This window comes from Chiloscyllium punctatum, chromosome 6 (assembly GCF_047496795.1).
Source record: "Chiloscyllium punctatum isolate Juve2018m chromosome 6, sChiPun1.3, whole genome shotgun sequence".
Taxonomy (NCBI): domain Eukaryota; kingdom Metazoa; phylum Chordata; class Chondrichthyes; order Orectolobiformes; family Hemiscylliidae; genus Chiloscyllium; species Chiloscyllium punctatum.
The window spans coordinates 61,887,718-62,031,896 of NC_092744.1; the positions used below are offsets into that span (position 1 = coordinate 61,887,718).

At 40.6% G+C, this 144,179-nt stretch overlaps 2 protein-coding genes across 3 annotated transcripts; one reads left to right on the forward strand and one right to left on the reverse strand.

The window, feature by feature from the left end:
- Positions 1-779: 779 nt before the first annotated feature.
- Positions 780-61,681, reverse strand: sgpp2 (sphingosine-1-phosphate phosphatase 2). 2 transcript variants are annotated; one of them, XM_072572782.1, is made up of 10 exons: positions 61,587-61,681; positions 59,104-59,212; positions 57,966-58,011; positions 56,171-56,408; positions 53,662-54,048; positions 49,500-49,911; positions 36,964-37,119; positions 19,613-19,792; positions 12,430-12,519; positions 780-10,019 (listed from the first exon to the last, which is right to left on the reverse strand). In XM_072572782.1, the coding sequence occupies exons 6-10, from the start codon at positions 49,779-49,781 to the stop codon at positions 9,474-9,476; spliced, it is 1,254 nt and encodes a 417-aa protein (XP_072428883.1). In that variant the 5' UTR covers positions 49,782-49,911; positions 53,662-54,048; positions 56,171-56,408; positions 57,966-58,011; positions 59,104-59,212; positions 61,587-61,681; the 3' UTR covers positions 780-9,473. The 2 variants fall into 2 exon arrangements, with proteins under 2 accessions (XP_072428883.1, XP_072428884.1); XM_072572783.1 differs by lacking the exons at positions 36,964-37,119; positions 61,587-61,681 and having other exon boundaries at positions 59,104-60,714.
- LOC140479018 (RING finger protein 228) lies at positions 61,524-63,002 on the forward strand. Its single transcript, XM_072572785.1, has one exon. The coding sequence runs from the start codon at positions 61,524-61,526 to the stop codon at positions 62,286-62,288; it is 765 nt and encodes a 254-aa protein (XP_072428886.1). The 3' UTR covers positions 62,289-63,002.
- Positions 63,003-144,179: the final 81,177 nt, after the last annotated feature.

Here is a 144,179-nt window from a genome sequence, read left to right on the forward strand (position 1 = left end):
GATGTTGCTAAGCAATCTAACTGTTCCAAACCCAACGTCGGTGGACTTTCCAGGGTGTGCACTCTCCTGGATACCAGCCTATGAGTTCTCATAGTCAGTTTAAGTCTAGTAGTCAGTATAAGTCTTTTGCTGTCATGAGTCTGGGTACCAACAGCAACTTCAATGGTCTGTCAGTCCACATCCTGAAGAGGTTATCCCAGGAAAAATTGTGATTCCCATATATTTAGGCACTCCCACATGCCAGTTATGAGCCACCATAACCTTTGAATGACCGGCATTTACATGACAAGAAATGACTTATGATCCCAGTCAGATCTTGACATACAGAGGCTGAGCAGCAGTACAAAGAGAGCTATGTTTGCCCAACGGCTGTCATTAAGCTGACCACTAGTCTGCTCAAAATGAGATTTACATGTGTGGATCTTTCAGCTGGCACACTTCAATCTTCTCCTCTGAAATTATTCATAGTTGTTGTCTGATGCACGTTACACAATTTGTATTGTGGCTAAATTCATGGTTGGCACCAATATAGGTAGGTAAGTATGTGGTAAAAAAGATATAAGGAGGTTGCAGTCTGATATGGATAGGTTGAACAAGAAGGCAGATGGAGTATAATGTGGAAAATGTTCACTTTGGCAGGAGAAAGCAAAGTCTCACAAATGGAAAATGACTGTGGATTCTCAAAGTGCAGAGCAAATGTTCTGAAGTGGAAGTGCGCATGAGTCACTATGAGCTGGTATACAAGATCAGCATGTAATAAAGAAGGTTAATGGGTTGCAAATTTATTATCGGTAATTGAACATAAAAGGATGTTATGCTTCACAGCTTCAGATGTTATGAAACTCAAGATGCTTGACACCATCCAGGGTAATACAACCACTAGATTGGCCCCAAATCCACAAACATCCATTCCCTCCACCACCGAAGCTCAGCGACAAGCAGTGTGTACATTCTGCGCTGTTAGATGCACTGCAGAAATTCATCAAGGCCTCTTAGTTAACACTTACAAACTCACAACCAATATAATCTGAAAAGACAAAGACAGCAGATACATGGGAACACTGCCACCTTTAAGTTCCTGTCCAAGCCATTCACCATCCAGACTTGGAAACATATCACCATTCCTTCAGTGTCATTGGGTCAAATTCCTGGAACTCCTTCCCTAATGGCACTGTAGGTCAACTTACACAGAATGGACTGCAGCATTTCAAGAGGCAGTTCATCATCATCTTCTCAAGGGCAGTTAAAGATGGGCACTAAATGCAAGCCCAGCCAGTAATGACCACATCCCATGAATGAATAAAAACAAATGTTATACAGGGCTTAGTGAGACAACATCTTGAATACTGTATGCCATTTTGGTTCCAATGAGTGTAATGCATTGAAAACAGTTCAGAGGAGGTTTTCTAGATTGCTACCCGAAATGAGTGGGTTACCTTAAGAGGGTAGGTTGGATAGATTGGTTTTGTGCAATTGTTAACGTTGTTTCCACTGTATTTTCAAAGAATGAGGGGTGACTTGATTGAAGTTTATAAGGTCCTGAATGGTCTAGACAAGGTAGATGTGGAAAGGATGTTGTCTTTACGGGTGTGTGCAGAACTAGAATGACAAGTGCAGAAGTTGATGCACATAAGGTTTTATAAGTGAGAGGCGGGAATCACAAACAATGTAAAGATTAACCTATTAGTGTGTAATTCACTCAATGAGACCACCTTTACTATAATTGTCTCTCCTTCGTCTCTTCCAAGGTGTGCATAGTTCAATGGTGAGGATTCAATAAATGAAGCTGTCCAGAGGGGTGCACGTGGGTACAAATTTCCTGGGAGCATTTAATCAATCCGAAGCCAAACGAGAACATCATATGCACAACACACTGATAAAGCAAACACAAACAGCAATAAGAAAAACAAAACAGTAACTCAACACAAAATTGAAACCAACAATTTTCAGAACTAACCAAATGGCATCATCACCTTTGAAGAATTGTGTGCGATTAATGCAGTGCTATGTTACAGCTCCCCTCTTACCATCAGCTGTCCTGCTGACACATGCACCCCACAAATTTTGATGGCTTACCGGGACTGTGAGAGACCCAGACTAATGGGGGTGTCCTGTAGATTGGCAGGAGTCTGATCTGTCACTGCAGGACTCAATAGCAAAGCTGCAGAGGTAAGACAGTGTCTATCAGGAGCAGCTAAAGAAGCACATCCTGACAGCAACAGTTGCTGGCTGTCCGCCCAGTTGAGTTTCACTTGGTCCTACTTGTTTCCTGTTTGGGAACTAGCACCTAGCTTCCAATCCAGGCTCCTTATCTGCCCCCTGCCTCTGGCACCGGTGCTCAGAGCTCAGACAATGGTATACAGGTCGGCCTGAAAACCATGTACTCCAACAGTGAGCTTGGGGTTTGCTCTTCTATAGCAGTTGTCAGTCTGTCAATGGAGGGAGGCATGCTTTCTGATGAGCATTTCATCACAACATTTGTGGCATTAATAACTCCACTATCTGTGACAATAAGTGCAATCCTTCTGGAATCACTGTCATATCTCTGTGTGCCTCACATAGCTTGCATCATACATCCAGCATCTGTTGTCAGGTGGAAGATTCCAGAGGCTTGTCATCAGCCTGAGGCTGTGAATCCAGATCACCTCCTGCAATCCTCTAAGTGCACTAACAGTCTCTGGCAACTAGTTTTGTGACTGTGATGTGCTTGCATCAGTGTCTAGGTCCCGTTCAGCTGAACTACAAGCATCCATCAAGAGATGTATATTCTTTCAGGAACTGATACTGTTCACGGTTGTGACAGTGGCCCTCTGAGGCTGACTCAACCTCAGAAGTTAACTGTGGACCTCAGAACTGGTGGAAGAAACTTCAGCGATTTTACCTGTGGGGAAAGCAAGCAAGGGTTATGAAGGTCACCATTTTAATTTGAGCTGATTAAAGTTACACATTTCCCAGATAAGAACCAGAAGCAGGAATAGGTCACTCAGGCCCTCAAGCCTTCTCCTCCATTCTGTATGATCCTGGCTGATCTGCCCCAGGCCTCAACATTTCTTTCATGCCCACCCCCTCATCGCCCGCAACTCCTCAGGATTTCAAAAATCGATCTGCCACCTCTTCAAAATGCTTTCAGTAATCTAGTCTGCACAATTCTCAGGGATAGAGAATCCGACATACCCATTTGGAATAAAATATTCCCTCACATCTCAGTTAGAAATAAGTGTCCCCTATTCGGCAACTATGTGCCCTAGTTTGAGATTCAATCCCAGTGGACATATTTTCTCAACATCCAATCGCAAGACCCCCCACCCCCCATAATTTGTATGTTTCAATAAGATCAACCTCTCTTTCTCTAAACTTGTAATGCAAAAAGGCTTGTTTAGCAATTTTTGATAAATTAATCTCTTCTTCAGGAGTTAGCCTAGTTAATACCAATGACACATACACACATACTTTCTTCATTTCGTTATGACAGGTTTATAATAAATTTTTAAGGACTTGAATTTGAAGGGTTGTGGGAAAATGTATTGATTCCAAGTTCTGTGTTTGGCTGGATTTTTTTTTACACGTCATTTTGGCCCTTGGAACTTTTCTTTTAACAAGGCCTCCCTTGGAAAATAAATGATTTCTGCTAATTGCTAGCCTTGAGGATCATCTCCCTCAGTTTTCATGAGTGTCAAAGAGCTAGTTTCTGTTTGAACACTGTTTTGATGTGTGGAGGTTGGTGTCCTGCCTGCTGAAGGAAAGAGGTTTCCCAGCACAGTTCTCCTTTTTCTGAAAAATTCATTGAACTGCATTGAGAGTGGTACCTGGAACGGTGATTGAACTATTCTCATGAGAAGCCTTTGTTGGAGTTTGCCTCAATATTTCCTGAACAACTGCATCTGAAAAGATTCGAGGGACAACAATACATGTCTAGTTACCTGTCCACATATACCAGATCACCAAATTAAACCAAATCAAAAACTAACAATTATTGGCAGAGTGTGGTATTTTTGCCATAGTGATTCTCAGCAGAGAAGTCCACTTTCTTGCTTTCTTTTGCTTGGTATGTATGTGTCTGTGGTTAGTTAGGGAGGTAAATATACTTTCATATTTGGAGTATGTATCTTAATCGGTTGGTATCTACACTGAATAAGTTTTATTTTCTGAAAACTCAACAATTCTGTTTATTAAAGAAACCTGGTGGATGTTACTGTTTATTATAAATCAATATGGCAAAGTATATAATTGGCCATATCAGTAACTAGGTAAAACATTCAAATTTATGTTGTGACCAGTGAAGCAGTGGACCTAGAGAGGTGGAGGCAGTGCATTCCTCTGATCTTGGTCTGAACAACTGGGAAATGGTAGCCAGGGTTGAAACTTTAATACCTTCAAAATTGAGATATACAAATGCTCTGCAAATGCTGCAAGCCTCCAAAGTCATCCCACCAATGCTTTATCCCTGTCATCTGCCTCAAATTCTTCTGATCCCTTGCCCCACCCCCTGTCAGTACTCTCTGTGAAGGCTCGGCAGGATAGAGCTGTGGGCAATTGGAATCTGATGCCCCATCACTGGCCTCCTCAGACACCCTCTACAATATATAGGACAACTTCCTTGGTTTGGTGCCAGCTCCAGCAACTCCTCTGGTACAAGGTTAGGCACTCCCATTACATCCTGGATCTTTTATTGGCATTATGTGCCCACTTCTGCAAAGAAAAACAAACATTGTAGTGAAACTTCTATGACAACATCGTGCTTTCATTTGTATGCTCAACATACAAGAAGGGCTTATGCCTGAAACGTCGATTCTCCTGCTCCTTGGATGCTGCCTGACCTGCTGCGCTTTTCCAGCAACACATTTTCAGCTCTGACCTCCAGCATCTGCAGTCCTCACTTTCTCCTCTATGCTCAACATGCCCACTGTCAGCAATTAACACTCTTTAAAGACCCTTGTCAACTAACAAGAATGCACCCCCAATCAGACTTCTCCAGTCCCCATGCAGAGTGCCATGTATGCTTTATGTACATGGCCAAGACACTAGGCAATCCCACAACTAACATACATCTCACTCTTCCATGTAGATGCATCTGCATAATGGTTCGCCATTTACCCCGGCAGAACATCAGGAGTCATACAATTTCTTATAGCACTGTAACCATGTCTGACAGATGACCTTATTGCTGCTGACTTCCCATGTGACTTGAATCGAGGCTTATTTGGTCTGGCTGGTGGGGGTCTCCTCTTTCCAATAGCTGGCATGAGGAAACCCCACCCCAATCACTGAAGGAGGACTGACAAGAAGTTGTGGTCAACCTATAGATCTGCACTTGATCTGGGACCATCTACCTGCTCTTCCTTCACTCTTCATTGCAAATTAAATGTGAAGAAAATGGAGATTCCTCTTTAGCAGAGAGACAAAGCTTAAGGATAAAAAAAATTCTTTGAACACTTCTTATTCAGAAGCAAACAAGACATTATTGATACACCGTCACCAAAATCTTGCTTCTCCAATACTTCAATGGTTTCTGAACAGTTCTTTGCTATGCACTTATTCCTGCATGTGCAGATTACTCCTATAGCTGCCACTAACTTGTTCCAAGATGCCTTGAAATAGGTAGCCATGACTGATTTCCAGTTCACAACTGGAACCCTATCCCACTAGATATCTCTACCCAGAGACCGAATGGGCATCCTTCTCTCACTTCGTTTGCCAGCTGGGTAACCAAAGATTGGCCGCAAAATTCTTCATTCTGTCCATATAAAAGATTGGGGAGGTGGGGAAATGACAGACTATTCACTTCTTGGTTGGCCTCCTGTAACCCACCACAAAATGTCACATACAGCCCCATGAGGTCAGCACTCCAACTAATCAAATAGCAATGCAGTCTTATTTTTAATAAAGATCCCATTACTTACAGGCAGTTATGTAAACGACTACAGGTATTCTAATCAGAATGATAACCAAGAGAGTTTGGGGGTAGACAACTGCCATTTGACCCATGTAATGATAAATTTTAGACTGACAAACAAGCAGCACGATGGTAAATTACTCCTTTGTAGTTTCTCCCCAATTTTGATTCTGTCTCAAGTTCTGAGAAGTTGAAGTTATCCAGCAGACCCACTTCAAATTGTTAAAATTAATATCAATGAACACCATTAAAATGGTTTAATTGGTTCAATGTGGTTTCTACAATACAAACCTAATTTATGAAAAGATATGATCAAGTTTTAACATGCAGAAGCCAACATGGATATTCGCTATATAGCATTATAAATACACTTCAATTTAAATACATCTAATTTTCACATTACCTGTATATTCAGATTAATTGCCTAAGAAAATCACAAGCATTTCACTGATCTGTTGCGCATAAAGATACACACGTCAGCACTTTTCTAATATAGAATTCATAAGGTAATTCTAAATAGATTGAGAAACATTCACTATAAAATTGTTGTGGATTTATTTCATATGTTCAGTATCCACCATTTTAAGATTTTTGTGTCATGCATTTCAGCAACATGTGCAGCAAAAGTCTTTGCTGATAATTTTACACAGCAATACTTGCCATTTAAATAGGGTCTGCAATAACAACAATAATTATATGTATTATGTAGCAATTTTAATGACTAGATGCTTCACAGAGACAGTATAAACCAAAATACAACTGTAAGTCACATCATTTTTTTTAGAGCAGATATTCAAAAGCTTAGTGAAAGAGGTAGCTTTTAAGGATTATCTTAAAAGAGGAAAGTGAGGTGGAGAGGCAGAGAGATGAAGCAAGGAAACCCAGACAGTAGGGCTAAGGTGGCTGAAGGTAAGGCCCCAACCCAGACAGTAGGGCTAAGGTGGCTGAAGGTAAGGCCCCAACCCAGACAGTAGGGCTAAGGTGGCTGAAGGTAAGGCCCCAACCCAGACAGTAGGGCTAAGGTGGCTGAAGGTAAGGCCCTAACAGTGGAGCTATTAAAATTAGGGATGCTCAAGAGCCAAAATTCGAGGGGTTCAGAGACCTTAAAAGCTGTGGGCTGGAAGGGTCAGGTCAAGCAGGGATTGGAAAACAGGGATGAGAATTTTAATATTGCGACGTTGCTTAACCAGGAACCATTGCAGGCAATGAGCACTGGGGCAATGGGTGAACAGGATTTATTTTACTCGTTAGCACAGAGGCAGCAATTTTGCATTAAATCATGCTTCTGGAAGATGGAAGATCAGCCAAGATGTATTCCAATAGTCAAATTTAGAGGTAACAAATGCATGGAGCCATCTGCAACAGAAGAGATGAAGAGGGGACAGGGCCTGGCACTGTTGCAGTGGTGGAAATATGCAAGCTTAGTGAAAGTACAGATATTTGGTTGAATGCTCTTCTTGACATTAAATATGATGCTGAGGTTCTGAGCGGTCTGGTTTTGCTTCAGGTTGAACCAAACAAAAGAGATGGAATCATTGGCTAGGGGAGAAAAGTCTGTGACAGGAATCAAAGATAACGGCCTCTCATTTCCCAATAATTAATTGGAGGAAACCTCTGCTTGTCCAGTACTAGAGACAGTGCAGGTATAGAGAGGTAGCGGAGAGGTAGCACTGAGTGGCATTAATGTACCATGTTTTCTGATAAAGTGGCTGAGAATCAGCATATAAATAAGAGAAGGGACCAAAGATACATGTGGTGTCTTGGTCAATGGAGGAATGAAGAAGAGAAGTCATTGCATGTGATTTTCTGGTTTATGATCAGATAGATAAGAATAGAGCCAGTTGAATGCAGTCCAACCCAATTGGATGGACATGGAAAGGATGATGTGGCTAAGCATGTTAAAAAGTTTAAGACGGACTGATACAAATGATTTGTGGTAATAGTCTTGGTTACTGTTAAGTGTGATGTAATTTGTGATCTGACCTGATCTGACCGGACTCAACAAAGTAAACGTAAGTTCTGGGAAAAATGGGCATAAATATTTGAGAAGTGACATCACAGTCAATGACTTTAAAGAGGAAAGGGAGCATGGAAACAATTTTACAGATTTGTTTAAATGGGTTTTTCCAGACCAAAATGTATTCATTATTGCTTCACCTTTGTTTAGATAAGACTGACTAAAGGGATCATAAAGGGATGATTATTTCACTGACCAAAAATATTCATTTTTTCCTTATGACTAAAACACTATGGGACATTGTTTTTAATATTGAAGGTGCTACTTTGCTGTTATAGCTAAATTATTAGTACAATGCACATCCAGAACATATTAAAAACTCAAAATAAATTATTTGTGTAAGGAAAGACCTTATTTTTATTTGTCCCATGGAATATCGATATAACTGGGATGACCAACATTTACTGCCTACTCCAAATGTGTCTGAGAAGGTAAATCCATTTCTGGAATTTCTGGACTCTGAATAAGTTTACTCAAAGGGCTGCAGGGTAAGGAGTTCTTTGATCGTAATCCGCAACAATGAAGAAACCACAGTATATTTCCAAGGCAGGATGTACAACTTTAATGGGAATGTACTTTTTTTTTCTTCTAGGTTCTGGAGGTTGTGGATTTGGAAGGTTGGTACTTGCTAAAGAAACATTAATGAGTAACAACAGTGCATCTTGTAGGTGGTGCCCACTGCAGCCACTATATGTCATTGGTGGATACTGTAAACATTTAATGTTACTGATAATTTATCAATATTTCACATTTGGGAACAATTACCATAATCTATCTGTAGCTACTGGTATGTTAAAGAACTGCAATAAAGGTGCCAATGGTACAATATCATGTGTGCATGAGTTAATCATATTGAACTTTATGTTCCAGAGGAAAGATTAACTTATTCAAATTTGAATCCAACAACTGAATAAAGCTCTATTTAAAAAGATCAAATGCTTTTCAATATAGTTAATTACTTAGCAAAAATAAATGCCATTGGTTTTTACTTTGAAATTGAAGTAAAAAGTTTAAAAGTTGGTTTAAAAGTGTTTTTTCCTAATGCAAAGACATCGTTGACCCAATGACCTCCAAAAAATGGCTCATAGTCATTAACATTCTTGACTGCAGTATATTTAAAGAGGAAAATCTGTCATAGGGTTTTCCTCACTGTCCTGAAGTGCATTGGAGCAGCAGTATGTAGCACTGAATAGTGATGGAGTGTGGGCTCATTCTTGTGGTCTTTCAACTCAAACATACAACAGTTGGGAAACTAAAAGGCCAGAGAAAGGAATGCTAGAGCAATGATTTCTGGCCTCCTTTGCACATTTAAATAATTGTTTCATCACACTGTTGCTTTGAGGATAGATCACCCACACATACTCTTGGCTACCATTGGGGGAATTACCAGGAGACTAGAAAAGCAACTAAACTATGAAATAATTTAACATACACACAAATATTTAAATGAGAACTTGTGTCATTACTGTTCAAGAAATTTCTTTCAAGTAGGTCTTCATCAATGCATAAATGCATCTCAGACTACACAAGAAATTACACTAAAAGTCCATTCATTAGCTGTTCTCAGAGGAGTTCAAGGAATTGATGCAGCAAAGGCACTACAGCTGTTGCATTGAAGCCAATAGATGAATACGTTACAAATTTATATGGTACTTCAATTTCCAGTCTTTTCCTAGCTTCCACATCATGTTTTCCAACATTAAACCATGCATACAATGCTTTGAGGGTGAGTGTTTTGACAACTTGGCGAGTAGCAACAAGAACAATAATTCCGACAAGAAAGCGTGCAATGGCTAGTGACACAATTTCCAGTGTTACAGAGGGTAGTTCAAATGGGAGAGATCCTGTAGGCTCATATGTCCGACCGTACTGGTAGTTCATCCAAAAGCCAATTGTACATCCCGATGCAACACCCAGGATAATCGTGGTGTCCCCTCTAGTTGGGCTGTAATGATCTAGTGCTGGATAGGTATAACTCATGAAAAAGGGTATAACTATTGCAATGACGGGCGTTAAAGGACTGGTTAACTGGAAATTGTCTATAATGTTCCAGAAAGGATATGTAAGAACCATAAACACTGCAGTAACAAGGATTCCGCAGATCACATCCTGAAAATTGATATGAACAGAATTAGAATATACTGATATGTTGACAGTACATTTTTATTAAAGTTACTTCAGTGGTATATTCTTGAAAAACCCAATAATAAAGTTCACAATCTTTCTTCCGAGTTGTTTGATACAGACTGCAATTAAATCTTGGCACTGAGGATTACAAACATATACTTTTCCTGAATTTTAGTCCTCCTTGACTGTTAAAGATGCTAACATTTTTTGGGTCACAACTTCATGATTGCAAACCTGCTAAACTTCCCAATCTTCATGTATGATCGCGGATGTCACATGTATTGTGCACTATTTGATAAGAGATGGTGTCACAAAGTCCTGATAATGTATGGAATTTAATACCTTCCTTGAGGTAAGTTTGGAAATGGGAGTATTTATTTAGTTGGGGGATATTGGGTGGGGACAGAGCCAGCTTCCTGCCTTGATTTAGTCAGCAGCAGGAAACCTTGGACATTGTCTTCCTGCACTGATGCTAACTGAATATTTAAATAGGCAATTAATGCCCATTTAAGAGTCTCGTGTTGTTGCTGATAATATTCAACTAGTGGCAGACAAAGCAGTCACCATGTGGAAAGCCAGAAAAGCAAATCCTGCTGAATTTGCTTTCAGAATTCCATGGTGTTCCCCAGTCAAACACACACTGCCTGATCAAGCGATTCAGCATAAGGAAGTGGGTGTGGGATAGTGGGACCCACCTCTTCCCCTTTTGTCCCATTGCACTTGCCTAGCCCGTAATCTCCAACTGTGATCCCTGTCCTGTCCTCATTCATCCACGGCATGGGTCCCTCATTGATACTAGACCTCTGGTGAGTGCATTTCTAGTAGCTGCCACTATTCCACTGATGGCGCTGATGCCAATGCATTGCATTTGACCTTCGACTGGTCAGCAACCCTCAGTTATCAAATTTCCACCCTAGAACATTTGATCCCAGGGAAGCCCTGAACGTCATTTAATATGACAGGTCCTGCCCAAAAGAAGTGACATAGGGTTCTGCAACTGGCAGTCAGGCACGTGTCACCTGGATTAAATTCTACCCAATTGTGCATTTTCCAGTAACGTTAATGGGTAAGTAATCGGGAGTGATAACTCAAGAAACTTTTTCCCTACCTAGACTAGGGACATAGAGGTCAATTGTTATCCCATCTGAAATCAGCTAACTGAATACAGACTGGGATCCAAATTCCTTTGATTTAGTCTCTATGACTTAGTGCTATGCCAACCACTAATTTTAGCCCAATAGGTTGCTGCATAGTTAAATACATCTATTTCAGACAGTGCAATGAGATAGCTGACTCAGAATGTCTTTTAGTAGGGAATAGGATAAAAGCACATTAAAGTTACTCATGTTACACAGGATATTGAGCACAGAAACAGACTACTCGGCCCAACTAATCCATACCAGTGTCAAGGTGATCAATTTCTGCACTTTAAGGGTTTACCCCTCATTTTAACTGTGTTCCTCAGGTTTAACATGGGTTACCTTTTGTCCTGTATTTCTAGGATAATCTGTGAGAGACTGAGCCTAGGAATTTCAGTTTAATGATTTGAGTGGGACTGCAAGTCTGACTTTTGTCAGCATAGGGATGATAATGTCAGGAGTCCGCAACTTTGGTTGCATTAATCCAACAACCTAATCCAGCTTTTATAGTCACAGCAACACCCCACAATCTAACTTAAACCCACCAGTTGCCCTCTCATTGTCAGATTAACCAGAAATACCCTTCGCTCTTATGGTCAACAGCATCCATCCCTCACATGCCACCACATGCCTCCCACTGTTGAATTGTGCCTTATTTTATTTCATCAGCATTGGCCATGCTGCCTAGTGTTTATGCTTCACTTGAACTTACTCCCACTTTTCCTCATTTAAGTCTGTCATAATAAACCTCCACTTTCTTCTCCTTCACAAATGTCTAGTTTCCCTTAACTTCATCAATTCAAGTTGCTTCAACCACTTCTTGTGCTAGGCTGTTCTACATTCTTTCCAATTCAATTTACCACTTGGTAATTTCTTCTGGATTGGTATTGAATTTCTTGGTGACTATCTTACATTTATGATCACTTGTTGTTCCTTCTTCCACAAGAGGAAATATTCTCTCTGTTCCCACTCTATCAAAACCTTCCATAATTTAAAGGCCTCAGCTTTCTTTCTTCAAGAGGAAAGAGACCCTGTCTGCCAATCCTTTCACGATATTGATAAAAGAGTGTGCCCAGACTTGAAAAGGTTCTGTTTCAAGTTTAATTACTGCATCAGTTGAGAAAAGAATTAAGTTATTTTCAATTTTTTTAGTCCTTTGACATATAATATCATCTTTTCGTCCTCTGTGATTTAGTTAGTTATTTTTCATAATACAAGAGCTACCATGGTAATAAAGAGAATTTATGTCTTACCAGCACGGTGTGCATTCCTGTGTAGAGCCTGCTGAGTGAGACGAGCGCAGATAGCACCGTAGATGCCATTAGTCCTAATGCAACTGAATACTGTAAATCAGGCAAATCAAATCTCTGTTAATGGATAGATTAATTATTCAGAACAGCATATTTCACAGAGAGGAATAATTAAAATGTAGGTGCGTTCTTCCAGTTTTCCAGAAGTATTGTATTGTTAATAACTGTACGCCAGGATCAATGTATTAATAAGAAAGTCTCCAATGTTATTAAATTGCTGCAAAATAAAAATTTAAGAGTAAAAACAAATTAATAGAGATCTTGACAATGTCTGATGAGTAAATTATATGATTTCTGCTTTTAACTGTCTGTAAAAGAAATAAGAACATGGTTGTTGCAATTACATTGGGCAGACAATTGTTGATTTAAAATAAACTAAAATGTCATTTAGATAAATTGAAGTTTTTGAATACCGTCACTAGGATAAGGGTCATCAGATGGAAGAAAGCGCTGTGAAATAGGTTAATAAGAATCAGGCATACAACTGAATGGACGACACTCTGCAAAAATATTGCTCAATAAGTGAGTTAAGCTGTATGAGTGACCCTTGCAGATTTCCTGGTAGCCAGTTCAAGAACCTCCAAGGGAACAGCTTGGGAACTTCATCTGAGGAGAATGTACATGGAATAAAAATATTCATACAATTCATGTGGTCTCTGGAGTGGCTCACAGATACTATTTTTGTGCTGAGTCCCAGTATGAGGTAACCAAATCAATTCCCCCCATGACACTGCTTCTTCTGAGAAACTGTTGTCTCTTTTAATTATTTCCATGGACAGAGAGATCTTAAATTTTGCACAAGTATACCCAGCACAGACAATAAATAACTTATGGTGAGCATTTAATACAGATTAACCTATAACTGTGCAAACTTGGCACTTAGCTGCCATCAGGTACTGTGTAAGAAAGCAACCATTTGCAGCATTCATGTGAGTAAACAAAATAAGTTGATTAAATTAACTGCTTATCTGTTTCTTAACTACTGATAGATATTAGATACAGATTTATTGGGCCAGGCTAAAGAAGGTTGACTTGAGTTTTAAAGTGAACAACAACAATATTACAGTACATGGTTCCTTCATAAATTTTCAGTATTATTTCATGTGACTGGGGAGGGGGGGGAAACATTATGATTGCTATATTTTGCTGCACGCTTTATTCAGTAGGTACCATTAATAAGAATAATCAAGAGGGCTTTGACATCCATTTTAGCTCTTTATAAATTCATTAAATTAGTGCAATAAAATTAAAAAGTAACACAACTAAAGTGGCATTTTTGTTGTTAAATGCATATACTTTCTGCCTGCAAGTTGCAGTAATACAATATTTTAAATTCTAATGTACACACAGTGAATCGTCATTCTTTAATAAGAGCTGTTTTCAAGTTATCTTTCCAAATAGAGTCATAGAGTCTCACAGCACTGAAACAGACCTTTGGTCCAACTCATCCACGCCAACCAGATATCCTAATCTGAACTAGTTCAATTTGCCAGCATTTGGCCTAGATTCCTGTAAACCCTTGCTATTCATATATGCATCAGAAGCCTTTTAAATGTTGTAATTGTACTCACCTCTACCACTTCCTCTCGCAGCTCCATACATGCACCACCCTCTATGTGAAAAAGTTAACTCTCAGGTCCTTTTTGAGTTTTTCCCCTCTCATCATAAACGTATGACTTCTAACTTTGAACTCCCCCACCATAGGAGAAAAAACCTTGGCTATTCACCCTATACACGCCCCTGATGACTTTATAAATCTCTATTAGGTCAAACCTCAGTCTTTGATGCTCCAGAAAAAAAGACCCGGTCTGTTCAGCCTCCCTATAGTTCAAACTATCCAATCCCGGCAACATCCTTGTAAATCTTTTCTAAATTCTTTCAAGTTTAACAATATTTTTACAATAGAAGGATGACCAGAATTGTATGCAGTATTCCAATAGTGGCCTTTCCAATGTCCTGTATAATCATAATATGACATCCCATCTCTTATACTCAATTTTCTGACCAATGAAGGCAAGCGTGCTAAACAATTTCTTCACTATCCTGTCTCCCTGCGACTCCACTTTCAAGGAAATATGCACTTGCAACCCTAGGTCTCTTTGTTCGGCAACGTTCCCCGAACCTTACCATTAACTGTGTAAATCCTACCCAGGCTTGCCTTACCAAATTGCAACACATCACATTTATTGAAATTAAACTTCATCTGCCACTCCTCAGCCCAGGTGACCAAGGCCGCATTGTAATCTGAAATAATAATCTTCACTGTCCACTACACCTCCAATGCTGGTGTCATCTGAAAAGTTATTAACCATAACTCTTTTACTCACATCCAAATTGTTTACATAAATGATGAAAAGCAGTGGACCCAGCACTGATCCTTCATGTTCATTACATTTTACGACCATAGAGTAAACATTGCTACAAAGCATCTTATTGCAGATACGGATGTAAATAAATTAATGAATGACCTTAGAATGTGCATGTCATTGTTTGAGCCCTGTGCCAATTTTTACTAATTTCTATTTGTTGCAACTATGACTCAAAAGACAAATGCAATCAATTCTATTTTACTTAGAAAATCTATTCACAGTTGCTGCTTTTCATTTAAACACAATTTGATAATTACGTTTGGGATATGTGTTATATATAATACAACTCAGAAATATTGTAGTTTTGAAACAATCTGGGCAACATTGATGAATTCAGCTTACAATGACTACGCTGGCTTTTCATTAAATATAAAAGATTCGCATTTGTATATTGCTATTCATGACCAGCAGACATCTCATTTTTACCACCAAAAAAGTACTTCCAAAATGTAATCGCTATTTGTTGGAAACATTGCAGCCAACTTGCACAAAGCAAAATCCCACAAAAAAGCAATGCAAAGATGGTTTGTTTTTTTCTCAGTTAATGACGAATTTTAAAACAATGGGGAGAATTCCCCTGATCTTCTTTGAATTAGTGTTATGAGATTGGATAGTCCAGCTTAGAAAAGGGATGAGGCCTTAGTTTAATATCTTGTCTCAAGACAGTACCTCTGACAATGCAGAATACTATCAGCACTGCACTAGACTGAAGGTAAATTTTGATTCAATGCTCAAATCAGAAGTGAGACTTGAACCTGGAAGCCTGTGACTCAGAGGAAACAGAGCTACCCGACTAAGCAAAAGCTGACAATGTTACATGATATACAAAGAATCTAATCTAAGATTCATATTTTGCCCAAAATCTAATTAGATTTAGCCTAATAGGTAATAGTCTATGGGCTGAATCCTATTTCAGTTTGGCTAAATTCAAGCAGTGTTGAAGACTTTGTTGTCACGCTGCCTGTAACAAGCTTTCTCGCCCCATCTTACAAAACTTGTATCATTCATGCCCCTATGGTGCCTGCCACATCCAATTTCTGTCCTATCTTACAAAATGACCTTCTCACAAGAGCTCCCCACTCAACGGATACCTGCGAAAAGGAAGTCATCACCCGCATCAGTATCAAAACTCGGTATTGCTTCTGGATATGCATTGGCATTCTGAAGCTGCCCTGCCCCGTGACAGGTGTGGCCAGGAGATGTTAGACAGGGGAAGATGGCACCATAAATCTCCAGAAGCATCTGGAGGTCCTGGTGGTGCAGAAGAGGTGGTCGCACCACCAGACTCTGCCAGCAGGTTACAAAGTCACTGCCTGGGACAGTGCTGTCTCCAGATAGTAGTCTGCAAAAATGTTTCTGCTCTTCCAAGAAAAGTGCCACAATCTTTCTCTGCTACTTCACATTCACTCTACCAATGCGTCTGCACATAGCTCCCAGCAAGGCTCATGTTCTAGCACTCTCATTATAGCCTGTAACAACTTCTCTCACATGGTCTCCCCTCTCAGTTTCCCACACTATAATCCTGTATGCCCTCGGCCATGTCTCTTCAATACTTCAGGACATCTCGTCACCTTTCCTCTACGTGCGCCAGCACTGATAGCCTTGTGACCCACTGTCATCTCAGTCACCCCGGCCTTTTCTCATTGAAAAAGAAGACAGCCCATAACAGGGCAGACAGACTCAGGGTGGGTAGGGGTATGCTGGACATCAGGCTCCTCACCTACTTCAAGGAGATAATTTTGGTCCTCACAGGAGAAGATTAAGATTGCTTCAGCACAGGTAATGAAACATATATGCCCTGCCAAATGTGCAAATGCTGTTTTGAATGTCATTGTCACTCTCCCTGTCACAGTCAATCTCTGGGAGCTCTTTTAACCACTGGCTATAACACTTTCTTTTAATTTTGTAGGTTCTGAAAGCCTGACCTCAACCTCAGCATCAAATTCTCCAGCTCTGTCAGAAGCTCCTTCCTCAATCTCTGAAGACAAGATTACAAAGGCTGCAAAGCAAGTGTCGGCAAGGTTGCTCCCTGCTAAGATATTGAAACTGTGGTGAGCTGGCATGACAGAGCGTGAGGGGCACAATCTGGTGATGACCCCACTGTGACAGCTCCGCAGTTTCCTGAGGCATAAACACCCCAGGCCACTGGCAGAGGCAGGACTTATACACTTAATAGTAAACTCCAGGTGTGTTGCCAAACAAAGAGATCTTGGAGTGCAGGTTCATAGTTCCTTGAGAGTAGAGTCACAAGTCGACAGGGTGGTGTAGAAGGCATTTGGTACACTTGCCTTTGTTGGTCAGTGCATTGATTATAGGAGTTGGGGGATCATGTTGCAGATGTACAGGACATTGATTAGGCCACTGTTGGAATACTGCATTCAATTCTGGTCTCACTGCTAGGTTGTTAAATTTGAAAGAGCTCAGAAAAGATTTACAACGACGTTGCCATGGTTGTAGGGTTTGAGCTATAGCGAGAGACTGAAGAGGCTGGGGCTGTTTCCTCTGGACCGCTGGAGGCTGAGGGGGACCTAATAGAGGTTTATAAAATCATGATGGCTATGCATAAGGTGAATAGTCAAGGTCTTTTCTCTAGGGTAGCAGAGTCCAAAACTATAGGGTAGAGGTTTAGGGTGAGAGGAGAAAGATTTAAAAGGGACCTAAGGGGAAATTTTTTTCACGCAGAGTGTGGTAGGTGTGTGGAATGAGCAGCCAGGGGAAGTGGTGGAGGTTGGTACAATTATAGCATTTAAAAGGCATCTGGATGGGTATATGAATAGGAAGGGTTTAGAGGGATATGGGCCAAGTGCTGGAAAATGACTAGATTAATTTAGGATATCTGGTCACCATGGACAAGTTGGACGGAAGAGACTGTTTCTGTGCTATACATCTCTATGACTCTGTAATTGATTGGATTAAACACATTTAGTTTTAAAACCATACTGTCACAAACAATGTCCAAATAACATTGACTAAAACTATTTTTGTTGCCAACATAACCACTAGACTGCAGAAATATATCCCCAATTTAACTTTTAAAATGAGTGACGATCCCTAGTTAAGCTTATGCTATACTTTGTCCCTTAGTGAACACTTGTTCTCCTCAAAATGTCCAAAGCAGTTTTTGCTCCTGATGACTTGATTTATTTTTCTTTTCTAGCTGGATAGCTTCTAAAGCCCAAAGTGATTTTCATGGTAAGGGTTATCGCGGTGATTCCTCTCTCTAGCAAAAGCTAACTTAATTCTTCTAGTTTTCATTACATTCTCACAAACTTAATATTTTCAAATTCAGATGCTCTCCCATTAGCATTTTACGTGGTGGATAATAGACTGCCCATCTTTATCTCTATGTTGTCTCTCAGAACTTTGCAGGCTGGCCTGTCTGTGAAGTGCAGGGATGTCGAAAGATGAAACTCTGTAAGTTGATACTACAATGACTTTCCATTGTATACTCTCCCTTCAAAGGTCACCCCCACGACAACGTGAATCCAAAGGGCATTCTATCCAGGTAGAAATACTAATTAACTATCTTCTGGACTTGTAAATTTAACTCTATCTTGAAATTAAACAGTTTAAAATATAACAGTTTGCAAAACCTGACACTCCTAACATCTTCCTGTGAAACTTGGGAGTCTAATGGTTTATCGACCAGTTTATCAGCTCATGTGGTTTGGTCATTGTATCCCTCTTCTAACTTCTTCCCAGTAAGGCAACCTGCCCACCATCCCCCTGTACTCCCCCCATCCACACCCACCCTCTTGACACTTCCACAGCCAAGCTCCCCAAATTTATTCTTGGGCAGAATTCAGAACAGGTCATATGACCCTGAGATGAAAGCAAAGTACTATGGATACTGGACATCTGAAATAAAAACAGAAAGTGCTGCAGAAACTAAATATAAGCGGCAGCATTTGTGGAGAAAGAATGAGAGGTCATGGTGTGAGTCCAGTATGATTCCTCTGCTGAACTGCTGTTGTGTTTGTAACAAAAGGGTGAAAAATTGTGTGGTGTTATGGAATATGAATGCAATCCCATAAGGAGGTTAAAAGAAGAATCTGTTGCAATATTAATAAGGGAAGAAAGACAACATGGTAAAAGGAAGTGGATACCAGAAATACATACTTAAGTGGTTGAGTCCAAGGAAAAGGATATTGTAGGAACAGAAACAGAGGACATGAGCATACACTTAACTTTTTACTTTCAGTTCCTCAGTGAAACTTTCCTCCCACAGGGTATCAGAGGGAGATGAGAAGAGAAAATCAGGAAGATTATGTTAGTGTGACATCATCTAACACTTTTTGAAATAATGTTCTGTCAAGAAAGTTTAGTTGGAAGTGGGATTACTACACTTCGATAGAAATGATTAATAAAAAACTGTGTGCAGCAGAACAATTTCTGAGCTGATCCAGATTATTTTGTCACTTATTAAGAATTCTTGAGTGCCATTTTAACTGCTCTGGAAGCTGCTATTCCTGTTTTGAAACCACCTCAAACACTGTGACGTGACTTCTTTTGAGGGATCTCACCATGTCTACTCAATAATAAATCACTTGCTGTGAATTGAATGCTGCTAACTTTTGTGAAATTCAGAATATATTTCTGCAGTCTGTCCGTATTTCATGAGTAAATTATTAAAATAGATAGGTATTAACAGCACGAGCAGGAATCCTTTTTAATGATGAATGAAACCTGTATGAAATCTGCACATTGTGGTTTTACATTTGCGAGCTCCTGTCAAGAATACAATGTAAAATTCCTACCTTGTATCTGTACATTGTAGCAATTAGGAATGTAAAGGAGATAGCCGTTGCTGCCATGGCATGCGTTGAGGGCATACCATACTCTGCATCAACTCTTGTTTCCAACTTTACAACTGGTGGGGATAATGGACGGGGCCACTTAATGATGTCTTTGGAGGCTTGCCCCAAGTACATAACGATCTGTCAAAACAGTTACAAAATGGTTGGAGACAGTTATTCACATAGATACAGTGCACAATTCCATTATTTTCTGCATGTTTCTTCCTGCCTTATTTCATTTTAGAACTCATTAATTTTTTAAGTTTGCAAAATTATTTATTAAAAGACATCTGACAGGAAGAATCTGAATTTATGTAATGCCTTTCCCAATCTTAGGACATAAGAAAATAGGAAGTGGTGTAAGACATAGAGCTCCTTGAGTTTACTCTGCCATTTAATAAGATCATGGCTAATATCTGGCCTCAAGTCTAATTTCCTAATTCCCAAATCCCTTAAATCCTTTGGTGTTCAATGCCTGTCACCCTCAGATATGAATGCACTCAATGATTAAGTATCCACAGTATTCTGGGCTGTAGAATTCAAAAGATTCACAACTATCTGAGTGAGGAAATTCCTTTTCAGCTCCTTCTTAAATGACCAACCTTTTATCCTAAAACTATACTTCTTAGTTCCAAACTCACCAGCCAAAGGAAATATCCTCACAACATCTACTCTGTCAAACTTTCTCAGAGTCATGTCGAATCATAGGTGACTATAGCACTAGAAGCTATTGGGCCCACAGTGATGGTGCTAGTCCTCTAAAGAAGCAATTCATCAAAGCTCACTGTTTTGCCTTTGCCGTGTAGCCCCCTTTTCAGATAATGGCCCAATTTTCTTTGACAAGCCTCAATAAAACCTACCTCTACCACACTTTTAGGCAGTACACTCCAGTTCTTAACAACTCATTACATGAAATATCTTTTCTTCTTATCATCATTGTTCCTTCTACTGATTACTTTATGCTTGTGCCCTCAGATTTTTGATCCTTTCACCAATGGGAACAGTTTCTCCTTGTCTATTCTATCAAGACTCGTCATGATCTTGAACACCTCTATTAAATTTCTCTCAACTTTCTCTCCTACAAGTAGAATAGTCCCAACTTCTCCAGACTATCTATATTACTGAAGTTCCTTGTTGCTGGAAACAGTTTTGTGAATTTTGTCTTCATTCTCTCTCTAATGCCTTAACATTCATCCTAAACTGTAATGTCCAGAACTGTACACAATACTCCCATTAAGGCTGGACCAGTGTTCTATGCAATCATTGTTGTCTATGTCCTTAATCTTCTATTGATAAATCTCAGTATGCCATTTATTAATTGCCCTCTCAACCTCTACTAGCATCTTCAATGAAGTATGCATATGTACATTCAATCATAGTCATAGAGTCACGATCCTTCTGCTTCTGCACGCTTTTCAAATTATAACCCTTATTTTGTGATATGACCAAAATGAACAACGTCACAGTTTTCTTCATTTAATTTATCCTGGCACTGGTTTGCTCATTCCACCAATCTGTCTATGCCCTTGTAAAATTCAACACTGTTGTCCCCATGCTTCACAATACTTCCAAGCTTTGTATGATCCATAAGTTTTGAAATTGTGCTTTGCCTAGCAAATTCTAGATGATTGATATGTATCAGGAAGTTCAGGAGTCCTAACACTGATTGCTGTGAAGAATACTGCTATAAAACATCCTCTCCTCTGAAAAACAACTGTTAACAATTATTGTTTGTTTTCTGTGACCCAACCAGCTTCGTACCTGTTACAACTTGACTTTCATTCCACTAACTTTGCTGTGTGGCATTTTGTAAAATTTGTTTTGAAAGTTCACGTACTCCACATCAACTGGCATATTTCAATGAGACCATTGCAGGAAGGTTTGGCTTATTCAACTCTATCTCTCCTCATATGCAAGCCTCTACTCCTCAGGCATCCCAAAGCTCTTGGCATTCAGTAAAGTACTTTGAAAGTGTTGATACAATTGTAACGTAGAAAATGTAACAGGCAGTTTGAAGAGAACATTACTCCACAGGCATCAAAGTGATATTATAAATGTAAATGTTTTAGTTATGTTGATTGAGAGATAAATATTGGTCAGGAAACTTTATTATTTGAGTTATCTTGGTGACTCACTGGTAGAATAAGGTCCAATATAGTACTGAGGTTTAAAGACTAGAAAGATTTCATATTTAATCATGTACTTAAGTTGAAATGGGTGAGGGATACTAGAATTATCCTCACTGGCTCAGGCGAGAAAGCGAAATAAAATACCATCATTGAGAAATTAAGGAACTGAAGTCTAACAGTCCCCACGGCTTAAAATTTACATCCTGGGGTTCTAAAAGAGAAAGCTGCAGAGATAGTGAATGTACTGGTTCCAATTTTCCAAAATTCCCTAGTTTCTGGCCTGATCCCAGCAGATTGGTAGTTAGCAAATGAACCACTGGTACTCAAGATAAAAAGGAGTGAGTAAACAGGGAACTAAAGGAGTTAGTGGAATATCAGTCATTAGGAAAATGTTGAAATCTATTATTAAGAAATGTTAATAAGTAACATTTTCCCATATTATACTCCATCTGTCAGATTTTTGCCCATTCACTCGATCTATTTATGTCAGTCTACAACTTCCTTATGTCTTCTTCACCAAATACCTTTCCCATCTACCTTGATGTCATCAGCAAATTTAGCCACCTTGCCTTTGCTGCCCTAAGTCATTGATCTAAACTGCATATGTTAAGACCCAGCAGATCCCTATGGGACTCTACTTATGACATCCTGCCAATCAAAGGCCCATTTATGAATGTTGTGTTTTCTGCCAGCCAGTCAGCCATCTAATCTTATATCCATGCTTATATGTTATTCCCTACACCATGAACTTTACTTTTCTTCAATAGCGTTTGATGTGGCTTCTTATCAAATGTATCCCAGAATCAAAGTGCAGTACATCTATAGGCTCCTGTTAGCACAGCACATATTAATCTTTCAAATAACTTGAATAATATGGTTCAACCTGTGGCAGACGAAGTTAATGTGGATAATTGTGAAATTATCCAATTTGGTAGCAAAACAGGAAGGCAGATTATTATCGGAATGGTGATAGATTGGGAAAGAGGGATTTGCAATGAGACCTGGGTATTTTTGTACACCATCATTCATTGTAAGCATGTATGAACAGCAGATGGTGAAGAAGGCAGATGGTATGTTCACCATCATAACAGAAGATTGGAGTACAGGCACAGGACCATCCTGCTGCAATTGTACAGGGCCTTGGTGAAACCACACCAAGAGTATCGTGTACAATTTTGGACTCCTTACCTAAGGAAGGATGTTCTGACTGTGCTTGGAATGCAATGAATGTTTACTGGGCTGATGCTTGGCATCGTGGTACTGATATTTGAAGACAAACTGGATCAGTTAGAACCATACTCACTGGAATTCAGAAGAACAAGGGGGGATCTGATAGAAATCTATTAAATGCCAGTAGGACGAGACAGGGTGAATGCAGGAAGGATATTCCCGATGACTGCAGAGTCCAGAGTCCGGGGATCGCAGTCTAAGGATTTGGAGTAGGCCATTTAAGACTGAGATGAGGAGAAATTTCTTCATCCCCCAAAGAGTGGTAAGCTTGTAGAATTCTCTGCCATAGAAAGCAGTTGAGGCCAAAACAGTGAATGTTTTTGAGTTAAATAAAGTTCTTGGGACTAAAAGTTTCAAAGAATATGGGGAGGAAGTTGGAATAGGGTACTGAGTTGGATGATCAGCAAAGATCATAATGGTGGAACAATCTTGAAGGGCATGATTTTGTTGCCATTTTCTAAGTTTCTACGAGTAAGCTTTTCCTTAATCATGGTGCAGAAAATATAGTAATTGTATTGATAATGGACATGTACATGAGAAAACAAATTACTTGACTCCCCAAAGACTATCCACTATATACAAGTTACAAGTCAGGAGTGTGAAGGAATACTCCCCACTTTTCTGGATGGATGCAGCTCCATCAATACTCAAGCAGCTTGACATCATCTAGGACAAAATAGCCCACAGGCATCCAATCCCTCCACCATTGACACACAATAGCAGTAGTGTGTACTGTCTACAAGATGCATTGCAGAAATTCACCAAAGGTCCTGAGACATGACCAGGAGACAAATCCATGACCACTTCCATCTAAAGGACATGGGTAGCAGATACATGGGAGAACCACAACCTGCAAGTTCCCGTCCAAATCACTCACCATTTTGACTTGGAAATATATTGTTATTCCTTCCATGTTGCTGGGTGAAACTCTTGGAATTCCCTCACTAAGGGCATTGCGGATCTACCTATAGCACAGGGACTACAATGGTTCAAGGCGGAAGCTCACCACCACCTTCTCAAGGGCAACTAGGGATGGGCAATGTATGCTGGCCCAGCCAGCAATGCCCAAGTCTCACAAGTGAATACATTTTTAAAAAATTTGTATTTAGAAAAAGTTCAAATTCAACATAAAATGTATTAAATAATTTTGCATGATCTATAATGTTCAACATGCAAAGGCAATTCTGCAAAAATCATTGTAACAGATTATCAACACAAATGCATTTCTCCCTTACTTCATATGTTGGATAAAGAGAAATCTAATCACAGTGATAACTACTTTTCAAATCAACACTGTAGTGTCTCTCTTTCCCACTTATCGATACATTTAGTTTCACCCAAAGGGACATGCATTGGATGGGTTCTCTCTGCCCATTATTCCACAGGTTTTGACCTCCCCATTTGCACCTTCAGCTCTTAATTATTTGTGCAACATTTATTTGCAGGTATTGAAGTTTGCAATGCTAAATAATTGACACAATAATGGTTCTCCTAATGTACAAGCAGAAGCTCAAATGACAATCTAGTTTACAGGAAATAATCTTAGGAAAGTGCAGTTTGTAAACTCAGGTCATTGATCTCTGTCTTCCACACCTGAGCTCCCATTACTCAGAATGTCACTTAAAAAAACTGAACTGGGAGATGAACTCAGGTCAACAGCACATTGACCTTCTCCATGAATATTATTACAAAAGACAATAACATACTGAAAATATTTTTTTCTGGTGGACCTCCAAATCAGTTATATTTCATGTGCAAAGGTTATTAAATCAGCATCAAGTGAATTCTTATGCACGCGAAAATGAAAAAAGTCACAGACATGATGTTTCCTTGTTCAACTCCTCTAAAAGTTTTTTTTCAAGATTTCCAATCTTTGGATTGTAGGATGAATTAAAGCACTCACAAATCAGTAATAATGTACATTTTTAAAGCACCTTAATGCAGCAAATCATCCTAAGGTGCTTCATGTTTTAAAAAGGTCAGTCTGAAAGTGTTAAAATTGAGGACTGTCCTAAACTCCTGTCACTAAGATGATGTGATTTGGACCTGATGGGAAACAGCTTAGGATCGCAAAGGGGTTAGTCTATCTACCAGACCCTCCCCAGTCTCTGAACAAAAATGTCTATCACATTAGCCGAACTTGTACTAAATTGCTCATGTTCAATAAACTATATCTTGTTTAAGACAAGAGCTGGTTCTCATCTGAGTAGCATGTGGTTTTCCTCTACCACACCAGACCAAGCAGACCCTTTGGAATCATGCCTGAAAAAAAGAGGGTGTTGGCAGCAAAGGGACCCTATGTTGAACAATTGTGTGCATTGGCTGGTGTCTACAGCAGACAAACAAAGTATCACTCTGAGACACATAAGGAATATATTAAGTCCTTGACCAAAACCTTCATCAAAGAAGCAGGTTTTAAGCAGTGTCTTAACAGAGGCAAGCAAGGAAAATAAACCAAAAAGTGCAGAATGTGAATTCTAGAACATGGGGGATCGAAGCAACTGAAGGCATGACTGCCAAAGTCGGAGCAACTATAATTGGAAATATGCAAGAGATCAGAATTAGAGGTGCACAGAAACCACAGAGGGTTTATGATTTAAAGCAGATTACAGCAACATGGAAAAGCACAGCCACAGTGGGAATGAAAAACAAGGAGGAGTTTTAAAGTCAAGTTATTAGTTGACTGGGAGCCAAGTTAGTCAGTAAGGACAAGGTAGATCAGGGATCAGGTCACGTTGTGAGCTAAGATGCAGGCAACTTAGAATTTAAATGGTCTCAAATTTACGGGTCTAGAGTGAGAGAAATGAGGCAATGAGTAGCGTGGTCAAGTGCAGAAGTAACAGAGTTGTGAACAGAACACAGTGAGAAAAAGATAGGTCAGCAAATGACAAGAAAGATTCATGGAAGAAGGAAAATAATAATATCAAATTGCTTCCAGTTATGTAATACAAGCTTTTTGTGGCCTAGACTCTTGGTGTAAAGTGTTAGATACTACTTTAGTAAGTAAAGGCTATTAAAATTATGCAGAAAACATTCAGGGATAACATTTAATTATTGTGAATGAAAACCCAAAGTTTCTCCATTTTGCTGATTTAATATTAACTTTTTGAGAGATGTTAATCTACCACAATAAAAGTCAAAGCAAAAGATTTGTGGTTATTCTGAGCAAAATTATTGAAAGCAAATTGTCTGTCTAGTTGTAATGCTTGAATTGAAAGATAAGAAACAGTATTGTGCTTGAAATAGTTGAGGAGCAAAAATGATGTTATTCAAAGGGTTAAGTCCTTGATGCCTGTGTGACTTTGAGCGAATAGTGTCTAGAGCTTAGGACTTGGCTAGAAAAACCAGATGGAACCAGCAAATATGCAGCTAAGGGAGTATTGACTTTTGCCTTCTAAGTAAATATCATGTGACTGGCCATGGCAACAACACTGCTAATTCCAGAAGAAATATCGAGTAAATAGTACCCAGCCTTCTGTACATTGGCAGGCTGCAGTTTGTGACTTTCTTCACTGCTCCTATTGAAAAATATACGTCTACTTAAATAGATTTTGTGCTGCCATTTAAAAAATTTTCCACAACAGAAAATCGGCTGCATCATCAAATTTAATAGCCCACTGGTTTTAAACAAAATGTTTCATTTTAGTCATTAAATTTCATCTATAATTTATGTTGCTGCTTTAAAATATTTTTATTAAATGTTTATTAAATTGCATCCACAATATTAGTGATTGTACTAAAAGAAATGGGAGTGTAGACTTTGACATAAGATCTTGTTTTTTTGATTATCTTTTATTTATTGCTTTGGGTGAATAAAAGTGTTCAGCTGCCCTTGGGGGCTGTAATGGTTCCTGTTATGTACTTAGATCATTATAGTACCTTTTTTAGGGGACAGTGACCTGTGTAAGACTTCTGTATGGTTTTATGTATTGTTGTTGCTTTCAAGAGATTTGGGGCACCTTGTGCTTGCATCCCTACTTCTCTGGTGTAATTGTTGATGTGTATTGAATTTTGTGTAACCTTGAATAAAAGGAATAAAAGTGTTTAGCTTTGAATGGAAGTGGAACCCCAGTGGCGACAAAAACAAATTACATCATAACTAGGACATGCATTTGCAACTTATTAAAAAAACTCCTTGGAAAATCAACTTCATTCTCAATTGATGATACATTGCCAGAGAGTCTCTCCTAGTAAACTGACAACCAACACAGACACACTACCGCAAGAATAAATGCCTAAAACAAAATAATGATGGAATGTACAAATACAAAATTATTATAGCATTTACAGTATGAAATGAGCATTGAGCCCGTGCTGGTGCTGGTTAAATGGAGCTTTCTTAATCTAATTTAGTTGCATAATATTTTATATATCGTCCCTTTCAAATATATATCACATGTTCTCTTCAAAATAACTTTGCATCTCTATATAGGTTAAACAGTTGACTTGCAATCAAAAGAACACATTCTAATTTATCCCACAGTATTCCTCATGATCAAACATATGAGTAACCAACACTAGCATGATCCCAGCCTATCTACTTCTGACAATCAACTGGTTTCAAAATGGATGCACATTCTCTGGATATATTACAAGAAAAGATGCCAACGTACCGACTTCAGGCATCTGTAAGTACTACTCTATTGCCAGTCACCAGAAGTTGGATTGGATGAGTCAGTCTCAAAAGTCATCCCTACTTTCAGTGAAGTAGATTAGTTTAGAGATCTTAATTCCATAGAAATACTGGGCTAACATCATGCATCCATATGTGCATTATCTTTTTCTCTAACTCCATCAAGTGACGTGGAATCAAAGGAGTTATGAGCTGGAAGCAATGTTCACATTTGCACCTGAGATCACTGTTGTTTGTGTAAAATGCATAGCTAATTCATGTAAACTCAAATTCTCACTAGCCTCTGCTACTGGAATATCTACTGATTAAACATGGTTCATTTAACCTTTGAAGTTTAGGTTTAACTTGCAACAAGGCATCTAACAAGCAAAGTTTCCAGATGTTAAATAGTACTCACTGTCACAAAGTTTGCAATATAACTGAGTATAAATGCCAATGCAGTTTTGTATTTTTGACTAGATATTTTCTCATGTTCAGATGCACCAACTCTGTCACGAATGGCCCTCATTCTCTTCAATCTACAGTGCACCTGAACCTGTCCAATATCTAGCCAAATGCTAGTCAGAGCCAGTGTCGTATATCTCTGAGTATCAGCAACAGAAATGTTTTGTTCCCTCTAGAAAGCAGACTGAACATTCACTTCTAATAGGCCCTCGGGCTTTGAAATAACAAATGGTTTTCTTTACTGAAAACTGGTGAATGAACAGTAAATTCTCTTTAAAAATACACCATATACTTCACTACCTTCCTCAATATGTAAAATAACAAATAGCAAATAACACTTTTGACTGAGATTTTCCATGTCTTTGACTCAGTGTCAATGTTTGGGGAGTTTCATGGGACTTCCTTTTGCAAACCCTGGTCACCTTTCTCACACAATTCTCTGCTGGTCACCTCAATGATTGTGCACTCTGCCTTTATTCCATTATATTGTGCTCATGTAGCCTTGTGGTCAGCAGTGACAGAAGTGTTTACTAATACTTGGATCTTTCAGTGTTCATGCCACAGGAGCCTTATTTAAACCCCAGCTGTGCATCATTTACAACACACACAGCTTGTTACGAAATAGTTATGTATGTCAGGGCTGTGCCCAGGGTCCACAGCAATGCATAACAATGCCACAAGAATGCTAATGACCTTCTGTCTTTCACAAGTGTGAGTCCTTCCATCTTCTCTCTTGTATTTCATACTTTGACTCTGCTGCTGCACCCACATCTCACCAAGCTCCATAGTCTCGCTATTGCGTGCAGAATTTTTCTCAACGCTATCACTATACTATCCCCCAAACAACTAACCATTCCTGCTCTGTGTGCTTCCTATTTATTCTGTTGGGTGTCCTCACCATGGATCCTGACAGGATGGACCAGTCTTCCAGCTACCAATGTCCTTCTTGACTAGACTAAAGTTTAGATTTTTAGAAACGGCTGGAAAAACTCAGCAGGTCTGGCAGCATCTGTGGGGAGAAATCGGAGTTAATCTTTGCAGTGATCCTTGTTCAGAGTTGATGATAGCTTGGAAAAGGTGGGCATTTATGCAAAAGATGATTAAGGGGGAGAGGAGAGAGACGAATAAATGATAGGTGGTGATAGAGCCCAAAGAGAGATAAAAACAGTTGGTCAGAAAATTGAGTGGGTAAAGGTCAACTGTGGAGAATCAAAAGCTGCTAATGGGACTATTAGTAGCTGACAAAGGATTGTGTGTGGTCGCAGTCCATTTATAGCAAGGCCTGATATGTGGGTATTGAGTAATGGCATGGAGAGGGTTCTCAGGCCCCTAAAATTGTTGAGCTCAAAATTGATAACAGAAGGTTGTAGGGTTACCAAGCATAAAATGAACTGCTGTTCTTCCAATTGGTGTTGAGCTTCACTGGAGTACTCTAGCAAGCTTGAGACAAAGATGTTGGTCAGGGAACAGGGTGGGGTGTTAAAGTGGCAGGCAGCTGGAAGCTCAGGGTCATTTTGGGTGGAACTTAGGCGTTCCTGTATATGCTTCATTTCCCCAGTGTAGAGGAGACCACATTATGAGAGCAAATACAGTGAACTAAATTGAGTGAAGTGTAGGGGGAAGTTGTGTTCGGGCTCTTGAATACTGAGGGGGGAGGAAGTAAACAGGCAGATTTCATCCCTTCTGTGATTGCGAAGGATGAGTCTATGGGGTGAAAGAGTAGTGGACCAGGAAGTCTGACAAGGGAGGAGAGAGGAGTATATGTCTGGTGGTGGTGCCACACTGGAGATGGTGGAAATGGCAGCTAATGATCCTATGGATATTGATGCTGGCAGGATGGTAAGTGAGGACAAGGGAGACCCTATCACTGTTGTGGGAGAGAAGAGAGGGGTGAGGTGTGGGAGATACATCAGAACTGGCTGGGGGCCCTGTCAACCATGATACTGGGGAATCTTATTGAGAAAGAAGGTGGACATTTCGGAGGCCCCCTTGTCAAAGACATCATCAAAACAGATATAATGGAGATGGAAGAACTACCAGTCATGTCTCTCTAATGAGTAGGCAGCCTATATTCATTAGAACAATGGACAACTTTTCTTGGACAATGACAAGGCAATCTGTAATTGACTGTGTTATCTCCAACTAAATAATTCATACCTGAGATATCCCATTGAGATTCCCTGAGCAACTTGCTTTATCAATACACTGCTGTCAATGTTTTTGGTCTCTGAGTTAAAGTTTCTGTGAAATATCCTCTGTCACCCTAAGCTTTAATTCCCTACAGGTTATTTCTTGTAACACAACACAAGGCTTAAAATTCAACACAGACATAATCAAATTTTCATCATAGCTGTTTTATTCTAACTAATTTACTTGAGTATTTTCAGTAATTGCCTTTTAATTTAATTTAAATAACATTCTAATCGAAGGTAGCTTTAGCTTCGGTATAGCATTTACAATGATATGTAGCTTTTTTATTGTCAGGTTTTTTTCATTTTTTTGTCTCTTCAACAGTTAATGCATAATCTGAAACAAAAAAATGCATATCTTGGCAGTTTCATGATTCTTTTTACAAAGTGTTAACAATGTTGTTACAAGGAACTTCGCAGTGTGTGTGAAAAAAAAATGACTCTAAGCCCTAAAACATGATGATCTAGCCAGCTCAGCAGCTTCTCACAGCCAAGGGAATCAGCCAGATACGGTAGGTTGTACAAGAAATTCTAGGATGTTCATGTTCTGTGTCTAAATGACCTTATTAATTGTCCAGTCATTGGCCCAAGTTGTATGAGTTCACTTCTGATAATAATCGACTTTGTCGCACCTTGTACAGATTATAAGTGTTAAGATGTAACAAACCATTAGTAAAAGCCACAAGTATTGTACTCGGGCATAGTTTTGCGCTTGGTATTACATGAAAGATATTGAGGGAAAACTGAAAGTAAAGTGCAAATTCATGAGGAATAGGTCTGGTAAGAGGAACTACAAGAAAACAATTGAAAACTTGGTGCAGTAGTGCATTGGAGCTTTTTAGATCTTTTGTTCACCGGGAGGATGCCCTCATCTCCTAGAATTTTGCACAAGGTGAAACAACTTTTCACATTTACCCTGTCAAGTCCCCTAAGATTCTTACGTATTCCAATAAGGTTGCTTCTTATTCTTCTATATTCCAATGAGTACAAGACTCAATCTACTCAAACTTTCCTTATTAAACCTGGTATCAACCTCATCTGGACAGCCTCCAATGCCAATATATCTTGCTTTAGATAAGAACCCAATACTATTGACAGTATGTGAGCTGTGGTCCGATTAGTGCTTTGTATAGTTTTACCAAAACCTCCCTAATTTTATACTCCACTGCCTTTGAAATAAAGGCCAACATTCCATTTGTCTTTACTCTTATCGCTGAACTCGAATGCTAGCTTTTGTGATTCCTTGGCAAGAATGCTAAAATCTCTCTGTTCCATAGCTTTCTGCAGTTTAAATAAGATTGAACTCCTCTAATCTTCCTTCCAAATGCAGATAGAAACACCTTGTAAAAATTAGATTGCATCATTTTCAGATGTTTTGTGAAAACCAAGATATTTTTATGCAGCACTAAGTTACTTCGCAAATGTCATTTAAATGATGACATTATGGTCATCGTAAGGCTGACTCACTAGTTTTTAGGATGTGTGTCCAGAATTGAGTGTTCTGAAAAAATGTGAAGCCAGAGTGAAGCATTCCTGTGGTGACTTTTACTGTAAGACATAAAGAACCACATTTATTATAGGTGATTCTAATTGCTAGGAAATTTTATGCAAGCATTTCTGTGCAATGGGAGTAACACAATGGATTTCTGTGATTGGTTTGGAATTACACTGATATCCAGTATTAGTTTACAGAAGCTCCGAACTTACATTTAATTGAATCCAACCCCATAACATTTGAAAAATATTAAACAAAGATAGTAACATAAAAGATCTAAAGAGTAAACCATCCTCAGTACTAGAGTACATATCCTATATCTTTCTTACACCATTTCATCTGGTTCTGAGAACAGAGGGAAAAGTAAACACTGTAAATGTTCACAGGTGAGGTCTTGCATTTGACTTGAAACTGTGGCAAGTTCAAGGGCTCAGCACAGTTAAAATGCCAAAGGAGAGTGCATACTCTGATTTGACAGACACTAAAAATCAGAAAATGTGAAAAAAGTGTCTTTTTCCATTTTTGTTTATTCCCTACAGTATGGGAATGGTTAAGAAATCATTAGTGTGCTTCCACTGTGGAATCAAAGGTAAACAAATGGGTCAAATAGCAAGTTCCTTTGGCTAACAGCCTGCAGCTCCATGGTAAAGAAGCTAATTAATAATACTTTATGACAATTTGAGGGAAGAATAGTGATCTTTCTATTCTCGAAGCACTAAGGCAGGTTTCAGTAAAACTACTTGAGTAGGCATTTTTTTGAATTCAGCTGAGTACTTCCCTGCTGCAGCTATTGTTTTACTTGTGGAGATCAAAGGCTGGTGTCAGCACATCTGTCCAATTTTTTTTCACAATGGAAGGTAAAAGATTTTATTAACCTCAAGGCAGTCTCCTAATACACTACAGAGCGCTGTAAGGTAATTTGGGCAGGTTCCTCCAGTCACATTCATTTAGAGTCAAGATGCACTCCATTTGGTTTGGAAGCACTACTTCTTTTGATAAATTTTACATTTAAACATAAACTCAGTTCCAGATGTTTAAATGGGGTTAAGCCTTACCTTGCTCATATTTTATCTTTTATATTCCATTTTCCACATATTGACAGCTGTATACTTGGATCTGTGATTTCTAAACATTGAATACCTGGTAGGGACAATGTTATCATTAGTCCATCAATAGCAGGTGCCAAGTGAAGGAGATAATGTGTTTCCCCATTTAAAAATGAATTTTAAAAATAGCAGGAGAATTGCACTGAGCTGATCATGCAAACCAGTGGCCCAATTGCTACAGCTTTGAGATCTTTTGCAAAACGGCCTTACGTCTGGAGAAGATTTTCAACTGACAGAGTTCGAATTGAGTATTACATGGTGGGCCTGGGAAAGGAGCAGGGGCTGCTGAGGGAGGGGCGAAGGAAGGGGGGAGGCAGAAGAGTGAGAGAGACATAGAAGTATTAAAAATAATTTAACCTGTTCATCGTGTACTCAAAGTGAATAGCCTTCTATTCAAAATGACTAAAGCATCTGCCTAGTCATTTCAGACAGCATGATTTGTTCGAAGTTTTGATCTTTTTTCGAGTAGTCAACACTGGAAAACCAAAACTATTTGATGAAAGTATATTTTAAGAACTGATCCCCTTGATGTAAGTAGTAATGTAGAGGTATCGTGAGCTCATTACATGAGTCATCCATGTCGTGACTTTATCTCCAAACTGCACCAATAATTTCATTCACTGCTAAATTCATTAAAACTCATCACTCGCCTACCAACATCTTTATCAATTGGCACTGTTACAAGCATCATGCCCACAACTCACAACTCTCTCTTTCTCTCTCTACACACACACATTTTTTTAACAATTCATTCATGGGCATTGTTAGCTCTGCCAGTATATATCACCCATCCCTAATTGTTATGGAGAAGGGGATGGCAAGAGGCCATCTTAAACTGCTGCAGTACTTGGGATGTAAATCCCCCAACAGTACTGTTAGGAAGGGAGTTCCACAGTTTTGACTCCTTGACAATGAGTGATAGTAGTTCCAAGTCAGGATTTTCATATGGCTTAGAGGGAACTCAGAGAGGGGGTGCTGTGTCATGCTTGTCCTTCTAGATCGTAGATGGTAGAGGTTGTGGGCCTGAGAGGCGCTGTTGAAGAAGACTTGGTGAGTTACTGCAGTGCATTATGTAACTGATACACACTGTTGCCACGATGTGTTGTGGTGATGACATTGAATGTTTAAAGGTGGTGGATGGGATGCCAATCAATGGATTGCTTTATCCTGGGTAGTGTTGAGCTTCTTGAATATTGTTGAAGCTGGAATCATTTTGGCGAATGGAGTTTAGTCCGATGCAGTCCTCACTTGTTTGATGAAGAGTAATTGGTTTCAAAACATTAACTCTGCTTTCTGTTTTAGTTGCACTCCTTACTTAGATTAGATTAGATTAGATTAGATTATTTACAGTGTGGAAACAGGCCCTTCGGCCCAAGAAGTCCACACCGCCCCGCCGAAGCGCAATCCACCCAAATCCCTACATCTACCCCTTACCTAACACTACGGGCAATTTAGCATGGCCAATTCACCTAACCTGCACACCTTTGAACTGTGGGAGGAAACCGGAGCACCCGGAGGAAACCCACGCAGACACGGGGAGAACGTGCAAACTCCACACAGTCAGTCGCCTGAGGCGGGAATTGAACCCGGGTCTCTGGCGCTGTGAGGCAACAGTGCTAACCACTGTGCCACTGTGCCGCCCACTGTGCCACCGTGCCACCCACTGTGCCACTGTGCCACCGTACTTATGCTGGACAGGATCTGGAAAGACAGTAGGTGAGTTACTTACCTTAAATTCCCTCGGCTCTGACTTTCTCTTGTCACCACATTATTTATGATAATTGGTCCAATTCAGTTTTAGTCAACTGTAATTCCTAAGGTGTGGATAGTGAATGTTTCAGTGATGGTAATGAGATTGAATGTCATGGTACAATGGCTGGATTCTCTCTTGTGGACATTGGTCATTACCTGGCACTTGTATGTCATGAATGTTACTTGCCACTTATCAGCTCACGCCTACATATTGTCCAGGTGTTGATGCATTTGGATATGGACTGCCTCACTATCTGAAGAGAGGCACATGACGCTGAACATTGTGCAACCATCAGCGGAAATCTCCATTTCTAATGTTATGATGGAGGGAATGTTATTGATGAAGCAGATCAAGATAGTTGAGTCCACGACATTTCCTGAAGTACTCCGGGACTGAAATCATTGACCTCTAACAACCACAGCCATATTCCTTTGTGCTTGGTATGACTCCAATCAGCAGAGAGCTTTTTGTTTCCTCCTGACTCCAGCCTTGCTAGGGCCCCTTGATTCACAGTTAGTCAAATGATGCCTTGGTATCAAGGGCAGTCACTCTCATGTTACTTCTGGAGTTCAGCTCTTTTGTACAAGTTTAGATCAAAGCTGTAATGAGGTCAAAATTTCAGTGGCCCTGCTGGGAACCAAACAAAGCATCAGAGAACAAGTCATCTTTTGCAGCTGTCACTAGATAGCACTATCAATGGCCCCTTCCAGCCCTTTACTGATGACTAAGAGTATTGTAGATTGGGAGGGTGTTAATTGACTGAGTTGGATTTGTTTTTTAGTTTTTTTACCAGAAGCTATTCAACAGGACAGCCAATTCATGCAGGTAAAAACAATGACTGCAGGTGCTGGAAACCAGATTCTGGATTAGTGGTGTTGGAAGAGCACAGCAGTTCAGGCAGCATCCAAGTAGCTTCGAAATCGACGTTTCGGGCAAAAGCCCTTCATCAGGAATAAAGGAGACAGTGCTGGACATCATAGAAAGGGACATCGGTGATGTCATAACCACCAGTGGGTCTGATCAATTGATGACCAGCACATCCACACACCTAATATCTGTGGGCACCATAATTTTTCTTTCCTCCCCGATAAAAAAAACAGCACCTGTCCTTTTCTCTTATCAAAGATCCAGGGCAAGAGCTGGAACCTGCTCAGTCAGAAGCAGAAAGAAGACAATGAACTTGAAGAGGCATCATCAGTCAGTCTTACACTTGTGCACGGATACATATTTAGGAGATAAGAGAGATCAGAGTCTTCATGTGACAAAGTATTGAGCACAAGTCAACAATAGCCACGGTGATGGGGAAAGGAAAGACCTTAAGATATCGGAGTGCAAGTAAACGATTTTGCCCATTGAGTCTGCTCCATCTTTCAAAGAGATTATCGCTGATCTGATAATGCTTAATCCCTTTCTGCTTCCTTTCCCCTATAACTGTTGATTCCCTCCTTCCCAATTCAGCCTTGAGTGTACTAAATGATCCACTCTCAACATCCCTCTGGGGTAGACTTAGGAAAATGCAATCAAACACCTCTCTCATTCTTCTACTGAATTCTTTGAAACCCTGAACTCTATTGTAAGTCACACTTTAATGCAGAAGCCTGCTTCCTGGAAGACCTTCTACCCTGACAACCAAATTGACATCTAATTTGTCTTCTCTTTACCTGCAGGCATTAGGTGTGTGCAAGCCAATTTCTTCATCAAAATGATGCAGTAAACACTTCCCATCAGAAGTATGTGCTTCTTTTCAGATACCATTTCCTGGCATTCGTAGATGAATTAACTTCGAAAAAGCAGTTTCTACAGTGCCCATCCCTCCCATGAAATTTTGTGTTAATTCCCCATATGTAATGCCACATGAGACTGACTAATAACAGAAAATTAAGTTGTTAGATAAGCAGGATGGAATCTATCATTTTAAAATTGGAGGTGAATTACCAAGCATGTCTGGATATAATTTGCACTAATTGTGTTAACTATGCTTCATTTGAAGACTACCTTTAGTCTTAACTCCCCTTGAAAAGTCAAATTTAGATGAAAATTAAGTGACCTACCTGGAAATCATGCACAAGAGAAAATGTACAGGTTTCAGAGGTAGGCCTCTCTGTAAGTTAGTGCTAATTAGATCACTCTTTTCTGACCAGACATGTACAATGCACTCTGTGTGAAACAGAAATAGTTTCATATACACTATAGCAACATCATTTCTAAAAAATCAGCAAAGTTATAATGTAAAACCAACAATTCAATACCAACTGTTGTGCTAAGAGTTATTGAATTGCAATGTTTTGTCTCTGATGGTTAAATTAAAATAAATTTATAAAGGATGCACTTACAGCCCACACACCGACCAGCCTCCTTGAAACAAACGGATCAAAATTCCAGTAGGTAAATGGAAGGAATGTGATGTAAAAAATTTCCTGACCGAGTGCAGCAGCAAATCGGAACAAGTAGTAGAGAAAGAAATTCTTCACCACATATCCTGGCTTTTCCTGCAGAAATATACAACTAGATGAATTATTGATCTTCACTTCTTTTTAGAGCTGGTTGAATTTTTCCAATTTGACATTCAATGTATGCCCCTTATCCCTACGTTTATGCAAACAAGTAACATTATTTTGATCCCGGAGCAGAGGGCAAAAGCTCAGAATAAGGGATCACATGTTTAAGACAGAGAAAAGGAGGAATTTCTTCTCCCAATGGGCAGTGAATCTGTGGAGTTCTTTTCCTCAGAGTGCAAGGTCTTTAAGTATAGTCAGGGGTGAGATAGACAGATTTTTAATCAGTAAGGGAATCAGAGGGGTGGCACAATGGCTCAGTGGTTAGCACTGCTACCTCACAGTGCTAGGGACCTGGGTTTGATTCGAGCTTCGGACGATTGTCTGTGTGGAGTTTGCATATTCTCCCCATGTCGACATGGGATTCATCTGGGTGCTTCAGTTTTCTCCCATAACCCAAAGATGTACAGATTAGGTGAATTGGCCATGCTAAATTGTCCATAGAGTTCAGGGATGTGTAGGTTCGGTGCATTAGTCAGAGGTAAATGTAGGGGAATGAGCTTGGGCGGGACGTCCTTTGGAGGATCAGTATAGACTTGTTAGGCCAAAGGGCCTGTTTCCACACTGTAGGGATTCTATAATAATAATTCAAAGGTTAGGGGGAACAGACAGTAAAATGGAGATGAGGATTATCAAGTGAGCGATGATCCCATTGAATGGCAGAGCATACTCAACGGGCTGAATGACTTCTGCTTCTACATCTTATGGGCATATTACATGGTATTGCAAGCATTAAAACAGATATTTTGACCCTCCAGGCTTGTGCCACTGGTTATGCCTCACTCCAGCCTCACCCCATACTTTATCATCTTATATTGCTGTGCTCTTGTGCTCCCTTCTCACATTTATATTTATCTAGCTTCTCCTTAAATATATCCATGGACCTTTTTGTCAGGCATGAGTTCCATATTTTAACTAATCTTTGGGCAAAGACATTGCCTTGAATTTTCTAGGTATAGAATACATTAGTGACTGTCTTACATTTCTAGCCCCAAGTCAGGTCTCCCCTGCAAGTAAAACTCCATCTCTACACCCATCCTATCAAAACATGCATAATCTTAAAATTTGAAGTTATCTATTAGGCCATCTCTCAGTTTTCTCTTTCCTAAAGAATACAACCCAGTCTGTTCAATCCTTACTGAGAGGTACAACCTCACAGTCCTGGTAACATCTCATAATTTTTGTTGTGTGATTTCTCCAGTGCCCTAAGTCCTTTATATAACTATAACAAGTCCTACAACTTGTAGGTAGGGACAACCAAAGTTCTGTACACATTTCACCTAAATTCTATTTTTCAATTCTAGGCAACTAATAATTAAAAACATGATTTTGCATTTATTAATGACCTTATTACTGATGCCATGTATCAGTATTCCCATATCTTTCTGTTCCTTTAGTTCTTTCCGACAGCTATTCCCACAACCTTTTGTGGCCTAATCATACTTCCTACTACTGTGCATCTCGTTAGCCATATTGATGTTAATTTGTCAATTCTGTAAGCTTGTTAATGATTGGTAACTCTGACACAGTCTTCTTCTGCATTAACCATACTTCTCGAATTGCATAATTTGCAAATTTTACTATTTGATCATAACATGGTTCCAGCACAGAAGGAGGTTTGCAAGAGCAATCACCTAATGTCATTTTCTACCTATTCTCCTTAGTCCTACAAATTTCAAAATTGTACTTCCAATTTTGGAGTCCAAAACGTTTATTTAATTTGTGAACAGTCGTTGTCCCAGCACAAACCCTTAATAAAAAAAACTGTGCCTTATCCATTGCTCTAATCTACTTTGCATATACAGTTTAATTTTAGCATATAAAATACCCTAATCTCTCTGATTTCATCAAAGCTCTACATACCCATGCACAAATGCAAAGAATGATACCGTCTTGATTAATATCGATAAAGATGCTTAGGTACAGGAGCATGATTTACTTAAATATTAAGCAAACCGATTAATGTGCATTACCCCTCACATATATTGAATGTTTCTAGCAAGTTATGCCTGCTTTATTTTGCAAAGTTTAGGTTGTGCAGAGGAGGCAAGACTTGCGTCTATTTACATATTTTGCACTTGCTTTATTAAGAGTCTTGGTCATTATCTCCTTAAACATATATAATTTTGGATGTCTCTAAAAAGGAAAAGAACTTCTTCCAACATCTGAAGTAAATCACTTGTGAAGTCAAAGCACAAGTTACTATTGTGACACAATAGGTGAGGTCTGGCAGCTAAAAGCAGCATATTTATATAACCTATAGACATGCCTCATTTTAACATGCATTAGTTTAATACAAGTATTTGAACCCTGAACATGTACAGGTGCACAATAGGCTTGCAAGTCAAATGGTCAATGATGAGGTAATAATTAAAAGTTTGGGAGAAGATTTGTAGCTCGCGTGCTCGTTGTTGTGGTTCTGTTCGCCGAGCTGGGAATTTGTCTTGCAAACGTTTTGTCCCCTGTCTAGGTGACATCCTCAGTGCTTGGGAGCCTCCTGTGAAGCGCTTCTGTGCTGTTTCCTCTGGCATTTATAGTGGCCTGTCTCTGCTGCTTCCGGTTGTCAGTTCCAGCTGTCCGTTGTAGTGGCCGGTATATTGGATCCAGGTCGATGTGTTTGTTGATAGAGTCTGTGGATAGAGTAATGGCACTTATCCACAGACTCTATCAACAAACACATCGACCTGGACCCAATATACCGGCCACTACAGCGGACAGCTGGAACTGACAACTGGAAGCGGCAGAGACAGGCCACTATAAATGCCAGAGGAAACAGCACAGAAGCGCTTCACAGGAGGCTCCCAAGCACTGAGGATGTCACCTAGACAGGGGACGAAACGTTTGCAAGACAAATTCCCAGCTCGGCGAACAGAACCACAACAACGAGGTAATAATTCTAATGTGTTTCTTACCAGATGATCTTTCTATGCCTAGGAAATGTGATTTCCCAACCTTAAACTATTTGTATTCCTTTATTTAAAAAGTGTCCTCTTATCATGATCTTATTCTAGAATGTCAGCTTCTGTTCAGTTGAAATACTCTTCCTTCTCAGTCAGAAGATCAGAGTTTTAAACTCTCCTCCAGCATGTCAAAGAAGGGATGGCTGCACTGTTGGAAGTGTCAACTTTTGAATGAGATGGTAAATGGAGGGGCCTATTTGTCCACTGAGGCAAGAGTAAAAGATCTTAACGCACAAGTTCTCGTGACACTCCTCTGTCAGGCAACACTATTTAAACAGGTATTCTGGTCATTTACCTCATTCGTATTTTGGAACCTTGCTGTACCAGATTCGTTGCTGGATTTGCTTAAGTGTTAGTACTTTAAAAGTAATTAACAAAAACAGAAATCACTGGAGAAACTCAGCAGGTCTGGCATCATCTGTGGAGAGAAAACAGATTTAATGTTTTGGGTCCAGTGACCTTCATTACTTTAAAAGAAACTTATTAGCTGTGTAGCTTTGCGACATGAAAAATGTTATGTAGACCGTAGCTCTTTCTTTGTTTGTACAGTTGCAGGTGGTGGGTGAGATGGGGTGGGTGGATACGGTGTATATATTTACCAAAAATATTCTCACATCTTTTAAAATTTCAGCTTTAATGTAATACATTGATGCATCACTGGGCTAGTGCACTTATTGTGTCTTTGAACAAGAATGCCAGATCTGGGATTGTACCTCTCATTTTAGAATGGCTGATTCATGGTGACTGAATCACTCAAATTTTGTTATGTGGTTTTGTTGGGGATTACCTTTCATCACCCAGTCTATTTCTTCTCAAAATGAAATCAGTGAACGTGAATCACATGTGAAATATTTCAAATTTTATCTGGGACATTAGAAGGTGTTGAATAAGACGGGATTTCTTGTCATCCACCTCTGTGCAGAAGAGTTAAGAAGTGGAATGAATCACAGAATCACCAAATTAATGTAATGCTGAAGAAGGCCATGTGATTCATTCTGTCTGTACTGGCTTTCCAAATTAGTATTTTGATTTAGTGTCATTCTCTTTTCTGTGTGAATCAAGTTGAATCAGCTGTCAATCAATTAGAGTCTTAGAGGTGTAGAGATGTACAGCATGGAAACAGACCTTTCGGTCCAACACGTCCATGTCAACCCAGATAACCTAAACTAATCTCATCCCATTTGCCAGCACCTGGCCCAAATCCCTCAAAACCCTTTCTATTCATATTCCCTTCCAGATGCCTTTTAAATGTTATAATCGTACCAGCCTCCACCATTTCCTCTGGCAGCTCACTCCATAGAAACACCATCCTCTGCGTGAAAAGACCACTTTTATATCTTTCCCTTTCACCTTAAACCTATGCTCTCTAGTTCTGGACTTCCCACCTCAGGGAAAAAATCTTGAATACTCACTCTATCCATGCCCCTCATGATTTTATAAACCTCTACAAGGTCACCCCTCAGCCTCCAAGGTTACAGGGAAAATTGCTTCAGCCTGTTCAGCCTCTCGCTAATAGTTCAAACCCTCCAACCTTGGCAACATCCTTGTAAATATTCTCTGAACTTTTTCAAGTTCCACAACATCCTTCCTACAACAGGGAGACCAGAATTGAACACAGTATTCCAAAAGTGGTCAGACCAACGTCCTGTACAGCTGCAACATGATGTCCCAACCCCTGCACTCAATGCACTGACCAAGGCAAGCGTACCAAATGTCTTCTTCACTACTCTGATTACCTGTGACACCACTTCAAGGTCTCTTTGTTTGCCAACATTCCTCAGGACTTTAACATTAAGTGTAATAAGTCCTGCACTGATTTGCCCTACCAAACTGTAGTACCTGACTTTTATCTAGACTAAACCCCATTGGCCCATCAGATCATCTGATCAAGGTCCTGCTGTACTCTGAGCTACCCTTCTTTGCTGTCCACCACACCACTGATTTTGGTGTCAATTGCATATTTACTAACCATACCTCCTATATTCACATCCAAGTCATTTACATTAACGACAAAAAGCAGCGGACCCAGCACCGATCCTTGTGGCACATTACTGCTCATCGGCCTCCAGTCTGAAAAGCAACCCTCTACTACCACCCTCTGACTCCTTCCTTCAAACCAATTTTGTATCCAAATTACATCCAAGTTACAGACCAATTCCTTGTCAACATTTTTGTTGAGGGAAATGATGTGAGGAATAAAAAATCTAAGGGAGGAATAACGCAACCAAGTATCTGGAAGTACTAGATTCAATGTAGGGAAAGAAATCTCATCCTTATGTGATTTGGCCTACATCTGATTCTAAACCCTCAGAAATGTGGTTGACTCTTAACAATTCTGTGGGCAGCCAGAGATACCCATATTTGTGAATAATAAGAAATAAAATTAACATGCTCTTCAAATCCTGATTCATGCCTTTACTACCTCTAAACTTGATGATTGCAACGAAAACATGAAGTGAATAAAAACTCAGCTAACCGTACCCTTAATCATACCAAACTCCATCACACATCATCCCTGTTTGTAGTTAATTTTGATTTTTTAAAAACTCGGTTCACGTTATGTAGGCATTGTAAGAATTTATTGCTCTTTCATAATTGCTGTTGAGAAGATGGAACACAGCTACTATCTTGAAATGCTGAGTCCATTCTGGGTAGGTCTACCCGCAGTGGTGTTAGGGTGGGAGCTCGGGAATCAGGAATGTTGGGGAGGGGCTGGGAGAGTGCTGACAGGTAAATAGGAGGGGTGTGGGGCTTGGGGGAAAGAAGCTGGGTGCAGGTGGGGAGCGATGGTGATTGATTGGAGCAGAGAGTGGAGCGGATGGGTGGAAAGGAAAGTGGACAGATACGACAGGTCAAGAGGGTGGTGCCGAGTTGGAGGGTTGGATCTGGAATGAGGTGGGGGGAGGGGTGAAGACGAAACTGTGAAATCGACGTTGATGCTGTATGGTAGGAGGGTCCCAAGACAGAAGATGAGACGTTCTTCCTCCAGGCATTGGGTGGCTTGGATTTGGTGGTGGAGGAGGCCCTTGGTGGAGTGAGAGGGGGAGTTGAAGTAGTTGGCCACAGGGCAATGGGGTTATTTGATGCGTGTGTCCCAGAGATGTTCTCTGAAACATTCTGCAAGTTGGCGCCCTTTCTCCCCAGCATAGAGGAAACCACATTGAGACCAATGGACGCAGTAGATGAGGTGGGTGAAGGTGCAGGGAATTCTCTGCTGGATGTGGAAGGTTCCTTTGGGGCCTTGGATGGAGGTGAGAAGGCAGGTGTGGGTGCAGGGTTTACACCTCTTGCGGCAGCAAGGGGAGGTGCTGGGAGTAGAAGGTGGGTTGGCGGGGGGAGCATGGACCTAACAAGGGACTCACGGAGGGAATGGTCTCCGCAGAACACAGATAGGGATGGGGATGGAAGTGTATCTCTGGTGGTGGCGTCTGACTGTGGGTGGTAGAAATGGTGGAGAATGATGCGCTGTATCTGGAGATTGGTGGAGTGGTAGATGAGGACTAGGGTGTTCTATATCCTTGTTGCGGTTGGAGGTGTGGGAAGTTGAGGAGATGTGCTGGAGGGCATTGTTGACCATGTGGGAAGGGAAATTCTGGTTCTTGAAGTAGGAGGCCATCTGGGATGTCCTGAAGTGGAATTGCTCCTCCTGGGTGCAGATGCAGTGGAGGCAGAGGAATTGGGATTAAGGGATAGAATTTTTACAGGAGGGAGCAATGGAAGGAGGTATAGTCCAAGTAGCTGTGGGAGTTGGTGGGTTTGAAGTAGATGTCTGTGTTCAGTTGGTTGCCAGGAATGGAGATAGAGAGGTCCAGGAAGGAGAAGGATGTGTCTGGGATAGTCCAGGTGGACTTGAGGTCAAGTTGGAAGGTGTTTATGAAGTTGGTGAACTATTTGACCTCCATATGGGAGCACAAGGTGGCGCCGATACAGTCATCAATGTAGAGGAGGAAAACGTGGGGAGTGGTGCCATTGTAACTGTGTAAGATGGACTGTTCCACATATCCGACAAAGAGGCAGGCATAGCTGGGACCCATGTAGGTGCCCATGGCTACCCCCTCGGTCTGAAGGAAGAGGGAGGATTCAAAGGAGATGTTGTTGAGGGTGAGGACCAGTTCAACCAATCAAATGAGTGTGTCATTGGAGGAGTACTGGGTGGATGGGAGAGGAAGAAGCAAGGCATGGAGGCCTTTGTCATAGCGGAAGGATATGTACAGGGACTGGATGTCCATGGTGAAAATGAGGCATTTGGGGCCATGGAAATGAAAGTCATGGAGAAGGAGGAGGACGTGGGTGGTGGCCTGAATGTGTTTTAGGATTTCCTGGACCAAACGGGACAGTACAGTATCAAAATATCCGACAACTCATGGAATGTTTCAGAGAATATCTCTGGGACAGATGCACCAAACAACCCCTTTGCTCTGTGGCTGACCATTTCAACTCCCCCTCCCACTCTGCCAAGAACATGCACGTCCTGGGCCTCCTCCACCACCAAACCCAAGCCACCCAACACCAGGAGGAAGAAAGCCTCATCTTCTACCTTGCGACCCTACAACCATATGGCATCAATGTCAATTTCACCTCATCTGCCCTCCCCACACCTCATCCCAGATCCAACCCTCCAACATGGCATCACCCCCTTGAACTGCCATACCCGTCCATCTTCCTTCCCACTTGTCCGCTTCACCCTCCACTCCGATCTAGCACCATCACCCCCCACCTGCATCCACCTATCGCCTTCCGAGCATCTTTCCCCCTAGCCCCACACCCCTATTTATCTCTCAGCCCTCTTTCCCCCACCCACCACATTCCTGATGAAGGGCTTATGCCCGAAATGTCGACTCTCCAACTCCGTAGTTACTGCCTGACCTGCCGTGCTTTTCCAATGTCACACTTTTCGACTCTGACCTCCAGCATCTGCAGCCCTCACTTACACTTTAATGCAGACTTTGTGGAACCAAAAGGTAAGCTAGTCCCATAGAATTCTTAGCTTCAGATCTGTCAATGTAGCCATAATATTCATGTTGCTGGTCCAATTTGATTTCTGATGAATAGTCACCCCCCAGGATGATGAGAGTGTGAGTTTTAGCAATAGTAATGCCACTGAAGGACAAGATTCTTGCTTGTTGGAGGTGGTGAAATGTTACCTTGACCTAAGAAGCAATACTCTCAGCTCCCTCTGGAAGTCAGCTCTTTTGTCCAGGTTTGAAACAAGCAGGTAATGAGACTATGGGAGGGGGCCCCAAACCGATTGTCAGTGCACACGTTCTTGTTGATTAAGTGCCATGGAATAGTACATTTGATGATCCCTTCCTTTACATCGTTGATGATTTGAGAGTAGATTGATTGGGCAGTGTGGGCAGGAATGAGTTTGTCCTGCTTTTTGTGCATGCTCTTCATGGAAAATGTTTCATATTATTGGGTAGATGCCAGTATTGTAGCTGCACTAAACAGAATGGCTTGAGGCCCAGTTTATTTTAGACTACTTCAATACAACTCTAGAATGGTGTCAGGGCCTTTGCAGTATCCGGCACTTTTAACCATTTCACATGGAATGAGTTGAGTTTGCTGAGAAGTGGCATCTGGGATGTTGGAGATTTCAGGAGGAGGGTGAGATGGATCATCCACTTGGCACTTATGACAGAAGATGTTGGCAAATTTCTTTTGCATTGGTGTTCTGGGCTCCCCCATCATTAAGGATGGGATTATTTGTAGAGCCTCATCCTCTTGTTAGTAGTTTAATTTCTCACCATCATTTATAGCTGGATGTAATAGGAGTCAAAAGTTTAGATCTGATCCATTGGTTTTGAGATGCTTAGTTCTGTTTAGCACATGCAGTTTCTGTTGTTTGGCATGCAAGTTGTCTGGTGTTGTAGCTCACTGGGTTGATAGCCTGGTTAATTCTTGCATGTCCACCTGCAGTTTTCATTGAACCAGAGTAAATTCCCTGGTTTGATGGTAATGATAGAGTAAGGGGATATGCAGGGCCATGAGGTTACAGGTGTGGTTGAATGCAATTCTTGTGGTTAATGTGGTTAAGTGCTGTGCACTTCATGGATGCCCACTTTCAGTTTCTAGATCACTTCAAGGTCAGTCAGTGACTGTGCTTCCCAACACGATGGAGGGTATCCTCAATGTGAAGATGGGACATCATCTCCACAAGGACTGTGCGGTGCTCACTCCTATTAACAATGTCATGGACAGATGCATCTGTGACAGATAGATTGGAGAGAATAAGGTCAAGTAGGATATTCTATCTTTTTTGTTACCTTACTATTTGTTGTTGTCAGGTTAGTGCAGTTTCATCCAGATTTTGTAGAGGTGTTTTATAACTGAATGGCTTGCTAGGCCATAGCAGAGAGCATTTGAGAGTCAATCTTATTGCTATGGAGTGACATGTAGGGAAAATTCAGATAATGACAGCAGATCTCCTTCCTAATGACATTACTGAACCAGTTGGATTTTTATGAAAATCAACAATGGCGTAAACCAGCTTTTAGTTTCAGATGTAGTAATTTAAATTCCAGTAGCTGTAGTGGATTTTGAACCATGCCCCCTGATATTATCACTGCACCCATTTGAATTATACATGTCCATGGTGCAACTTGCTCCATGGCCTTGTTCTTTTCATCTCTGTAACATCTCCAGCTTTATCATCCCCAGGTATCTATACTCCTCTAATTCTGACCTCACAATCATCTTCAGTTTAAATTGCTCAACCCTTGGTGGGTGTCCACAACTGCCAAGCCCCAGCTTCTAGAAGTCTCTTCCCACATGTCTACACATTACCTTTCTCCTTTAAGACATCATTTAAAACCAATCAAGGTATTCACCAGCTGCCTGATGTGGCCCAGTGTCAAATATTGCTTCATAACACTCCTCTGAAACATATTTGGAGGTTTCATTTTGCTAAAGGCACAATATAAATCCAGGGTGTTGCTGCTGTTGTTTTTGTTACCATGTGCTCAACAACTGACATGTTCTGGAATTTGTTTAATGTATAGTCTGAGATTTTGTGTAGAAAAGCAAAGTAGAATTGGTTGTACAATGTCATATTCATTGTCCTGATTATGTGCAGTCTTCAGATCCAAGCCTCTTCCTGATTGAAATGATTATGGGAGGGTTCGTATGCTTGGCAGAGAAGGGGCTTCTTCAAGAGTCCTATTCAATTTGTACCTATTCTCTGATCCTTTCATCTGTCCCTCACCAAAATAATGGTGGTAAGCTGTGAGAACCCTGTCAGGGTTTTGGGTTTGCATGTGTTCTTTTCAGTAAAGCTACCCACATTTTTACAGTTGGCCAGTATAGTTATGGATTAATATATACTACAAAATGCTTTCAAGGTGAGAGGTGAAAAGTTTGAGGGGAATATATGCAGCAAGTACTTTACACAGAGGGTGGTGGTGTCTGGAATGCATTGCCGACAGAGGTGGTGGAGGTAAGCATGGTAGATTCATTTAAGATGCATCTGGACAGATGCATGAGTAGGGTGGGGAGCAGAGGGATACAGATGCTTAGGTATTGGGCGACAGGTTTCTAGGCAATAGATTTGGATCGGCTCAGGCTTGGAGGGCCAAAGGACCTGTTCCTGGGCTGTAAATTTTCTTTGTTCTTTGTTCTACAGTGGTCTGATAACCATTGGACTATTGCCTATCTGTAAAATAATACAGCATTTTTGGAATCTCTGGTTCTAGCTGTTTATTCAAAAATACATAGAAAATACCCATTTAGCCTATCATTTGATTGTGACGTTATTTCCTAAAATATGTTTCAATCCCACTGAACCACTTAAAAAGTAGTCTGTGGCTCCATTCCATACATTTCTTCTGAAGGAAACCATTGCCACTGCTGCAAAACTCCTTTCTTATTGTCTGTGGATGTCAGCTTAGATTGATTTCAGATTTCAAATATATTGATTTCAAAATCTTCCTTAACTCACAAGCAAGGAAGTTGTGATAACTTTGCACAATCCTAACTGGGTCTCAATGCAGTGTGTGTCCAGTATGTGTACCACACTTTGGGAAAGATATGAAGACTCCAGAGAAGGTGTAGAAAAAAATCACGGGAATAGTTTTAGCAATTGGCAACTTCAATTATGTCAGTTGAGTGGAGAAGCTGGGGTTGTTCTCATTAGAGACTAGAAGGTTGAGAGAGATTTGATAGAAAGGTTTAGACAGAGCAGATAGAGAAAGACTGTTTCCAACGACAGACACCGGTATTATATTTCATTTCATACTACTCCTGTGAAGCACTTTAGCATAGTTCATTATAGTAAAGGCACTAAATATAAAATGTTGTCGGAGACTTGATTCAACTGTGGTTTTTAAAAGGGAATTTTATGCATCTCAGGAGTGGGGAAAAAGGGGTTACAGGGAAAAAACAGGGGATTGAAACAATGTTCTTGCTTACAGGAAGTATGGACAAATTCGGCCGAATGGTCTCCTTCAGTGTTTACCCATTCCATGATTTTCTAACAGATGGATTGATGGGGTGGCACGGTGGCTCAATGGTTAGCACTGCTGTCTCACAGTGCCAGGGACCCAGATTCAATTCCTGCCTAGGGCGACTGTCTGTGTGGAGTTTGCACACCTCCCCCCACCCCCACCCACCCCGTGTCTGCGTGGGTTTCCTCCGGGTGCTCTGGTTTCCTCCCACAATCCAAAGATGTGCAGGTTAGGTGAATTGGCCATGCTAAATTGCCTGCAGTTATGTGCATTAGTCAGGGGTAAATGTAAGGAAATGGGTCTGGGTGGGTTGCTCTTCGGAGGGTCGGTGTGGACTTGTTGGGCCGAAAGGCCTGTTTCCACACTGTAGGGCATCTAATTGATAGTCAATGGCCAGGCAATCTAAGCCCATGTTGCAGCCCACTATCCACAATGTGACACTGGGCAAATGCAGATGTTCGTGTATTCTGCAAACTAACATTTAATCAAGTTTTATTTGAACTTTTTAATACTTGTCGTAAGTAAACTCCCAATTGGCAATTTACCTTCAGTGGCAGCGCCCAGTGTGAATAACCTGGAGATCTGATTTGCCTCGCGGGAGGCAGTACTGTAGTTGTTTATCTCGCTATTAACAGTCGCCGTATTTGTTTTATTCGACTCCTCCCATATGGCAGCTTTACTTCCTCTGCTATTAAGCTGGCTAACTGGAAAGAGCAGTTCTACCGGCTTAAGAATCTCCTATCAATGCAATGAAACGCCTTCTGGTTAAACAGTACTTATCGGGCAAAGTCCAGAGCGGTTAGACAAAGGTGGAGGCGGGTGGGGGGACTCATTCAAAACGAATCTATTAAAGGAGCACCGCAGTGTGAAGCAAAGAGAAATGAATGCAATCACAATTTGGCGCTTTTCTCACCTTCACTACACATCCGCTCACCCCATGACTGTCCTTGCTTTCCTGTCCATGAGGGTATTGATGTGACCCATTGATCTGGTGCCTCTGGTTACCATTCGTACATTCACTGGTCCTGATGACACTCCCTTTCTCCCCGGGTCCCCGATCCCCAGTTGCGTTGGCATGAGAGTTGCTACAGTTGCCGGGAAGGCAGTCTTCAACCCGCAGGAATAACCCGCAACATCTCTGAAAGCTGGCGACGAGGTGAGGATCCTGTAGGAACTGGAGGAAGGAAGTCTTCATCGCTTTTTGGTTTAGTTGTTGGTGTTGGAAAAATCTCCAAAGTATGGTCTGGGAGGTCAGTCGATAAATGTGGATCTGACCTTCGGGAAGATTGCTCTCACCTCACACACGCTACGCTGTACCTGGGAGTCTGACACAACAGGTTATTTTTAAACGAGGAAGTGAGAAGTGTCTTTTAATTGGATTAACTGCAGTCCTAGCGCCAGCAGGTTCAGGCAGCAATTTAGGTTGTCTCCGCCGACTAGGTGGCATCATTTTACCTGCTTTCAGGCAGTTTGCGGTGGAGTGGTAATGAATATATACGTAGGATATATGTCTCCTGAATGTGGAACCTGTTACTTCATTAGGTATAAAAGCTTTTAAGGGGAATCTAGCTAAGGACATGAAATCGAAAGGAATAGAAGGTTGTGCTGATAGGACGAAATGAAAGACGTGGGAATAACCACAGGGATAACGACCTGTTTCAGTCCTCTGTAATTCCCTTGTGACCTGCAGGATAATAAAACCGAAGACTACTTCAGCTGAAATTGTATTAGCACAAGAGCAATTCAGTTCAAAACATGTTGTTTACCAGGGTGCTTGACATCTCTTATCGACTACCATGATGCCTGTTAGCAATACTGCTTTTTCACCCCAGAGACAAAGTTAAATTTCTTCATGACAAGTGTGTGTATATATCTGGATGGGTATATGAATAGGAAGGGTTTGGAGGGATATGGGCCGGTTGCTGGCAGGTGGGACTAGATTGGGTTGGCATATCTGGTCAGCATGGATGGGTTGGACCGAAGGGTCTGTTTCTGTGCTGTACATCTCTATGACTCTATGATGCTATGTTTTTAAAATTTCATTCAAGTTGTACTCAATCAAACCTGATAGGCAGACATAGTCCTCTCTAAAATGGTTTCACTATAAAAGTTGCATTTATCATTAGGCAGTAGCAAATATGCATTATTGTTGCAACCAATAGATGTGGATATTCATTCTGCTGAAGTTGTTGCTACATGAAAGATGTGCTATACATCTTGATGACTCTATCTAATAAACAAGAGGTGCAGTGTATCTGAACATAAAGATATTTCATAAAGTTCCCTTTGTTACCATATGTTAACACATTAAACATAGAAGGAAGGTTACCTGTGTGTATGTTTTTCTAGCAAAATAGAGGAGTATTCCAAATGATTGCTTTATGCTTTTGCTAGGAACCAGAAGAAGTCTTTTCACTATGGTTAGAATCACCCATGGAAAAAAATGTAATATTTACAACTTAATGTAGCAACATGTCCCAAGGCCTCCCAAACAAAATTTAATACTGAGCCACATAAAGTGGTGTTGGCTGTGATTTAGTTCTTGCATTAAGTGTCATCATCACACATGCACACCCATCTCTTTCCTGGTTATGAACTGGTGGGATCCCCATGTGGCTTCTATGTGCCCTTAAATGCCCTTAACTTAGGCCCTTAACTAGTCAAAGTCAAGTCTCTCATGGGATCAAGGACACTGGAAGACAGAAACTCCTGTAAGAGCCTTGGGAGATCCATCAAGTCCTGTTAAAACTCCGAGCCATCACTCCTTTCTTGGCAGCTCAGGGACCCCTGCATTGTGATTTAGTAATAAGCTGGTTTGGCATTCTACCACCAACGTGCAGACTTCCCAAATTCCACATCCTTAATTATTCTTGATCTGAGTGTCTTACCACATCCATTCAAAGGGTAAGGAAGAAACGCCTGCATTACTGTGGGTGTGGAGTCACACATTGACCACACCCACTAAGGATGGAGGATTTCCTTCCATGAAGGACATTAGGTGAACCAAATTATAGTTGATGGTTACGATCGCTGTGAATAGGTTTCAATTGCTGTTTTTTAATTGAATTTAAAATCCACCAATTGCTGTGCTGCTGTTCCCAAAACATTAGCTTTGGTTCTTGGATTGCTAGTCCAGTTACAGTACCACTATTCCTTTCACTCAATTTAAGAAACATCATAAACAGAAAAAGAGGCAGATAGATGAAAGAAGGGAATTGCAGAGGTGAGGGTCCCAACAATGAAAATTTGCTGTACACAAAATGCGAGGATTGGAGGTCTGCAGAATTATGGACTTGGAGTTGATACAGTGATGGGGAAGGGCAAGGTTATAAATGGATTTTAGATAAATTCCCTACAGTGTGGAAACAGGCCCTTCAGCCCAACAGGTCCACACCGACCCTCTGAAGAGCAACCCACCCAGACCCATTCCTCTACATTCACCCCTGACTAATGCACCTAACACTACAGGCAATTTAGCATGGCCAATTCACCTAACCTGCACATCTTTGGACTGTGCGAGGAAACCAGAGCACCCGGAAGAAACCCACGCAGACATGGGGAGAACTCCACGCAAAGGATTTGAAACCTTTCTCTACCATTGAGGCAATGTTCACATTGCAGGGAAGGAGGTAATAGTCTTGTAGAGAAGGGAATGGAGTTTTTAGCTGGAACCAAAAGCCATGGCTTTGGCTTTCTGACTATTTAGTTGGAAGAACTGGTCGCTCATCTAAAACTAAATATCAACAAGCTGTTTGATGATTTGGAAATGCTGGTGAGATTGAATGAGTTGATGGTGAGTTGGAGTTGAGTATGTTTTTGAACGGCCTCTCCAAAGGACAGTGTGTGGATGGGAAATACAAGGGGCTAAGGATAGATCACTGGGGAAAACCAGAGGTCATTTTACAGGAGTGGGAACAGAAACCCTTGTAAGTATTACTGGATAAAGAAGAATGCGAGTGCCATCTAATGTGGCCAGACAGGCATTGGACGAAGATGGTGAATCCTCTCAAAGGCTCCAAGCAGGTCAAGAAGAATGAGAAGGATAGATTAGCCTGTCACAGCATGTCTTTGAGAAGAGCCATTTTGTTACAGTGCCAGATGTGGAAACTTGAGTGTAGGGATTTAAACATACAATCCCTGGAACATTAGAAATGAATTTGGGATACAACAATATATTCAAGGAATTTGAAGAGGAGAAAGAAAGTAAATTTGGCACGAGTTTGCAGGAATGGAAATGTCAAGCAGTGGTTTAGTTGCAGAGGGATGAGGATGTAAGATTTGAAGGAACATAGACAATAACTGAGGAGTGTGAATTGTTAACATTATCGGCTGATGTTGGCATTATAAGGATGAAGAAAGATAGATAGAAATAGATAGAAATTTATTGTTATTTGTATTTGTGAAAAAAAAGTAAATTGTGTATAAGTCGCCACAAAAACAGTGCCATTTAATTACATAAATTATGTCTTTAAAATAGAGACAAAGTTCAGCCAAACATCATCTTTTGCTCATTCCACAACTCCTTGGTTTCATGAACTGGTCACTGCTGAAGACTGGGACCTGCCCAACCGGGGGGGCCTCACAAAACTGCCAAGAACCAGGGGCCTGTCAAAACTGTCGAGGACCAGGCCCTGTTGAAACTGCTGCACCTCAGCCACAGAAAGAAGAAAAGATGAATTTTACACAAATGGTGAAATAAATAAATAATAAGAAGAAATAATTTTAAAAAGGATGCATCTAGTCAGCTGATGGGCCAGCAGCTCAAACACAACCTCTCCTGATACCTCCACTAAGTTGAGAATTGTATGTTTAGCATTCAATAGGAATATGTTTGACAGAGCAGATGTGGATCTTGAAGATAAGGTGTGCTCAGAGATAACATGAGGGGAAAGAAGAGAGAAATTAGACAAATCTGTAAGTTTAGTGTTTGGACAGGGTCTTCCCCAGTAAAAATTTGGCCATGTGGATTAACTTAAGGAAGGGAAGGGGCAGTTGTTTGAATGGTCTCAACCTTTGTGACAAAGAAGGTCCTGAGATGGATTGCAGCAGCTTTCAGGACTTTAGTATATAATTACCTGCTTCATTGCCATGAATACTCAGAAGGTCTGGCAGCATTGGTGGAGAAAAAAACAGAGAAAATGCTTTGTATCAACTATAGCTATTCTTCAGTGCATCTCTTTCTCCTGTTGTTATGCTAAAATGACAAAAGTTACATTTAACATTGCACTTCTAACATTCAAACATTATTTCAATACACCTGATTTAAATACATATACAGATAGATGTTCTATTCATCACCAATGGCTTATGTTAGGAAATTAGAAACTGAGAAAAATGGGCAAGGATAGAACAGAGCATAGTTCCATCCATTTTATTCTTTATCTGTCCTAGTTCCATCAAATAAGTTGGCACTGGAGGGCGAGTGCGATTCACATTGCTTCATATTCCTTGTACACAACAACCTGCAAAAATGTTTCACAATGTCAATAAAATACAAGACAAATTTGGTTCAATTTCCCAGTGTGTTCTGGTATAATCTAGCCTTGGCTATCCTGTTTATATTATACCCAGAAAGTGTTAAGAAACATGAGAACATAAAACCAGAAGTATTTTTCAACTGATAGGTTCATATTCTGGTTGATGTTTTAAGTTAATTATGTTTTAATTTTCGTTGTCTTATATTATGACATTTTCCCACACTTCTTCCTCTAACAGTTCACTACATGATGCAAACCTCATATTCCATGCTTCAATAAAGGTTCCAATAAAGGAAAACTCCGATTTTCAGTTCATTTCATACATTGTTATTAAGACAGGCACAATATCAATCTTCGACATCTTAATGCACTCTTCACTTTTATTATGAGATTAGATTGATCTCTACAAGGTACTCAGAATTCAAAAATCTAAAATCTGGAGCTGCACGTTATGCTTCTTTTGTACAATTTCCAACAGGCCTGGATTTGAGACAAAGGGAATTGGTTTTTGTTTAGGGATATTATCAAGCAAGGAACCGCAAGATGATCACTCTGGCCAGACAATAACACAAGCAAGAGGCCTGGAGTATTCTCATTGTCCTAAAACCTCTAGAATATTTTGGCAGGTTGCCAGTTATGAGTGCATGAATAGGAGGACAGATAGAGTTTCCAACAGTTCTACTGCTGGACTTTAATGAGATTTAGGTCTTGAATGGAAAGATGCCTCTGGGGCAAGAGGGGATGGTGTGGGATCGGGGAACTGAGCCAGAATGCTCTTCCTGGTCCCACAAAACTAAAGGCCAAGGTTTTTGATCCCCAATTTCAGAGCAACTTGTGGGTGCCCTTCCTGAAGAGCTAGTTCAGGCGCTCAGAACTCAGTTCCATTGGGCAGAGCACACATTCCATCTAGTGAAGTATCAAAATTGATGGGGCCCTACAGATGGCGCAGGATCCCCATGTGTGTACTTAAATAGGCCCAACAATGTTTTGGTCTGTAACTCAGCTGATCCAAAATCACAGCAGGGCGAAGCAGTAAACATTTATCCGAAAGAGGGAAGAGTCTACACCATGGTAACCTGAGCTAGATACAACTTTCTAGCTGCGGTCTCACTAATTCATTTTGATTGCACAGATAAAATTGTAAAATCCCAGCCACCACAAGAATACTCAATGCACTCTGTATTGGCTTAACTTTTAAGATTTAATATTTTGTATCCTTGCAAAAATGCTACACTGAGACTAGCATAAACCCAAACCTATTTTCTTTCCTTAATTAAATTGTTTAGGTTATAAGCTAACCAATATAAATAAGACAAAAAGTTCTCAAGATTTACACTCCATGGATTTGACCATGTAACCAAACACTTCTTTACTTTGGAAATTATTGTTTGCTATTGAGATATTTTTAAGCAAAGCGGTTTATTTTCTCTTTGTAATGAAATTGTAAATGCAAGAGAATACATTTGCAATTTTGTTTAAATAACTGATAGAGAATACCTCCCTCTCCAGTTTGGTGAACTAGCACATCTATTTTTGTTTTGTTTCACAGTCTGCAAACTTTTACCTAAACTTGTATAATTAATATTTCAGTCAAGTACGTACACTGCTTTCCACTTTTTATTATTGGAGAACATTTGCTGTTCACGTTGTGTACTAATTTACTTCAAAGTAATTTGAAAGCTATCCAAGTCTTAACACAAACAACCCTATCTGCAAGATGTGGTACTGTGTACAGCCTCAATACTTTGTTTATTACACTCATCAAAATAATATTAAACATTGGAAACAACTGTCTATGCCAGTCGAGATTATTCCCAGGGACCTAACTAGTATTTAGCCTACAATCGATATCAGAAAACCAGATTATCTGGTCATTATCTCACTATCACCTTATTTATTGAGTGCAAATTGGCTACCCCATTTCCCATGTAACACCAGGGCATCTCCAAAGTACTTCCTTTGTGCTAAGGTCTATATCGCATACAAATTCCTATTGTTCCTACAGTAATAGGAATGTACCTGCATTAAAATCCATCAGCAATTTTTGCCAATGTAATTAGTTCAAACATTTTGACTGTAGTCCTTTACCTTTTATTTACATACTCACCTTAATATGTCATAGCATTTGTTGTCTTTATATTGTAAGGTCATCACAGTCTTACTAGATCATGGGGCTGCTCTCTCACCATGCCTCAGGTAAGGGAAGAAGTTGAGGAGAATCTTTATTGTAACCTCAACCAGTGCAGGAATTGAATTCACTCTGTGGCGACATTCTGTTTCACAGACCAATGGTCCAGCCAACAGAGCTAACCACTTTGTTTCAGATTGAAAAATGTGTGGAGGAGCTTAAGGGAGAAAGGAAAATATTTTATTATGGCACAAACAACATTATAATTTTACTTCAAATCAAGAGACAGACTTGTGTCATTCACAGACTGCATTATCGTTGAATATTATATTCTGGACACTCAGTTTCTATGTACAGAAAGCTCAGATGGATGCCAGGCATTCAATACAATGTAAATCCTACTGGTTAAGTGAAAGTACAGGATTGAAAGTAAAATGAAAATTAGGAAAGCAAAGTTGGGGATGGAGCATGAATAAATATTGACAAGTAAAATCAAGACAACTCCAAGGTGTTTTATAAATACATAAACAGCAGGAGGATAAAAGGTAGGGATAAGAGAAAAAAAACATTTTTTTCAGAGAAGCAGAAGGTGTAGATAGGTTCATCATAAGAATACCTAATGTCTGTCTTCACAAAAGAGATGGATGAAGCAGATATCACAGATAAGGAGGAGGAGTGTAAAGTACTGGATGACATAACATAGTGAGAGAAGAAATATTAGGCATTTAGAATCTCATTGAAAATAAACAAACGTCCAGGCCCAGATGAAATGTATCCCAGGTTGTGAAGAAATACAACAATGGCTCTGACTGTCTTTTCCAATCCTCTCTGGCTACAAGTGAAGTGTCAGAGGACCACACATTTGTTTAAAAAAGGTGGAAAAGATAGCCTAACAAAATCTCAGCAGTGGACAACTTATTGGAAAAAATATGAGAGACAGTAGAATTTATCATTTAGAGATATGGTTTAATTAGGAACAGTGAATGTGTTAAGGGAATGTCACATCAATGCCATGAGCTTGACTGAATTTTTTGAGGTGACAATAAGAAGGGTCATTGTGGCTTACTTATTTGATCTGGCTTACATGGATTTTCGCAAGAACTTTGACTAAGTTCCACATAGCAGACTGGTCACTTAACAAAAATTAACATTTCTTTGAATCCAAGGGAAAACAGCAAGTCAAATCCAAAATTATCTCATTGGGAGAAAGCAAAGTGTTGTAATTGACTAATAATTTTGTGACTGAAAGTTTAATGCTCTGTACTGCATCAGTTGCTGTTTAATGACTTAGAATTACATGAATCAAAAATTGGTCATGGATTGATAGGGAGGGAAAAAAATAATCTGTGGACTACAGGAATTTTCAATTTTTGCTGGCGGGAGAGACCATCACAGTAAAGTGACAAATTGAATTCAATCTTGAGGTAATTCATTTGGAAAATAAAAACAAGGCAAAGGAATACACGTTAGATGATAAGGGACAGTGTATTAAATGCACCATAGAAAATGGAGAGTTGTGTTTTTAAATCACTGTTGATGTGTTGTGAAAGTTATTGGTGCATCAAATTGTCAAAAACTTACTTACTTTTCTCAAAGGTAAGAACTTGAAAGCTAACAGTGAAATAAAAATATGCTTAACAACATATATACAGAAGACATTCTACTACAGCAATTATTTTTTCCAATTTATTATTCTTCCCTGAAGCAACACTGCCAAAACACTACTTCATCTTTTTACTGCTTGTATGATCTTACTATACACGAAGCGACTAACCTGAGAATCTAGCACAGGCATTCTAGACTGATAGAATGGTCACAGCCTAGAAGGAGATTGGAAAAAGGAATCTTTTTATTGTAAAGCAGTAACAAAATCATGAAAACACTAAGAATATAAATATATAGGTCATTGAAAACTAGTGTGCCCTGGGTAACAATGAAAATAAAAATGAAAACAAAACAGAAAAAAGTAAGGTGTATGTCAAGTATCAAGAATAATATTCAATTAATAACCTGACACATTATGGAAAGTGCAGGAGAGAATTGAAAATGTTCATGAGAGCCAAAGAGAGGCTATGAGAAAAGGTTATAAGCTAACAATTGGACCCTAACTATTTCATTAACATATAAGTTATAAGCTGTTAGCAATGAAAAATAAAAGCTAGATTTATTAAAGCCCTAAAGGATAACTTACATGCAGAGACAGAGGATATTGCTAAAGTATTAAAGCATTTGTATCAGTATTCCATGTGGGAAGCAGGTGCTATAAAGGATAGAATAAAAAGGACCAAGCAAAGGAATTCTGGCTGAATGTTTGCATTTAGGATCTGTAATTTTCATTTTCTGTAATGTGGTGAGAATAAAAAGGATGTACAGTAATATAGAAGAGGAAGATATTATTAGATAGATGATATAACAAAATAATTTGCTTTAATAAAATTTGCTAAGTCTCTGAGTACAAATGGAATGCATCCTGGATTGTTGAAAGAAGCAAAGATAGAACTAACAAGGGCATTGGTCTCAAACTTTTAATCCTCGTATTGGAATAGTTTTAGAACACTAGGAGGTTGCTAATGCAGTACCACAGTTCAAAAAAAAGGAAAGGTGTAAACCAGGTTATCACAATATTGCTGGTGGGAAGGTATTTGGTACCATTATAATGGAAAATAAACTTTGAAAGGAATTGAGTTAATTAAGAAGAGCCACCGTGGTTTTGCTGAAGACAGATTGCTCCTAATCAGCTTGATTGAATTATTTGACAGGTAACAAAGATGTTGATCAGGTTGTATGTGATTTTACCTTTCTTAAGTCTGAAGACTGAAAACTACGATTGACGCAATCTCAAACTAAACTTAAGATCTTTACTGAGAAGTTTAAGTAACCCTTCCGTTTAATCACCATGGCACCCAACTCACCTGGTTTACTCTGAGATGACTGTGGAGTGCTTGAGTGTGATTTTTTGACTGAAGTCGTCTTGCTTGGTTCTCAGAGACTCTTCAATTCTATTCAGCCATGCCACTGCAACTGACAAGTATCAAGTTAATTAGCATGTATTGCACCATCTAGTTACCACAAAAGAAACACTGCTCTGAATTTGTAGCCAGTCCATAAATCCTTTCCTCTCAACTAAGTTGAATTGATGTGTTTTTAATATACAGACTTTTGGAAGACATTCAACAAAATGCCACCAGGAGGCTTATTAGATCGATGGAATTAAGGCGAAAGTGACAGTGTGGATATGAATTGGACCAGTGACAAGAAGCAAAAGGTGGTTGTAGATGCAAATTTTTGAGACAGAACTGGTCTGCAGTGTATTCCCCTGCTTTGAGTCCCTTATCCTTTGTAAATCTTACAAATACCCAGGTACAAGAACATTCAAAACTTTGCAGATGATGTAAAACTTGAGAATCTGATAGCCAAATTCAATACAAAGAAATGTAAAATGGTGTGCTTTGGGTTGACTGACATGGAAAGGCAATATACTAAAAGAGGCACATTTTTGAAAAGTGAATAGCAAAGAGAACTTGAGGTCCACATACATATATTCTAAAACGTGAAACAGCAGGTTGATTATTTGAGTTTATGAAGAGACTAATAGAGATAAAATAACTATCTTGATAGAAAAGCATAAGACCACTCATTAGGGCTCAGCAATTCTGGGCATCATAGTTCAATAAAGATATAAATGGATTGCAGTGCATAGAGGTTTGCCATGTTTTATGACTCTCCAGAATGGAAGATGTGGAGAAGACTCAATTCATATTTGACTTGAAACATTAACTCTCCACAAATGCTCCCCGACCTGCAGAATATTTTCATCATTTCCTGTTTTTATTTCAGATTCTCAACATCCACAGTATTTTGCCATCATTGCCATTAGGTACCTGGAATGAATGTCTTCAGTACTGAAGAGAAGTTGAAAACTTTAAGATTGTTCTCTTTGGAGCATAGAAAGTTAAGATTTGGTTTAATTGCAAATTCCAAGATGGGAAACATAAGTGATTATGCAGGTACCAAGAAAAAAAATCAAGGTCACAGATTCAAAATAATTGACAGCTATCTAAAGGCAGATGAGAAGTGATTCAATAAGTTACTGGGATTTGGAACATTCTGCCTGAAAATGTGGTCCAACCTGATTTCATCAATAATTTGAAAAGAGTGATGGAATAAGACTTGAGAAACGGTTGCAGATATTAAAATGTGGGAGACAACTGCTCTGAGCCAGCATAGGCACAATGGGCGGAATGGCTTCCTTCTGTTCTCTTAAGTTCTATGATTCCATTTCAATTAATTGCCAGCATTAAAAAAATCAATGTGAAATGCTTTGAGATTTCTGTGCCAAGTTCTGCTGTAGCGTTGGGAAATCTTGTGCGTTTACATGTCTAAGTTCTGTTCTTAGATTTGTCCTTAGCTCGATGATTTGGAAAATACGTTTAACATTAGGGACCAATGATGAGGAAATTTACTATTTCCGAAGGTGACAGCGGCTGATAAGTTACCATGTTTCGTTATGATAGATGGCGATAACACGAAATCGGTCTATTATATTTAGCTAGCTCGTCATGGTGTAAAAAAAAGTCAACTCTTAGTTATTGGAGATTAATCAATTCCACGTTTAACCAGCTGGAGTACAAGGAATACCCTTTGCGTCAAAATCGACCAGTATCCATTCAGCTGTAAGTATATCACCTTATCTCTTCAAATGACATCTGAGATATGTTTCACGATACTGCCGATATTCGGATATTAGAAGTTTTGTAGTTATTTTGTTGTCATTGAAAGAGAGAACCTTAAATTGAACGGTTTAGATCATTTGTCTATTCGGGTCAGTTATTACCTTATGCAGCACCGGATTCATTTGAATTAAAACTGAATGAATTATTTTTAAAGGGGAGGGGGTGGTTATAATTACATTTGTTTCCCTCTCCTTCTACTTCGCGCTGTGATGCACGGTCGCCCTTGAACAAGACCGAAAGCAGAAATAACAAAGAAAGGTTAACTGGGGTTTTTTTTTTGCACTCCCTTTTAGCAACCGGTCTTAGGCTGAATGATTCAGAAATCTCGTATTGGAGCCGCCAGATTACATCATCACTGCTCCGTCTTCGCGTCAAAGCCGAGTGGCTGGTTTTATTATTAAAAGGGACAGAGAGAGGAAAAAATGCAAGGCTGTTGGAGCTGCATTGTTTTAGATTAACAGCAGAGATAGAGAGAGAGAAGAGGGAAGAAATAACGGCAATGTGAGTGATTTGGTGCTTTATTTAAACCAGCAAGAGCTTGTTTTGTGTTTTTTGGGGCAAAAGAAATCCCACTCCCACCCCGGTTATTTGAAGATGTCATGGCAGAAGCGGATGCAACAACCCCTTACGAGGAATACGAGTGCAAAATCTGCTACAATTACTTCGACCTGGGGCGCAGGGCGCCGAAGATCCTGGAGTGTTTGCACACATTTTGCGAGGAGTGTCTGACCACCCTGCACGTCAGGGAGGACCGGCCATGGCGAATCGCCTGCCCCATCTGTCGGCACAGGACAGCGGTGCCCGATTACCGGATACACAACCTGCCCAATAACACCAAGGTCACTGAGGCGTTCCCCCTGTACGTGGGAGCGGACCCCCTGCCCCAGGACGCCTTGCCACCGACGCCCCAATTGCAGAGGTTGAACCAGCAGCCTCACTCCCAGCAGCAGCAGCAGCAGCAACAGCCCCGCTCCAGCGCTTCCCTGCCGCCCGAGCTCGCCACCCCTTCGGCGGCCACGGCCACTCGCCAGTCCCGGGGACCCTCGGCTCCTTACGAGAGCTGCCAGAACTGCAAGCGGGCCGCCCTGACCGCCGGCTGCGTCTGTGTGGTCTTCTCGTTTCTCTCCATGGTGGTGCTGCTCTTCACCGGCCTGATCTTTGTCAATCACTACAACAGCTCGCCGTCTCCGGTCGGCCCCATCTGCCTGTCGGTAGCCAGCATCTTAGCCTTGTTCTCAGTGGTCGTCACGTGGGTGATCTGCTGGCTCAAATACCGCCCCGACAGCAATGGCCAAGTGAGCAACAACAGGGCAGCGGCCACTGCCTCCTCTTCATCCAGGAGAACCACTGAGCAACTGGGATGAAATGCGGATTGTCGTACTGCCAAATGAACCCCAAGTGGGGAACCACAAACAATCCCTAAACCCTCTTTCCTGTGCGTGCTTTCATCCAATACTGTTGCATGCCGAGACGAAAGGAAATGATGCAGTTCACCAATTCCTTCACTCCAGTCCTTTCCCTTTCCATATCACAGGACGAACTTCCTTCGACTCACGTGTAGCTTGTGGACGCAATAACTAGTAAATGTGTATCCCAAAAGCGTTCCATGCCTTTACTCATAACAGATATTGTGTGCATCGTATTGTGTTGAAGTGTACATGTTCAAATTGCACCATAAGTGAACTATGCATCGTTAAATTTTGATAATGAATATATGTACAGTTAAAACAAAACTGATAGATGTGGTTGTTTAAAGTCACGAAACTGTGGGTTTTGGTTTCCTGACTGGCAAGTCGAAAGGATGTTAGGGAGACTTGGCGAGATAAAAGGCTTTGGAATTTGATTGCTAACAGTCTAATCAGCCACTGATTTCCCTTGTAGACAATGGCTCTTTTTCTAGAAAGACTACAGACTAACCAAGGACAATGGTGGTCAGGAAGGCCTCTTTTAAACCCGAGAAGAAGTATTTTATAAATAGACATACTGCAGTTCAGTCCAATCAAGTCAAACAGGGATTGTTGACAAATGTGAGAAGTGGTTACACAAAACATTAAAGGTCACTGATTCAGACAAAAGCACCCACATATCAGAATCAATCCATGTATGTGCATTAGTCACTAGTATTTGATTATTTCATTAATATAACTCACATAAGCACGATTGTCTCACAGACAGTCATAAATATGTTACAAAAACATCTTCCGGAGGAGCGTTGGGTAAGACAACAAAATGTATACAGTTTTGATTTTAAAAAAGGAAATAGTGAACATAACATGGAAGCTGGACTTAAAGCAAAGTATTAAGGATACTGGAAACCTGAGGTGTAAAGTGCTGGAGAAATTCAACAGGTCTGGTGGCATCTGGGGAGACAAGAGACAGGGTTAAGGTTTCAAGTCCAATATGACACCACTTCGGTTCCGGAGCACTTTCTATGGTAGAAGTTTGAGTTATGTTCAGGTTGGTGTGAAAACATCCAGGTGGATTTAAATCAATAGATAACGTTAAAAAGCAAGTACGGTAATCGGAAGGTACAAATATCTGTCGAGTACCTGACAAATCTGCTGCAAGTAACTCTGACGTGGCAGAATTACCTTAATTTCTCGGAATCTTTGGAAACTTAAAAGGGTAGCACGTGACCAAGCAAAGGCGTTCTGGCTGAATGTTTGCATTTAGGATCTGTAATTTTCATTTTCTGTAATGTGGTGAGATCATTTTCATAAGTGGCCATCACCATCATTAATCCAGTCTGAAATTTTAGTTCGAACTAAACTGGGAAAGAAAGTCCAAATGCAAGTGTTAATAGTGAAGAAATTACTTTCAGCTTATCCCCCATCTAAAAGTATACAAGTTTAAAAACTCAAAGAGCTGCCTAAATGTACACCTACCAGTGATTGGGCCATTGACTGAGGATCATTATCAAGCCAATCAGACAGACTCACCATCTCTGCACTGTCACCTGAGAAGTGACTGTCTCATAAATTCATTATTATTCAGGACCTTTTGGACAATCCTTAAGAAATAACCCATATTGGGGGACTACGGCGAAACCAACATGTTTTCCACATCGACATTTCTGGCATAAAGATTGGTTTCGCCAATGGCTCCGGGAATTTATTCAGAGGTTGAAATATTTACACTTGAGTCAGTTGAGTTTAACCAGGACAGGAGATCGTCTTAGCACTCCGGAGTTCAGGGCAGAAAAGAGATTTAATGATCCTAGGTGTATTTACCAGCAACAACCCCCCCCCCCCCCCCCCCACCTTGCCGAATTAGTAAGTGTGAGACATAGATTCCGTGGTGGAATCTATCAAAAATAATAGAATGGCCATTTGGACCCGGTAGTGCAGGGATCTTATCAACCCGTGGAACTAGCTGGGGTGGGGTAGGAATAAAGAGAAATATTTAAAAAGTGTCTATCTGTGTCCAAAGATGTGCAGGTTAGGCGGATTGGCCGTGTTAAATTGCCACACAGTGTCCAAGGATGTGCAGGTTAACCATTGGGAACATGCGGGGTTAACAGGGATAGTGTAGGGAAGTGGTTCTGGGTGGAATTGAGGGTCGGTGTGGACTCGATGGGCCGAATAGCCTACCTCCACACTGTAGGGATTCTATATCACATCAGTTTCTTAGATATTCTTGGAACATCTTGAAATATCTTGAGATGATACTCTGCAGTGGGAAACCAGCACGTTTACCGCAGTGGTTTCAAATTCCCCTTTGCTAGTTTAACGAATAAATAACACAGCTTTAAATAAAAAAAAGTCTTTCCCATAAAGTTGTGGAAAGAAGATTCCCAGGAGGATGTTAAACATTTACAGGCGGGTTTCCAAGTTTCAAACCAGCGGCGTTTTGTTTAACATTCTGAGCAAATAAGCCTTATGCAAAATAGAGACAATGACATTCATAAGTTAGCTGTCGAAAACTGACAGTTTTATTTTGCAGAATCTTGTAACTTTGTATTTCTATGTGCTTCCTTGTGAATGAGTATCAGTGACATCAAGGGGAACTGAGTTGAAGTTGACTGGATAAAAGCGAAATTTATGCAAAGCATTATTCTCAGTTTTTATAGTTCTTCCCCTCTTGTTTCGTCGGTCTTCGAAATAATAGCAATACTCATTCTAAGTGTGGATGATATGAATAAAATGATATTTGCCATACTTTGATGTTAGCCAAACCACACACTCCGATATAGAGTGAGTAAAAGTGTTAAAAAGTTTGCACTGCCGCTGTGTTATACTGTAATATTATTTTTCCCGCAGGTTGAACTTCAATACGGTTTAGAATTGTTCCGGTAAAGAAACCCGTTTGAATTTTGTTCGGAAAAGGGGACGATTTCGTTCAGAAATATCGCGGAGACTCGTTTGTATTTGAATCCAAGTACAAGTGAACGCTTTCTGATTTGTAAATGCCTTAGAAGTATTTGTATTGGGCAGTGTTTGGTGTAGTGCTACAGTGGTTTAGTTCAGTATGACAACTGTTTTCACTCTGAGTCTAGAAGTGGGTGTAACTGAAATATTATTGTACCAAATGAGTAATGATTGCACATATTAGATATTTTCAGTTTCTACGTATAAATGTCAAATTTGTGTAACGTACTAACCAGAAACATCATACAATTCAACATCCAGATTGAATCTAGGCTGGCCTAGATGGCTTTTTTTAAAAAAAGAAAATGTTCCTCTCTCTTCTATTTGCTAATTGTATGAGGGTTTCTTTGCTAATGCTACTTTTTTTTCAGTTAGCCAGAGTAACTGGAAATTGTAGGGAGTAGCAAGGTTCACGGAAATTGTATTGCTTGGATATTTTCAACTACACTGAACATTAAAATCTCAAAATAATAATCAAGAATGACCAACGGTGATGTTCATTGTTTCTCTCAGTTTTGGGTTCCATTTTGATATGTAAAGCGGATGCTGGATTAAGACAAAATAAAAACAAAATTGCCGATCTGAAAGAAAAAAAAGTGCTCAAGTAACTTACCAGATCTGACCGAAACAGAGTTAACGTTTCGAGTCCAATCTGATTCTTCTTCTGAACCGGGTTAACACATTCACATTAGCTGTACTTCGTTAAAGCAGACACAGTTGGGATGTTCAAATGTCCAGCCTGGAGATAAATTGATGCAAAAAAATGCGAACGAATATGCAATGTCATTAAACCATTGTACAGGTGTATTTGTTTTAACGTTCCTGTCCATGGCCAAGTTGCTCTGAACCTTCGAAAATTGCGTATGAATAATGCAATTGAAATTATTTAAATGAAAATTTCAATTAAAAATCAACATTCCTTAAAATGTTTCTTCTACATATTTGATATAAAGCATAATAATACCGTGTGATCAATCATTTTAATGGAATTCAGATGTATACTGCTTGGTTAGTGGTCAATGGAGGCAATGGAAACTGATGGGGTTAGGGTGTCGTATTTCGTGGAATAATAGAATCCTTACAGTGTGGAAACAGGCCATTTGGCTCAACAAGTCCATACTGACTCTCGAAGTAACCCACCCAGACCCATTTGTCTACCTTATTACTCTACATTTGCCCCTAACTAATGCACTTAACCTACACATCCCTGAACAATATGGGCAATTTAGCATGGCCAATCCACCTAACCTGCATACCTTTCATGTAGCAACAGTTTCAGCAGAATGAATATCCACATTTATTGATTACAATAATTATGCATATTTGCTACTGCCTGTTGATAAACACAACTTTTATTGTGAAACCATTTTAGAGAGGACTATGCCTATCAGGCTTGATTGAGTAAGACTTGAATGAAATTTAAAAAACAATCTGTCCAAATTTAAAATTGCTCCTCTGAATTCTCAGCACCCAGGAAGGTATGTGAGAGGGGAAGGTTTAAAAGGGACCTCAGAGACAACCTTTTCACGCAGCGGGTGATGTGTGTATGGGATGAGGTGCCAGAGGAAGTGATGGAGGCTGGTACAATTTAAAAGGCATTTGGATGGGTATATGAATAAGGAGGGTTTAAGAGTGATATGAGCCAAGTGCTGGCAAATGGGACGAGATTAGGTTAGGATGTCTGGTCAGCATGGACAAGTTGCACTGAAGGGCTTGTTTGTGCTGTACATCTCTATGACTCTATAATTTGCATTTTGGAAAAAAAATTGCATATTTAGCCTACACATTTTCCAAATTCAAGATTGTTCTAGCTAGATCAGAATGAAAATGGAGAAAATACAATTCATAGTGAACTGATTTAGTACTTTGCTGAAGCTTATGTTTATTTGGAGCACCACATACTCTGAATTCTCTCAAAACATCTGATAGTATCATTGTGATGTAGGAACTGGATTAAGTCATGGAAACAAGAAACTGAGTCAATTCAATTACTAAACTTTTATCAGCACAAAGTTGGCTGTAGGCTAACTTGCAGGGTCATACTGAGTGGGCATTGGTCTTGAAAGGGAAGTTGGGATATGTAGTTAAATTAGATCGTTGTCTGTAGCCGATTCTTTTGTTCATCAAAAAATCCATCTAACCTAACTCTGAACAAACTAAAAGACTAACTTCTGGGGAGTCATGATTTGGAGTTGTCGGTGTTGGACTAGGGTGTACAAAATTAAACATCACATAACACCAGGTTATAGTCCAACAGGTTTATTTGGAAGCACTAGCTTTTGCGCGCTGCTCCTTCATCAGCTGGTTATGGAGTATAAGATTGTAAGACACAGAATTTATCGCAAATCTTTGCAGTGTGATGCACCTGAAATTATATATTGAAAAAAACCTGGATTGTTTGTTCAGTATCTCATCTTTTAGAATGACCATGTTGGTTTCAGTTCTTTCATATGTAAATCCCAGAATTTTAAAAAAAGTTACATTCTCAAATGAACTTTAACAATAGGTGGAAGTGGGTACTGCAGATGCTGGAGATTAGTCAAGATTACAATGGTGCTGGCAAAGCACAGCAGGTCAGGCAGCAACTGAGGAGCAGGAAAATCGACATTTCGGGCAAAAGCCCTTCATCTCTCTCTTCTTCTCACTGCAACCCCCAGGTCATCTCCTCTGTCCTGAAGCTCTTTAACAATAGGTGTCATGTCGTCTCAGATTATGCAGTGAAGGTGTGAGGTGCCCTGTGTATGGCTGTCTGTGCCCTAATGTTCAGACTGATTCTATTTCTAAAAAAGGATTTGCAGAATCTTACATAAATTACATTTTATTTTGCTCAAAAACTGCATGAATCCATGTAAGATTCTGCAAATCCTTTTTTAGAAACAGAATCAGTCTGAACACTGGGGCACAGGCAGCCTCACACAGAGCACCTGTGACAACATGGCACGCATTGTTAAAGTTCACTTGAGAATGTGACTTTTTAAAAAAAGTTCTGGGTTTACATATGAAAAAACTGAAACCAACATGATCATTCTAAAAGATGAGAGACTTAACAAGCAATCCAGGTCTTTTTCAATATGTAAATTCAGTTGCATCACACTGTAAATTTTTGCAATAAATTTCAATTTACAAGTGGACCAGGAAAGTCAGATTGGTAGTGGACCACAAGAAAAAGAATTTGTGGAATGTCTTCAAGACAGTTTTCTCAAGCAGCTTGTGGTGGAACCCACTAGGAAAGAGACAATTCTGGATTTAGTGTTTTGCGATAAGGCAGTCTTAATTAGGGAGCTTAATGTGAATGAATCCTTAGGAAAAAGTTAAAAATCACACAACACCAGGTTATAGTCCAATAGGTTTATTTAGAAGCACTAGCTTTCAGAGTATCATTCCGTCATCAGGTGATTGTGGAGGATAAGATCATACTCACAGAATTTATAGCCAAAAGAATCCAGTGTCGCGGAGATGTGATACAGTAAACAATGGGCACTACACAACCATCACTAGGCAGGAGTGTTTCCTCCCAGTTGGGGAACACTTCAGTGGTCTGGGGCATTTGGCCTCAAATCTTCAGATGACCATCCTCCAAGGCAGACTTTGGGACAAGCAACAACACAGAGTGGCTGAGCAGAAGCTGCTAGCAAAGTTCGGTACCCATGGGAATGGCCTCAACCAGGACCTTGGGTTCATGTCACACGACAGGTCACCCCACTGCACGATACACTCTCTCTCTCTCTCTCTCTCTCTCTCACACACACACACACACACACACATACCTACATACTCACACCCCCACGTAGACCCTCCCTCCCTCACACACAAGCTCTCTCTCACATGCACACAATTACACCCACCCCCACTCACACCAACACATGCACCCTCTCACACATACCCCATCACACTCACATGCATACTTAACCAAACTTACACACAAACACACACATATATACACATGCTCTATCACGTGCACTCACACCCACATGCACACACTCACATGCACACACATATAAGCTTATGGGGTGAATTTGTTTTTGCAAAATTACATTTATTTTGCTCACTTGAATCCATGTAAAACTGTACAGACGGTTGTCAGTCTGACATAGCATTGGGACACAGACAGATTTCACAACTAATGTTTAAAAAGCTGAGCTAATTTGAGAATGTAATTTAAAAGAAGTTCTGGGATTTACATATCAAAGAACAGAAACTAGCATATCCCATTATAAAAGATAAAAGTTTTAATCGAAGATTGTTTAGTGTATCACATCTCCATGACACTGGACTCCTTTGGCTATAATTTCTGTGAGCATAATCTTAACCTCCACAACCACCTGATGAAGGAGCAGCACTCTGAAAGCTAGTCGGCATCTCCAAGTCATGGGAACCCTTAGGAGGCAGTGACCATAATATGATAGAATCTATTCCGCAATTTGAGAATAATGTGAAATCAGATTTAGGGTCCTTCTGTGGTGGGGTGGTGGAGTCCTTACCCCACAACTAGGAGGCCCAGGTTCAAGTCCCACCTGCTCCAGAGCTGTGTTTTAGGTTGGCTCAGTGGTTAGCACTGCTGCCCCACAGCACCAGGGTCCCAGGTTCGATTCCTGCCTCGGGCGACTGTCTGTGTGGAGTTTGCACATTCTCACCATGTCTGCGTGGATTTCCTCTGGATGCTCTGGTTTCCTCCCACAGTCCAAAGATGTGCAGGTCAGGTGAACTGGCCATACTAAATTGCCGTAGTGTTAGGTACATTAGTCAGAAGGAAATGGGTCTGGGTGGGTTACCCTTCAGAGGGTCGGTGAGGACTGGTTGGGCTGAAAGGCCAGTTTCCACACTGTAGGGAATCTAATCTAATCTAGATGTAACTGTATTACAGTTAAATAAAGGCAACTACAGAAGCACGAGGGAGGAGCTGACCAAAATTGATTGGCAGAAGTGGAACAGCAGTGTTAAATGTTTCTGGGAGTAATCGGGAGATTTATCCTGAGTGAAAATAAGCATACCAAAGGGAGAATGAGCCAATGATGGCTGATCAGGGAAGTCAGGAACAGCATAAAAGCAAAAGAAAATGCATATAATATGGCAAATGGCATTGGGAAGCCTTCAAAGACTAACAGAGGACAATGAAGAAAGATTTAAGGAAGGAGAAGATTAAATATGAGGTTAAGTTAGCCAGTAATATTAGAGAAGATCGCAAGAGTTTCTTTAGATATATAAAAGGTAAAAGAGAGGCAAAAGTGAACATTGGACTATTAGAGTCATAGAGTCATAGGTCTAACCCGTCCATGCCAACCAGATATCCCAACCCAATCTAGTCCCACCTGCCAGCACCCGGCCCATATCCCTCCAAACCCTTCCTATTCATATACCCATCCAAATGCCTCTTAAATGTTGCAATTGTACCAGCCTCCACCACTTCCTCTGGCACCTCATTCCATACCCGTACCTCCCTCTGTTTGAAAAAGTTGCCCCTTAGGTTTCTTTTATATCTTTCCCCTCTCACCCTAAACCTATGCCCTCTAGTTCTGGACTCCCCAACCCCAGGGAAAAGACTTTGCCTATTTACCCTATCCATGCCCCTCATAATTTTGTAAACCTCTATAAGGTCACCCCTCAGCCTCTGACACTCCAGGGAAAACAGCCCCAGCCTGTTCAGCCTCTCCCTATAGCACAAATCCTCCAACCCTGGCAACATCCTTTTAAATCTTTTCTGAACCCTTTCAAGTTTCACAACATCTTTCCATTAGGAAGAAGACTAGAACTGCACGCAATGTTGCAACAGTGGCCTAACCAATGTCCTGTACAGCCGCAACATGACCTCTTAACTGGAAATGATGCTGGAGAACTAGAAATGGGGAACAAAGAATGGCTGAGGAACTGAATGAGTACTTTGCAGCAGTCATCACAATGAAAGACACAAGTAATATCCAAAAATTCAAGAGAGTCGGGGGGCAGAAATGATATGGTGGCCATTATCAAGGAGAAGGCGCTAGAAAAACTGAAAAGTCTGAAAGTGGACAAATCACCTGGACCAGATGAGCTACACCCTAGAGTTCTGAAGGAGATAGAGTCAAAAAGTATAGCGCCAGAAAGGGAGGAGCAGGAGAGTTAATGTTTCAGACCCTTCATCAGGAATGTTGGGGTGGTAGAGAAGGGGGCTGAGATATAAATAGGAGGGTGGAAGGTGTGGTGGTGAGGGAGGTAGTTAGCTGGGAAGGTGACAAGTGGATGCAGGTGGGGATTAATCATGATAGATTGGAGCAGAGGGTGGAGCGGATAGATGGCTGGAAGATGGACAGGTAGGACAGGTCAAGAGGGCGGTGTCGAGTTGAAGGGTTAGATCTGGAATGAGGTGGGGGGAGGAGAGATTTAGAAACTAGTGAAGTTGATGTTAATGCCGTGTGGTTGAAGAGTCCCAAGTGGAAGATGAGGCGTTCTTCCTCCAGCATCGAGTGGTTTGGATTTTGTGATGGAGGAGGCCCAGGACTTGCAAGTCCTTGGTGGAGTGGGAAGTGGAGTTGAAGTGGTCAGCCACAGGGCAGTGCAGTTGTTTGATGTGTGTGTGTCCCTGGGATGTTCCCTGAAACACTCCGTGAGTTGGCATCCTGTAGGACACCACATCAAGGGCAATGGACGCAGCAGGTGAGGCAGGTGGATGTGCAGGAAAATCTCTGCAGGATGTGAAAAGATCCTTTGGGGTCTTGGATGGAGGTGACGGGGGAGGTGTGTGCACAGGTTTTACACCTCTTGCGGCGTCATGCGAAGGTGCCAGGTGTGGAGGGTGGGTTGGTGGGTGGCATGGACCGAATGAGGGAGTCACGGAGGGAATGGTCTCTGTGGAATGTTGATAGGGGTGGGGAGGGAAACATGTCTTTGGTGGTGTAATCTGACTGTAGGTGGCAGAACTGGCAAAGGATAATATGCTGCATCCTAATATTAGTGGGGTGGAAGGTGAGAACTGGGGTGGGGGGGTTCTATCCTTATTTAAATTGGAGAGTGGGGTTTAAGAGTGGAGGTGTGGCAAGTGGAGGAGATGCATTGGAGGGGATTGTTGATCACATGGGAGGGGAAATTGTGGTCCTTGATTTAGGAGTCCACCTGGGATGTCCTGGAGTGGAATTGCTCCTCCTGAGAGCAGATACAGTGGAGGAGAAGGAATTAGGAATAAAGGCTCACATTATTACTGGAGGAGGGGGGTTGGGAGGAAGTGTAGTCCAGCTAGCTGTGGGAGTTGGTGGGTTTGAAATAGATGCCCTTGTTGAGTTGATCGCCAGAAATGGAGACCTGCATTCACCTGTTGCCTTCCCACCTACCTTCCCCAGCCCCACCCCCATCCTCCTATTTGTCTCTCAGCCCCCTTACTCCCTACATTCCTAATGAAGGGCTTATGCCCGAAATGTCGATTCTCCTGCTCTTTCAATGATGCCTGACCTGCTTCATCAGGAATAGAGGCAGGGTGCCGGCAGAGTGGAGGGATAAATGAGACAGGGGGTTGGGGTGGGGAGAAAGTAGCATAGGGTACAATAGGTGAATGGGGGTGGGGATGGAGGTCAGAGAGGAGGGTGGAGTGGATAGGTGAAAAGGAAGATCGGCAGGTAGGACAGGTCATAGGGACAGTGCTGAGCTGTAAGGTTGGAGCTTCCCCTTTCCCCCACCTCACCCCAGTTCCAACCTTCCAGCTCAGCGCCATCCCCATGACCTGTCCTACCGGCCTATCTTCTTTTCCACCTATCCACTCCACCCTCCTCTCTGACCTATCACCTTCATCCCCACCCCATTCACCCATTGTACTCTTTGCTACCTTCCCCCATCCTCCTCTCTGACCTATCACCTCCATCTCCACCCCCATTCACCTATTGTACTCTATGCTACTTAATTAGGAAAAAGAAATCTCCTGCATGTAGTATGAAAAATAGTATGAGAAGTCAGTAGCAACAGAAAACATTTTCCCTCTTCTACAAAGTTTCACAAGCCTGCAGGATCATGGACGCCAGTTTTGTGTGTATATTCTGCTGTGCCCAATATCTATTTAAATACTAAATGCAGCTTAAGTGCTTCATGTCTGGAGCCACTAGTTTCCATTGATTTGTGAGGCACATTTTACTGCACCTTGTGAAGAAATCAATGAGAGATTAGGACTTAGATTTTCACTGCACCTATGTAATAATATATTAGGATGGTTGTTTCATTCAATTACCCTATAAGTTAATTGGGACCCAATTAGTTTTCATTGTAAATGAAATTTGGTCCATTTAACTTCATTTAAACAAGGAACATTAGACATCAATACAGAGATGAATTGCTGTGGTCACTAAATGTAATGACATTGCAAACATTTTTAAAAATGTATTTATAGCATTGCTAAACATAGCATCCAGGGCAATCTCAAACAGGAGAAGACAGGATAAATGCAGAAAGAATATTCCTGTTGTCCAGGGAACCCAGAATCAGGGTAGGTCATTTAGGATTGAGATGAGGAGAAATTTCTTCACCCAGAGAATGGTGAACCTGTGGAAGTCTCTGTCACAGAAAGCCATTGAAACCAAAACATTGGAAGTTTTCAAGATGTTAAGTACAGTTTTTCGGACTGAGGGGATCAAGAAGAAGACAAGAACATAAGAATTAGGAGCAGGAATAGGTCATCTGGCCCTTTAAGCCTGCTCTGCCATTCAATAAATCATGGCTGATCTTTTTGTGGCCCCAGCTCTATTTACCTGCTCTCCACCCATAATCGTTAATTCCTTTATTGTTCAAAAATTGGCCTGAAGTCTCATCTGTTTACATATAAACAAAAGGCCTCTCAAAATCCTTTTCATCTCTGTACCGAACCAGACTGATCGGAGACCGGCCTGGTTTATTACCCCTCTGAAAAATCAAGGACAGAGTATCCTTGAGCCAAGGAACAGCTTTTAGGGAAAAAAAAGGGACACATTCTGTGACAATATCCATGACCCAAAGCATTCCTCTGGAGAAATTACCTTTTTGTTCCAAATGGCCAACTAGTTGTGGCCCTCAACAACTTTTATGTTCATAGTTGCTTCTGACAGTACTCCTATTTTGAGATGCCATCTCGCTCTCCTTGCTATCTGAGTGTTGTCCACCTCTCATGGAGGGACGGGGTATGGACAGGAGAGGTGATGGGAAAAGCCATCCACTCAAAGCTGTTGGCCTTCTGTTGGATGTGCAGCTTCAGAAACCACATACCACCTTCAATTGGATGGGAGTGCTTCATCCCAGGGTTAGTATATCTTCAAAGGGAGTAAGAATCCACCCATTGTTTTGTTTTAGACTTGCAGCATTTCAAACTTTTCTTTCCTTTTTATCCTAGTTTAAGTGGATAGTGAAGTTTCTCTTTCTTATTGGATATCTGACCCCATTTTTGGAACGTCTTCTGAAAACTCTTCAGAGACTGTAATACTGATTGAATTCACATTCATAACTATATAGTAAAGAAGGATGCAGAATTATAATTTTTCCAAAATCTCACATTTTTACTGGAAAACAGATGAGGCCTTCCATGTATTTTTTTAAAGGAAATCAAACCATGTAGGGCAAAGGAGATTTTATATGGTGTGGCAAAAACTTCATCCATTTGCTCTTTCTATCAGTTATTCTCTTTCAATCCATTTTTTTTCCTGTTGATAAGATACTTAAGAATATTCAATAAATAGCTGAAGGAGAGGATAGGATACTTTATATCAGTGCTGTGGCTGCCAACATGCAGCATTCCTCATGAAAAAATCATTTGCCCTCTGTATACATCACTGTAGATCTTTGTGAATGTTGTGTTTTGGCTTTGGATCAAATGCTTCCTGCTGTGGCCTGCCAAACATGTTGAGTCAGCTCAATGTATCGATGCCTTTACATTGTCATTCAAAATTGTGTTGTGATATGAGCTTGTTGACATAGGGGACCAGTTCAACTTCAAATCAGTGAAGCATTTTGACATTTCACTGAGCTGCAAGTTGTGTAGTTTAACCTCAATAATAGTTAACTGGATCAACAAAATTATGGCAATTCTTCCATTTTGATTAAGTGTTTGAAAACAGCAAGTCACAGTGTTTCAATGGTCATGGGCATATGTCCCTCCACTGAGAGGATGGATTACTTCAATTAGGTCTCTTAGGATGACTGATTGGAGATGCCAGACTGCTGATAATTATGTCCGATTTATCACTGGCAGCTTCTCTCACTGCACCTCAGCATCTCCCCATTGTTACAAAACTGAGTTGGTGATTCAGCAATTTACTCCAGGCCTGACTAATTGTCTGACTGCTTCAGAATTTTCTGTTTTGGAGGTCAACGGTCTATATTTCGTGCCCATTCTTACAAAGAATTTAGAATTCAACCAGGTGTTAATTAGTGTAATTTGCTGTGGTAAATTGGCTAGAGAGCAAGTAGTGCATAGAGTTCAATTCAATTATGCATAATGAAATCTAAAGTAAATATTAATAATTTTATCATTAATGTATTCTCACCTGCAGTGCAATGCAAAATTGTGCCATGTTATAAATTCACTCCCTCAGACTCCCTCAAACTCAAAACTATGACAGATATCAGTTCTTGACTCTTAGTTTTAATTCTCTGACGGAATCAGTTTTGTTAGCACCAGCCTGGTCAATTGGTAGCGGAGTATTTGTTAAGATAGATAGCCTCTCTCACATATGTCAAGTGCACATTGATAATTTCTATCAAAATATTTATGACTTAGCTGACTTATATTGCTCACTCATGAGGCATGTGCCTTACTAATATGTGAGAGATGGGATATGTATGTGTGGTAACCCGACTGAATTTCATGTCCTGGCAGTTCAATTTTCACTTGCTGTCGTATTTTAGCACTTCTGCAGATTGGTTCCTTTCAAACTTTCTTCAGGGTCACAAAGTAATTGAGTGGCAGGTGAAAGTAGGCATGCTGTGAGCAGGTGTAACTGTTGCACTTGGAGAGTAGATTGGATTGAAGAAGGGCTCATTCCTGAAGAAGGGCCCATGCCCGAAACATTGATTCTCCTGCTCCTTGGATGCTGCCTGACCTGCTGCGCTTTTCCAGCAACACATTTTCAGCTCTGATCTCCAGCATCTGCAGTCCTCACTTTCTCTGAGTAGATTGGATTGGCCATTTCACTTGAGAACAGGTAAGAACAGCATGAAGATGGCTGAGTGGACCAGTATTTCCCAAAGCTTGTGATGAGCACCAGTTGAGTTCAGTTGCTAAAGAGAGAGAAGATTTTTTTAAGTAATTAAGTTCTAGGTTCCTTGCCAAAAGAAGCAGACTCAAACTTTAAGTAATTACCTGTTTTCATAAAATTATTTTAGAACTTCTTCATATGTAGTACTTGTGTATCATGAATATTATACAATATTATCATTAAGATGAAGGGGTGTCTACGATCACTAAAAAGGGGACATTCAATTCAAAATTGTTGGAGACCCTTTGTTTATTTATTATAGAAAATTAATCAAGTTCATCTACCTGTGTAAGTGTTTGTAAGGGAGAACAGGGCTTGCAGAATTTTAAACTGAGCATTTTTGCTGAAGTGACAGCACCTGTCGTGATTTGGGAACTCTTTGAATCTGCAATGGCCCTGACAATAGATTTTTAAAAATGAGTTATATCATAGAACATAGAACATAGAACATAGAACAATACAGCACAGAACAGGCCCTTCGGCCCACGATGTTGTGTCGAACTTCTATCCTAGATTAAGCACCCATCCACGTACCTATCCAAATGCCGCTTAAAGGTCGCCAATGAATCTGACTCTACCACTCCCTCGGGCAGCGCATTCCATGCCCCCACCACTCTCTGGGTAAAGAACCCACCCCTGACATCTCCCCTATACCTTCCACCCTTCACCTTAAATTTATGTCCCCTTGTAACACTCTGTTGTACCCGGGGAAAAAGTTTCTGACTGTCTACTCTATCTATTCCTCTGATCATCTTATAAACCTCTATCAAGTCACCCCTCATCCTTCGCCGTTCCAACGAGAAAAGGCCGAGAACTCTCAACCTATCCTCGTACGACCTACTCTCCATTCCAGGCAACATCCTGGTAAATCTTCTCTGCACCCTCTCCAAAGCTTCCACATCTTTCCTAAAGTGAGGCGACCAGAACTGCACACAGTACTCCAAATGTGGCCTAACCAAAGTCCTGTACAGCTGCAACATCACCTCACGACTCTTGAATTCAATCCCTCTGCTAATGAACGATAATACTCCATAGGCCTTCTTACAAACTCTATCCACCTGAGTGGCAACCTTCAAAGATCTATGTACAAAGGTCATCTGCTTCTGAAATCCTGATCTTGTTGATGGTGGGTGGAATAACCTGTCAAAGTAAAGACTTTCAATTAAAAGGATGCAATGGGGTCAAAATAGCCCAACTGGACATGGATTCTTGAAACTGAAGCAGCCAGAGGAATGCAAATAATTTTTGGGAAGATTGCCCTTAACCCACCTATTGGTTCTCTCACTTTTAACTAGTAGTCCTGCTGAAACATCTGCAATGATTTTATCTTTCTTAAGCATGGGAAGAGGCCAACCTCTTGAATGAAGCTGACAGAAATGGAAGATGTCAAGCTGGTCAGAAGCAGAAGTGTGATATCTCCAACCTGGAGCCAGGACTTCAAGAAGCTTGAGGACCTCAGGAAGATAGGAAAGATGAGTGGCAAATGCCAAGCTCCAAACTTTGACTCACCAAGTGTTCTTCTGAATAGCATTTGTCAGAATGAATGACACATCTCATATCTCCAGTCAGTTATCTCTGTTCAGGTGCATTCCCTGAACAGCCAGCACTCATCCTCATCTGATGACTGTGACAGCCTCCTAGTTGACAACTGTAATGTATACTAATCTAGTTCACTGGTAAGGCAGTTTTGCTTCTGGAAGCTGCAAATATCAGCATTGAACAATTCTGAGAGCCTTAAGGCTATTTGAAGGTAGTTGTGTTGAGGTATGTCATGAGAGTTGATCCTCTGCTTATGGATCTTGTGATAGAGCTCTCACCTCTTTGGAACTGAGTCTGTATGCCTATTGCCTTTGCCCTCTGGAGCAGCAAGTGGTTGAGAAGAAGGTAAACAAGAGCATGTAGTGATATTGGTATTGTTGTTTGGTGATGTTGGAATTCCTTTTCTTCTTCTTTCTCTTCATTAGAGGTGGAAGGTAGAGCTGTACGAGCTAATCCTATGCCACAGCAAAAAACTGACACGAAGGAAAATGCAGTTCAAGGTGAATGAAGTGCAAAGTAGCTGAACTAATTTATAAATAGTTGGCTTAAAAAAAAATCACCAGTCAAGCAGTGGAGGCAACAAGAAGTAGTACTGTGAGCACCAACCTCTCATCCCAGCATGGCTCGAGCTCATCAGTTTCACAGATCAAAGCTTTTCTGGTCTGTTAGTTTCACTGAGAAAGCTCTGTACTTGTCTAGTTGACTCTGGCAAGTTGTTGAAAACCCACTTGCATGAAACCTGAAAGTGGATGGGATACTGATATAATCCACACCCGGTATCACTTAGCAGGGATTTAAATTCTGTTGCACATGCAAACCTGCCTCCCTTTGTCTGTTAAAAACTACTACCATCAGACATTCATGTAAATTCCATGTATTGTGCTGAATAGAACAAAGAAAGAGCAAAGAACAAAGAAAATTTACAGCCTAGGAACAGGCCCTTTGGCCCTCCAAGCCTGTGCTGGTCCAAATCCACTGTCTAAACATATCGTCCAATTCCTAAGGATTGGTATCCCTCTGCTCCCCACTTAGTCATGCATCTGTCCAGATGCACCTTAAATTAATCTACCATACCTGCCTCCACTACCTCTGCTGGCAACGCGTTCCAGGCACCTACCACCCTCTGTGTAAAATACATTCCCCTTAAACTTTTCTCCTCTCACCTTGAATGTGTGACCTCTCATTATTGAATCCCTCACCCTGGGAAAAAGCTTAGCTCTATCCACCCTGTCTATACTCTTCATGATTTTGTAGACCTCAATCAGGACACCCCCCATCTTCTTTTTTCTAATGAAAACAATTTGAACCTACTCAACCTCTCTTCATAGCTAGCACCTTCCATACCAGGCAACATCCTCATAAACTTCCCTACACCCTCTCCAAAGTATGCACATCCTTTTGGTAATGTGGTGACCAGTAATGCACACAGTATTCTAAATGCGGCCAGACCAAAATCTTGTACAATTTTACCATGACCTGCCAGCTCTATACTCAGTACCCCGTCTAATGAAGGCAAGTATACCATATGCCTTCTTGACCACTCTATCCACCTATGCAGCCACCTTCAGGGTACAATGGACCTGAACTCCTAGATCTCTCTGCTCATCAACTTTTCCCAAGGCTCTTCCATTTACAGTATAGTTCGCTCTAGAATTAGACCTTCCAAGATGCTGCACCTCACATTTTCCTGGATTGAACTCCATCTGCCACTTCTCCGCCCATCTCTTCAGTCTATCTATATTCTCCTGTATTCTTTGACAGTCCCTTATGGTTTCTCCAACTCCACCAATCTTCATATCATCTGCAAAAGTACTGATGAGACCACCAAGCCCTCTTCAAGATCATTTATGTATATCACAACCAACAGTGACCCCAGCACTGATCCCTGTGGAACATCACTGGTCACCTTTCTCCATTTCAAGAAACTCCCTTTAACTACTACTCTCTGTCTCCTGATGCTCAACCAGTTCTTTATCCACCTAGCTAGAACACCCTGCACACATTAGTTTACCATGGAGAACCTTACCAAACGTCTTACTAAAGTCATGTATATGACATCTACAGCCCTTCCTTCATCTATCAACTTGGTCACTTCCTCAAAGAACTCTATTAAGTTTGTAGGACACAATCTCTCCCACACAATACCATGTTGCCAATCACTGATAAGCCCATTCTCTTCCAAATATAAATGGATCCTATCCCTCAGTACATTCTCCAGCAACTTTCCCACCACTGACGTCAGGCTCACTGGTATGTAGTTACCTGGAATATCCCTACTACCCTTCTTGAACAGGGGGACACCATTCGCAGCTCTCCAGTCCTCCAGCACTTCAACTGTGTTTAAGGATGCTACAAAAATATCTGTCAGGGCCCCAGCTATTTCCTCTGTTGCCTGTCTCAGCAACCTGGGATAGATCTCATCTGGTCCTGGGGATTTGTTCACCTTAATGTCCTTTAGCCTACCCAATATATCCACCCTCCTTATGTCAACATGATCTACACTAAACCAACTTCTATCTCTAATCTCAACATTCATCATGTCCCTCTCCTCAGTGATCACTGAAACAAAGTAATCACTGAGAATCTTACCTATTTTCTCAGGTTCGACACACAACCTTCCTTCCTTATCCTTTAGTGGACCCTCTTGCTTCTTATCTATGAATAAAAGGCTTTGGGATTCTTCTTAATTCTGCTCACTAAAGTTATTTCATGACCACTTTTAGCCGCTTGATTCCTCGTTAAGATTGGTCCTACTCTCCAATATTCGTCCAAAGCCTGTTCTGTTCTTACCTGCCTGGACATTATGTACAATTCCCTTTTCCTCTTAACTAGTCACACAATTTCTCCTGTCATCCACAGTTCACAAATATTGCCTTTCCTATCCCTTGTTTTCAAAGGGATATGTCTATCCTACACTATCTTCAACCTATCTTTGAAAGCATCCCACTTATCAAATGTGGACTTCCCTTCAAATAGTTGCCCCTAATCCACATTTCCCAGCTCCTGCCTAATTTTGATATAATTGGCCTTGGCCCAGTTTAGTACTCTTCCCTTAGGACCATTCTCATCTTAGTCCATGAGTATTCTAAAACTTACAGAATTTTGGTCACTATTTCTAAAGAAATCCCCCACTGCAATTTCTACCACTTGGCCTGGCTCATTCCTCAAAACCAGGTCCAATAATGGCCCCTTCTTTAGTTGGATCATTGACATACTAATTGAGAAAACTTTCCTGGATGCTCCTTACAAATTCTGCCCCATCCCGACCTCTGACACTAAGTGTATCGCAGTCAATGTTGGGAAAATTACAATCTCCCATCATCACCACTCTGTTGCTTCTACATCTTTCCATAATCTGTTGACTTATTTGTTCTCCTACCTCACAGTCACTGTTGGGAGGCCTGTAGTATAGCCCCAACAATGTAACTGCACCTTTCTTATTTCTCAGCTCTATCCATAGTGCCTCACTGCACAAGGCCTCCATAGTGTCCTCTGTTAGCACAGCTGTGATATCATCCCTAACCAGCAATACAGCTCCTTCACCACCTACCACCACCACCGCCTCCCCACTGCCTCCCCACCATTACTTCCCTCCCTCTCCAGACTGAAGCATCTATATCCTGGAACATTCAGTTGCCAATCATGTCCTTCCTTCAACTTAGTCTGTGCAATCTCAATAATATCATATTCCCAGGCACCAATTCAAGTCCTAAATTTGTCTGTCTTACCCACTGTACTCCTTGCATTAAAGCACATGCACTTCAGGCCACCAATTCCTTTGCATTCACCTGCTCTCTGCCTATTCTTCCCCTTGGTAATGCTAATTTCATGATCCCATTCCTTACATTCTCTAGTTTCCACCTCACTGTCTACTAGTCTTCTCTTCTGGTCCCCAGCCCCCTGCCACATTAGCTTAAACCCTCCCCAACAGCAGTAACAAAAACTCCCTCAAGCACATTAGTTCTATTCTGGTTTAGGTGTACACCATCCAATTTGTAATAGTCCCACCTTCCACAGAACTGGTCCCAATGTTCCACAAATCTGAACCCCCCCCCTCCTCCACCATCCCTCAAGCCACATGTTCACCCTGCCTTGTCTTTCATTTATACCCTGGCTAACACGTGGCACTGGTAGCAATCCTGAGATCACTAGCTTTGAGGTCCTCCTCTTTAACTCTCTTCTAGCTCCCAGAATTCTGCTTACAGGACCTCATCTCATTTTTTATTTATATCATTGGTGCCTTTATGCCCCACGACAACTGGCTGTTCACCCTCCCCTTTCAGAATGCTCTGCAGCTGATCAGTGACATCCCCCACCTGAGCACCTGGGCGGCAACATACCATTCGGGAGTGTCGTTTTCAGTCACAGAACTGCATATATACTCCCCTTACAATAGAATCCCCTATGACTATGGCTCTATGAGTCTTGTTTCTGCCCTTCTGAACAGCAGTGCCCATCATGGTGCCATGATTCTGGCAACTGCTGCCCTTCCCTGGTGAGCCATCTCCCCCAACAGTATCCAAAATGGTGTACCTGTTTTGGAGGAAGATGACCACAGGGGACACTTGCACTGCCTTCCTACTCTTTTTCTGTCTTTTGGCCACCCATTCACTATCTCCCTCAGCAATTCTAATCTGCAGTGTGGCCAATTCACTAAACGTTCTAAGCACAACCTCCTCAGCATCACGCGTGCTCCACAGTGATGCTATCCACAGCTCCAGAGCCATCATGCGGTCAAACAAGAGCTGCAGTTGGACACACTTCTTGCAAGTGTAAAAGTTAGGGACGTCAGCCATGTCCCTAAGCTCCCACATCAAGCAAGAGGCACGTGCTACCGGTCTGAAGTCCCCTACCATTATAAGCCTTAGCTTTAACTCAATTAAGTAATACCAAACAATGCACTTAAATATATAAAAGAAAAGAACAATCCTTACCTTACACAGTCTTTTCCTTCTGGTTAGAGGAGGGGGGCAGGAGGGCGATACTACAGGTGTAGTATCTCAGGTTTAGCTGCTGCCCAAATGTATACTATGTCCTTACCTTCTTGGCAACCTCCTGGGTGCAACGTCATCTCTGCTCTGTCTCCCACTGTTCCCGGACAGGAAAAGGGCTGTGGGGTTTGAAGGTAAGTATTTATACTGTTCACTTGTCTTCCTGGCAACCTCCTGGTCCCAACGCCACCTCCGCTCTGTCTCCAGCTGCTCCCAGACAGGAAAATACTTATATTCTTCAAAATCAGAGATTTTGATATAAGTTTAAGCCACTTATACATCCGTCTTCAGCATAAGACAGTCCAAATCCAAAATAGCAATGGACAAATCCAAAATAAACCCTCTACTGTACCTTAAATATATGTTTCAACACTATTCACAGAAAAGCATGCCCTTGCTGCATTAGAACTGATATAACTTATCATGCAATATATATTAATAATATAAACTATTTTGTTGTTTTCTGCATCATTCCGGTGTGTGCCATGAAGGCTTTCAAAGGACCTGATCCTATAAGGCAGTGAAGTTTTCCTGTTAAGTGTTTGGGAGGGAGGAAATGTAGTCTTACGAAGCAAGTGGATTCGACAAGTGTACAAAGCAGCTATTTGGATAATGACACCCAGACTGGGATAGGAAGGGAGAGAGTATTGTAAACATAAAAAACAGTAATAACTAGGGTTAACGAGGGGAAAGAAAGATAAAAAGATAAAATTAATAGCTCTTTACTTGAATACACATAGTTTTCAGTGCTGTAATTAATTAATTGTTAAAATATTAATGGGTACAATCTTACAGCCATTACAGAGACACAGTTCCTGGGTGATCAAAGCTGGGAACTTAATATTCAGATGTATGTGACTTTTCAAAAGGACAGGTAGGAAGGAAAGAGCAGTAGCTAGCATTATTGGTTTGAGATAGAAAAAGTACAAAATCAAGAAAGGATCTTAGATCAGAAGTGGTAGAATCCATATAGGTTGAGATATGAACTATAAAGGGGCAGAAGACACTGGTAGAACCAATCTACAGGGTCTTAACTATAGCTATGTGGTGGGGTAGAGAGTAAATCAGGAGATAATGAGGTCATCCAACAAAGGTAGTGCATTACTCATGGGTGACTTTAATCTTTATGCAGATTGGGATAGTCAGATTGGCAAAAGTAGCCGTGAGGAAGAATTCACCGAGTATATTCAGGACACTTTCTGAAAACAGTGTGTTGTCAATACAAGCAGGGGTCATGCTATTTTGGATCTGGTGAAGTGTCATGAGACAGGCTCAACAAATTATGTCAGAGTAAAGCTTTTCTTGGAAACAGTGATCATAACATGGCAGAATTTAACATGCAGTTTGAGAGGGAGAATCTTGAGTTGGAAACAACTGTGCTAAGCTTAATGTAGCAAATACAATGGAATAAGGCAGAGCTGACTGGATTGCACTGGATCTTTAGCTACAAACATGTCTGAGGAATAATAATGTTTTTTGTAAATGTTTTTATTGAGAAAAAGGTTTTGAATTTTTTACAAAATTATAAAATTACTACAAAAAGTATAACAATCTTATAATATAACAACAATAACAAACTACTACTCTACTCCACCAAAAGCTGAGAAGAAAATAAAAGAATAATGTGAAAAAAAGCCTTCACGAACTACAATTCAATAAATAATTCAATCAAAAAAAAAGAACTAAATTAAACTCAGTTGAACCAAGGAAAATTAAATTTAATTAAGTTACAACACTCAGCACAATCCTACCAAAGCTCCCCATCACTGGGAGCATCAGTTGGCATACTCGTATTTGTTCAGAATTCTTCCTCACGAGGGCCCCTGGCCCGCCAGACACAGCCCTCACAGCTACACAAAGGCCCTGACCAATATAGCTGACATGTCTGCATCTATATAGTTCAAAATGGGCTACCATGTCTTCTAAAAAAGCTCTGTTTTCTGGTGCACCGTACTCGAAAGGAAGTTCAGGGGGATGTGCTCCATAACTAACCTACGCCACTCTGAGAGTCCTGGGGGATTTTCCGACACCCAACTCATCAGAATGTTCTTCCTTGCACAAAATGAAAGAATATTAAAGAGTTTGTTCCCATGCGCGTCCAAAAAGGCACCCCCAAGAGGAGGGATGTCGGATCTACCTTGATCTTGGTTCCCAAGACCCCTTCCAAAACACTCGCTATAGCACCCCAATACCTACAAAGCTTGTGGCATGACCCCAAATAATGAGTAAGAGTACCAATATCTGTTTTACATTTGGGGTATATTGGGGATGCTCCTGTCTTGAATTTTGCAAGCCGCTCCGGTGCCAAATAAGCTTTGTAGAGTACCTTCAGTTGCATAGTCCTACTGCAAATCAAAATCTTCCTTATGTGCTCCCAAATATCCTCCCATGCCTCTGATGAGATCTCCACCCCCAATTCTTGATTCCAGATTCCGCACAGCCGCTCAATGTCTTTTGCGACACTACCTCCTAATAAATGATAGAGGTGCTGACCAAGATAATACCCATGGACTGAAGTACTCTCCTCTCTACTTCCAATTTATAGGGACTATTATTAGACTAGATTAGATTATATTCCCTACAGTGTGGAAACAGGCCCTTTGGCCCAATAAGTCCACACCAACCGTCTGAACAGTAACCCACCTAGACCCATTTCCCTCTGACTAATGTACCTAACACTGTGGGCAAATTTAGCATGGCCAATTCACCTGACCTGCACACCTTTGGCTGTGGGAGGAAACCGGAGCACCTGGAGAAAACCCATGCAGATACCGGGAGAATGTGCAAACTTCACACAGACAAGCTGGAATTGAACCTGGTACCCTGGTGCTGTGAGGCAGCAGTGCTAACCATAAACCACCCATATTCATCCTTAATTTGGTCTAACAGCTGAAATGGGAGGTTCTTCTGGATGAATATAGCAACTCCTCTACTTTTGAAATTAAAGGATGAGCAAAACACCCGGTTGAACCTTCCCTGCTGTAACTTTAAATGCTCCTTATCAGTTAGTTGTGTTTCTTGCAGAAAGGCTACATCGACCCTTTCTTTTCTAAGGCTTGAAAGTATCTGCTTTCTTGTAATCGGTGAATGACTTCTCTTAACATTTCAGGTGCACCATTTAAATGAAGGGTTAGCCATAGCCATCCAAAACAGTCCATGATCACCCCTCCCTCCACTACCCCCCACCCCCCCCACCCCACCCCCGCACTGGGTGGAAGAACCCCATTCATAGCGCAGAATGAAAACAGTAAACAGTTCGTATAAACATGAAAATATAACTACCAAAACTACCAATTCAAAACTTCTAACAGCTACTTCTATAATGAACCAACATATAACACAAAGAAAAGGAGACTTTCCCCCTTGCCCACAGGGGATGCTAATATTACCCACAACCCCCTCCATGGCTTCTTCTGGCTGAAGCCGCACCGCAAACCCAGGTAAAACAAAGTAAAAAAAGTTACATGTGTCTTACAGCATGAAAATTAAAAGTGAGCTCTCAACCCATCCCAACCATACTTTGACCCGAGGCAATCCTGGTAAAAAGAAACTACCCCCGCCTTCCCCAACCACCACCACCAACCCACACTAAGAAAGAGAAATGAGAAGGAAATGATAGAAAAACAAAGGATAATGGGAGGAGAGGAAGAAGCGATAAGAGAGAGAAAGAGAAAAAAGGGACCCCCACATATTAAAAAAAAACCCAAACCCGGGTAAACTTGGCAAACTACAGAGAAAGCTAAGTGAACAGTATTGTCTATATTATTTGAGCAACCAATCTATTTTATGATGTCCAGGAAGACCTTTGTTTTTTTCCAATGAGTCAAAATTAAACATGGCCCCTCCGTGGCTGAAACACAATAGAGCTGGATATCTTACGGAGTAGTGAATATCCAAGTCTCTCAGCCTCTGTTTTACCTCATCAAAGACATTCGTCTTGCAGATCACGACCACAAGAAGACTTGGAAAAATACAATTCATGATCATTTGTATATCAGAGCCTGTGGATCCTTCCCCAGTGCTCTAGAGGCTTCCAGCAACATTTGTTTGTCTCTTTTGTGCTGGAGTTGCACGAGGACCAGGTGGGAGTGCTGGTCCGATCCGGGCCTGCGCACTGTGACCCGGTGGGCCCACTCGATCGGCACCCAGTCCATCTAGACTTCCAGCTTCAAAAACTGGGGATCACAAATTACCGATTTTTACCACAATGGATAAGAAAGGGAGGGTGAATGCACCACTTTGTCTGGGTTCTGGTGCAGAGCTCAGCAGGGCAGACCAACTGGATCGCCGCCATCTTGGATCTCAATAGTATGTTTTTAAGAAAACAATCATGACTTAGAGCAAAAATATATCCAGTGAGGAAGAAGAATTCCAGAAAGGGGATAATCCAATTCAAGGATGTTAAGGAAAGTGAAATTGCAGGGAAAAATTATGCAACTTGGCAAAAAGTAGTGATAATCCAGAAAATTGGAAAGTTTAAAGAAAACGACAAAAAAAACAGGTGAAGATAAATTTTGAGGGTGAACTTGCAAGTAATATAACGATTGATAGCAAGAGCTTCATTACAGATATAAAAAGGAAGAGAGAAGCTAACTTAAAGAGAGGCTCCTTCGAGAAAAAGGTCGTGGAAATAATAAAGAGGAACCAGGAAATGGCAGAGAAGATAAATGAATAGTTTGCATAAATTTCCACACTGCAAGATACTAATAGTATTTCAAAATTACTAAATAATAAAGAGTCAAAAGAAGGAGAAGGAATAAATACAATAACAACACTAGAGAAAAATGCTATGGACACTAATGGGGCTAAAACTTGTAAGTCCCCTGGACCTGATGGGAAGTAACTACAGAAATAACGGGTATACAGGTCATAACCTTTCAAGAATTCTTAGATTCTGGAAATGTCTCAGAGGATTAGAAACCAACTAATGTGATACTTTTATTTAAAAAGGGAAGAAGAGAAAAACCTAGGTAACTATAAGTCAGCAAGCCTAATGTCAGCTACAGGGAAAATATGTGAGTCTTTTCTAAAAGATGTAATGGCAGAGCATTTAGAAATTGTGTAGTATGATCAAGCTGAGTCAGCCTGGCTCCTCGAAGGGGAAATCATTCCTGACAGAATTACTAGAAACCTTTGAGGAACTAACAAGCAAGTTAGATAAAGGGGAAACAGTGCATGTAATATATTTGGATTTTCAGAAGACATTTGATAGGGTACCTCACATCATGCTAATTAATAAAATAAGAATTCATGGTGTTGGAGATATCATAGATAAAGGATTGGTTAACTGGTAGTAGACAGAGGGCTATCAAGGCTGGATTGTTAAGTCTATTCAAGCCTGAAACAGATTTTTAGTGAGTAATGGGATCAAGGGTAATGGGGAAAAGGCAGGAAAGTGGAGTTGAGGATTGTCAGATCAGCCTGATTTCATTGAAAGGCAGAGCAAACTTGATGGACTGAATGGCCTACTTCTGTTCCTATGGTTTATGGTCTTAAAGGTATCAATGTGAAAATCAGAAATTACTTGTAGACATATGTTTCAACCATTCTGTTTCAGCCTATTATGATTAACTCTGCATTTGACCTGAATACAAAGTTTCAGGTAACAAGGCCAGCTGGGACAGGTTTGCACAGGCAGAAGACGCTATGCATGGAGTGTACTTCTCATATTCTGTATAGACCTTTTGATTGATACAGAATGTTAAAATACTGCAGCACAGCTCATATTCCTAGAATGAATGTGAAAGTCTGCCTTAAGGACATGAAGTCTAGTCTGTATCCAGCTGTCCTACAGAGGAACTATAGTGACTGTATAGAATGTATGAGACCCCATTATTTGTGTAAAGAATTTGAGCAGCATGACTATGTATCTCTAATCTGACAGGCCTTTAGATGTGGCATAACCTCAGTTGTTGTCAGTGTTGTTTAATACTTTGTGTCTGCAGGAGAGGCCAAATGAACTATTCAGTGTGAAATGATTTTTGTTGTTGAACTCATGTTGAAAATCTTTAAACATTAGAAAAGCAACCTAATGACATGATGATGATAAACTAGAGGTAATGTTAAATTGGCAATGAGATATTGTACAAAGAGACATCCGAAAGCCTTTTCTTGAATAACATTAGAAAGAAATGGGTGCACAGATTGAAATGTTGCACATGACACTCAAGCTTCATGTTACTTAAGAAAAGGTATTTGCTATACAATCCTAACCTTATTTCTTGCAAGGTCCAGATGGACGATGTTCAGTCGTGATCTCCCATAAACTTTACTATTGCTGGAAGCTATCAAAATACAAATCTTAGAGTGGCAACAAAGAATTGAAAAGGATTTATGGTTAATGTGTAATTATTGATATCTCATGAATACTGTAAAATATTTGTTCTCTATGAGGTCAGTACAATCATCTAGTAATGTTATATTTTATTTTAGAGCATGGTTTAATGCTGAAATTCATGAAGCAGTCTCAGAGTCCAGGCTTTTGCACAGTTTATGTAATTTTCAAAAAATGCAGAAATTTTCCAGAACAGAACACAGTCCAATGCCTCAAATCAGCCCAATGCCTTGGATAGACTTTCATATGTTTAAAAATAAAAGTTGGATTGCAGGAATTTTACTTTTTGCCTAAGGAGCTGACAGAATAAGGGTAAATATTTTTTCTTGATCCTTCCTTGGAGCATTCCCTTAATTTGATTAATTGAATAACGAGAAGTTTTGTATGCCTGGGGAATTCTATTAAGAGCTTTCTACTGTACATGCATCTGGTTTCTTTTAAAAAGCTACTAAACCAAAATTATTATTATGTAGACTAGAAAATCACTAACCATTAACTTTATCCTGCTGTCCAAAAAGGCAAAATTATTTAGCTAATTTAAATTTAACACAATGGCAATTTGCAGAAGTCTGAAGGAGTTAGGAAGAAAATCAATAAAATTCACGTTGAGCAATTTTATACTGGATTTCACCATTGCACACAGTTATTGAAAAGATATTACCATTGAAGGCAGGAAGTTTAATATACGGTAAGACATTTGCAAACCAGTTTTAAATCAATAAAATTACTCAAACATTTTGTGGTCTTGGTTGACCATTGCTGTACACTATTTGTTTACAACATAATGTATCATCTATAATGAACTACTTTGCCATTTTTCTGCAAGTACAGAAGATGAAATCCCTCTTTTAAAATAAATGAAAATGACTGGCTTCCTCTATATAAGTGACCTATGAACAAAATTGGATTCACAGAAATGCATACTCAAAGTTGTAAATTGGTGCAATTCTGATTATGATCTATTAATTATGAGAACATTATTTACCCATATTGCAATAAAGAGACACTTTTTCTCATTAAGGTGGGTGCACAAGTAACATTTTTGCCATTTTTGTAGAGATATGTAAAGTGATTCCATGCTATTTTAGAAATAAAGATAAAGTGAATAGCAAAGGCCTTTTCCCTTGGGTGGGGAAGTTCAAAACTAGGGGGCATATTTTTAAGGTGAAAGGAGAAAGATTTTAAAAAGGATGTGAGGGGCAACATTTTTACACAGAGAGTTATTCTTAAGTGGAACGAACTACCAGAGGAAATGATGGATGCAGGTACAGTTATAATGTCTAAAAGACATTTAGATAAGTACATGAATAGGAAAGGTTTGGAGGGGAGGACAAAATGCAGGTAGGTGGAACTAGTTTAGTTTGGGAACATGATTGGCATGGACTAGTTTGGCTGAAGGGTCTATTTCTGTACTGGACGATTTTATGACCATGACTCTAAAGTCTGACAGTTTTCTCTCCTGTCTCAATTTCTGAGGGATGAGTCATGAACCCTGATTGGATTGGCCCATGCTCAAGGGTAAAATACTGTAAGATAGTTGATATGGAAACATTCCTGCTCTTACTGTCAGTCTCAGGCATATTGGAAGCGATTACCTGATAAAAATCAACCCGTTTGCTCACAGAACAGATGCACTTTCCATGACCAACAAGCCATAGTATGGGACTTGAGCCTTGATCTTCTACCCTTATCACTGTGCTGCTAGACAAGCTATCCTAATACAAACATAATGAAACTGATATAAAAAATACCTTTGTATTCTTGGCATTAAAACCGAAGTTAGGGGGCACCATACTTATACTGATGCACCATAAACCTTTGAATTACTTTTGTAAAATACAGCACCTGAAGCCATAGTTGAATAGATGTGGTTTGCGTGATGTAGATGCTTCCATTCTTTGAAACAACATAAAGGGAAGCTGAACAATTTGAACAGACAATGTAAACAGTAGCAGCTCTGTATTTATTGCTAAAGGAATTGACATTAAAGCAAAATGTATCACAATAACAAATAATTATTCCCCAACATATTAAGATGCTAAGTGGTCATGATTTGGAGTCACTGGTGTTGGACTGGGGTGTAGGGCGGGTGGTAGGGTGGTTATGAGTGTCTGTGAGAGGGTTAGTGTATGTGTGTGAGTGTCAATGTAAAGAGGTTTAAGTCTGTGAGAGGGTGTGTGTGGGAGTATATGTGTGAATGCATGAGAGAGATACTGCGTGTATATGTGTGTGTGTGTCTGTAGGAGTGTCTGTCTGTCTGTGTGTATAATGGGGTCACCGAAAGTGTGATATGAACCCAAGGTCCCAGTTGAGGCCATACCCATAGGTACCAAACTTGGCTATCAGCCTCTGCTTGGCCACTTTTCGTTGTTGCCTATGCTGAAGTCTGCCTTGGAGGATGGTCACCCAAAGGTCCGAGGTCGAATGTTCTGGACCGCTGAAATGTTCTCCGACTGGGAGGGAACACCTCTATCTGTTGATTGCTGTGTGGTGTCCATTCATCCGTTGCCATAGCCTCTGGTTGGTCTCACCAATGTACATGTCTCAGGGCATCCTTGCCTGCAGCATATGAGATAGACCACGTTGGTTGCGTTGCATGAATACCTGCCACATCCATGGTGAGAGGTGTCTCCACATGTAATGGTGGTATCTGTGTAGACATTCTGATGCGTCTTGCAGCATCTACCATGATAAGGTTTATGGTATTGTCCTGAAAGCCAGGCAGTTTGCTATGAACAATGATCAGTTTGAGGTTTGGTGGCTGTTTAAAGGCGAGAAGTGAAGGTGTAGGGAAGGTTTTGGCGAGGTGCTCATCCTCACTGATAATGTGTTGCAGGCTGCGAAGAACATGGCACCGTTTTTCAGCTCCTGGGAAGTACTGGACAATGAAGGACACCCTGTCATTTGCAGCTCGTGTCTGTCTCCTGAGGAGGTCATTCCGGTTCCTCACGTTGGCACGTCAGAACTGGTGGTCGATGAGTTGTGCATCATAATCCATTCTTATGAGAGCATTCCTGAGTATTTCCAGGTGTCCGTCACGTTCCTCCTCATCTGAGCAGATCCTGTGTATGTGTAGGGCTTGTCCATAGGGGATGGCTGTTTTAATATGTTTTGGGTGGAAGCTGGAGAAGTGTAGCATCGTGAGGTTATCTGTGCGTTTGCAGTAGACTGAGGTGCTGAGGTGCCCATCCTTGAAGGAGATGCATGTGTCTAAGAATGAGACAGATAGTAGAGAATAGTCCATGGTGAGTTTGATGGTGGGATGAAACTTGTTGATGTCACTGTGTAGTTTCTTTCAGTGACTCCTCGCCATGGGTCCAGAGGAAGAAAATTTCGTCGTGTATAGTGTTGGTTAGAAGCCCTGCTTAGTGAAGAATGTTCGAACCTATGCATGAAAATGTTGGCATATTGGGGTCCAAAATTGGTCCCCATGGCTGTTCCATGTGTCTGGATGAAGAACTGGTTGCCAAAGATGAAGACGATCCGATTGAGGATAAAGCGGATGAGTTATAGGATATTGTTTGGAGATTGGCAGTTGTTGGTGTTGAATACTGAGGTTGTTGCCGTGATGCCATCATTGTGGGGTATGCTGGTGTAGAGAGATGATACAATCATTGTAACGAGGAATGTTCCCGTTTCGACTGGGACGTGAGTGCTGAGTTTCTGTAAGAAATCTGTAGTTTCGTGATAGAAGCTGGGGGTCCCCTGTACAATGGGTTTCAAGATGCCTTCGACATAGCCAGAGAGGTTCTCACACAGAGTCCAATTGCCTGATATGATGGGACGTCCTGGTGTATTGGCTTTGTGTATCTTCGGAAGGCAGTAGAAGTCCCGTAGGTGAGAAGTACATGGGATGGTTGTGCGTAGGTAACTGTGAAGAACTGGGTCCAAAGTCCTGATCAATGTGTTTAGTTCATGGGTTTGCTGTTTGGTCGGATCAATCGGTAGTTGCCTGTAGCGTTCCTGGCTGTTCATTTGTTGGTACACTTCCTTACAGAGATGAAACAGAGGCTACGGCAATGGATGAATGGACACCACAGAACAATCAACAGACAGGAGTGTTCCTTCCCAGTTGGAGAACACTTCAGCGGTCCAGGATATTCATTCCTTTGGGTGACTGTCCTCCAAGGCGGACTTCGGGACAGGCAACAATGGAAAGTGGCTGACCAGAGGCTGATAGCTAAGTTTGGTACCCATGGGGATGGCCTCAACTAGGACCTTGGGTTCAAGTCACACTACATTGCACTAAACACACACACAGACAGACACACAACATACAAACAGACAGACAGACACAGAGATTCTGACACACACACAGACACACACTCACGCAGACCCTCTCTCATATACCCTCAAATACACTCCCTCGCACACCCTCTCACAGACTTAAACCCCTTTATACTCACACACATATACTCACCCTCTCACAGACACCCATAATGTCGCCCCTCGCATACACACACACACACACACACCTACCCACATGCATACATACACATATAAGTTTGTGGAGTGAATTTGTACTTGCAAAATTACATTTTACTTTGCTCAAAAATGGCATGAATCCATGTAAGAATCTGTAAATTCATTTTTTAGATTAGAATCAGTCTGACCATTGTCGTACAGACAGCCTCATACAGGGAGCTAAAACCTTTTACACATTATCTGGGCTGACATGACACCAATTGTTAAAGTTCATTTGAGAATGTAACTTTTATAAAAGAACTGAAACCAACATGATCATTCTAAAAGATGAGAGACTTAACAAACAATCCAGGTCTTTTTTCAATATATAATTACAGTTCCATCACAGTAAACTTTTGCTATAAATTCTGTGTCTTACAATCTTATTCTCCAAAACCACCTGATGAAGGAGCAATGCATCCAAATAAACCTGTTGGAGTACAACCTGGTGTTGTGTGACTTTTATCTAAGTTGCCATAGCTGCTAAAACCATCATTGCTGGGGGTGAGGGAGGTGTGGCTAGGGAATGATGGGGAAAGACTCCACAGTGTGGACTGCTGTAACATCTGTGGCCATTTAGTTGTGGCAATTGTGATGAGAGTGCTTAACTTTAATGAGAGATCCTGCATGTTGACTGGGAAAAGAGTTGGCATTGGGAGGATGGTCTTAAGAGGCTCTTTAATTGGTTGAAACCTTACCCTTGAAGCAGTCTGTTCTAAAATGGCCAGACATGGGAAATTGCTAGCCAGCATGTCTCCAGTTTCCTCCACAGCTGTGTAAATATTCAGCTTTATGCTTGCACCAGCTTTTTGAAGAGCAATCTGGTTAGTCCTACACTGAAAACAAAAAATGCTGGTAATCACAATGGGTCGGGCAGCGTCTGTGGAGAGAGAGCAAGCTCACGTTTTGAATCTAGAAATCTCTTCAGAGCCAACGGAAGTGTGGAGGGGGTTGCGGAATTCTCTACCACAGCTGGGTGTGGAGATAAGTTCACTGAATATATTTAAGAAAGATATAGATAAATTTCTAGAAACCAAAGGTGTCAGGGCTAAGGGGAGTATGCATTGAGATACAGGATCCACCATAATAATCTTGAGTGACGAAGTGGGCTTCATGAGTCTAAATGGCCTAATCTTGCTCCTATTTTCTATGTTCCTTTATTTTTTGTCAACTCTAATGAAATTGAATTCGTTTTTCATCCTCAAAGGCATTCCGTTGTCCTATCTCATCCCCATATTTTCTTTCCTGAAAATCTTGTACTCAGTAATATTCTTGTATTCCCCTTTGTAGAGGCAGGACTCAGTTATGGCTGCTATGTTATATTTCCATGGGTTACTTATGTCTGCAGCTACCAACCTTAGTAAATACACTTTGTGCATTGATACACATGCATTCCAAACCTAAATTAAATCTCTTTATATTTTCTATAGTCTTATCTAGTTCTGTATTATTTCTAACCTTAAATGCCTCTCCCAGTCTCATATGCATCTTTTCCTACTTAAATTGATTTTTGGTGTCCAAACTCCTACTGGATTACATTAAATCTTTCCACACAGCAGCAGACAACATGCCTGCAAGGTAATTAGTCCTATATTTGACCATCTTAAAGAAGTTCCCTATTGCAACAGAACCAGTTCCAATGCCCTCCATGTTGCACAGTTCTCTCGGCATGCAGTAACCCATTTTATCCTTGAGGTTTTATTCTCATTAGTTTATGGAACTGGGAGTAATCTACATTTGAGGTGTTGCTTTTTTGTTTCCTCCTAAGCTCCTTAAACTCTTAAAGTAGGATCTCCCCAGACTCTCTCCCATTGTCACTGATTGCGATATGAACTGTGACTTTTGGATCTTTCTCTTCCCTTTGCATCCTTTCCTCTGGCATCAGGTTAACAACATAGCAATTGCATCATTGGTTGATGGCAGCAGAACTGCTTGCCAGTCTCCTTGACTGTCAAATCCCAATTACTACTGCATTTCTACACTGTGCAGCAATATACCTTATGATACCTTGAGATTATACTCCTTCAAAGTCTCACAACTGTTATTGAATGCTAAATAATATTTTGGACATGCCACACTACTAAAGGATTCTGCATTGCTTGGCTCTCACGATCCTGATAGGATGTCACCCACTTGCAGCCTGAACTCTGTCTAGTGATGGGTGATCACTTCCTGAAAACTACAATCCAGGAACCACCCAGCAATTAGTATGGCATGGAGTGAACTTAACTCAGAAGCCCTCAGGCGGAGTTTGAATAGCTGGGGTTCCTCCTGCACACATGGAATTTCAGGTGACACAAGCTTACGGATCATTCAATACATTTGAAATGCAGTCAATATTCTAAAGCAGGGAAACAAGGTAGCTCATTTTTACACAAGATTCGACAACCAGCAATAATCAGTTAATGTTTGGTGATGTTTAATGTGGGATAACTGTTGGCGTGACAGATACCCAGCTCCCTAGCTCTTCTTTGAAACAGTGACATTGGTTCTTTCCCTTCAATTGAGAGAACAGATGGGTACTTAGTTTGAAGTTACATCTGAATTAAGGCAAATAGGAATGGAGAAAGGGTCATTTAGTTCATCTAGCTCATTTGATTATTCGAGTTATGATAAAGTCTATACAGATATGTTTCATCTTGTGCACAACCTTTACATTTCTGCTGATTTAGTTGGCTCAAAAAGATGAAATCTGAGAGCTATTTCTGTTTGTCTTATTTCAAAGTACAGTTATCATGAGAAATTACTCAATCTGAAAGTCAGAAGATGCCCAAATAAATATTTCATTTTATTACCTTAACAGGTTTTTTTGTTCCCATTGATTTCTGAAAGATTGCTGTAGAATTAGCCTTTATCGTAACACTACCAGCAGTCTTGTCTGAAAGTTATTGAAACTCTCACAGAATATCAGGAATCCCTCAGTGAGTCTGCATGTTGTGTTATTTTAAACCTCATTCCAATTTTGAATATTTCTATAAACATTAATTCCTTGATAATATATATCCTGGGAATGTTGCCAAATTTTCTCAAGTCTCACGTCACTGGCTGAGATTCAGGAAATTTATCTTTTGTTTTTCTCCATACTATCTGTAATTACATAGCTGATGGTGCACTTATATGGCAGATCTCTGTATATGAATATATGTTGCTTCTAGCAAGCATAAACGAACCGCCTTACGAGGTCAACTAATTTTCTTAAACTGTTTGTTAGTGTAGCTATTAGCTCACTCAGGATCATACCGCGAGTACTGCCCAGTTGTGGAATCTAGTCACAGATATTTTGACTTGAATGTATTCTGTACTCTGCCTTCTACAAACAAACAAAGGGACTTGCTGTTTGATATAATCAGCCAATTGCTGAGACATACCTAGCATGGCACCAAAAAATGAAACTTTCACATGACATTAGTCAAATGTGTGATATGCAGAACTTAATGCAGTTCATATAGTGCAAATGCTGAAAATTAAAGTGACAATACTGGAGAAACCCAGCAGCATTTATTCTGCAGATGTTCTGAAGGAGAGTCATTTTGGACTTGAAACATTAAATCTTTTCTCTCTCTGCAGACGTTGCCACATCTTGCTGAGTTTCTCCAGCATTTTTCCCTTTTTATTTAATATGGTCTATCCTTCACTTTTGAGATGGAGCAGTCTTTCCTGAATTGTGAAGTCCAATCAAGAGATCTCCGCTACTATCTACCTCAAGCCTCCCTTGACTGGTTCATATACAGGTAATGAAGGGCTTTTGCCCGAAACATCGATTTTCCTGCTCCTTGGATGCTGCCTGACCTGCTGTGCTTTTCCAGCACCACTATAATCTAGATCCTGGTTCATATACAGGTTGAGATTCATATACTGTAGTTCTACATGCTACAAGATTGGCCTAATCAGCAATTTTGTATTTGTAATATTCAACAGCATGTTCTTTTTGTTATTCATAACAGACAGAGTACAGATTGTATTCAACCAAACCATGTTTGCAGAACCCCAAACAAAATGCCTGCTATTAGTGTGATTCTGCATTGGGCAACACTTGCTGAACCACCTAAAAATGTTAATAACCATACTAACAACTAAATAAGTGCATCTATTGAGCTCAAAGTTTGGCTCACTTACGCTTACTAGAAGTGATACATATTCATACCTAGGGGCCCATTCTCTGCAAATTAAAAGGAACATGTTCCAGCCTTGCACTTCTTTGAATTACCTGAGAGATTGAGAAGACAGAGATCTTTGTTGCTTTCTCCATGACCATGCCTCAGTCAATTAGCGTTGACCCTCCAACCGATCAGCATCCTTTTCTTAACTAATTTAAATTGATTATTGAAATTTGGAGTTCTTGCAGTTGTCCTGATGACTGCAAAACAAAAAACTTTGACAACATGTCTATGTTTTCAGCAATGTTTGGGTTTTGTGCAATCAAACAGCTGCCTATAAAATTACTTTTGGCAATATTAATAAAATATCCCCCCCATCAGACATTTTATCAGAAAGCTTAGCTTATTCAATGTAAGCATTCATTATTATCTACACCGTAATTCCTAGTTTGGATATACTATTTACCTTTAATTTTGTACTGCAAGTTGTGACAATAACAAAAAGCAGATTGAATATGAAAGGAGATGTCCATGAAAGTGAACATTTCAAACTGGCAACTTGAGTGGGTGTTCTTAGTTTGTGGAAATGAGGCAGTGGACTCTAAATATGACAACCTGACTAACTAAAATCATTTGAGCAATTTAAGAATATTTTGAGTGCTTGAGGAAGTGAGGGAAACCCCCCCATAGCAATTTATTGAGTGCGACTAAAACGTCTTTTCAACCTACAAACAGATGTTGAGGCCATTTCATGTTTTAGTTAGGAAAGATGAAAAAGTGAATGATCTTCAATTACACACTTCAAGTTTGTTGACATAGTTGTCCAGCTTCTTGAGAATTTTTCATATAGACCTTAATTTGCAATCTAATTAATTTAAGGTGACCAGTAAGAGGATTAGATAGGACATGCGAAAATCATTTTTCACCCAAAGGGTTTAAGTTTCTGGAATTTGTTGTGAGGTTTGGTGGTTTAGGAGAAAACTCAACTCATTTTAATGGAACTTGAGTCCACACCTAAAATGCTGCAACCTGCAAAGCCACAAACCAGATGGTGCAAATGAGGTTAGATTGAGCTGCCAATTTATTAGGCAGGTGCTGACATGATGGGCTGAATGGAATCTTTCTGTGCTGTAACTTTTCTATGGTTATGTGGTGCTGCTTAATACCAAATACAGATATCTATGTGATGACTTATTTGTAGTAATTAAAGAAAGGTAAAGTCATCTTAGTCTTACCAGATCATGAGGGTCACTATGCCTCAGATGAGGGGCGAGATAGAGGAGAGTTCTTGATGGTAACCACAGCCAATAATTTTGTTGTTATATGGTGGATTACATTTACAGAACAGAACTGTGTCAAACTGGGTAGAGTATGGAATTGGTTATGGGTTGTCAAAGGGAGACTAGCTGATCAGTACCAAGAGCTACTACATGTTGATCTTGGTATTTATCTTTGGACAACATAGATCCCAGAGCTTTTGGCTCTAAGGTTAGTTCTTAACAATCTGATAATCCCAATATACGAGGCCATAAGATTTAGGAAGGCATAGAAACTCAGTAACCATTCTCATATATATTGTTCCAATATTTCAATAGTAACTAGTCTTCAAATGACTTTTATTGGCTATAAAGTGAATTGAGATGATCTGGGGTTCTGTTAGGTGCTACACAAATGCAGGTTCTTCTTCCCAATGTCACCTTGGTGACAGTGACACTTCCTCCCATTCTGTTTTCTAGCAGGACTGTCTTCCTACCTCGACATTAACCAAAGTCCTGGATGCATACACTATTGGATGTTCCTCTCCATTGGCGTGCCTATGAACTACTACTACCCTCATGCCATATGGGGAGGCATCAAATGTCAATACCAGATTTTGCTTGGGATTACGTCTCTGGAAGCTCTGGCTTGGCTATGTGATCATTTCCAAGGCTGACCCTTTTTTAAATAATTGATTCAAAGCTACTAGGTAATGGATGAACTTGCTGTAATAGTTCACCAGCATGAGGAAAGACCTAACCTCTGGTACAGATGTGGATGCCAGGACACATTTGATTACCCTCTCTTTGTCTTCCAGTGGTCTTGTCGACTCTGTATACCAAGTAGATCACTTGGCATATGAGAAACATTCTTCCCTTCTTAGGCGTACACCCACGGCATCTAAGGACTATATGCCCCCAATTGCCTTCTCTGTTATTAGTACATCATCCAGATAAATGGTGACCTGAGGTAGACATTATTCTCCATCATCTGCTGAAAAATTGCACAGGTTGATGATACCCCAAATGGCAGGCTCATATCATGATACGAACCCTTATGAGTATTAATTATTATGGGAATCCTCATCCATCCGCAATTGCAGGTATGCATGGCTCTTGTCCAGCTCCGTGAAAGACAGTCCCCTGCCAGGCTTGCATAGAAATCTTCTATTGGATGGATTGGGTGAGGGATCCAGCTGCAAAAAGTAGTTTATTATTTCTTTAAAATCCCACAAAAGCAAACCGACTTGTCAGGCTTCACAATCGGTATGACTGCTGCTGCCCATTCCGCAACTGGACTGATTTGATGATTCCTTCAGTCTCCAGCCTCCTGATTTCTGCTTTTGCTTTTGCCCATAAGGCAAATGGCACCAGGCGGTTCTTGCAGAATCATGGAATTTGTTTCCTGGTCAACATGCAAGTTGACCTTTGCTCCTTTGATATGCTGTAGACCATCCTGAAAGACCTCCAGGTATTTATTTGGGACTTCACTCAGCCAACCATTTTCTAATCGAAAAATGTTGAGCCAATCTAGGTGAATCTTTCTCAACTAATATTGCCCTATCAAGCTTGAGCCTGAGCTTTTACTGCGGTCTGTGATAATTGAACAAGTTGCCTCTCATGAGAAACCAGAACCAAAGATGTATCCTTAATCTGTAAATGTTCCCCAGTACTGTATAGGTTCAAGTCTAGCCGAGGTCTTGTGCAAATGAATTTAACACCCCGATTAAGAAGGGAGGCAGGCAGATGACAGGAAATTATAGACCAGTTACCCTGACCTTGGTCATTAGTCAGATTTTAGAGTCCATTATTAAGGATGAGATTATGGAGCACTTGGAAGTACATGGTAAAATAGGGCTGAGTCACCCTGATCATGCCTGATAAATCTGTTAGAATTCTTTGAGAAATAATTAACAGGTTAGACAAAGGAGATCAGTTTTGGGCCATGTATTTAAGAAAGGATGCGCTAGTGTTGAAGGAAGTCCAGAGAGGTTCACAAGAATGATCGAGGGATGAAATCATATGAGGAGCAGTTGATGATTCTGAGTCTGTACTTGATGGAGTTTGAAAGGATGAGGGGAGGATTTGACTGAAACTTACAGAATACTGAGAGGCCTGGATAGAGTGAATGGGGAGAAGATGTTTCCACTAGTAGGAGACTAGGACCCAAGAGCACAGCCTCAGAGTGAAGGGATAACCCTTCACTGAGGGTTATGAAGAGGAACTGAGATGAGGAGGAATTTCTTTAGTCAGAGGCTGGTGATTCTGTGGAATTCATTGCCACAGAAGGGTGTGGAGGCCAAGTCACTGACTGTCTTTAAGACTGAGATAAATAGGCTCTTGATTAGTAAGGGTCCATGGGTCACAGGGAGAAGGTAAGGGAATTGGATTGAGAAACATATTGGCCATGATCGAATGGCATTACAGATTCAGTGGGCTGAATGGCCTAATTCTGCTCCTATATCTAATCATCTTATGGTATTTGCATGGCAGTGGCTTCCAGGAGCAAGGCAGGGCAGAAGTGCTATGCCTGGAAGCTCTGGCTGAGGGAGCTAAATGCAAAACAGGCAAGGCAAGGCAGGGATGTTGTGAGCATCCAAGTGGGATTGAGGTAAGTGAGCATTAACAGACTATGAGCAGCCCTATGCACAAATTGTCTTTACAGTGTCATTGCATTGATTTTTGCCATTGTAACCAGAGTTGCAACTTTAAACTGTAGAGGTGTACTGAAAGTGAATCAGATATGTGTGCCTGAATCTCAGGCGTGCTTGCACTCTGGAGCTCAAAGACAGACAGATTCCATTTGATCAGGTGAGAAATGAATATCCCTTGGTCTCAAATCATGAAATAATTGTTCTGCTGCCATCTTCAACCATATATGTTTGTGAACTTAGCTTCTACGCCCTGTCACTTCTCAAGAATCCAGAGACTACATTTAAGAATTATTCCCCCGGAACCTCGTTTAGCTCTTTCCAGAACTGAACCAAATTTTACACAGTAAGGTTTGTTGAAACAATATCAAATAACAAATTCTAGTCAAAAAAAGTGCATTCAAATATGTCTTATAAATATTGTCTATTTAATTTTCGGTTTGAAATGAATGCTATCACTTGCAATATTCATGCTAATTATTTTACTGTTGAAAGTGTGCAATCTGCAAATTTTAGGAATCACTGCTGTATGCAATACTCCAGCTGTTAGTAATGAATCTGCTTTTCTCATTCATATCTCCTCTTGATCTGTCATTTGTTTCTTTACTTGTCCCATTGCCATCTCCTTTTGCTGAATGGCCATTTAATCAGCTCACCACTACCCTCTCAAGGGCAAACTGGTAATGGGCAGTAAATGCTGCCCCAGCTAATGACTGGCCACATCTCATGAATGAATAAAGAAATCTCTTCTACCTTCCATCCTGTCACAGACATTTCCTTTTGTTCTTTCATCCACTACCCACTTTCCCTCCGGCATGCACTTGATTAGGGCGTGTTAGATTGCCAGCATTTTTCATTTCTGACCAAGAATTGAGGATTGGACACTTTGGACTGGAGCTGGCTGGCAGCTTAGGGAGAGTGAGTTGGAAAGAGTGTTTTTTTAAATTATTCTCCATGGTGCTGCCAAGAGGAAATCAAAATGCACCTCAAAGTTCCAGATGTGATTACTAATCTGTGAGATCATGCAGTAGAAATACTCCATTCAGCCAGGGCGGGAATTATACTTTTATTCACAGTCACAGGCAGGGGAGGATATGCCCATTCATGTTGTTACAAATCAGGATTGTGCTCAATTGTACGTATTCCTGATCAAGTAACATTTTACTAAATTTCATGGCCCATGCAAAGAATGGCCACTTCATTGAATTACTGGAGGATGCTTTCTATCTGAAAAATCATACCCACACAGCAGTCAATATTTTCAGCAGAGGAGGAACAAAGCAATGTGGTACAAATGCACAGCTAATATTAATTGTGATTCTGCATTTGCACAACATTTGCTAGATTATCCTGACTGTATGAAGAAATACACTGACAACCAATTTAACTGCATGTTAACGTTATGCTCATGAGAAGTACCTGCCAGCACCCGGCCCATATCCCTCCAAACCCTTCCTATTTATATACCCATCCAAATGCCTCTTAAAGGTTGCAATTGTACTAGCTTCCACCACTTCCTCTGGCAGCTCAATCCATACACGTACCACTCTCTGCATGAAAAAGTTGCCCCTGAGGTCTCTTTTATACCGTTCCCCTCTCACCCTAAACCTATGCCCTCTAGTTCTGGACTCCCAGACCCCAAGGAAAAGATTTTGTCTATTTACCGTATCCATGCCCCTCATAATTTTGTAAACCTCTATAAGGTCACCCCTCAGCCTCCGATGCTCCAGAGAAAACAGCCCCAGCTTGTTAAGCCTCTCCCTCTAGCTCAAATCCTCCAACCCTGGCAACATCCTTGTAAATCTTTTCTGAACCCTTTCAAGTTTCACAACATCTTTCCTATAGGAAGGAGACCAGAATTGCATGCAATATTCCAACAGTAGCCTAACGAATGTCCTGTACAGCTGCAGCATGACCTCCCAACTCCTGTACTCAATACTCTGATCAATAAAGGAAAGCATACCAAACGCCTTCTTCACTATCCTATCTATCTGCAACTCCACTTTCAAGGAGCTATGAACCTGTACTCCAACGTCTCTTTGTTGAACAACACTCCCTGGGATCTTACCATTAAGTGTATAAGTCCTGCTAATATTTGCTTTCTCAAATGCAGCACCTTACATTTATCTGAATTAAACTCCATCTGCCACTTCTCAGCCTCTTGGCCCATCTGGTCAAGATCTTGTTGTAATCTGAGGTAACTCTCTTCGCTGTCCACTACACTTCCAATTTTGGTGTCATCTGCAAACTTACTAACTGTACTTCTTATGCTTGCATCAAAATCATTTATGTAAATGACAAAAAGTACAGGACCCAGAACCGATCCTTGCGGCACTCCACTGGTCACAGGCCTCCAGTCTGAAAAACAACCCTCTACCATCATCCTTTGTTTTCTACCTTTGAGCCAGTTCTGTATCCAATGGCTAGTTCTCCCTGTATTCTGTGAGATCTAACCTTGCCAATCAGTCTCCCATGGGGAAACTTGTTGAACACCTTACTGAAGTCCATTTAGACCACATCTACTGCTCTTCCCTATTCAATCCTCTTTGTTACTTCCTCAAAAAACTCAATCAAGTTTGTGAGACATGATTTCCCATGCACAAAGCCATGTTGACTATCCCTAATCAGTCCTTGCCTTTCCAAATACATGTACATCCTGTCCTTCAGGATTCCCTCCAACAACTTGCCCACCACCAACGTCATTGATCTCATAGCGTGGCACACTTGCATGTACTGAAAGCTACACGTATTAATACATAGAGTCCTGTTCTTTACAGGCAGAAAGAACATGTACGTGGTCCATTCCTGTTTCAACTCAACAAAATACGTGACAGCCGTTCACTGGTTCATTTCTCAAGGCAGTGCTCTGACCAAACAGAATCAATCTGTCTGGTTTGAAGTTTAAACAAAGCCTGATTATTAGCTGCCAATCAGCATTAATGAGTTTATTTTCCATGGCAACACCTCTGCCAATCAGAGTTAGCTTGCCATACAATCTGCACTCTTTTGTGACAATAATATTGTCGAAAGAGGTATATTTTGTCCTTTCATTTAAGATGAAGAAAGGTTGAGACAGAGGTGAGGGTGTCTGTTAAAAGCCAGTAAAGTAAATAACTTTTGAGGCCTTCAAGTTTTTTTTAAAATTGGAACAATAGAAGCAGCTTGAAAGTGTGGGGCCAAGCTCCCACAGAATCAGAGGTTTTAGTTTTAGTTTTCTGCAGTAACTGGAGTCTTGAAACTGGATGTGGAAGCTCATAGTCATCCCTCTGTGGCAGTGAAAATCTGCATTTGAGGTAATCTATTTTACTGAATTTGTCTTTGCCAAGGGTGTGTTTATGGGATATTACTATATTGGAACAGTTAACTACTAGTAGTTAATATATAGGAATTTTGATAGACTTACAGTGAAGCCATTTCTTTCGATTTTGTTTTGTCTCTATTTTAACTGTAGTGTAAAAATAAAGTGTGCTTTGCTTAAAGTCTAATAGTTTGATGAATCAAATTGCACTTGGAATACAATGTCTTACACTTACCTTTAAAATAAGAAAAAGATTTGCTGTAGGCTAACTTCTTAATATATTTTGAAGGCGTTTGGTCTGGTCTATTGCACTCATTGCCATGTAGTATAAGTATTGTTTCCACTTTGTTCTTGTAAAATATCCTGATGAGTGAATGGCATGGCAACTCTGTGGTTAGCACTGCTGCCTTCCCAGTGCCAGAAACCAGGGTTCAATTCCACCTTTGGGCGACTGTGTGGAGTTTGCACATTCTCTCTCTGTCTGGTACGTTGGTTTCCTCCCATAATCCAAAGATATGCAGGCTAGGTGAGTTGGCCACGCTAAATTGCTGATAGTGTCCAGCGATGTGCAGGTTAGGTGGGTTAGCCATGGGATATATGGGGATAGGGTGGGGAATAGATTGCAATTTGGAAGGTTGGTGCAGACTTGATTGCCAAATGACCTTTATCTGCACTGTGGGGATTCTACAATTCAATGAGCGCAAGATGAAAAATTTCACCAAAATGGTTTTCTTTCAGCAATACTTGAGAAGTAAAATGCAACTAAAATTCCCAAAGATTTAATGTTTAAAACATCAGTGGTGATAGGATGCCATATGATTATGCAAGTCCCTGGTGTGAAACAGTTTTTAAAATTTTTATTCATTCACGAAGTGTGGTTACTGCTGTCTTGGCCAACATTTATCATCCATCGTTAAATCTCCGGAGAAGATGATGGTGAGCTGCCTTCTTGAACTGCTGCAGTCTTTGGGTTGTACGGTTCACCCACAGTGCTGGTGGGAAGGGAGATCCATCATCTTGACTCCTGAAGCGAAGGCATATAAGAACTCGGAGTAGGATTAGGCATTTCAGCCCCTCGAGCCTGCTCTGCCATTCAATTCAGTCATATCTGATCTTACCTCGGCCTTACCTCCATTCTCTGCTTGCTGTCTGGAACCCTTCAACTCATTACTAATATAAAAACCAAACTATCTCCTCAAATTGTGCATCCGGCACACTCTGGATTAGTGAATTCCACAGATAGATGAATGCTTGAAAGAAGTAATTTCTCTTCCTGTTTTAAATCTGCTATCCCTTAGCCTCTTTCTAAATTGCCTCACATGAGAAAATAACCTCTCTATATCTACTTTAGCACATATCCCTTTAGCACATTAAAGACCTCAATTAGATTTCCTGTCATTCTTCTAAACACCAGCTGTGATATAGTTCTCTGAAGTCAGAGTGATGGGTAACTTGGATTGGATCAGCTGCTCATTTCCTTCTAAGTGTCAGAGATCGTAGGTTTGGGAGGTGCTGTTGGAGGAGGAGTTTGATTAGATTAGATTAGATTCCCTACAGTGTGGATACAGGCCCTTCAGCCCAACAAGTCCACACCGAACCTCTGAAGAGCAGCCCACCCAGACCCATTCCCCTACATTCACCCCTGACTAATGCACCTAACACTACGGGCAATTTAGCATGGCCAATTCACCTAACCTGCACATCTTTGAACTGTGGGAGGAAACAGGAGCACCCGGAGGAAATCCACGCAGACATGGGGAGAATGTGCAAAGTCCACACAGACAGTTGCCCAAGGCGGGAATTGAACCCGGGTCCCTGGCACTGTGAGGCAGCATTGCTAGCCACTGAGCCACCATGCCGCCTGTTTGGCTTAGTTGTTGCAGTGCTTCCTGTAGATGGTATACACTGCTACCATTGTGCCTCAGTGGTGAAGGGAATGAGTATTGAAGAGAATGAATATGTGCTAATCATGTGGGGTGCTTTATTCTGAATGACATTGAGCTCTTGTGTATTGATGGTACAATGGAATCTAGATCAGATGAACCCATGGGCTGAGAAGCAGCAGATGAAGTTTAATTTAGATAATTGCGAGATGCTGCATTTTGGGAAAGCAAATCTTAGCAGGACGTATACACTTAATGGTAAGGCCCAAGGGAGTGCTGCTGAACAAAGACCTTGGAGTGCAGGTTCATAGCTCTTTGAAAGTAGAATCGCAAGTAGATAGGAGAGTGAAGAAGGTGTTTTGTATGCTTTCCTTTATTGGTCAGAGTATAGAGTACAGGAGTTGGGAGATCATGTTATGGCTGTACAGGATAATGGTTAGGCCAATTTTGGAATATTGCATGCAATTCTGGTCTCCTTCCTATCGGAAGGATATTGTGAAACTTGAAAGAGTTCAGAAAAGGTTTACAAGGATGTTGCCAGGGTTGGAGGATTTGAGCTGAAGGGAGAGGTTGAATAGGCTGGGGCTGTTTTCCCTGGAGCATCGGAGGCTGAGAGATGACCTGTATAGAGGTTTATAAAATCATGAGGGGCGTGGATAGGGTAAACAAACAAAGTCTTTTCCCTAGGGTGGGGGAGTCCAGAACTAGAGGGCATATGTTTAAGGTGAGAGAGGAAAGATATAAAAGAGACCTAAGGGACAACTTTCTTATGCAGAGGGCAGTGCGTGTGTGAAATGAGCTGTCAGAGGAAGTGGTGGAGGCTAGTACAATTGCCATATTTAAAAGACATCCGGATGGATATATGAATAGGAAGGGTTTGGAGGGATATGGGCTGGGTGCAGGCAGATAGGACTAGATTGGTTTGGCATATCTGGTTGGCATTGATAAGTTGGACCGAAGGATCTGTTTCCATGCTGTACATCTCTATGACTCTATGACTTGCACTTATTCAGGTAAGTGAGATATATTCTGTCACACTCCTGTCTTGTGCCTTGTAGGTGATGAACAGACATTTGAGACAAAGTATGAGTTAGTCATGCAAATTTCCCTGCCTTTTGTAGCCCATAGTATTTAGATTGGCTGTTCCACTTCAATTCCTGGTCAATTGTTAACTCTAACGTTGTTGATATTGGGGGTCTTCAGCAATGGTTATATCATTTAACATCAATGGAAGGTTGTTAGATTCTTGCTTGTTGGAGATTGTTTTTGACCGGGACTTATGTTGCACAAACTTTATATATCACTTATCAGCTCAAACCTCAATGTTCTGCAGGTCTTGCAACATGTCAACACAGGCTATTGCAGCATCTGATGAGTTGTAAATGGTGCTGAACATTGTACAATCATCAGCAACCATTCCCACTTTTGACCTTATGATGCAGAAAAGATCATTGATAAAGCTGCTGAAGATAGTTGCGCTTAGGTCACTATCCAGAGGAACTCCTGTTTTGCTGAGATGATTGCCTTCAAACAATTACAATAATTTTCCTTTGTGTTAGGTATGACTCCAACCAGCAGAGAATTTTCCCCTGATTCTCATTTTGTAGTTTTGCTAGGCTCCTTGATGGTATATTTGATCAAATGCTTCCTTGATGTCAAAGTCTGTAACTATCCCTTCACCTTTGAAAATAAGCTCTTTTTGTGCATTTGGAAAAAGGTGTGAGAATCTGATTGGTTCTAATGGAACTTAAACTGAGTGTCAGTGTGCAGGTTATTGATAAGAAAGTGTTTCTTCATAGTACATGGCAGTATTGATTACACTTTCTATCACTTTGTTGTTGATTTGAGAGTATACTAATGGAGTAGTAATCACCAAGGTTAGGTTTGTCCTGTTTTTACTGCACAGGACATACCTGGGCAATTTTCTATATAGCTAGGTAAATGTTCATATTGTGATAGTACTTGGAGAGCTTGTCTAGGGAAACACTAATTTTGAGGCACAAATTTCCAGAATTATTGCCTAAATATTATTGGGGGTCCATAATCTTTGCAGTATCTACTGTCTTCATAATATCACAAGGAATCAATCAATGAAGAATGGTATCTGTGATGCTGGCAACCTTGGATCATCCACTCAGTCCTTCTGACTTAAGATGGATGCAAATGCTTCAGCCTTGTCTTTTGTTCTGATATGTTATATAGACAATAGACAATAGATGCAGGAGTAGGCCATTCTGCCCTTCGAGCCTGCACCGCCATTCAATATGATCATGGCTGATCATTCCTAATCAGTATCCTGTTCCAGCCTTATCTCCATACCCCTTGACTCCACTATCTTTAAGAACTCTATCCAATTCTTTCTTAAATGAATCCAGAGACTGGGCCTCCACTGCCCTCTGGGGCAGAGCATTCCACACAGCCACCACTCTCTGGGTGAAGTAGTTTCTCCTCATCTCTGTCCTAAATGGTCTACCCCGTATTTTTAAGTTGTGTCCTCTGGTTCGGCATTCCCCCATCAACGGAAATATGTTCCCTCCTGCCAGAGTGTCCAGTCCTTTCATAATCCTATACGTTTCAATCAGATCCCCTCTCAGTCTTCTAAACTCAAGGGTATACAAGCCCAGTCGCTTCAGTCTTTCCATGTAAGGCAATCCTGCCATTCCAGGAATTGACCTCGTGAACCTACGCTGCACTCCCTCAATAGCCAGAATGTCTTTCCTCAAATTTGGAGACCAAAACTGTACACAGTACTCCAGGTGTGGTCTCACCAGGGCCCTGTACAGCTGCAGAAGCACCTCTTTGCTTCTATACTCAATCCCTCTTGTTATGAAGGCCAGCATGCTATTAGCCTTCTTCATGACCTGCTGTACCTGCATGCTTGCCTTCATTGACTGGTGGACAAGAACACCCAGATCTCTCTGAACAGCCCCTTTACCTAATTTGATACCATTGAGGTAGTAATCTGCCTTCCTGTTCTTGCCACCAAAGTGGATAACCAGATATTTATCCACATTAAACTGCATCTGCCATGCGTCTGCCCACTCACCTAACTTGTCCAGGTCACCCTGTAATCCCCTAACATCCTCATCACATTTCACCCTACCACCTAGCTTTGTGTCATCAGCAAATTTGCTAATGTAATTGCTGATACCATCTTCTATATCATTTACATATATTGTAAAAAGCTGCGGTCCCAGCACGGATCCCTGCGGTACCCCACTGGTCACTGCCTGCCATTCCGAAATGGAGCCGTTAATCACTACCCTTTGTTTCCTATTAGCCAACCAATTCTCTATCCAATCTAGTACTTTGCCCCCAATCCCGTGCGCCCTAATTTTACTCACTAACCTCTTGTGTGGGACTTTATCAAAAGCTTTCTGAAAGTCCAGGTACACTACATCCACTGGATCTCCCTCGTCCATCTTCCGAGTTACATCCTCAAAAAATTCAAGAAGATTAGTCAAGCATGATTTCCCCTTCATAAATCCATGCTGACTCTGTCCTATCCTGTTACTATTATCCAGATGTTGGCTCCCCATTGTTGAGGACAAGGAAGTGGAGCCTCCTATGAGCTGTTCAATTGTTCACCACCATTCATGGCTGGATGTGGCAAGTCTAGGGAACTTTGATTTGATCTGTTGCTTGTGGGATTGCTTAGCTCTGTACATTGCATGCTGTTTCTTCTGTTTGACATGCAAATAATCCTGTAAGCTTCCTTAGGTTGACAACTGAATGCCTGGTTTGATCTTTGTATGCACTCCTGCAATCTTTATAGAATCAAGGTTGGTCCATTGGTCGAGTGGGGAAAATACTGCACCATGAGTTTATAGATTATGGTTGAATTCAGTTCTGCTGCTGCTCAAGACTCACATCACCTTATGAATGTCCATGGTTTATTTGTTAGATATATTGAAAATCTATCCCATTTTGTATGGTGGTGCCATACAACGTGATGGAAGGTATGCTCAATGTGAAGACAAAACCGCATAGAGACTGTGTGGTGTTCACAGACAGATGCAACAGGTAGATTGGTGATGACAACGTACATATAATTTTCCCTCTTGTTTGTTCCCTCTGCAGCTGCTGCAGATCTAGTCTAACAGTTGTATTGTGGACTCAGCCAACTTTCAGTAGTGGTGCTACCAAGACAGTCTTTGTAATGGACACTTAAATCCAACACCCAACACTCTGTGCCTTTAATACTTTCAGTAATTCCAACTGTTGTTCAACATGGAGAATTCATTGATACTTCAACATCTGAACAGTAGTAAATGATGCTGATCATTGTGGAATCGTCAGTAAACATCTCACATCTGTCTGTCCCATCGGCAGGACAGACCCAACATAGGTGACGGTAGCTCAGTGCTATAATTTAGTGATGGTTGAAAGTCAGTCATCTCAGTCTTGAGACAGAATTATAAGGAGTCCCTGAGTGTAGACCCTATCCTAGACCCATCCATCTTCAGTTGCCTCATCAATGACAGACATTAATCATGAAGTTATTGAGCTAACTGATCATAGTTCGAGTAGCAGCCATGAAATATCAGTCTGCCTCATAGGGAGGGGAAATAGCTCAGATGCTGTATTTTATCATTACTCAGTGACTCCTGGTAGAAATCTTGTGTGCTGTAATCAACTGACAATTCATTGTAGTTGTTATACCATTGCAGACACTCAGTGTCTTGGCTCATGTGCGGGGGAGGGATGAACTAGATGGGCTAGTGTCCTTAAAAAATTTATTCCATTATTAATCATAGCTGTTAGGAAAGAAGTGGGTCAAGAAGAGGAAATCTGTCAGAAAAAAACAACAAGTATCAGCACACTTCAAACAAAAGGTATTCGACCTGAATTAATCTGAAATTAATTCTACTTTTCATTCCACGGCCAGTGCCATTCTTACTAAGTATCCCAGCATTGTTTGCTTCTATTTCAGATTTTCCACACCTGCAGTATTTTGCTTTTGTATCATTTTTCAGATGTTGGCATCAACCATGAATGGGCTGAGGGCAGGAATGCTGCCTGTCAGGTTTAGGAAGTCTCACCTCAAAGGACTGCTGACCCCGAATCAGATGGCAAGTAGCTCTTTGATCACAGCAGCACCAAGTGAGAGCGGAGGTCATTGGAGGTTGTCATTGGAGCTAGAAACCAAGACAAGTTGGAGAGGTTGGGATGAGGCAGAAATGTGCTGGGGCCAGACAATCCTCTATAATCTCCTCCACTTCTGATATCCCAATGGCAGCCACTGCTTGAACTTGACATTGCTGGGGCTACAAAGCTGCTGGCCATCTGATTGGCTGTCAGTTTACCACAGTAAAACCATATGGGGATGAAAACCTCATCGTGAGTCAATTATTTCCCCACTGAGAGTAAAATAGCTGCAGGGCAGCTGACACTTTCATGGGCAGGCCCCTGACCAAATTTTTAGTCTGGAAGTGTGCACATGTGGGAAATACAACAGGCTATAAAATCCAGCCACATGTCTTAATGATTTGAACTGGGCACATATTATTTTACAAAACTCCCTATGTCTTCGCATTGCAATGCATTGACTATGTTGTTCAATATTTCTACTGGTTTTATCAACTGATGTTCCACACAGATTAGAAATGTCAATAGAAATGTCAACTCTACCAAAATACTTAAATTTTCTTTAGCTTCATCTTTGGTTATTTCAACAATACTTGGACCTGAGACATATTGCAAATATTTTTCTTACTAGGTGCAACATATTACCTTGTTCACACTAAATTGCATCTGCAAGTTTTATCCCTGTGCACTTGCATTATTTACTAAAGTAATTTTCTAATTTTGTGCAGCTTCATTTGATCCAACTGGAACTTCTAGTTTGGCATCATCTGCAAATGTAACTAATTTACATTGAATTTCTGAATTCAAGGCATGGATATAAATGAAAAACAGCAGTAGTCCCAATGTCAATCCCTGAGGCATTTAACTTAGTGCCTTCTCCACCACAACATAACTCATCTAATAAGTACCTGTTGTATCCTTCCCTTTAGTCAATTTCTTATTCATTCCATTAAATTTTGAATCCCCTTGATTCTCCACAACTTTGAGCTTGACTTGCTGCCTTTTATGTGGGACTTTGAAGAAATGTGACCATCTGGAACTGGATTTATTATTGTAGCAAATGGTCTGATTGACACATAAGAAACTCTTGCCCGAAAGGAAGGGGTTCCTCCATTCCAAGTAAAATCCTATTCTGTATTATTCATTCCCACAATCCCTATTTAGATATAGAGACACCTTCGACATTGCCAGATCATCTTGTCTCTTTACCCTTATTGTGTTAATAATAGAAAAGGTCAATTCTGATCACTCCCCTCTATTGTCTATATCATCCATTCCTTTTTACTGCTACTTTCTACTATGTGATTAAGGTCTATATGAGAAAAGTCCTGAGAAATTTAGTCCTGGGAGAAGGAACCTCCAGAAGCAGAAAATTGCATCACATTCTTCTCAAGGCATGGTTGTGAAGGACATTGGAATAATCCTGAAGAATGGAAGGAGGAAACTAGAATGCAGGGGGACCAAATATCACCCACCTGCCTCCAGTTAGTTTGTTCGTGTGCATGCAACAGAGCTACATACTCAGAATTCTATTACTGGTAAATGATTTTGAAACTACCTGTGTATTACTACAAAAGGAGAAATATGTTGACTTAAAACAGTTCAACATTTTTGATTTCCCCATCTGCCACCCATTCACTCGGAAAATTACCTCATGGCTTTATGAAATAGACCAAGCATTGACAATTTCAGTCAATGTGCATAGACACATGAAAGTATTGAGTTGTTTTAAATTCATGAACCTAATTGATGACTTACTGTTCCATTAACCACCCAAGAACTTTACGTTAACTCTTGATAATAATATAGTCAATGAACAGTTTCCTTTCAAAAACCGTTGCAAATTGACATAATGATTTAAGTCTTCCCACTAGATTCTTAATGGAATCCATTATTTGTGAGGTCTCTGAAATAACCAAAACTATGCTAAACGTATTATTCATTTACAAGCATCAACGCACCAATGAATCTTGAAAATCAGTAAGCACAGTGCTCTCTTTTACAAATATAAGTCTTTCTAAACTTTGATAATGTATAATTCATAAGGGTCTTGTAATTACATCAACTGCTTAAAAACAGACGCCTTTTAGTTTGGCCACTTTTTCTGGAACATTCTGTAATTCTAAGACCATCCTGAAATAAATATTAGATTCTGTTGTAAGATTGTATGAATAAAATCATTAACATTTTGGTTATGAGAATAATTATATTTAAGTTTTTTTTCTGAAATAGACTCAACACATGCTGCATATTAATTTGTTGAATATTCTGGGGATAGTCAACAAAAAAAAAGTGCCTTGTTGTATGATTGTTCAGTCTCTGTGAGATTTATCCTTCAATGTTAATGTATCTCAACTACAGGATAAAATAAGAGATTTTTCTTTTACATTCAGTCACAGGACGTGGGCATCGCTGGGTGGGGCAGAATAGATTGCCTATCCCTAGTTGCTTTTGAGATGACGGTTGTGTGCTGTCTTCTTGAGCACCTGCAGTCCATTTACAATGCCTACAAGGAGGGATTTCCAGGAACTTGATCCAGTGGCACTGAAGGAATATTGCCACCTTTCCAAGTCAGAATGGTGAGTGGCTTGGAAGGGAAATTGCAGTTGGTGGTATTCCCATATAACTGCTGCCCTTGTCCTTCTAGATGGAAGTGGTTGTGAGTTTAAAGGGGCTATCTAAGGAGCTTCAATGAATTTCTGCAGTGGCAAAAATGTTGGGGATGACACACAGTGCTCGACTGAGCATCAGTGGTGAAGGACATTGATGCCTGTGGATGTCGGGTCAATTAAGTGTGCTGCTTTGCCCTAATGGTGTCGAGCTTCGTGAGTGTTTTTGGAGCTGCACGCATCTAGGCAAGTGGGGACTTTTTCAATCGCACTCCTGACTTGTGCCCTACAGATGGTGGACAAGCTTTGGAAGTCATATGAATTACTTTTTGCAAGATTTTAGCCTCTGACCTGCTCTTATAGTATTTATAGGAGTAGTCCAGTTCAGTTTCTGGTCAATGGTACCCTCCAGAACACTAATGTTAAAATTATATGCTAACATATTAAAATGAATATAACTTTCAGAAAATATATTTTATTGTTTTCTTGAAGTATGCATTAATTGAGATAAAACAAACATATGAATATCAATATTCTTTAATAATGTAACTATTTCAGCAAGATGAGCTTCAGCCCTTGATCTTACAATGATTTGCCACTGTCTATTGTACCAATAGTGAAGATACCTCCTATCTTACTTGTCTTGCAATTTTTAAAATATCTTTAATGATGCAATAAATCTTATAACATGTGCCTGTGCAGTGTTTCCAAATAGATTGTCCCTAAATATGTGAGGATCCTCATTGTTACACAGAATTAGAGTCATAGAGATATACATCATGGAAACAGATCCTTCGGTCCAACTTGTCCCTGCTGACCAGGATTCCTAAATAAATCTAGTCCCATTTGTCAGCATTTGACCCATGTGCCTCTCAGCCTTCCTATTCATATATGCAACCAGATGCCTTTTAAATGTTGTAATTCCACACACGTACCACCCTCTGCATGAAAATGTTGCCTCTTAGGTCCCTTTTAAATCTATCCCTTCTCATCTTAAATCTATGCTCTCTAGTTCTGGACTCCCCTACCTGGGGAAAAGACATTGTCTACTTGCCCTATCCATGCCCTCATGATTTTATAAGTCTCTATAATGTCACCCCTTAGACTCCGATGCTCCATGAAAATAGCCTCAGTCTATTCAGCATCTCCCTATAGCTCAAATCCTCCAACCTAATAACATCCTTGTAAATCTTTTCTGAACCCTTTCAAGATCCACAACATCCTTCCTATATCAGGGAGATCAGAAATGCTCGCAGTATTCCAATAATGGCCTAACCAATGTCTTGTTCAGCCACAATGTGATCTCCAAACTCCTATACTCAATGCCCTGTCCAATAAAGGAAAGCATACCAAATGCCTTCTTCACTGTCCTATCTCTCTGTGACTCCACTTTCAAGGAACTCTGAAGATGCACTCCAAGGTCTCTTAATTCAGCAGTACTCTCCAGGACCTTACCATTAAGTATATAAGTCCTGCCCTGACTTGTCTTTCCAAAATGCAGCACCTCACAATTATCTAAATTAAACTCCATCTGCCAGTCCTTGGCCTATTGTCCCATCTGATCAAGGTCCAATTGTACTCTGAGGTAACATTCTTCGCTGTCCATACACATACAATTTTGGTGTCATCTGCAAACTTACTAACCATGCCTCCTATGTTCACATCCAAATCATTTTTATAAATGACAAAAAGCAGTGGATCCAGCACTGATCCTTGTGGCACACTGCTGGTCACAGGCCTCTAATCTGAAAAGCAACCCTCCACCACTTTCTGTCTTCTACCTTTTGAGCCAGTTTTGTATCCAAATAGCTAGTTGTCCCTCTATTCGTGTGACTTAACGTTGCTAACCAGTGCACCATGAGGAACCTTGCTGAATGCCTTGCTGAGAAATTTGCATCATCGATAGTCAGGTACCAGAAGACTGGAAGTTAGCTATTTTAAATGATGTTAAAATTGATACCTACCTTAGAGAATGGGGAAGCACTGATGCACTAGTGACTAAGAACTCCAGAAGAATAAAAGGGTGGCATTAAATAGCAAAGAGCTGATTATTCAAATCAACATTATGCTAACTTCCCATGCATTAGTAAAGAGAACTATAGACATTCTTGCCAGAATTCTTGTGGCATACTGCTAATCACAGACCTTTAGTCTGAAAAGCAACCCTCCAGCACCACCCTGTGTCACCAGTTCCATCTCCAAGTGGCTACTTCTCCCTGTGTCTCATGTGATCTAACCTTGCTAACCAGTCTACCAGGACAAACCTTGTTAAACGGCTACTGAAGTCCATACAGATCACGTCCACCACTCTGCCTTCAGTAATCCTCTTTGTTACTTCTTCAAAAATCTCAATCCAGCTTGTAAGACACACATTCCCATGCACAAAGCCAGGTTGAATATCCCGAATCAGTCCTTGCTTTTCCAAATACATATATATCCTGTCACTCAGGATTCACTCCAAACAACTTGCCCACCATTGGTGTCAGGCTCTCTAGTCTATAGTTGCCTGGCTTTTCCTTATCCCCTTTTTTAAATAGTGGCCATACTAATGTATGGGAAGTTTGCATAATGTTGGTTTGAATAATCAGCTCTTTGCTATTTAATGCCACTCTTTATTGTTCTGGTACTGTCATAGTCACTGGTGTATCAATGATTCACCATTCTTCTGAGATATAAGATCATTTTAATGAGTCTGCTGGGCTATAAAAAAAATTACTCAATCTAAACACTCCTACTTGATCCAAAATCAACAAGCATTTTTTGAAATAATATCTTTTTACCTGTCTGAATGTATAATAATAGTATGATAGTAGTTATTGAATTTTTCCCCTTTTGGGTTACGTGTGAATACTAGATTGTGTCTCAGATGCAATTTCCAATAGGAAGATAATATTACTAAATCTGATGTTCAAATTTTAAGCTCCATTGCTTTCTTGTAAGTTTGAATTATTCTTTTGGTCAACATGTTTGGTTTTTTTTGAAAGACTATTTCTTTGGAGGTTTTATATTTTTTTAATGACAGCAGACCAGAATAATTAAATATGACAATTCATTACCAACTTTACACGTTTCTCTTTGTTACTTTTCTCAAAAGTGTTGTTTCTACCTCTCATGGTTTTGTGCCTTGACTGACAACACTCAACTCCCAGTACTATAGTATTCCTATCTGTGTTTGGGCCATGAGTATAAGTGGGCCATTCAGCTTCATAAGTCATTCCAACTTGTCTGATGCCTTTTGTGTTCAAAGTGCAGGCAAGACTGTTTGTTCTTATAAAGGCTCTTGGAAAGCTATCAAGAACAGAAACATACACACTCTTTTTAAAAAAAACAAATCATTCATGGTATGCAGAAGTCACTGGCTGGGCTAGCATTTATTGTCCATCCCTAGTTGCCCTTGAGAAAGTGATAGATGAACCGCCTTCTTGAACTACTGCACTCTACTTTATGTAGGTCCACCCACAAGGCTGTTGTGTGGGGAATTCCAAGATTTTGGCCCAGTGACACTGAAGGAATGTTGATATATTTCCAAGTCAGGATGATCAGTGCCTTGGTCTATGAGCCAATATTCATGCTCTTGCCACCACCCCAACTGAGATTAGTCTAAATCAGTAATGGGGTGGGGATGGTGTTGGAGTTTGGGAGCTTCCAGGATGATCTGTCAGGAGTAACCTGATGGCTTTGCATGAATAAGAAGGTAAGACAGCTCTTTTTTGTAGAAGGATTCTGGGTAATCCAAGATGGAGGACGGGAAAAATTTCTGGCTGTAAGAGCTGCTCCTTTTTTTGAGGTATTTTAGGTGTTGGAAGTGATTTCCTTGAATTCCAGGAGCAGCAATTACCATTTTACATGCTGTTGCATTGTTTTGGAACTTCGGAAAAAAAAGTCAAAACAACAGCAGTTTAAAAGGGAGAAGAGCAGACAAAGGAAGTACATGGTGAGGACAGTGCAGGAGAGAGAGAACCTGCACAGTTTGCCTTTGCTGTTTGAATTCGTTTGACGTCAGAGTGCATCTGGGAAAATTAACAAACAGTGAAATTCACAACTAATCTTGGAGGAACTGTTGGGCAAAGTTCACAGCACAGAATCAGATAAGTTAATTGTTGTTTTAAGTCTGTCCAATAGAAAGGTTGCAGTAGTGAGTATAGTGGATTCTTTCTTGATTATATGTTTTTGGAAATAAGTCTCTTGATTAAACTTAAAATATAAGTTATAGCTAATAATTTAACCTGGTGCAGTATTTTGTAGAGGAATAAGAGTGTTATTTTCTGGGTCTGTAGATTGTGAAGGAGCAAAAATGGCCTTTGCAGTGATATGTACTTCTTGTCAGATGTGGGAGTTTAAAGAGAGTTTAAGGGTTACCGCGGATTATATCTGCCAGAAATGCTGTTGGATGCGAATCTTATCAGATCGAGTGGATCGGTTGGAGAGACAGATAGAAGTGATGAGGAATTTGCAACAGCAACAGTATGTGATGGATAGCAGTTATAGGAATGGGGGAAGTCTCAGATACAGTCACATAGATGGGTAAACTCCAGGAAGGGTAAGAGAAGTAGGCAGCTAGGGCAGGAGTTTTTTGTGGATAGACTCATTTCAAACAGGTATGCTGTTTTGGAAAATGTAGGGGGTGATGGATTCTCAGGGGAACGTAGCACGAACAACCAAGTTTCTAGCATTGAGACTGGCTCTAATGCAACGAGGGGTACGTCAGCTTCCAAGAGATCAATTGTGTAGGGGATTGTGCAGTCTGAGGTACAGACAGACGTTTCTGTGGCCAGCAGAGAAAAAGCAGAATGGTGTGTTGTTTCCCTGGTGCCGGGATCAAGGATGTCTCAGAGAGGTTGCAGAATGTTCTCACGGGGGATAGGAGCCAGCAGGAGGTCATTGTCCACATTGGAACCAACGACATTGGAAGGGAAAAGATTGAGACTCCAAAGGGAGATTACATAGAGTTAGGCAGAAATTCAAAAAGGAGGTCCTCAAGGGTAGTAATATCTGGATTACTCCCAGTGCTACGAGCTAGTGAGGGCAGGAATAGGAGGATAGAGCAGATGAGTGCATGGCTGAGGAGCTGGTGTATGGGAGAAGGATTCACATCTTTGGATCATTGGAATCTTTTTTGGGGTAGAAGTGACCTGTACAAGAAAGATGGATTGCACCTAAATTGGAAGGGGACTAATATACTGGCAGGGAAATTTGCTCGAACTGCTTGGGAGGATTTAAACTAGTAAGGTGGGGGGGTGAGATCAATCTGAGATGGGTACAGCTGAGAACAAAAGTGAGTCAAACAGTCAGGGCAGGCAGGGACAAGGTAAGACTAATAAATTAAACTGCATTTATTTCAATGCAAGGGGCCTAACAGGGAAGGCAGATGAACTCAGGGCATGGTTAGGAACATGGGACTGGGATATGATAGCAATTATAGAAGCATGGCTCAGGGATGGGCAGGACTGGCAGCTTAATGTTCCAGGATACAAATGCTACAGGAAGGATAGAAAGGGAGTCAAGAGAGGAGGGGGAGTGGCATTTTTGATAAGGGATAGCATTACAGCTGTGGTGAGGGAGGATATTCCCGGAAATACATCCAGGGAAGTTATTTGAGTGGAACTGAGAAATAAGAAGTGATGATCACCTTATTGGGATTGTATTATAGACCCCCCCAATAGGCAGAGGGAAATTGAGAAACAAACTTGTAAGGAGATCTCAGCTATCTGTAAGAATAATAGGGTAGTTATGGTAGGGGATTTTAACTTTCCAAACATCGACTGGGACTGCCATAGTGTTAAAGGTTTAGATGGAGAGGAATTTCTTAAGTGTGTACAAGACAATTTTCTGATTCAGTATGTGGGTGTACCTACGAGAGAAGATGCAAAACTTGACCTACTCTTGGGAAGTAATGCAGGGCAGGTGACTGAGGTGTCAGTGGGGGAGCACTTTGGGGCCAGTGACCATAATTCTATTCGTTTTAAAATAGCGATGGAAAAGGATAGACCTGATCTAAAAGTTGAAGTTCTAAATTGGAGAAAGGCCAATTTTGATGGTATTAGGCAAGAACTTTCAAAAGCTGATTGAAGGCAGATATTCTCAGGTAAAGGGACGGCTGGAAAATGGGAAGCTTCAGAAATGAGATAACAAGAGTCCAGAGAAAGTATCTTCCTGTCAGGGTGAAAGAGAAGGCTGGTAGGTATAGGGAATGCTGGGTGACGAAAGAAATTGAGGGTTTGGTTAAGAAAAAGAAGGAAGCATATGTCAGGTATAGACAGGATAGATCGAGTGAATCCTTAGAAGAGTATAAAGGAAGTAGGAGTATACTTAAGGGAAATCAGGAGGGCAAAAAGGGGACATGAGAAAGTGTTGGCAAATAGAATTAAGGAGAATCCAAAGAGTTTTTACAAAGATATTAAGGACAAAAGAATAATTAGGGAGAGAATAGGGCCCCTCAAAGATCAGCAAGGCAGCCTTTGTGTGGAGCCACAGAAAATGGGGGAGATACTAAATTAATATTTTGCATCAGTATTTACTGTGGAAAAGGATATGGAAGATATAGACTGTCGGGAAATAGATGGTGACATCTTGCAAAATGTCCCAGATTACAGAGGAGGAAGTGCTGGATGTCTTGAAATGGTGAAAAGTGGATAAATCCCCAGGACCTGATCAGGTGTACCCGAGAACTCTGTGGGAAGCTAGAGAAGTGATTGCTGGGCCTCTTGCTGAGATATTTGTATCATCGTTAGCCACAGGTGAGGTGCAGAAGACTGGAGGTTGGCAAACGTGGTGCCACTGTTTAAGAAGGGTGGTAAAGAGAAGCCAGGGAACTATAGACCAGTGAGCCTGATGTTAGTGGTGGGCAAGTTGTTGGAGGGAATCCTGAGGGACAGGATGTACATGTATTTGGAAAGGCAAGGACTGATTAGAGATAGTCAACATGGCTTTGTGTGTGGGAAATCATGTCTCACAAACTTGATTGAGTTTTTTGAAGAGTAACAAAGAGGATTGATAAGGGCAGAGCAGTAGATATGGACTTCAGTAAGGTGTTCAACAAGGTTCCCCATGGGAGACTGATTAGCAAGGTTAGATCTCATGGAATACAGGGAGAACTAGCCATTTGGATACAGAACTGGTTCAAAGGTAGAAGACAGAGGGTGGTGGTGGAGGGTTGTTTTTCAGACTGGAGGCCCGTGACCAGTGGAGTGCCACAAGGATTGGTGCTGGGCCCTCTACTTTTTGTCACTTAAATAAATGATTTGGATGCGAGCATAAGAAGTACAGTTAGTTTGCAGATGACACCAAACTTGGAGGTGTAGTGGACAGCGAAGAGGGTTACCTCAGATTACAACAGGATCTGGACCAGATGGGCCAATGGGCTGAGAAGTGGCAGATGGAATTTAATTCAGATAAATGCGAGGTGCTGCATTTTGGGAAAGCAAATCTTAGCAAAACTTATACACTTAATGGTAAGGTCAGAGGGAGTGTTGCTGAACAAAGAGACCTTGGAGTGCAGATTCATAGCTCCTTGAAAGTGGAGTCACAGGTAGATAGGAGAGTGAAGAAGGCATTTAGTATGCTTTCCTTTATTGGTCAGAGTATTGAGTACAGGAAGTGGGAGGTCATGTTGCAGCTGTACAGTACATTGGTAAGGCCACTGTTGGAATATTGCGTGCAATTCTGGTTTGCTTCCTATCAGAAACATGTTGTGAAACTTGAAAGGGTTCAAAAAAGATTTACAAGGATGTTGCCAGGGTTGGAGGATCTGAGCTACAGGGAGAGGCTGAACAGGCTGGGGCTGTTTTCTCTGGAGCGTCAGAGGCTGAGGGGTGACCTTATAGAGGTTTACAAAATTATGAGGAGCATGGATAGGATAAATAGACAGTCTTTTCCCTGGGGCCAGTGAGTCCAGAACTAGAGGGCATAGGTTTAGGGTGAGAGGGGAAAGATATAAAAGAGATGTAAGGGGCAACTTTTTCACGCAGAGGGTGGTACGTGTATGGAATGAGCTGCCAGAGGATGTGGTGGAGGCTGGTACAATTGCAACATTTAAAAGTCATCTGGATGGGTATATGAATAGGAAGAGTTTGGAGGGATACAGGCCGGGTGCTGGCAGGTGGGACTAGATTGGGTTGGGATATCTGGTCGGCATGGATGGGTTGGACCGAAGGGTCTGTTTCCATGCTGTACATCTCTATGACTCTATAAGAGTGATTAACATTTCTACTTATGCAAAATTCAAGATAGGGTGATTATTCCAGAGCATTCCTTACAAATAATACAACAGAATGAATGACAAGAATGGACAAATAAATCTTGTTATATGGTTCACGAGTTTTCTACATGCAAATTCCCTCAAATCCATCTACTTACAAATGTTAGAGCATCCCATTCAATGGGCCTCTATCTTGCATAGATATATGTCTACTCAGTCGACACTGTAGATGAACAGAATATCCTTCGGCCAGACAGCTTCCATCTGGATGGATACAATAGTGAAATTTATGAGTGTTAAGTTGATGGTCCACATGCCTGTCCAAACAAATCTTCCAGTGATGTAAGACTATTTTTGTCTCCATAAAAATTTACAACTACGAAAGCTGCAGATAGGAATATAGGATGGAATTTGGAAAGTTTTATTGGGTTAGACTTTTTAAACATCTGGCGTGATCCATTCTATCTCAGCGTCCATTGTTATCAGTTGGTAAGTAGAGTTCTCTTCAAAAAAACAACGGAAGGACACCCCACCCCGCCTCCCCCGGAACCATTGAGAGCGAGTTGATTTCTGTAGTTTGAAGGTATCTGAAATCACGCCGATTAAGGTACTGTCAATTTCGCTTCTGATTAATGGTTTAAACTGGAGACAGGAGCGGGCTTAGCAGCTGATTGAATAAAGACTGCGATACACAATATGGTTTTACAAATGCAAGGAACAACCAGCGTCACATATTCAAGGTTTCAAGTGGGATTAAATCAAATGTGATATGTGTAAGTGCAAGTTTTTCAATTGGTCATATACACATGTCTAAAGTTAACTGCGGGGCCCAACAATATAGAATTTCAGGTAAAATAATGTAATTTGACTTGAGATACTGCATTTTCTCTGAATGACATTAATTCATGTACCATTTAATGGTTTAGGGAAGTACTGTAAATTCTAAATTACACGGCTTTTGGATAATTAAAAATCTTGTGTATCCAGGATATCGTTTCACCGTGAAAAGACCTGCTGGATCCAGTCAGTCAGCCTTAACATTCCTACACATGTATTCATCCATCCAGCTAATGATTGTCAGCTATATAAGCAATTGTAGCTTTTAAATGATATGAAGAGAATCGATTAGATATGCGTACAGAGTTCCAGCGTTTAAACGTTTTGTGCACGTGATCTCTTAAATATGTGATAGTCTTTCCTTGCATTTATAAAAACAGTATTATATATCACGGTCATTCATAAATCAAACACTCGCTGGCTTTTCCTTTGCCTCCGTCTGTACCCATTAATCATCGGCAGGATTGACAGTTTGAACCAGTTTTGCTTCTGATATGTTCAAAGAGCAAAATTCATTATGAAGACACTGAGCCGAAACTGGATTCCAAAAGCAGAACCGGTTGGACGGAGTTAGTAAAACACAATTTTAAAAAAAAATTACATGTGTGTTACATCTATTTACTCTCGCTGTATGAGTAATTTACTGATGGGTGAATAGATATTCGCTTTCCAGTGGACCCTTATTTTACTTTCCTTTAAGTGAAGTGTTTTTTCCTTGGGGGAAACAAAATTCTTAAAGGAATATTACCATCGTTTGTAATGATGTAATAGAATAATAGAGTCCCAGGGACCTATGTATAGTGACTACCAGTTGAATGCTATTCGACATGATACAACTATGACAGATATGGAATAGAATTAAATCTTGTTATGTCTGAACAAACACACAAAGTGGTTAGTAATTACCAAGATGATCTTACTTCCAGGGGATCTAGAACAGCCCTGCCAAGAAATTCCAAAGCAGTGAGAGAGAGACCTTTTAAGTGTAATTGTTACAGGTCACTTACTGTTAATAGGGTGTCATCTAGTGTTGAATTAATAATATGCAAATAGTTAACCTGCCAATCCCCACCGACACCTGTTGCTAAAAGATCAAAGCCAAAATGAAAGTTAAACTGATGTTCTAGTACAAGCCTAAGTGAGACTGCAAGATCTCAGATGTGGTACAATCTATACCCCATTGTGTCACAATGTAACTGTCCTCATAGCCAGCAGCAAAGAATACCTTTACGTCCTCCATGATAGGTGAAATAAGTTGTATCATGATGAAAATACTAGCAATGCATTGCAATGCCTTATACCATTTTACTTATCAATTTGTATCCAAAGTTTTTAACTGTAGTATAATAGGTAAACATAATCATGACAATTTGTACGCAGTAAGGTCACATAGGACAAAAACAGTGATAGATTTCCAGTTCCTGTGTTTTAACCATTTTATGTCAAATAAAAACATTGACCAGAAGATCAGAAGATGTCCTTACTCTTCAAATAGTGCATTGGAGTATTTTATATCGACAGCTGGAACTGAGACTTTCATCTGAATAAAAATAATGCAATACTCCATCAGTCCAAATTATGTAGCAAAATTAAAATTCATGGAATTAAAGTGACACTGGATACAAAATTGGTGAGGAACATAAAATGTAAAGTAGTGGAAAGTTGTTTTTCAGACTGGATAGAGGTATTCTCAGGGGTCAGTATTATGAGTTTGTGGTGAGGTGTTGGGGGATGATGTTCGAGCTACAGATCTGTGGCAGGAAAGTCTCGGACTATGCAATGGGGTACGTTATTATCCTCCTGGTCAGATTGTTTTTGTTTTTAAAAATATGCCTTTGGCTTCTTTTGCCCCCGATCTGCTTATAATCTTTTAAAGTTAAATATTAAATGGTTTAGCCACCCTAGTGGGTCACTATAACAAAAATAGTCAAAATGTGAGTGGAAACCTCACCTGCTTCTACCTTGTCTTTACCTCATGGGGAAAATCCCTGCTATTGTCTATTAAATTGCTGAGTTAAAATTGCTGTCATGTTTTAATGACATTGTGATACCAAAATCTGTACGTTTAAATGGACATTTTTGGTTTTGGGCTGTTGTCTCTGTCATCTGTTCTTGAGCAGGTTACATCATCTGGTCTCTAGTTTTCCCGACTGGTTAAACTTCAGTGTGTTAAATATTTTGCTTTATGGTTAGCACTGCTACCTTGCAGTGCTGGGGACCTGGGTTCAATTCCAGCCTTGGGTGATTTTCTGTGTGGAGTTTGCACATTCTCCCTGTGTCTGCTTGGGTTTCCTCCAGGTGCTCTGGTTTCCTCCCACAGTCCAAAGATGTACAGGGTAGGTGTATTGGCCATGCTGAATTGCCCATAGTGTTCAGGGATGTGCAGGCTGGGTGCATTAGACATGTTAAATGTCGGGTTACAGGTATGATGTGTGTCTTGGTGGGATGCTCTTCAGAGGCTTGGTGTGGAATCAATGGGCTGAATGGCCTGAATCCACACTGTTGGGATTCTATTCAATCCTCTGATTCTAGTTTCTGAAACTGGGTAATAATAAAATCAGTAGTTGTTTTTCTTAAATTGCATCTTCTCCTTACAAGTATTGTTTTAACATATCTTCTAGTTTTCCTTCACCAGTTCTCAATGAATGCTCTGAGTTTTCCATGATTTTCTTTTCCAGTTTTCATCTAAATATGATTCTAATCTGTGATGTCTGAGACAGCAAATACCTCATTTACAATACCATAATATTGACAGCACATTCAATTTTCTTATGAAATCATTGTAACAACCCATCTAAAATGCTTTGGTAACCATTCAAAATACCCCTTTTATGCCACCTGCTGACAACAGTGTAGTGATGACACTGTTACAAAAACACAAGATTATTTATGAATAAATTTAAGGCACTATTCCAGGTTTGATTTATCCTTTCCCTTAACTAACATGCTTTCAGAATATATCAAATGATTTTTATTTATCACATTCATGTTTTAGTAAAAAGAAAATACAGACAGGAGGTTCCAATAGGAAATCCAATGGTGATGGTACTTGTGGTAAGAACAAGTTACATAAAAACAATTAACAGAAAGACTTTAAAAAACCCAAACAAGAAACAAAAATAAAATGAGGTAGAACAATAAAAAAATAGTGCAAAGGTACTACCCTACCATCATAAGCTTCACAAGATGAACTTCTGTAGCCCTGGATCTTAATTTCTAATAGAATGTTGAGCCGATGTCTTGCTCACATCAGAAAATACTGTGCCATATTTTAATATGTAAATGGTACTCTTGCTTGTTCTGGAAACAATTCCTGCTCCTCTTAATTTAACTCAATTTTGCCCAATTTGCACATGCAAAGTGGCCCTTGATGCATCAACATTTTTAAGCTGTTGGTAAGCATTTTATGAGCTGTCTAAAATGATATTATACATATCCATCATTTCACATATCCTTAATAACTTAATAATATTCTTAAAACAGACTAATTTGCTGCTGTTATAGGAAGGTACTGGTTCCTGCTGAACAGCACTGAAAGCCTAGGGAAAGGATTTCTGATCTACAGCGTACTTATGAGCCAGAACAATCAGGGAATTCGGATTAAAAGTTTAAAAAAGAAGTTTTATTAAAGTGACCATTGTTTGGTTTGAAAGTTAGGTTGATATTTCTGTTGGGATCCTTTACTCGTTTTTATTCTTTGGCATTTAGTAGTTTATGTAACATTAACCTTTATTTCATTGACTAATACTTGGGACATTTGTCTGGAAGAAAACTCTATTAATTGAGCCAAGACATTGTTCTAAAATGGCTGCTAAAGCCACTTGATTAGCAAACACATTAAGTTGCACAGGGAATTATAAAATGGATGTCTAATCAAAATCAGGAATTGCTGGAGAATTCTGCAGCACATATGAAGAAAAAGCAGAGTTAATGTTAAGAAACCAGTTACCCTTCTTCAAGACCGAACTTGAAGCGTTAACTCTGCACTGATGGTGACAGACTTGCTGAGTTTCTCCACCACTTTGTTTTTGTTTCAGATCTTCAGCATCTGCCGTTTTTTGTTTTATTTGGGGTGCCGAAGCAACACTGCTAGGGAACAATTTTGCATGAAGAAGGTTGAAACTAGCAATTAGCAACAGATTCCTAACCTGCAGCAATGATCTGAAGAAAAAGTGGTCCAGCTAACATTCACTGCAAAAGCAGCCTGAAGATCACCTTATCTGTTTCAATAACATCTTGATAACTTTGACATTAGAGATCAAACTCCTTTGTTAAAATAGATCAATGCCACTGTGAACCAGTAGCCATTTGTTACACAAAAACACTTTTGGAAGAACTGACATTATAAGCTTGTCTATTTGTTAGTAAAGGTAGTTGTATCAAAGAAGTTTGCAGGATGGAATAATTGTACAACAACTCACTAATTATAATTTTATCAAGCTCAGAGCATATCTCTTTACAAGTTAGAATACATCAATGAGATAGAGAATTTAAAAGAAAGTTCAATTCTATAACATCCATTCTGGAATAGGACTGATAGCTCAGTTTTAATTCTACTTCCTTATTCTGTATTGTACTTGTGCTGTGTTGGTTGTAATGAGATCCACCATGATTATTTTGCATGGCATGGCAGGTGTGAGGGGCTGAATTGCCTTGTTCCTAGATCTTCTGTTGTTATGATCTTATGTTGCATACTAGGTTGTACATGTATGTTATGGGATTTGGGATGGGTTTTCCATTTTCAGTCATACTTACACATTTAACTAAGTGAATTTTTAAACTAATAAGATAAGTTCCTTACTTGGTGGTTCATGAAATTTGGTTGCATTTTGTTTCATGGCTTTAGAGATGTTGAAGTACATACTGAATTGAAAACAAAAGTACTTATTTATAACAGACATACTTCCTTTACCATATTTGAGCCTACCCAGTGGACACTGAAAGATCACCCCTGAAATAACTTCACAGAGGCCAGTGCCCTGTCACCACAGAGAGTCCTTGATACTGATTCAGCTCCCTCATAGCCAGCTCACAGAGTGAAGAGACGCTCAGACATTCCTGGTTTTTATTTTACTTGTACTTGACACTGGTCCTACTCCCTCAGAGCCAGCTCTCAGATGGAATTGAACCTCTGACACTCCTTTTTTTTGTGAGTTTGCAGGTGTGAGACACAGTGAAAGACACATGGTGTACAAATCTTTATTCAATTTCCATCACCAGGAAGAAACAAAACACCCAAGTGGCCACTGACAAGCACTGCCCTTCACATCAAAGAGTAATGCTACGTGATCAAACAGTGAAGGGGAGGGCAGGTTAAGTCAAAATAGAATTGGACAGGGAGATAATACACTCCACTCCCTGCGGCGCCCACCTCTCCTTGAACAGCTCAAGGGTGTTGGTGGATACCACGTGCACCCTCTCCAGAGACACCCAGGCTCTAACATAACCGCGGAAGAGGGGCAGGTAATCGGCCCTAATGACCCCCTACGCAGCCCGCTGCCTGGCCCTGTTTATGGCCAGTTTGGTCAGGCCCAGGAGTAGACCCACGAGGAGGGTCATGGGTCTACCTACCGTCCCCCCTCTGTACTGAGTACCTGAAGATCAGAAGCGTGGGACTGAAGTGCAACCAAAAACAGAGAAGAAGGTGTTTAAGAAAATCGAAAAGGGACATTCCTGGTATTTTTTTGTTGGAGTTAATTGTTACTGAATAGGGTAAATGTTCAAAGGAGAAAAATACAGGGGTATAGGGAATGAACAGGGGCAGTAGAATTAATTTCATATGTCTTTCAAAATGATGTCACAGTTCCAAAGTGCTGAGCTTTATAATTCTACAATGGTTCTATATTCATCAACGATGTCACTGAAGTAAGTGAATGTCATTGTTTTGTGTACATTCTGAAATAACTCCACATATCCCGTCTCCAAATCGCCTTGTTTTGTATGTGGAGAGTCCATGACACTGATCCAACTCCCTCAGAGCCAGCTGTCAGAGTGAACAGGATATCTGACACGCCTGTTAATTTTTTTTTCTTTTTTTCTCCTTAACCCCCACACTACCGCCCGACTGTGGTAATGCATATTTTTTCCCCAGCACCCATGTTTGTGTGTGCAGGTGTGAGACACAGTGAAAGACACAAGGTATACAAATCTTTATTCAGTTTCCACTCCACTCCCTGAGGCACCCACCTCTCCCTGAACAGCTCAAGGTGTTGGTAGACACTGCGTGCTCCTTCTCCAGAGACACCCCAGCTCTGATGTGACCACGGAAGAGGGGTAGGCAATCGGCCCTGACTACCTCCTCCATGCCCCGCTGCTGGAGCTGTTTATGGGATGTTTGGCCAGGCCCAGGAGTAGACCCACGAGGAGGTCCTCAGACCTGCCCTCCCCCCTCCGTACCGGGTGACCTTGGCTCCTTTAATAGTCCCTAGACCATCCTGAAAAATGTCTGGCTATTTAATTAGGACTTTAGTCAGGCAGCCATTTTCTAATCAAAAAATGTTGAGACAATCAAGATGAATCTTTCTCAATCCATTCTACCCCATCAAGCTTGGGCCCTAGCCTTTTATTACTATCAGTGGTAACTGAACCAGCTGCTTCTCATTAGAGAATGGAACCAAAGTTGTACCCTTATTCTGTAAAGGCTCCCCATTGTATATTCTCCATCTAGTCAAGGTTCTGCACAAACCTAAGGGGTGAAGTCCAAAGAGAAGTTTGTTCAAGACTGGTTCTGTGATCACTGAAATGGCCTCAGCAGTATTGACCACAATTAGAACTGGGAGACCATTTAAACTAGATGTTTATTTTGGTTTGTACTGAGGTGGATGTTGCTAAGCAATTTACTTGTTCCAAACCAGATATAGGTGGACTGTCCTGGATACCAACCTAGGATTCTCTTACTAAGTTTAGATCTAATGGGACTCTTTTGCTGTCAGGAGTCTGTGTACCAGCAGCAACTACAATGGCTTGCTGGTCCAGATTGTGAAGAAAACTTTAACCATTTAGCTGAGGCTTGGTTTTGCTTTGAGATTTTGCTATGGGCAGACTTTGGGTCCCTCTGTTCAGGATATGTTCTGAGCGAGGCTAAGCAATTGCCTTCAATCGAGTGGTGTTTCCCAACCTCAGTTGGACTGGTGAGAGTGTCCAGTTCCATTGGAATACTCTCCAACTCATAAGTTCCACTTGCTGCATTTTCCAGTGACAAAGCCAGTAGTGTGCACAGCCCAGACCATCATGGAAGCCAACCTTCTATCCATGGACTCCATTTGCACTTCTCATTACTGGAGAAAGGCTGCCAACACCATCAAAGACCCCTCCCTCCCCGGTAATGCTCTTCTACAACCTCTTCCATCAGGCAGAAGATACAGAAGCTTGAACACATACAACAACACGTTCTTCCCGGCTGCTTTTAGACAGATGACTGGACTATCCAACTTCAAATAATTTTGCTCTTGTTAATGTTGATCTTGCTTCACATACCCTGAGCAGTGAACCCTGTATGCCTCACCCTATCCAAGCATGCTATGAACTATATGTCCTTTCTAACTATGACCTATCTGTACTGCTTGCAAACAAAGCTTTTCACTGTACTTAAATAAATCAAATCAGTTGTGCTGTCTGTTTGAAGTTTAGTTGGGCTTCAGCTAGTAGGTGCTTTTGCATGGTTACATCATTTATCCCAAATACCAAAAGGTCTTTCAGCATCTCACTTAAGGTTACACCAAAGTCACATGCCCCTGCCAGTCATTTTAACCTAGTCACACATCCTAATATGGGTTCCCCTGGTTCTCGAATTGTTGAGTAAAATCCATAGCATCTCAGAATTAGAGTTGAGCTTTGGCTCACAATATTCCTTAACTAAATTCATCAACCATTGTGAGGTTTTAGAATCTGGTCCATCAAGGAAATCAAAAAAGCTGTGGGCCCACAAATTGTCAGGAGAAATACTCATTGCATTTCATCTGCCTGTTGTCATTTGCCTGGAAAAAATAATGCATTCTTTCCACATACTGTTTTTGACAGCTGATTAGGGATAGTCGACATGACACTGTGTGTGGGAAATCATGTCTCATGAACTTGAATGAGTTTTTTTTAAGAAGTAACAAAGAGTTTTAATGAAGACAGAGCACTGGATGTGATCTATATGGACTTCAGTGAGGCATTCAACAAGTTTCCTTATGGCAGACTGGTTAGCAAGGTTAGATCACACAGATTAGAGGGAGAACTAGCTATTTGGATGCATAACTGTTCAGAGGTAGACCTCCTTGTGGGTCTGCTCCTAGGCCTGGCCAAACATCCCATAAACAGCTCCAGCAGCCGGCCATGGAGGGGGTAGTCAAGGCCGATTGCCTGCCCCTCTTCCGCGGTCACGTCAGAGCCCGGGTGTCTCTGGAGAAGGAGTGGTGGTGGAGGGTTGCTTTTCAGTTTGGAGGGCTATGACCAGAGGTGTGCCACAAGGATCAATGCTGGATCCACAAGGTGACAGACTAAATTTGTCACCAGTAGCTGAAAATCCTCATTTAAAACTCACATTAAATTCAAGCCTTAGATTCCTGAGATATTTCTTTTCTGAGTTATATACTTCATATAATTGAGACAAGTGTTATTTTCATCTGTTGTCACTGACTTAGTTACAGAAAGAAAATTGAGGATGAAGTCACAGAAAAACATTGTTTGAGAGATTAATTTGGTTTAGACTTAGTATTATCCCCAATTCTCGGCTAATAGTGTTATGAATAGATCCTGGGTGAGGTTTTCCAAGTTATTACAGTTAAAATGGGATATCCCAAGTTGTCAAGATCCCAGGTGAGAAGGGATGAATTGACTCCCTTTCTTGATTCATCTACCACTATCTTACCTACAAGGGTCATTTATAAAGGATCCCCTCTGTTATCTATACCTTTCTTCTAGACTGATACATTTCTATTTGTAAAGGAACCAATTTAACCAGGATTTCTTGAGTTAATAAAATCATTTATTAGTTATTAATCATTTGAATAAATAATAATAGAACACAGATCTCCACAAACTGGAAATGAGAAATGCATCCAAAGAAAATAACACGTAAAAATTAAATTTCAACCTTTTGGTCATTCACAAAAATAGTTAATAGTTATAGTTGATTTTACTAGTAGTTTTAATGTTGGAAATTGAATAGTCAACTGGTGAATGCTACTTTAGCAAGTAAATGGAAATTCCTTTGATCTTGCCTCCTTTCAACAGTGGCTGGCTCACACTCCTCAGAATAAGAGATATCTTTCCATTTGTTTATCTACATTGTCGGGGTATAATGGCAGCATTCAATGCTGTGATCTTAACAGCACACTAGTCCATACACTAGGAGATGACATCACTTGAAGCTCATTTTTAACCCCTGCCCCTGTCTATTCTTGAAAGGAAAAAATGCAAATATGTCTCTTATTCAGACTGCTGCATCTTGTCACCATCATATTCACAATCTGAGATATTTACAAGGGGCTACAATTCAGTGTTGTGGTGCATTTCTCCCTTTTGAAGATTCTTTGATACCTGCAGATTTGATATTCCAGGATTTCTCTCTCCAGACAACCGCTCAATATACATCCGCAGACATATATTTGGCTGCAGCAGTCATGTTAAAGAAAAACATATGTTGGAACTAAAAGTTTGATATGTCTGTAAATGATTCAACATTATGATCTGTGGTCATGACAATAACTTTGAACAGAATTTATGCAAATTAATTGGTTAAACTTGTGAGGATTTTTAGATGGATGGGCTTGCACCATCGAGTTGGCTCCCAAAAAGGCATTTGGTGTTCTACACATATAATAGCATTCCAGCTTCTTCTTAAAAGGGTTTACTGTTTGAATAAGTCAGCCCCTTTACATTCCTTGTGGTTGGCCACCTTCAGGATGGCTACAGCTAGAAAGCTAGCAATTATAGAGCACAAGTGTTGGATAAGGAGCACTGCAGCTGGCTTATTTATGCTGGGTGACCTAAATTAAACCATACCTCAATGTCTCACATACAAACCATATTACAGGCCTCTAACAGTACTTTCTATTTGTAGGAAAATCATATTCATTTTATATGTAATGTTTTACTTTTGGTTACCAGTTCAGCCTGTGATACTCTCCATATGGAAATCAATGGCTTCTGCCAGGACCTACAAGCAAGCATATGGAAAATGCTTCTTTCATGGAACGTTTATGCAGAAAGCGCCTATGCTTGTGGTTTAGATTATCGTGCTGCATATCTACAAGCCTACAGCATTTTCTAGCTCAACTTGAATTTGAACTTTGTCCATAAATGCTATTTTTATTGCAAACATTAAAATTGACATTCAAATTTCAGATCCACATGCATCTCTGGGTCTGCTTCAACATGGTTAGCAAGGTTGGAAGAGCATATTACTTTACCAAAGTACAATTTTAAAAAGTGGAAATTATGATTCTGATATTGCAAAGCCTGTGATATGTTGTTAAAGTCAAGCTAGACATGCCAATAAGACAAGAAGGAACTTTTATTTGAAACTAAGTACTGCTACTATTACATGTTAAATTATACATTGCTTTACAGAGGATTAGACAAACGGAAATGTAACCTGTCAGATGAATATTGATTATTGTAACCTTTGATTTCTACCTGCTTTCTTCCATTCTCTTTCCCTAAGAGATTACTAAATCATTTAAAACTGGGGGAGGGTGAGCAATATTTTTGAAATTGATAAAATGTAAGGCTGCACCATTGAACGGATTCTCATTAACTGAATTATTTTAGTTACTTAGTGAATTAAGTTTCAACGCAGTTAATGCAATTCACTATAACCCATACCCTAACTTATTCTGAACCAGCATCCACATTCGCGACACAAAAAATACAGGATATTTTTAAAAAATCATTAAAATTAATTAACAAGTAAAAATTATGCAACCAAAGATTTTCACAGCTATTGACAGTAATTTCCTGAAATTTGATTGTTGATGATAAATGGATAAATTGTTGTAGATCAATTGCTTTCAACAGGATTTGACTATATTCTGAGCTGTAGGTAGGACTAAAATGGATAAGCCTTTAACAATGGTATTTTCTTCACATGCCAAGCATGATAACTGCCCAAATATATCTGAGGAAGGCACTTTGGAATAATGAAACCAATTCTGGATTCTGTAGGAATCCTTTTACTCCAGAAACCAACCAACTGTAAACTTCCATCAATTCTGTAAATGACAATGTTAAAGTTAAGATTAGAGTAGATTCCCTACAGTGTGGAAACAGGCCCTTCGGCCCAACCAGTCCACACTGACCCTCCGAAGAGTAACCCACCCCTCTCTGACTAATGCACCTATCACTACGGGCAATTTAGCATGACCAATTCACCTGACCTGCACATCTTTGGACTGTGAGAGAAAACCGAAGCACCCGAAGGAAACCCATGCAGACACGGGAAGAATGTGCAAACTCCACACAGACAGTCACCCTAGGCTGGAATTGAATCTGGTTCTGTGAGGCAGCAGTGCTAACCACTGAGCTACCGTGCCGCCCAGGTTTAGCTATTGTCAAAGTTGTTCAGTTGCTTTTTTCAATAATTTTGGTGACACAATTTTGCTTTCATGCATAATAATGATCAGGCAAAAGGCAGGCGCCAAATTATATACACAGTGTTGATAGAGATCAATCACAGTTTTAGTTTTAATCATGCCAGCATTAAATAGTCCATTGCAGTGCATGTGAACAAGGTTTGAAAGCAATAGTTATGATTATAGTTTCTTTTTGACATTATTCTGGCAAACCGCTCTAAAAGGAATCTTTAAAGTGAGCAGACTGATAATGCTGATCTATAATTAAGTCATCAGCTTCTAGGGCAGGCCTGTTCCCTAGCATCTGACTCTATACCTCTCCCTGACAACCTTCTTTGAATCACAGAATGCCTACAATATGGAAGGAAACCGGCACACCTGGCAAAACACATGCAGACACAGGAGAATGTGCAAACTCTACACAGACAGTCGCCCTAGGTGGAATCAAACCTGGGTTCCTGCTACCCACTGAGCCACCGTGCCACCTTATACTGACTCTTATGCTGACTCCCAGGACTGAGGATACCTTTCTTCCACTGCAATGCTGAGGTGACCAAACAGTCCAATGCTGGACCTGCACATGCCACTACAGGTGAGTATTTGAAGAGTCATGGGTCGGTGGGTGGTTTTTGCACGGTATTTTTGCTGTTTGTGCTTGCCATGCACCTGGCCTGTGAAAGAAGCTCGAAATGACTGAAACCTTCACAGATGCTCTTTCACCAGTTTGGGTGGACTTTTGCAAAAGACAACGATGAATCGGTAGGGATGTTGAACTCTTCAGAGAGGCTTGAGTATGTACTTGATGCCTTTTTTCTGCCATTCCGCTAACCACATATCGTGACAAAGCTTGGAGTAGAGAGTTTGTTTTGAGTCAGGCATGCAAATGATGTGACCTGATCAATATAATTGATTGTACAAGATTATCAATGCCTTGATCGGATGTTGTCTTAAAAGAGGACATTAATATTGAAACATAGATCTTGCCTTAATAGCTGCAGGATTTTGCAGATGGATCATTAATGATATTTCTCCAAGAGAGGTCTGCTATCCAATGTCCATAGAGTCATACAGCACGGAAACAGACCCTTCAGTCCAACCAGTCCATGCTGAACGCAATCCCAGACTAAACAAATCTCACCTGTCTGCTCCTGGCCAATATCCTTTTAAAGCTTTCCTATTTATGTACTTATCCAAACTTCTTTTCAATTATGTATTTGTACTCGCGTCCAACACTTCCTCAGGAAGTTCATTCCACACGCGAACAACCGGCTTTGTAAAAAAATTGCCTCTCATGTTTTTTTTAAATCTCTCTCCTCTTACCTTAAAAGTGTGCCCCTTAGTCTTGGAATCCCTCATCCTGGGGAAAAGACAACTACCATTAATGCTAGCTATACTCCTAATTATTTTATAAACTTCTGTAAGGTTGCCTCTCAACCTCCCAAACTCCAGTGAAAAATGTTCCAGCCTGTACAGCTTTCATTATAATTTAAACCTTCCATACGTTGCAATATCCTGGTAAATCTCTTCTGAACCTTCTCCAGCTTAATAATATCCTTCCTTTAACTGGGCGACCAGAACTGGACACAGCCTTACCAGTGTCCTCTACAACTGCAACATGACATCCCAACTCCTATATTCAAAGGACTGTGCAATGAAGGCAAGCATACCTTTTTAACCACCCTGTCTATATATGATGTAAACTTCAAATAATTACTACCTGAACTCCTAGGTCCCTCTGTTCTACAATACTACCGAAAGCCTGACCATGTCTTAGACAATTCCAGAAGAGTCGCTAATATTCCAGTCATGCAGACCATAAGTTTGGTGTTGAGTTTGAGGTCTTTTCTTCTGATGATCACAGGCTATCCTGATACACTGGAGATGATGTTGAATTTCATTTTCACTGACTGTCCTCAGTGAGAGGAATCCTGCAAGGTATCAAAATTGATCCACATCATGTATTGGTTTGTCTAGATACTCAAGGGGGAACATTGTTGCCAGGCTGATGATCGCCTAATCTCACCTACAATCTTTATTACCCTCGTACAAAAACAACAGTAGCAGTGGTAACAGTGCCACAGGAAATCAACGTCAATTGACATAATGGCTCCGTGATGAAAGATCTGACCACTCAGAATCTTACAATTTATCCAACCTTCCATCACTCAAATAATCTGGTGATTACAGATATGTATACATAATTAAATCCACAGGCAACCACAAACACCCAATTTAAAACATTGCTAGCCATAATTTAACCACAGAAAATATTATTGTATAGATGTATTTAATAACCTCTTGGCAACCTTGATGCACTTTATTGCATCTCGGGATGCATTTCCACTTAAATGCCCCCAACTTGATAAATTAAGGAGTCAAATAGTTTATCAAAAAATATTGATTTGATTTGATTATTTTCTCCTTCCTTTTACTGGTAGGATTTTCTTACTTCTTGCAACAAGTTCATCATTTTCATAGTTCAAAATCACACAACACCAGGTTATAGTCCAACAGGTTTTCGGAGTGACGCTCCTTCATCAGGTGATTGTGACACAATCTCTTTTTCATCTGGGTTGGGTTGATGGTCAAGAGAATGCTAAAGCAGACATTTGGTCTTCCTGATACATTCTTATAGTACAGGTCAATTCATTTTTGTCTGCTGATTTAACAAAAATTAACTGTGTCTGCTGATAGTGGCAGGACAGAAATACAGTTCAAACTAAACTCCAGACTTTCTCAAGTAGGTGTCTGGTTAATTTATGAAGCTCATTTAAGAGTGTTGGAGTTTATTTCTCATTCCAAAACAGCTCTGGGGTCAAATGAGCTTGTGCATATTTGAAACCTAGCTGTTAATTAAAGGTGGTTGTCATGACTAAAGACAGTTGATTAACATCATTTCACAGGTTGGAGTAGTCTGTATATCAGGCCTGTTGTAAGCCATGCATATAGTCTATCCGGCTGGTGAGAAAAACACTCTGGCATCTTAATCTCTGGCAACCTTTCCTTTCTGCTGACTCTGATATATTTTCTAATCAACTTGTTCATTATTATGTACCTCTAGAGCAGGTGGAAATTGAAGCTGGGCCTCTTAGCTGAGAGGTAGGGACACTACCACTGCACCACAGAACCCCTTCAAAGCTGGTTATTCTCCCTCACTAGTGGAGAACTCACATGGAGCCGAGTTGTCTCCATGGAGACAGGGAACAGGAGTCAGGATTGTTTTTTATACTTGCTGATCAACTGTTCAGACATGCTTTGACCCACCTCTGGAGCAGATGGGACTTGAATCAGGTCTTGTGTCCACACAGACCTATTGTATATATTTTCAAATCAACATATTCAGATAGTTATTATACACCTCTGCAGCAACTGGGATTTGAACCATACCTCCTGGACATTTCCATTGAACCCCAAGAACCTTGGGCCCCTGTTGATTCTATTTTTTATTATTGACTTCATCTGTTTCAATTTGAGAAGCCTGACAATCTGGAAAGGTTCATTCTTAGTGCTTGTCCTCCATTGATGGATGAATCCAAATGTACTGAGTAGAGTCTGTTCTGGTATAGCATGATAGTTCTGTTCCTGTGCAATCCTATGTTTTAAGAAAATTGCGCAATAGCAGCGCCAATTAAACTAATGGCAAATCACGATATAGCCAATACAGGGAAGTAAAGTTCACATTCTATAAATAATGGTCTAAATTCTTCAATTGCATTAAAGACAATTTGAGTTGAAGAATCACGCAGAACTGACTGTACTGTACAGTGAAATAAACTAATCATACAGCACATTATAAAAAAAGTGTAAAATTGGCAACTCAATGTTTGTAAATTAGGTTGAAGGGTGCTCAGTGCTTTTGTGTGGATCAATTTTAACTGCGTAGTTTAGTGCTTTTCATAAATTAACCCACTTTCTTTAATCAACCTGTTCAGAGATGCTATTGAACACCTCTGGAGCAGCTGGGACTTGAATCCATGCCTCTAGGTCCAAGGGTAAGGACACAGCACTGCACCAGTACAGGACCCCACGTTGTAGCTTCGTATGTATGGTGTGGGAGGAATTCCATGTGTTCTGGTTTAATTAATTCATTCATTCATTCATTAACCTCTTTATGTGGCTTGTAGGGATCATTGGGGGAAGCACTATGACAAAGATTTCGACACATAGCTTGAGCGAAATTTAAACAGATGATATCTTACAGGGGCTGAACAAAATGGGCTTTGGTGAGGATTGTTGCAGAATCACATGAAGAATTTCGTTGAGGCATTTCCTGAAGTCAGGACCAACTTGCTGCATCTTTTATGCATCAGCCAGGTGTCAAAGGGAGTCAATGTCACTTTGATAGGTGAAAGCATAGTGTTAGGGCATTGAAGGGGGAAGTACATGAAACATAGCCTTGCGACTGCAGCTACACTTAATTTGCAATCATTTCATCGTCTCTTTGCAATACAAGAAGAGTGAACATGCTTAGGGTTCAAATACTGGTCATTGGCAATTTGCACCACTTCACTCGTGCTTGCAAATTGTACATTGTAATCTCAGGAATGCAAATGTTACTGGGACTGACTTAAAAAGAGGTGGGTTGTTTTTAATGATGACCAAAAATGACCCATCAATTGTGAAACTTCCAAGGGTGCTGTGGGAGGGGGGGTTAATGCGTCATTATATATCATGTAGGTATTATGATGGACTCTACTGAATTCAATGAAAGGTTGCATGACTGCTGTATGTTTGGGTTGGAAAAGGGATCAGAGCACAATAGGCATTCCCTTTTTGAGTTAATGTGCTGGCCACTCAGCCAATGCTGCACTCTCTTCAAGTGGGTGCACATTCAATGACCAGGGGTGTGGTGGAGCGGACTATAAGGCCGCTGAATATGTGGTTAAATATACATATACATTGTAGGGATGAACATTCATTTCATTTATGTGTGCTTTCAATGCTGTAAATAAAAGCTTATGTTTGGAGTTGTCCAATTGCTTGCCTGATTATGCCATTCCTGCACTAGACAATGACAAACATTGTGGACAGATTCAAAATGACTTACAGAGAGTGTTTAGATGGAATGTAGCTAAAGACAGTAAACTGTGTGGTCTGGTGGGTAAACTGCAACTAGGATGAGAGAATGTTGGTGCATATATGGGGAAATGTCAGCTATGCCTGTGATGTGCCATCAACAGTATAGCTTTGTGCTGGCGATGTGCCATGACTTTGTCAGTGATACGGTAGCACATTGGGATTCCTTAAAAACAGGATATTCTTAGTATATATTGTGTAGTATGAGATTTTATTTAACAGCAATTGCTTCAGCAGTTGACTTACCAAAATTTGAACACGTGAAAATGAAAGAGAAGAATTATGAGAAACACAGAGGTCACAATGTGCATTGTACCAGCATCAACCATTTATCTGGTGCCAATTAGTGTGATGTTTCCATAAATAAGAAGCTTTTGTTCTAAGGAAGAACTGTGGTCTAACCCTCAGATGAATGTGCCTCGGACAATGGTCATTTGACGTCATAAATATCTGTCTCAGGGCCATTGGCCAAGAAGAGTTATATAAGTGAATGACATAGCATTGTTGGCAAATCCTCAAAAGCAATGCATATGAACAGGGACAGGAGGGCAGGAAGGTGCAGAAAGATCCAGGGAAAGAAGCCACACCATCTCCTTGTGGGAAAATCACGAGTTCACCATATCAGACCAAGGGATAGACTGTTGGTATCGAGACCACCAGAGACTACGACAAAAGGATGTAGGACATTGGGACATTGGAGTATGCTGCCTCTACTCCCCTTTCTACAAAAAAAAGCTCTGGGATTGATAAAGTATTCTCATCTCTCATGAGTGATATAGTTCCTTTCTTTGCCTAATTAACGAATGTGCTATATCTAAACTGCTGCTTCTCAACAAAATATCAGAAAATTGCAATAAATCACTGAATTCCAATATTAGGTAAGTGTGATCATGAACTCCCAAAATTAATTAATGGGTATCGCCAAACTGCCAACATTTGTCTGGTTGCCCCGTGGCCTTTTCAAGATGGTATGGGCACCATGGATGTGATCTTTTGGAAGCTATCTGGTGAATAGTGAATTGTTCCAGGAATGGTGTCAGGTAAGGTGGTGCTAGAAGCAGATGACAGGAATACCATAGGGCCAGAGTGGGTAGTTAATGAGGCCAGTTTAGTTAGATCGGGCAAGAAACCTTGCTAGACCTTGCAGCGAAAAACTGTCAAAGACCTGCCACATTGACACCTAGCGAAGAAAAATGTAGGATTCAGCACAATGTTTCTAATTTAGCCACTGAGTTTAGATTCTGTAGTCTCTCTCTCTCTCTCCCAGGTCTACAAACAACAAGTTCCCTTCTTCTTTTACACTCTAATGATCATAAAGAGATCAGGTACAACGAAAAGCTGTGTGTACGACTTGTTTAATTCACCTGATTATTAGAGATCTTTGGTGTATTTCATCACAATTAAGGTGTCAGATGTGAAACATGAAATTCTTCCACTTTGAGATTACACATGACTGTTTTTAAGGAAGTGAACTGGTCTGGATGCACTTAGTTTTAAAGACATAACATTTCTCGTACAGGAAATAAGAGGGGCATGGAATTATTCAAACAAGGGAAATATTCTGTCTCTCCCTCATACTATATTTAATCTGTAATAACTTTCCTAACTAGAAGTGATCAGTTCTACATACTTGAGTCTAACGCGAGTCCAGCTTATTTATGTCAATTGGCTACACCAATGAAAATACAGTCATGTCTCCTCTCAGTCTGCTCTGTAGAGAGGGTCAGTTTCTTTTTCTCTACTCCTGACCATTTGCAGCCAATTGCTATGTAATCTTTAGGTTTTCCCTCACATACTTAAAATTTGCTTCTTTTTTTTGTATGTAAACAGGGATCGTAAGGAAGCCACAGTCCTCCTGAAAATGAATGGGCAGAATTTAATGTGATTGTCAAATGGTAGAGTGGCGGAGAATGTTTACTTGGACCAAAGGATGGCAAGTGGGGCTTTGCCACCTTCCTGCCTCTGCACCAATTAAGTCTTGGCCTAGAAGAAACATAGGTAGTTGAGGCCCTTGAGTAATTATTAACCATATAAGGATAGCATCCACCCACTGGCAGGCAGGGAAGTCGCTACTTGGGAAACCGAAGCAGTGTAACCATAGTAGGAGGACTACGGAGGCTGTCCCTCATTGAAGCTCACTTTGTATTTGATTGAGAGACCCAACTTTAGGAAGTGAGATCCTACTCAGTGCCACCCCACACACTTACTGTGACATCCTCCTCTGCAGGTCTCACTCCATGATCCCAGCTTGGTATCAGACATGTAGGTTTGGCTCTTCAGTGACCCTGGGTGGTGCATTAGCAACTGTACTGGTACTGCTTCCCTCATGGTGCTGCCAGATCCAATTGGGCAATAGGCCTTGGTAAGTGGGGCTTCTTCTTGCAGGCCCTTGATCTCGAGCAAGTCCTGGTGCTCTGTAATAATTACAACAGGCCTTCCTGGAAAAGGACAAAAACATCATTAATTATATGAAATTTCACTTATTATGTCTCCATGCCAGCTCCACTGTTCCTCCCAACCACATTTTTCAATATACTGTAACTGGCTGAGCTCCTGTGACTCAGGTTTGTCAAGTGCTGTCTTCAGGCAAAATAGAAAGAGACTGCAAAGCAAAGGAAGATGTGGATGAAGGGGCTACAAGGAAGTGGTAGGAGGAAAGTGAAGGTTGGGGGAAGGAAAGGAAAGTGAAAAATCTGGTGAGGTCTGGAAATGGGGCAACGGAATGGACAGTACTATCTCAATGGGAGCCTTTTTTCTTCACTCTTTGGATATGGATATCAATACTGGACCAGCATTTATTGACATCCCTAATTTCTCTGGAGGAAGGTGGTGTGAGCTGTCTTCTTGACTTGTGATACAGGGACATGTACAGTGCTGCTATGAATAGACTTCCAAGATTTTGACCCAATGACAGTGAAGGAACACCAGTACAATGTAATGTCTGGTCTTACATTCCCTCAAATATTGCAAAGACCTCTGTCTTTTTTTTTCAAAATCAAATGCATTATAAAACCCTGACTGTTTCTACATCAATGCAACATATCTTTTGGCTACTGACTATGCTATGTCTCAAATAATTTCATCTGCATTTCTCAATTGAAAGGAACACCAGATTTCTTAAAGAATATTATGATGATGAAGTGTTTTTGAAGTGTCGTCACTGTTGTAGTGTTGAAAACACAGCGGTCAGTTTATACACAGCAAGTTCCCACAAACAGCTTTGAGATAATGATCAGATAATATAGTTCTGTAATGTTTGTTGAAGCGAGATTGGATCGCAGGAGGTCATGGTTTTAGGTGAAGGGGTGGAAGACTTAAACCAGACATAAGGAGGAACTACCTCTCTCATAGCGTTGTGAATCTGTGGAATTCACTACCCCAGAGTGCGGTAGATGCTGGAACTCAGTGAATTTAAGGAGGAGACAGATCTTGAATTAGAAACAGGTGGAAAGGTTATGGGGAACAGGCAGGAAAAGTGAATTTGAGGCTGAGCTGAGATCAGCAAAGATGGTGTTCAATGGCAGAGTAGGCTTGAGAAGCTGAGTTGCCTATTCCTGCTCTTCGTTTTTATGTTCTTATAATTATTAGCCAGGAGACCAGGGGCATCTCCCCTGCTCTTCTCCAATGCTATGGAATTTTATGTTTACCTGAAAGTGTGGTTGGGCACCTTGATTTAATGCCTTATCTGATAGAAGCACATCTAGTTGGATTCTCTTAGTAAAGCACTGAGATGTCAGTCTTAATTTTTATGATCGAATTCCGAAGTGGGACTAGAAACCATAACTTTCTGATTAAGAGGGATGAGCACTACAAACTGAAACACAGCAGACAGG

Coding starts and splice junctions, on each gene's coding strand:
- sgpp2 (XM_072572782.1), bottom strand. CDS start 49,781: ATGAAGACTTCCTTCCTCCAGTTCCTACAGGATCCTCACCTCGTCGCC. Junction 37,120..49,499: donor TGAGCGGATGTGTAGTGAAG/GTGAGAAAAGCG, acceptor ATATTTCTGCAG/GAAAAGCCAGGATATGTGGT. Junction 19,793..36,963: donor GGCTGGTCGGTGTGTGGGCT/GTAAGTGCATCC, acceptor CTGTTTTGACAG/ATCGTTATGTACTTGGGGCA.
- LOC140479018 (XM_072572785.1), top strand. CDS start 61,524: ATGGCAGAAGCGGATGCAACAACCCCTTACGAGGAATACGAGTGCAAA.